The sequence below is a fragment of the Trichosurus vulpecula genome, chromosome 9, assembly GCF_011100635.1.
Source record: "Trichosurus vulpecula isolate mTriVul1 chromosome 9, mTriVul1.pri, whole genome shotgun sequence".
Classification (NCBI taxonomy): domain Eukaryota; kingdom Metazoa; phylum Chordata; class Mammalia; order Diprotodontia; family Phalangeridae; genus Trichosurus; species Trichosurus vulpecula.
The window spans coordinates 111,316,425-111,458,672 of record NC_050581.1 but is presented as its reverse complement, the minus strand read 5'-3'; the positions used below and the strand labels follow the sequence as shown (position 1 = coordinate 111,458,672).

Below are 142,248 nucleotides of genomic sequence, written 5' to 3'. Positions count from 1 at the left end.
CTTTGGGGAAACATTGTGATATAGCAGAAAGAGAGGGGCAGCGAGGTGGCAGAGTGGCTAGAGTGCTGGCCCTGAAAGTCAGGGAGAACTCAGTTCAAATGCACTCTCAGTCACTCACTCACTGTGTGACTGGGCCAGTCATTTAACCTGTTTGCCTCAGTTTCTTCAACTGTGAAGTGGGCACCTACCTCCTAGAGTTGTTGTGAAATCAAACGAGATATTAATGGTAAAGCAGTTAGTATATTGCCTGGCATATAGAAGAACTATATAAATGTTCACTACTTCTATTGGAGTCAGAAGACTTGAGTTCTCATTCCAGGTCTGACAGATTTTTCTGACTCTGAGCAAGCTGTCTTCCCTCTCTGAGTTTCAGTTTTCTCATCTGTAAATTGGGCATAATAATGCATGCCTGGCCTATCTCCCAGTATCCCTGGGAGGACTCCCTTGCCTTGAATTTCCTTCCCCTTCCCACTTACTTTCCAATCTTGCTCAAACCTCAGAGTAGAGCTCAAGGTCCCCATCAGCAATGCCAGGCCAGAGGGATCTTTCATTGTCTCTCCACATACCGTACAGCATTGCACAGAATGATGGGCTATCCAGCTGGAAGGGACCTTAGATTTACAAAATAGGAATCATGGTCCGGAGAAATGAAGGGTAAACAGCAGTAAGTAACAGAACTGGGAATGAGTGAATGAACCAATGAAGGAGTGAATGAATGAAAATGAATTTCTGAATCCAATGCTTTCTCTCTTTTAATGATTTCCTATTCATCCTTGTTTCCACAATCTGACTAGCAGCTTCTGTGTGGGTGTAAGGTTCACCCACAGCCAGCACCCAGAAAGCTGCCAACAGCACAGGTTCTCTTGATCTGCTTAACTAAGGAAAGCTACGTGAAGGGATTGACAAGCTTACTTTAATTCAGTATACAAATATTATTCACTTCGTTCAGAGGAAAAAGCCAGCACCCTGAACTTCAGAATAAAATATAAACAAATTACAAACATCAACAGACAGACCTTGTCTGATTCAAATCCCAATACATAGTTACTAGTGTTCAACAAAGTCTCAGCATCTGGGTTTACAAGCTGGAGGGCTCCTTAGCTACAGCTGCCCGGAGTCTACTCATCAACACCATCTCGAGAGCCCTGCACAAATGGCTCTGTCCTCCCTTCTTATAGGGCTTCAGACGTCATCAAACGTCATCTGAATGACCAGAACTTAGGCTACTATGATTGGCTCTTGAGTTAGCCCTTCCCTTAGGACCCTGGGAGGTTCACATCCACATAGGTTAGGTTAACACCTAATAGGGCATGGCTCTGGAGTTAGCACCTCCCCTTAGCCAGCCCTACCTTGGGCCCCACCCCAGTCATCAATCCACACCCACATAGGTTCCACACCTAATATGGGTTTGGGCCTGGGGCTTCGCACCTAGTAAGGATCAATAAAATACCCTGAATTACTCAAAGGAAGCAAACCAAACTCTTCAAGGGCACTTGTTGAACTAAGTGCTAAGGAGCCCATTTTGCTTACCAACACAATCCTGCACAGAGTTTGCTTTGTGTATATTTGTTTGCATGATGTCTCCCTCTCATTAGATTGGAAGCTCCTTGAGGGCAGGTGGTGTCTTTTCCTTCTTTTTGGATGCCCAGTACTTAGCACAGTGCCTGGCACATAGTAGGTGCTTAATAAATGTTTATTGATTGAATCCCTTGCTATGCCCCAGGAACACTGCTAAGCTCTCAGAAGACAAATAAAATCCAGGTCTTCAGATCCCAAATCCAGGATTCTTGTCACTATTGGAACTCTCATGTGGCTCTAAACAGGATCAAACTTCTATTGTATTTTTTTCCTTTTTGAGAATTTTTGTCTCCCAACAAGCCTGATGTGTTCCCTGAGCACAGAGAAAGTGGAAACTGAGCACATGGGAACCGCAGAAGTCATTCAGTAGACACTGTTTGGATGAATGACTGTTCTGGATGCCCCCAGTTCTGACACTGCTGCCAGTGTGATCTTGGGCAAGTCACCTAACTTTCCTGGTTCCTAGTTTCCTCATCTAGAAATCAATGGGGTCAGACTAGATGGTGTCTAAGGTCCCTTCCAGCACTAAATAGCTTGCTCCTGGCCCCACAGGAGCTCAGATGTAGCCAAGGTCTAAAAGGCTGTCCTATCTTCCTCCTCAGAACAATGATCCTGCTACTCCTCGACTTCTGAGCTTCACCATCAGAGAGACTGTGTGCCCCAATACTGAAAATCGCAATCCAGATGAATGTGACTTCAAGGAAAATGGGGTGAGAGTGTCCTGTGCTGTGGAGGGAGACTGACTGAATGAGTTTCTTTCTGGGGATATTCACCCCTTGGGGCAGGGAGGGTGCTGACCTCTGCTTTGCTGCTGCCCTGAGGAAAGTGATTTGCCCAAGATGAGAAGCAGAAAAACCCTTCCAGGCTTGGGACAAAGTGGGAGCTTGTTGTCAGTCCTGTCATGTCAGGGGCAGAGGTTCCAGAGTCCTGACCTCTCTCTGCAACCCTTCCCAGGTGGTGAAAGAATGCGTTGGAGCCATTGCCCTGGATTCTCCCAATCCCTCTGCTGATATTTCTTGTGATGGGGTAAGTGATGAATCCTCTGTGGGGGCCTGGGAGAGGATCCCAAATCTCCAGACTCCAGGAGGGGTATATGGTACCTTGTTTCTTGGAAGCTGCTTGGACTGATCTGTAGCTAGAGGGGCTTGGGACCAACTTTGACCATTCTGCCCTGTTTCTAACCTTACCCTCAGTGTAGCCTCCCATTTCTTCCTCTAGGTTCCAGGAGGGGATGTAGATACAGAGGCAGGAGTATTTCTCTCCCCCATCTACCTCCCCCAGCCCCAGCTCTGGAGCTAGAGAGGTGTCTGACCTCAGAGTCCAAGGGAAAGAGGGGAAAGTAGAGAAGACCAATGGGATAGGAAGAGTCTAGACCTGTGTTTCCAGACAACCAACTAGAGGAGTTTGAACTGGAGGGAGCACTCAAAATTATCTAGTCCAACATCCCCTCCCTGAATTTGCAGAGAAGGAGACAGGATGAGAAACATGAAGTGACCTTCCCCAAAGTCATATAGTTCAGTAATGTCTGAGCTGAAACAGGTCTTGTGATTCAGTTCAACTATCCTGTTACCCCAAGAACTCAGTGATGAGATGGGCCAGGGGACCTAGGGTGAGGTGGGCTGGGGGCACCCCAGTGTCCCTGCCAGTCACTCTGGACAGCAGGCTGTGAGGTCCCATGTGGTTGTAACAGAGGCATAGGCAATGTGACCTGGTCCCAGGATGTTCCTGGAGGGGAGAAGCTTGGAAGGGATGGGGCAAGGATTTCTTGTTCTCTACATCTCCTGGGCTCAGAAACAGGAGGAGAATGTCTTGGGAAGACTTCCCACCTTTTTCAAAATGAACATGAAGAAGCCCCTGGTGCTTTAGCTTTCTGGGCTGGGTGGAGTACTGGATTTAGAGTTGAAAGGCTGGAGATTTGGAGTTGAGTCCTGGGTCTGTCACCTACAAGCTGCGTCAGGATTTGTCTTAAGTTTCCTCCTTTCTAATGCGGGGAGGGGGTTACACCAGATGACTGCAAGATTCCTCCAATCTCTGAGTCTGATGAAGCTCTCTAAGTTACTCCATTCCTGGGGTGGGCAGGTTTTCTTCCCTCTTCAGTCTGACCCCCAGAGGCCCTGGACTAAGGAGCTCTGTTTGTCTTTCTTCTGCAGCCTGAAAAGATGAAGAGGTTTGGATTTTTCCGGAGTTTGGGGAGGAGATTGAAAAATCTGGGAAGGAACATTTGGGAAAGGTTGAAGAGCTTTACTGTTTGATTTCCTATCCCATTTGGAGGTTAGACTGCTATGTGAAATGGAGCCTCAGTTTTTGTTTAAGGCCATGCAACTCTGCCTTGGTCTCCTTAGATTAATAAACTCCAGTTTTACTCTGTCTCCATGTTTCTCAGAGTTCCTTCTCCATTCTGTTCCTTTCTGGCTGAACATTTAAGTACTTATCATGTACTCTTAGATTGCACAGAATAAGATTAGAAAAAAAAAACACCCAATCTCTCACCTGAAGGAGCTTATAATCTAGGAGGGGTGGGAGTGGAAGCAGAAATGGAAGTGCACAGTGTAACATGTGGCAGTGAGTTGGGACCAGGCAACAAATGTACAAAATGGTCTAGGAAATCTGAGAGAGAGAGAGATCACTTTATGGTTAGGCCTGTGTGGGCAATAGAGCTGTGAAGGTTTCACGAAAGAAGTGGTATCTGAGCTGGGCCTTGGAGGAAGAGAAGGATTTCAATGTGCAGAGATGAGAAGGGATACATTCCAGGCACAGGGAACTCTCTTTGGGCAGGTGAAGATAAGACTATGGAACAGCAAGAAATCTAGTTTGACTGCAAAATATTTCGAGCATTAAGCAGTACAATTTGTAAGGTGATGTAGGTAGATTGGACCCAAGAGGGTCTTATATATCAGGCCTTCCCCAAGAGTCTGTAACTTATCCTATAGACAATAGGGTGTCCCCAAAGGTTTTTTGTTTGTTTATTTGAAGGAGGGGAGTGAGAAGATCACATTTTTCATTGGCAAAATAATTTCATTAGGAAGCTGTGTGTAGGATGGACTAGTGAAGACAGGGATTAGACACAGGGGGATCAGTCCAGAGGTTATTGCAATATATGAAAAGGGATAAGGGCTTGCTCTAGGCTGGTGGTTCTAGGACTGGAAAAGTGGGGTTGGATGGGAAAGATGAACTGGACAAAATAGGAGGGAGAATTGACCAGATTTGGTAACTGACTAGATGAGGCTCTTGGTGGAGAAGGCAGAGTGAAAATGACTCCATTATCCTGGGAATGAGCTACCTCCTAGACCCAGTTCACTTCAGAGAACCCAATCCAGTGATTCTTGTGAGCAAGCCATCAGTAGTGTGTGTGGAGAGAGAGGAAAGGAAGACTTGTCCCTTTGAATAAGAAAGAATTTTACTAGCAAGAAGTAAAATCAGATCCAGATCTCTTATCCCTCTTCCCCCAAACCAATATCAGACTAGGAACCTGAGCCTTTCAGACTGTCAGGGCTCCACATATAGGTTAGGGTGACAAACCACTCACTTGCCGCAGTACTTACTCATTGCCAATTCTTAGAATTACACACTCCCTCTCCTTACTATAGACTTAAAAATAGGCACACAGTCAGCAGAACTTCCAAGGTTTCACACATTCCCTCACTCTCAACTCAATACGGAGTCAATTCAAATGCTAGAGTCTCAATATCTACTGCCTTTTCTTTAGCAGCATCAAGATTATGAAGGCCAGAGAATGTATGCTCGGTTGTAGCCTGGCAAATAAGTCCAGACAGAGCTACAAAGAGGATAGAGCAGTGGGGGTTTTGTCCAGGGAGTGGACTTCTGGAGGCATGATTATTCCGTGTGGCAGTCCTCTGGCTTGTCCCGCCTGCCTCATCTGGGCCCAAGCTGCCACCAATCCCCACCCAGGGTCTCACTCTTCTAAGACCCTTCTCCCTGGGCTCATACTCCCAGGGCACCCCTATCTACAAGCTATCCCCATCCCCACCCCATTGCCACATCATTCTAGGGACTGGTGGTCTGGGTACCATCATCTATTCTTTCAGAGCATGGGGCACAACTGTACCTGGGATAGACTATCTTTCAATCTCAATTCCACCCACCCCCAACCGAATTTGCCTTGGGCTTAAGGTTCCCACTTTTGATTTAGATCCTGTCCCAGCCTCTGAGGCACAGTGATTTTGTCTTTCAACTGGGCAGTCCCCAGATTCTATCATACAGGTTCAAAATGACTGGAAGATATTCCTTCTTTCTGGAATTTCTCACACTCTGACTTATCCTACATGATTACCATATTACGAGGGAGTAGAAGCATCTGTGTGCTTCTCTTACTCTTGCTTCAGATTCCTTGATTTTGTCTTCTTTTCCAGCCCCTAGAAGAGTACTTTGCCCATTGTAGATTCTTAATAGGTATTTGTTGAATTGAATAAGTACTTGTCAACAATATTATGGGGGGATGACCCTGAAATAAAGCAAAGATTGATCTATATGACCCCTAAAATCCCTTCCAGTTCTGATATTCTGTAAATCATCTTGCCCTCTAGCCCATAAGCAGCCTCCCTGGGCCATTGGAACCAACACTGTTCTCTCATTCTTCATCAATGCCCACTGCCCTATTTGTCTTTATATTCAGTAAAAATAGCTTTTGACGGCACTTTAAAGTTTACTAATCACATAGCTTGCATTATCTCACTTGATCATCATAATAACCCTGGGAGGTAGCTAGCACAGACAGTATTATTCCATTATACACATGAGGCACCTGAGACTCAGAATCAGCAAGGGACTTACCCAAAGTCAAACATTCAGTAAATACCAGGGCCAAGACCACAACCATCATCTTCTGTCTCTAGGACCAACAGTCATTTCATTATACACACCTATCTTTGGTGCTGTCCACATGCCTGTGTGGCCAGAGATAAATATTTCCCACATAACTCCTAAATGTGATGCCTCAATTCCTATGGAGAACTTCTAAGCTTGACCTAGCCCTTACAAGAGGGCGGAACTAGGTTCTGGGTCAACTCAGACCATACTTCTTTTCTCCTCCCCAAATCCAGTTTTCTTTCACCTCCAATAACTACTTCTCTGTCTGAAAGAAAATGATCTGTTAGCCTCTAACATTCCAACAGTGTCAGAGCAAAGAAGAGAGGGACCCTGAAAAATCTCAAAGGGAAGAAAAGAAGGGAGAGAAAAGGCAGAAAAGCTGAGTGGGGATATCCTGGCACCCAGCATGACAAAGGGGGAGCCTGAGATCCTTCCAGCCTTATTTTCCCATCCTCCTCTTCCCATTTTCTCTTCTCTAGATAAACCAGGCTATTTACTGCTCTCCAATTCCACCCTTTGCTGTCCCCACTCCATATATTTTCAAAGGCTGTGCCCTATGCCTGCAATAGAACTTCTCTTCATCACATATTTCTATTAACATCCTTTCCCTTCTTCAAGATCCAAGGGTCATGTCTTCATTAAGTCTTCTCTGATTCCTCCCTCCTCAACTCAACTCCTCCCTCCCCCCTTGAACTGATCCCTCTCTCCTCAAATCTTAGCATGCTCCCCTTGTGTCTTCTAATTGTGTAATGTAGTTTATGTAACCCTCTGATCAAAGATGATTTGTACAAGACTTTCCTCATTGGTGGAGACTGATTACTTAATACTCTTTGCCTGTGAGATTGTGGATTTGGCAAGAGCTTGAGAGAAGAGAGATCTTGGTGCTCTTTCTTCCATCATGAAGAGAGAAAAAAATGAAATCATAGTTCCCCATACAATCCAAGGAGCAGTCCCTTTAGGTAGAAAGACCAGTCTTCACTAATAATGAGATTCTTGTGCCAAAGGACAGAACTTTGTACGTTTTTGTCTATAAATACAACTGTACTTGGTTTTTAAAACTGCCAAAATATTTCCTTTGAACAAGTGCAATCATATCAAGGTCTTGAGGTTTTCTAGGAGCACTAGTATCTCTGGTATGAGGGCTTGCTGAGCTGTTTTTGGCAATGCTCATCCATCTTTTGTGTCCATCTGACTCCACACTTCCCTGTGGTTCCAAAAAATTGTAGCAGGGACAGAGCCCACACTCTGGTAAAACTATTTGGGCAGACTGACTAAATCAAATCCATTGGTAAGGTAGGGGGATTTCTAGCCCCAAGCATGTGAAGACTTCATTCAGTGGAATGGGTAGATGAAACCAATTTCTTCTAAAGGCCATGAAGGTAGCTGAAACAGGTGCTGTGGAACTCTTACAGTTTGGTCAGCGGTCAGAGGCCAAGTTCATCCATTGCATCTCAGGCCATCACCAGTCATCTTGACTTGTGTCTTGCCATTGGACTAATCAAATGACTAGTGTAAGAGGCAGAAAGATATCAGGAAATCTCATTCAAAATAACTACCAAATGAATAAAATTTGGGGGCAGTCAACCTATCACCATACTCAGATATAATTACAAAACACTCCTCCAAGAAATAAAAAACACCTTGAGTAGCTGGAAGAAGATTCAGTGCCGATGTCTGGAACATGACAGTGTAATCCACATCCCCTATAGCTGCTACACAGGGATATTTGCTTTAAAGATATACTATAAAGAAGCATACAAATGTTCAACTGGATATTTGGGTATCATAATCCCTAGGCATAGAGCACCTGTTTCTGGAGAGGGAAATGAAGTTCACAGTTGAGCTTAGTTCCTATGTAACATTAACCCTACCTAGTTCAAGTCTAAAGCCTTGCTTGAATAGGGTTCCCAGATCATTGCTCCTTGGGATATCTCTGCTGAGTTGGCTGCAACATGAAGCCTGGATTCCCTGATGCCCATTATTCATGTTGGAGAATTCACTCCTTGCACCTAGAATAAAGGCAAACCCAAAACCTCTGGGCAGCTTCTAGTGGCCACATGACCTAAGGAGTAAGGACAAGGAAATGGGCCACAGTCTAAGGTGGGAACGCAGAAAAAGTCCCAATTTCGCTCAGCTTGGCGATTTTAAAAACCCAGAAAAGTTCTCACTGAATAGTCAATAAAGAAAGTCTTCTTCCCACCTCTTGGTAAGCCCGTGTAGGATGTCCATGAGTGAGTCAATTCTCCTGTCTTTCAGAAGAGCTTCCATGTGGGAGATGATGCCATCTTAGATAGTCTCTGTGTGTGCCAAATCCCCATTAAACAGTATCTCCACAGGGAATGCCCATTCAGGAGCATTTTCAGGTTGGTTTCTGAGCCAAGATGCTCCAGAATGGTTTGACTTAGGGTGGGACAAAAGACAAGGGGCAGTGTGTGGAAATTAGGGCATAAAGAAATGGTGGTGGAGACCATACCACAGCAATGCCTGTCCCCCTGCAGCTTGTGGACCTTAGATTGTGAGAAATAGGCAGTCCTACATGGAGGATTGCAAGAATAGACAAAAATGTAGTGCAGAAGGGGATGTTCAGATGATGAAGGCCAGGCTGGGTGGAGTATTGGGTATTCTCCCAGGTGCTCCCTGGAGGTCTTTAAGTAAAGGCTGGAGGGCCTTTGTAGGGAGTGATTTAAAAGGAATTCCTGTTCAGGTATTGGTTAGATGAATTGGCCTCTGAGCTCCCTTCCAATACTGAGATCCTATGATTACATCAATTCAATTTAAGAAACATTTATGGAAAAAAACTGTTCTAGTCATTGTGGATAGAAAGAAAAAAATGAAACAGTTGACAATATTCAGAAAATCCCTCGAGGAGTTTATGTTTTCCTAGGAGAAGACAATGTGTGCATAAATAAATATAGGTAACAGAGGTGCTCTTTTCACCAACCACTGTTTATTATCTCTAGCTTAGTGAATAAATAGTATCTCCCCTACCTTGCTTGTCAATTGGGTGAAATTGACAAGACTCCAGACAGGTATATTCTTCCACTTCTCTTCTTCCCTCATGAAACTTATCTTTTGAGTTTTCAAATGAAATGCTGATACATTTTATTTTTATATTATCTATATTTCACAATGCATTCCTCCATTCCTCCTTCTCTCCCTAGAGCCAACTTTTGTAAAATAAAAATTAACAAAGAGAGAAAAATGTCAGTAAAACTAACTCCCTTATTGAAAGAAATCTGATATTATATGCAGTTTGTCACAGCCATTGTCCTCTTTTGCAAAGAAGGGAGAGGGGAAGGGGTGAATAGGCACCTATAATCTTGTCAGTCTTTGTTAGATGCATTCCATCCCTGAGTAGAAGCCTGTTATTTCCATACTTTCAGAGGTAGTCCTGAAATCTCGGTTCCGTTCTCAAACACTATCATCTGAATAAACTGAATAAGAGAAAATAAACTGGTGAAACTTTTGTAACTTTTCCAAGTTCACAAATCGAGCAAGTTTGTAGTGACAGGATGGATGAGGGAAATTGTGGAGGCCAAGCTGCTCTTTAGTTCCAAGCCTAGACAGTATGCCACAGGGCCCTTGTGGTAATAGAAGAAGGCATTGAGCAAAGTAAAGAAAGAGGGATGGATGGTAGCAAGAATGACCTAACAATATATTGCTTTTCTGTTCCAGATTTCCATTGCAACTGACATTGGCAACCCCCATGAAATGCTTTGGCCACCCTCCCAAGCCCTCATAACCCCTTGCAATTACCTTAAACAACATGACTTTGGTTTGAGCAATAGGCCACTGGTGAAATGGGCAGAGATCTTGAAATGAGTTTGTACAACTGCTCACGTCTCTCTTTTTCCATATCCAAGGATCCACCTTGAGTTCATCCAGACTGTGGAACCATAGATTGAGAGTCATAGACTTAGGAGGGACCATAGAGTTAAGTCCTCTAAGTCCAGCCCCACATCCCCCACATTTGAATTATCTTGGTACTTGGGGGCAGCCAGGACTTAGTTCATATATTTCTTCCTCTGATGCAGATGTCTGTGGAGAGTCGGCTATATACTGTTTAGGCCTCATTAGACCTCTGCAAAGCAGGCTCTTAGATCTTTTCACGGCAAGGTCAATTGAGAATGGGTCTATGCACGGCAAAGGCCAGTTTCAGGATAAGAAGACGTGGCAAAGAAAACCTGCCTTCCTCGCTGATTATCTATATGGGAGATGACAGAAATGTTTCAGTCTGGTTAACTATATGGGAGAGAACATAAATGTTTCAATTTGGTTAGCCTTGAGGAAAAATAGTGTCTGACCCCCAGGAACAAGGAGATAAAAAACTTAACCAATGCTTCATTGTAATCTTCTGAGAAGTCAGGATGACTCAGCAATTAACCTGTATAAAATACTGTCAGCAACTCTATTAAAATCAGTCTATAGCCAGACTATACAACTTGTCTAGCCCCAAGTCTTTGTGTTTTTGTGTTTCATTACTCCATCCACACAATTGTGCGGCTGTTCACAGATGTCTTCTACATTCATTCATTCACTCAATCAATAAGCAAAAGCAGAATTATAATACTTGCTCCATCTGCCTCAGAGGGTTATTAAGAGATAGCACTTAGTAAGTCTTAAAATACTCTGTAAATGTTAAATGTCGTTATTATCCTGACATGTAAAGCCTGAACAATTTGTCAACATGGTTCACTGTTCTGGGGCAACTTAGTTCTGTCTTCTTATGGTGGCAAGGTCAGGCTTAGAAGTTCCCCAAAGCAGTTTGGAGATCATACTAAGAGTTCTGTTGGAAAGATTTGTCTCTGGCCACATAGGCCTGTGGACAATGGCAAATGGTAGGCAAGAGTAACTCAATGAGTGTTGGTCTTGGAGTCAGAAGATGAGAGTTGAGGTCTTGGCTCTGGTATTTCCTGGATGTTTGACTTTGGGCAAGTCCCTTGCTGATTCTGGGGCTCAAGTGCCTCATTTCTATAATGGAATAATACTTTCTGTGCTAGCTACGTGCCAGGGTTGTTCTGAAGGTCAAGTGTGATAATGCATGCTAAGAGATTAGTAAACTTTAAAGTTCTATTAAAAGCTATTGTTACTGAAGATAAAGAGAAGTAGAAAAGGGTTCACAAGGTGATCAGAAGAAGAACTATAAGAACACTTTCAAGGTCTCTCTTAAGATCTTTGGAATTGAGTGTGTGACATGGGAGTCCCTGGCTCAGGACCACTCAGCGTGGCTTGTCCACATCGGAGAAGGTGCTGTGCTCTATGAGCAAAGAAGAATTGAAATAGCTCAGAAGAAGCACAAGATGTGCAAATTTAGAGACTCCACCCCTAATGTTCATGCAGACGATGCGTGCTGGACCTGTGGTAGAACATTCTGAGCTAATATTGGTCTGATCAGCCACGGTTGGACACATAGAAATTAGAGAAAATGATGTCGTTTTGGTCCTCTTTGGGAACAAAGGACAACAACCAGACAACTACTTAACTTTTGGGTCTTTGTTGCTACTAAAAATTGTGCTATAAATCATTTTGAATAGAAGAACTCTTTCCCCTAGGCCTTTGACCTCCATCAGGTACATTAGCCTTAATTACTTATCTTCTTAGCACATAGTAGGTGTTTAATAAATGCTTATTCCCTTCCCTTCTTAACTTAGAGTTGTTGGACTAAGGGGGCAGAATGAGGCATGCCTTTTTGAGACAACCAATTTTTGATTTATTTTATTTGCTTGTATTTTTTTGTTACAAAGGAGAGTGGGTGGGTGGAGGGGAGTCTTTGGGAAGTGATGTATTCTTCATTTCAGACAAACTAGATTACTCACTTTTCCTCCATCCCATCCTGCCCTCTCCTGCAGGGGTAGGTATTATGATCTCAGACAAAGTTATGGCTAAAACAGATTTAATTAAAAGAGATAAACAGGGTAAGTACATGTTGTCACATTTGCATAGCCCTTTATTACTTCATTATTACTTGCAAAGCATGTGGCATACATTATCTGATCTGATCCTCACCTCAACCCTGTGAAATATAAGGCAGCACAGACAATGAAGCAGTATCAATACTGAATGTATGTGCACCAAATACTGCCTCCATGCATCTGTATAGGCCATCTCCCATAGCCGCAGGGGAGCTACTCCCCCATATCTACCTTTTCACATCTTTGCCTATCTTCACCTGGATTATTAACACCAGCCTCATCATTGGGATTCCTCTCTTCAGTGGCTCCTTTTCAATCTATACTCCATGAAGCAGCCACATTGATGTTCCTAAAGCATAAGTCTGACCATGCCACTGCCCTGCCTTCCTATTGCCTTTAGGATGAAATCCAAACCCTTCTGTGGGACATGTAAAGCCTTCCCAGTCTGGCTCCCACCTTCTTTCTGCACTGATTTCATTTCACTGCCCTTCACATAGTCTGTGTTTCTGCTGAACTGGTGTTTACTTGCTGTTGTCTGTATCTGTGTAGCACCAAGCAACACAGCACACTTGAGGGTTGCTGCTGTAAATATGTACATATTTATTTAGGGTTGAACCACAAAATATAATGAACTCTCTATTTACTCAAAACAAACCTCATTCAAGAAACTAAAGCATTTACAATTCATAACAAAACAACTTATTACCAGGGTAGCCAGAAGGTCTTAAAGAGACACAAAAGAATATAACATAACACAGCATACCTCCCCACCTCATACTTATTTATACAATCAGGGATCCCAGGGTCTTCCCTAGCACAGCACATCTTCAGGGGCAGCAGAGAAAACAACAACCTTCACCCCTGGGTCACAGTAGATTACAGTCCCCTCAATACAAAACAAAGTGTCTAAGTAAAGTCATCTTGGGGGTGTGTCCTCCCCACACTGCTGTTGCAGGCTTCCATCTAGCATTCTCAGGTGCACACATGCTCAAATGAGCCAGACAGTCCAAGTCCCAACATTGCTTCAGACCCTGCTTCCAAGTCCTGAGGGGCAGCTGAGTGACAAAGCCAACAGAGTCAGTCCTGAGGGGACCACAGTACTTCCCCCATCCTACCATAGACAACTCTACTCCCTTGGTCCCAACCCATTCCAGGGAGGTGAGGCAGGAAAACATGCTCACTGCTCCTGCCCTGCTGTAAAGCCTCCATCTCCTCTTGGGGCTGAGTCCTGACCTCTGGTGTTCCTCCTCCTGCACGTGCAGGGTCCAACCACTCCCAATTCATGCCTGGGTTCACATGCAGGCAGCTCTCTACTCTTACTCCAAGTCCCACCTCATGGAGGAAGGGACTGCTCCACTTCAAGTTCTTCCTGCTCTTGCCTGGGTCCAGGCACAGCAGTCTCCAGGGGCCCCTGCCCCTAGCTTCTGTCTCTGGCCCACACCCCCCCAATTGGGGGCAGCTCATTCCCCCCACCCAGCTTCACTTGGGGAGGGACCTGTCTGGTCTGGGCTCTGGGCACAGGAAAATAATACAATAATTGGAAAACAACAGAAAACTATCCCGGTCTCACTAATCCCCATACTTTTGCTTGGGACAGGATTTTTAAATAATAGGAGAGACATCCTTAGGAGAAACAAGGTAAATTTATTTTACAAACCTTGCAAAATTTGGGCACATCTCCATAATGGAGAAGGTGAGGTAAAAGGGAACCTGCCTTAATTTATACTCTTAATGAAAAGATTCCCACCCACCTCTATCCCTTCTCTCACCATTGGCTGGGAGGTGGGCTTACAGTTTAGGTGCAAAAACTAGGCAGAAGACCAAGGTTGTTCTGGTCCATTCAAGTTTTCCCTATCAGAACTCAACTGCTGGTGTGGCGTCTGAAAGTCTAGGAGAAGAAATGGGGTCGGGGGAGGAGAGACCTTCCTGGAGCAGAGAACAAATAGCTCATAGGAAGTTCATTATCTTCTAACATCTGAGAGAGAGGTGGGGAAGGGCATGCCCACAGCTTCAGGCCCTGACCTTCCAGAATCACAAGGCCAAATCCCAACCCTCTCCTAGTCCCTTAGACATACCCTGTGAAGTCTTCACAATTATCCATCCCATTCATTTTCCTTTAGTATTTTATTCTAATCCAGTGTTTCAGCGTTCTCATAAGGGTTGGTATCAGAGGTCTCCTCTCTCCATCAGAGGTCTTCTCTCTCCATCAGAGGTCTCCTGTCTCTATCAGACGTCTCCTCCCTACATATATATATATAACCAGACCTAGAGAAAGAGCACCAATATCTGGGTTCAAGATGAGGGTGGCATGTGCCTCTTGATAATGGCTAAAATTCCTTCCATAAGTGAACTACTGCCAGGAAATATGTCCCCTCAGAATATATACTAACATACATACATATATGCATATGTACATACACACACACACACACACACACACTTTTGACTAATCGGCTCAGCACAGCTTCTAATTACCAGGGTTCAAAGGACATTGGTTCTTCAGATGTTTACAATTTACCATGACCCTGGGAAACTGAACTACAAAAACCAAACAAAACAAAAAAAAATTATAACCAAAATCCCACCTTGCTTCCACCTACAGTCTGACAGATAATTGCTCAACTTTGTGCAGTTGCAGAGGTGCTCCAATATATTTGAAATGTTCTTTCTCCTCATATCCACCTTTCAGAATCCTTACCTTGCTCCCTGTAAGGTACCATCTCCTACGTCAGACTTTTCCTGATTCCTCCCCTCCTGGACTTTCCCCACTAACTCACTTGCTGTCTGTTTATCCCCTGCTTGGCCTGTTCTTCAGCCTCATTCCATCTTCTACCTCCTTGAATCTGCACAGGCCGGGAATCCCCACACCATCAATGCCCTCTCTCTAACTCTTCCTCTCAGAATCCTTACCCTCTTTCAGCCTCTGCTTAGAATCACCTCTTCTGGCTGAAAAAAACCTATTGTCTGGCCTGTGATATGCTGTTAGATGGACAGCCTATAGGGCTGATCTGTCAGCATGTAAAGTTGTTGAGCTGAATGGGATGGAGGCAGGGGCCAAACTGGGAATGCTTTACTAGAAGGAATTAGGAATCATAAAGGGAACTCTGGTTGACTCTTGGACTATCTGTTTTGGAGGCCTGAGTCTTGACCATTTTAGGAAGGATCAGAGGAGAATCCAGAGGTCATTTTAAGCAACCCTAACTCTATTGCAAAGTTCCTTGAGTAATTGGAAAGGCAATCCAATGTGCCAGCTGACTGGACCATCCACCCATCTGCAGGCCCTCTAGGATTTTGAAGACAGAGAAAGTTGGGGAAAATATTTATTTCTTCATATCCCTTTACCTCCCTAATCTTCCCACCTTCCTCCTCTACCTGTTCCCCCAACACTTCCTTTTGGCTAACTCCAGAGCTGCATGAGGAAATTGAAGGAGGGGAGTCCCAGCCCTGGGGACAAGAGGTAACCAATAACAAAAGAATGGGGGAAACCACAGACCTCAGGGAACTGTTGGTACCCAGTGGCTGGAGGTATCCATGGCCCTCGTGTAAGGATGAGGAGGGGCCAGTGAATAAAAGATAGCTCCTTTCTGCTCACAGCATTGAGGCCCAAGAAGATGAGGGGCTCAACCATGCAGCTACTCCTGTTGGTGCTGGGGCTGCTCAGCCTGATGACTCCACATGCCTATGGTCAGGACCAGAAATACCAGGATTTGGTGAATAGATTCATTCAACAATACAACAAGAATTCAGGATCAGAAAACGTCTTTCGTCTCTCAATCCTGGATCTGCAGTCTGGGGAAGTGAGTAGCACTGGGGCGGGGGGGAGGGCTCCACCAGCCAATATTCCCTAATATGACCCCTTCACTCCAGATAACCTTGGTCTCCCTTTGGGGAGACATTGTGATGTAGTGGAGAGGGGCAGCTAGGTGGCAGACTGGATAGAGCACTAGCCCAAAAAGTAAGGTAGATCTGAGTTCAAATGCACTCTCAGTCACTCACTCGCTGTGTGACTGGGCAAGCCATTTAACCTGTTTGCCTCAGTTTCTTCAACTGTGAGGTGGGCACCAAACTCCTAGAGTTGTTGTGAAATCAAACGAGATAATAATGGTAAAGCAGTTAGTATATTGCCTGGCATATAGAAGCACTATATATATAAATGTTCACTGTTTCTATTGGAGTCAGAAGACTTGAGTTCTCATTCCTGGTCTGACACATTTTTCTCACTCTGAGCAAGCTGTCTTCCCTCTCTGAGTTTCAGTTTTCTCATCTGTAAATTGGGCATAATAATCCTTGCCTGGCCTATCTCCCAGTAGCCCTGGGAGGACTCCCTTGCCTTGAATTTCCTTCCCCTTCCCCCTTACTTTCGAATCTTGCTCCCACCTCAGAGTAGAGCTCAAGGTCCCCATCAGCAATGCCAGGCCAGAGGGATCTCTCATTGTCTCTCCACATACCCTACAGCATTGCACAGAATGATGGGCTATCCAGCTGGAAGGGACCTTAGATTTACAAAATAGGAATCATGGTCCAGAGAAATGAAGGGTAAACAGCAGTAAGTATCAGAACTGGGAATGAGTGAATGAAGCAATGAAGGAGTGAATGAATGAAAAGGCATTTCTGAATCCCAGTGCTTTCCCTCTTTTAATGATTTCCTATTCATTCTGCACAGAGCTTGCTTTGTGTATATTTGTTTGCATGATGTCTCCCTCTCATTAGATTAGATGTTCCTTGAGGGCAGGTGCTGTCTTTTGCTTCTTTTTTGGATCCCTAGTACTTAGCACAGTGCCTGGCACATAGTAGGTGCTTAATAAATGTTTATTGATTTGTTGAATCTCTTGCTATGTCCCAGGAACAATGCTATGTACTCAGAATAGAAATAAAGCACAGGTCTTCAGACCCCCAATCCAGGATTCTTGCCACAACTGGAACTCTGATGTGGCTCTGAACAGGTTCCAACTTCCGTTGTTTTTTTTTTTTTTCCTTTTTAAGAATTTTTGTCTCCCAACAAGCCTGATGTGTTCCCTGAGGACAGAGAATGTGGAAGCTGAGCACATGGGAACCGCAGAAGTCATTCAGTAGACACTGTTTGGATGAACGATTGTCCTGGATGCCCCCAGTTCTGACACTGCTGCCAGTGTGACCTTGGGCAAGTCACCTAACTTTCCTAGTTCCTAGTTTCCTCATCTAGAAATCGATGGGTTCACACTAGATGATGTCTAAGGTCCCTTCCAGCACTAAATAGCTTGCTCCTGGCCCCACAGGAGCTCAGATATGACCCTGGTCTAAAAGGCTGTCCTATCTTCCTCCTCAGAACAACGATACTGCTACTCCTCAACTTCTGAGCTTCACCATCAGAGAGACTGTGTGCCCCAATACTGAAAATCGCAATCCAGATGAATGTGACTTCAAGGAAAATGGGGTGAGAGTGTCCTGGGCTGTGGAGGGAGACTGACTGAATGAGTTTCTTTCTGGGGATATTCACCCCTTGGGGCAGGGAGGGTGCTGACCTCTGCTTTGCTGCTGCCCTGAGGAAAGTGATTTGCCCAAGATGAGAAGCAGAAAAACCCTCCCAGGCTTGGGACAAAGCTGGAGCTTGTTGTCAGTCCTGTCATGTCAGGGGCAGAAGTTCCAGAGTCCTGACCTCTCTCTGCAACCCTTCCCAGGTGGTGAAAGAATGCGTTGGAGCCATTGCCCTGGATTCTCCCAATCCCTCTGCTGATATTTCTTGTGATGGGGTAAGTGATGAATCCTCTGTGGGGTCTGGGAGAAGAGCCCAAACCTCCAGACTCCAGGAGGGGTATATGGTGCCTTCTGTCTTGGAGGCTGCTGGGATTGATCTGTAGCTAGAGGGGCTTGGGACCAACTTTGACCATTCTGCCCTCTTTCTAACCTTAGCCTCAGCGTAGCCTCGCATTTCTTCCTCTAGGTTCCAGGAGGGGATGTAGATACCGAGGTAGGAGCATTTCTCTCTCCCATCCACCTCCCCCAATCCCAGCTCAGAAGCTAGAGAGATATCTGACCTCCAAGGGAAAGAGGGGGAAGTAGAGAAGGCCAATGGGACAGGAAGGGCCTAGATCTGTGTTTCCAGAGAATCAATCGGAGGATTTTGAATTGGAGGGAGCCCTAGAGATTACCTAGTCCAACTCCCTCTGAAGTTCAGAGATGTGAAATAACCTCTCCCAAAGTCATAGAGCTAAGTAGTGTCTGAAAGGAAACAGGTCTTGTGACTCAGTGTAACTGTCCTGTTACCCCAAGGATTCAGTGATGAGATGGGCTAGGAGAACTAGGGTGGGGTGGGCTGGGGGCACAGTCAGTGTCCCTGTCAGCCACTCTGGAGAGAGGTCTGGCAGGCGAGGTGTGGTCATGCCAGAGCCATAATCTATGTGATCTGGTCCCAGGGTATTCCTGGAGGGGAGAAATTTTGAAGGACTGGGGCAAGGATTTCTTGTTCTCTATATCTCCTGGGCACAGAAACAGGAGGAGGGCATCCTGGGCAAACTTTTTAACATTTTTGAAATGAACCTGAAGGCTTTAACTTTCTGTGCTGGTTAGAGCATTGGATTTAGCATTGTAAGGCTGGAGATTTGGGGTTGAGTCCTGGGTCTGTCAGCTGCCAGCTGTGTCAGGATCTGCCTTAAGTTTCCTCCTTTCTCTCTGGTGGGTTACACCAGATGACTGTGGAGGTCCCTCTAACCTCTGAGTCTCATGAAGCTCAAAGTTACTCCATTCCTAAGGTGGGCAGGCTTTCTTCCCTCTTCAGTCTGACCCCCAGAGGCCCTGGACTAAGGAGCTCTGTTTGTCTTCCCTCTGCAGCCTGAAAAGATCAAGAGACGTAGTTTGAGGAAGAGACTGAAGAAACTGGGGAAGAGCATTGTGAAAAGATTAAAGAATTCTAATATTGGATTTTCTATCCCACTTCCAGGCTAGACTTGTATGTGATATTGAGCCTCCATTAATGTTTAAGGCCATGCACTGTGCCTTGGTCTCCTTAGAGTAATAAACTTCAGTTTTGCTCTCTGTCTCCATATTTTCTCAGATTTCCTCCTCCATTCAGTTCATCTCTCACTGACCATTTAGGTACTTGCTATGTAATTTTAGACTGCACATAAACAGATGAAAAAAAAACTGCCCACAATGTGTCCCCTGAGGGAGCTTATAATCTAGGAAGAGTGGGAGTGGGAGCAGAAATGGAAGCACACGGTGTAACATGTGTCAGTGAGTTGGCACCAGGCAATATGTAGACAAAGTGGTTTAGGAAATCTGAGAGAGAGAGTGATCACTTTATGGTTAGGCCTGTGGGGGCAATAGACCTGTGAAGGTTTCATGAAAGAAGTGGTATCTGAGCTGGACCTTGGAAGAAGTGAAGGATTTCAATGTGCAGAGATGAGAAGGGATACAGTCCAGGCACAGGGAACTCTCTTTGGGCAGGTGAAGATAAGACTATGGAACAGCAAGAAATCTAGTCTGACTGCAAAATATTTAGAGCATTAAGCAGTACAATTTGTAAGGTGATGTAGGTAGATTGGGTCCAAGAGGGTCTTAAATATCAGGCCTTTCCCAGGAGTTTGTAATTTATCCTACAGACAATAGGGTGTCCCCGAAGGTTTTTTTGTTTGTTTGTTTGAAGTAAGTGAGTGACAAGATCATATTTTTTCATTAGGAAGATAAATTAATTAGAAAGATGTGCCTAGGATGGAATAGAGAAGAGAGGGATGGGTGGGGCGCGCCAGTCTTGCAATATGTGAAAAGTGATGAGGGCTAGCTCTAGTCTTGTGGTTCTAGGAATGGAAAGGAGGGGGTGGATGGGAAAGATGAAGTAGACAGGATAGGAGGGAGAATTGAATAGATTTGGTAACTGACTGGATGAGGCTCATGGTGGAGAAGGCAGAGTGAAAATGACTCCATTACCCTGGGAATAAGCTGAACCTACTGAGACCCAGTTCACTTTAGAGAACCCAATCCTGTGATTCTTGTGAGCAAGCTGTGAGTAGTATGTGTGGGGAGAGGGGAAAGGAGGCCTTGTCCCTCTGAATAAGAAAGAATTTTACTAGCAAGAAGTGAAATCATATCCAGATCTCTTATCCCTGTTCCCCCAAACCAATATCACACTAAGACCCAGAGCCTCTCAGACTCTCAGGGCTCCACACACAGGTCAGGGTGGCAATCCTCTCACTTCCCCTAGTATTTACTCAGGCTAATTTTCTGAATTAGAGACTCTCTCTCCCTGCTCAAGACTCAAAAATAGGCACACAGTCAGCAGAACTCCCAAGTTTTCACTGATTTCCTCACTCTCACCTCTATAGGGAGTCAACTCAAATCCCAGGATCTCAACATCTACTGCCTTTTGTTCAGCAGCATCAAAGTTATAAACGCCTGTGAATGAATGGTCAGTTGTAGCCTGGCAAAAGAGCCCCACCAGAGCTACAAGTAGGATAGAGTGGTGGGGGTTTTGTCCAGGGAATGGACTTCTGGAGGCATGATTAGTCCCTGAGGCAGTCCTCAAACTTGTCCCCTCTTCCTCATCTGGGCCCAGGCTATCACTAACCCCCAACCAGGGTCTCACTCTTCTAGGACCCTTCTCCCTGGGCATATACTCCCAGGGCATCCCTGTCTGTAAGATATCCCCATTCTCACCCCATTTCCACATCCTCCTAGGGATTGGTGGTCTGGGTACCATCATCTAATCTTTCAGAGCATGGGGCACAACTGTACCTGGGATAGACTATCTTTCAATCTCAATTTCACCCACTCCCAACTGAATTTGCCTTGGGCTTAACATTCCTACTTTTGATTTAGATCCTTTCCCAGACTCTGAAGTATAGTGATTTTGTCTTTTAACTAGGCAATCCAAAGATTCTATCACACAAGTTCAAAATGACTGGAAGATATTCCTTCTTTCTGGAATTTCTCACACTCTGACTTATCCTACATGATTATCATATTATAAGAGAGTAGATGCATCTGTTTGCCTCTATTACTCTTGCTTCATATTCCTTGATTCTGTCTTGTTTTCCAGCCCCTAGAAGAGTACTTTGCCCCTTGTAAATGCTTAATAGGTATTTGCTGAATTGAATAAGTACTTGTCAACAATATTATGTGGGCGATGACCCTGAAATAAAGCAAAGATTGAACTGTATGACCCCTAAAATCCCTTCCAGTTCTGATATTCTGTAAATCACCTTGCCCTCTAGCCCACATGCAACCTCCTGGGCCATTCGAACCAACACTGTTCTCTCATTCTTCATCAATGCCCATTGCCCTATTTGTCTTTATGTTCAGGAAAAATAGCTTTTGATAGCACTTTAAAGTTTACTAATCACTGAGCTTGCATTATCTCACTTGATTATCATAACAACCCTGGGAGGTAGCTAGCTCAGACAGTAGTATTCCATTATACACATGAGGCATCTGAGACTCAGAATCAGCAAGGGACTTACCCAGAGTCAAACATCCAGTAAATACCAGACCCAAGACCTCAACTCTCATCTTCTGACTCCAAGATCAACACTTATTTCATTACACTCACCTATCTTTGGTGCTGTCCACATGCTTGTGTGGCCGGAGATAAATATTTCCAACATAACTTTTGTGTGATGCCTCAAACTCCTTTGGAGAACTTCTAAGCTTGACCTTGCCCCCATAAGAGGGCAGAACTTGGTTGTAGGTGAGTTGGAGATAATTCTTGTGAAGACTTCACAGAGAGAGAAAATATAAGAATTATTTCTGGAATAAGCAGGGGCAGTGAGAGGATAGAATAGACCTTGTGATTTAACCTTGTAGGAATGTGATTACCTAACCATCAGGAATTTGGGGCCTGGGGCAATAAGTGCCCCTCCCACCCCCCCCTTCTAGCACAGAGTTGTTACCAAATGCAGGAAGACTCCCACTTACTGCCCTCATTCTTCCTCTTTACTTTAGATTGGCTGTGCTTGATTTTCAGGTTCTTTGTCTAGATTTTCAAGCCTAGATTGTAAGCCTGGCTCCCATCCAATGGAGAGGAGGGATAGTGGTGGGAGGGAGTTCTTTTGTGACAGGATATATGTTAGTGCTTTGCCTTTGTGAGCCACCTCTTTCCACTAATCCACCTAGTGGAGGTGACGCCCAAAGCTTGTGAGATTTGTCAAATAAAGATTAATTCCTTTTCTGTCCCTACCTGAGAAGCCTCTGTGAATTATTGGGGTACTCGGGTGGTCTTGCCACCCCACACAGTTTGGGGGCTCTCCGGGATCCCCTCTTTTTGAGGAGGGGGCTCCCTCAAGAACTTGGAACCCAGCGTTCACCTGGAGTTCCTGAGGATTCCAAGATCACAGAGGAGAGTCCCCGCCCACTAAGAGGAGACGATCTGAAGAGAGGAACTCGGAGAGACAGAAAACGGTCAGACCCCGATAGGTTGGGGAAAACAAAAGTAGCATAATCCCTGGAGGCTAGTGGATGAGAACAGTCATGTTAAGTTGTATTAGCAGGACCTGGAGGTGAGTGGTGGAAGGTTCTGGAGGTAGTAGGGACCAAACCTCACCAGAAGAACTCCTTCAGAGGGTCTGGAGGTGGTGGGGAAGGTTAGATTGCCTAGTTCCACACCTCATGGGAAGCACTCCTTTGGAGGGTTTGGAGGTGGTTGGGAAGGCCTAGTTTCATACCTTATCAGTAGGACTCCTTCTGATTGTGCTACATGGGTTACTGAGAGGGAAGGGCAACCTCCCTGCTAGAATTTGGCTGAGTCTCAGTCTCGGGGAACTCAGTGAGGACTCCTGTAAATTCCTCCTCCTGAGATGGGAAAGGAGCAGTCCAAAGTGATAACTTTGGAGCCAAAATGCAAGGTAGACATATGCCCATTGGGAATTAGACTCCAAAGTTGGGATGAATTACCAAAATAGAAAGGAAAATGGCCATAGACAAGAGCTCTTAAAATATTTGACCTAGGTGGGGAGAATGGATTTCTCCTGGAGCAAGCTCTCAAGAAATCCCGAACAAGAAACAGGGAATCCTTGTGAGGATTGGCTCTGTTGAGTTTGTGGGGTTGAGGAAGGACAAGAAAACATAAAGGAAGAGAGCTCTTAGTAGTTATGACTGAATTCAAATTCTGAATTGTTTGTGCACAGTATCTTGTTTAATGTGTTTAAGAAAATGTTTTATGTTTTATGATTCATGTTAAGATCTTTTTTGTTCCAACCCTGGCCAAGTTGCAATACTAGACTAGAAGCTAGATTGTGAAAAGCCCCCAGGTTTTAGAACTGATAAGGTATCAGAGCCAAAGCCATGCCAGCCCAGGGGAGGAGGGGGCTGAAATTGTATGATCACTTTAAGAGGTTCAGTGGTCTGTTTAGAATGTGATTAAATAGTTTCAAAGTAAAAGGAGCTGGAAAAAGAGAAATTTGGTAAGAATAATACTTTAATTTCATTTTATTTGAAATATTTGAGGTAGTTTGGGTCAAAGTTGGGGAAAAAAGAGAGATAGAAGGGAGAGATAAGGGATTCGGGTGGGGGTATGGGTGGGGGTGGAACACCGGCTGAGTCCACTTGGCTCTGGGTGCCATGTGCTCTTGGCCATCCCCTCCCCCTCCATATTGGAAGACTGTGGGTGGGTCAATCAGGGATTGAATTGTATAATTCCTAGACTCTTTAGCAATTGAGAAAAATCCTTTCTCAAATTATCTGAGGCAGAAAATACTTCAGAGGATTTTTTTAAGAGTCCAAAGGTTTTTTTTACTTGGAAGAAAAGTGACTACATGCCACTCAAAATCCTTAGGCATTTTGTTGATTGTCAGTATGTGTAAAATGAGGCTTGGAGAAAGCAGGGAGCCAAATTCAAATGGCCAGGCAAATTTTCCTAATACTTGGGCCAGAGGTAGTGGATAGCTCAGAAGAAAAGCTGTTGAGTCCTAAATAAAATGTATTTAAGGGAATACATAAATACCAGAAGTAATAGGATCAATAATTTCTGTATGTGATAATCTGAAAATGTAATTGCAGTCATCTTATTTCCAAATTGTATTTTTAGAGTTCTTTAGGCTGTAAATTTGAGAGACCCTTGTGAGGTCTAAATTTTGTTATACATATGAATTGGTCTTTTGAAAAGAAAAGGTATGATAAAAATGAGATAATTTGAAACTGTTGTGTTTGGTTATGAACAAGTAATATTACTTTTAATATGCATTCACCTAATTTGATGGGTAATTTCAAGCCTTTTTTAAATGCATAACAATGTTTAAGGCATTAAATTTGAGTGGTTTACTATCAGAGAAAATGATGAATGGGTTAGAAAACTGTTATTGTTCAGTTAAAATTGCTTTGCTATCACTTAAAAGCATTTGTAAAAATTATCAATTAATACTTTGTGAGAATCTCCTGTTGTACTTGTTATATACAAGAGGTTTTGTGAATAGAAAATCTGGAAACTTTGTGATATGTAGAAATTCTGTAATAACAAAGAACTGAGTTGTTATAATACTTTGAAAAATATAGGGGTGTGATTTTCAATCCTGTATCATCTAAAGATATATTTCTGTATGTTAATCTGGAGGTTTATGGACTAATTTGTGATGGCACTTTGGGAATTTGTGAATGAATCCCAGTGTTTAAAGGTTATTTTTGCTTTAAGGAGGAGAGAGACACATATCATTTTAGAGCTGTTCAAGTGATTTTCTTCGTGAAAATTTACTGACAGTCCCTTTTAATATCAGGATAAATTTTAAACTGTTTTTTTAAATAATGGAAAATACTTTTGAAAAAAAAGTTTTGTAAAATATTTTGTATAATTTTTAGATGGCCTGCTGAATTTCCATTTGTAAGCTAATTTGTTGCAGTTAAAACCTACTGAGAATTTTCTGAGTTTCTGGGTAAGAACCTTATATTTGGGGGATTAATGCTTATATAGCGACTTCTATAAAGGCCTTGGGGGGATGGTGGTTAAAGATGGATGACAAAATAAGGGAGACCAGGAGTTCTATGATTCAGGATAAGAGGGAAATTCAAGATATGGGGAAGAAACTCTGGGCCACCTTCAGTTTAGAGAATAAACTAGGAAAGGGAGCCATTCTTAACCCTTAAGGCATTGTTTCCTCAAGTGTTTTAAGTAAGCTAAGAAAAACCCACTCAATGCCTAGTAAGGAGTTTTGAAACAGCAGTCTGTGAATTCTCTACTCCTCCCTCCCCCTTAGCCTTAATTCAGATAGGGGACTCTGTGGGGCAGGGCAGAGTGCAGGATTGCTGGGTGTATCACCATCATTCCCAGTATACTAGCTTACTACTCATAGTTTTCCCCCTATTCCCTGGAAATTCTGCATGGAATTTATCCTTTGAGCACTTGAAGGACATAACAGGCAGCCTCTTGGATGCAAAACACCCATTCCTGCCTGGTATCTCCCACTGCCTCTTCCTGGGGGTCGTGGTTCCTCCCCCTTCTTTCACCCATTCTAAAAGATAAAGTTAATGTTTGAACCCATCATATTTCAATTCTCTCAGATCAGGCATAATGAGAGAGGAATAGAAAAATAGAGGAGAAACTGATGCAAATGTGTTAGAGCAACAACTTATGATATTAATGGGAAGATTTTATGAATAAGGGACGAAATCCATGCAAGCTATTTAGAACTATCTTTAAGAATGTTCCTTAAGCAATGTGAGATTATAGTCATATCTTCAAACTGATTATTGGAACTTGCTATTCAAAGATTTAATGGGACTGTTAACTGGCTGTTTTTCTGAGTCTAACTCCAGGTGTGAATGCCAAGGAAGGCTGTCTGAGCCACTGATCCATGATGCCAGCAGCCCTGTGAAGAGCAGGTATGATTTCATGGTAAAGTTGAGAGGGCAGCTGTTCAGCATGTGCTGAGGTGGGACTCTTTTGACTTCTTTAGCTGAAACCTGGCAGCCTTTGGGCCTGGCTCAATGCAGCATGTAGTTTGACACAACTTCTGCCTGGAGTTGACAGGAAGCTGGGGAAAATATGGTCCCCTTACTCTAAGTCCCTAATCTCTTGGTGGCAAATTTCTATAATCAGAAGGTTTTGTAAGTACAGTAACAAATCTATTAAAATAATTGATTATGGAACATCATAGATCACTATAGGACTGGGACTAGTGCCCCTGTGTGTAGTCCTGTATGAGTTAGGGTCCTTTTAATTCTTGGTAGTGCTAAGAAAATTAGATAATTAGGTCAAGGGCTTATGAGGATATTATTTGGTTAATATCAAGCTTGTATAAGATTTTTTACAATTAATAATGTTAAAAGAAGAATGGCTTATGGTTTATTTTATAAATGCCATCAAATAAACATGGCATGACAAAAAGTTAATGATATTATATGTACTGTGTTAAAATTGGTTATTTAATGTATTTATGTATATACTGGAGCATGTTTTCAATTGCTTAGTGAAATCTCATCCTCCTGGTGAGGAAATTAATAATGGGCTAATGTAAAACATAAGAAACTGGGTTCTGATGTGAATTTCTTCAGCAGGACAGTTGGTCAAAGTTCTAATTTTGAAAATGCAAAATGATTAGGGTATAAGGACTAGAAATGGTAGTTTAAAATTGTGCTAAGGTGACTTTTGTAAGAGGATAGACAAAAGCTGGTTCCTACAAGAAGACTAGAGGAAGAAGATGCTGAAGATGGCTGGAACAGATTCCAAGGACCAGAGGCCCTCATTGACAATTGCATTGTTGTTTTTCTTTTGGGTCTCTGTATCTGTATTTACAAAGAGGACTGCCGCCTTTGTTTTGTCAATGCGTTGGAGATTTTGAGGGATAGAAACCTTTTAAAAGGGTCATGGGGATGCAAGCATGATGGGGAAACAAAAAATGGCATAAAAGTGTGATGAGTGAAGGAGATAAGTTGGTGGACACTTTATATCCGTAATGGTGTGTGAAGTCTTCAAATAGTATGAAATAAGAGGAGAAATTGAGTGGGAGATAATTCTTGTGAAGACTTCACAAAGAGAGAAAATATAAGAATTATTTCTGGAATAAGCAGGGGCAGTGAGAGGATAGAATAGACCTTGTGATTTAACCTTGTAGGAATGTGATTACCTAACTCTCAGGAATTTGGGGCCTGGGGCGATAAGTGCCTCTCTCTCTCTCTCTCTCTCTCTCTCTCTGCCTCTCTCTCTGTCTCTTTCTGTCTCTCTGTCTCTGTCTCTCTGTCTCTGTCTCTCTCTCTCTCTCTGTTTCCCTCTCCCTGTGCTAGCACAGAGTTGTTACCAAATCCAGGAAGACTCCCCCTCACCTCCCTCATTCCTCCTCTTTACCTTAGATTGGCTGAGCTTGATTTGATTTCCTGGTTCTTTGTTTAGCTTTTCAAGCCTAGATTGTAAGCCTGCCTCCCAGTCAATGGAGAGGAGGGATAGTGGTGGGAGGGAGTTCTTTTGTGATAGGATATATGTTGGTGCTTTGCCTTTGTGAGCTGCCTCCTTCCACTAGTGTGTCCTAGTGGCAGTGATGCCCAAATCTTGTGAGATTTGTCAAACAAAGATTAATTTCTTTTCTGTCCCTACCTGCGAAGACTCTGTGAATTATTGGGGTACTCGAGTGGCCTCACCACCCCACACATAGGTCAACCCAGATCATACTTCTTTTCTCCTCCCCAAATCCAGATTTTTTTTTACCCCCAGCAACTACTGCTCTGTCTGAAAGAAAATGATCTGTTAGCCTCTAACACTCCAACAGTGTCAGTGCAAAGACTGAGAGGGACCCTGAAAGATCTCAAAGGGAAGAAAAGAAGGGTAGAGAAAGGGCAGAGAAGCCTAGAGAGGATATCTTGGCCCCAGCATGATAGAGGGGGAGCCTGAGATCCAGCCTTATTTTCCCATCCTCTTCTTCCCATTTTCTCTTCTCTAGATAAACCAGGCTATTTACTGCTCTCCCACTCCACCCTTTGCTGTCCCCCTTCCATGTATTTGCATAGGCTGTGCCTATGGTTGCAATAGAACTTCTCTTCATCACACATTTCTATCTATCAATATCCTTTCCCTTCTTCAAGATTCAGGGGTCATGTCTTCATGACATCTTCTCTCATTCCTGCACCTACAACTGATCTCTCCCTCCTCAAATCTTAGCATGTTCCTCTTGTGTCTTCTATTTGTGTGAAACAAATGTAGTTTATGTAACCCTTTGATCAAGGTGATTTATATAAGGCTTTCCTCATTTGTGGAGACTGATTACTTAATACTCTGTGCCTGTGAGATGGGTGGAGTTGGCAAGAGCTTGAGAGAAGAAAGATCTTGGTGTTCTTTCTTCCATCATGAAGGGAGAGGAAAAAAACAACATGGTTCCCTATTCTCTCCAAGGAGAAGTCACTTTAGGTAGAGACAAAGACCACCCTTCACTAATGATGTGATTCTTATGCAAATAGACAAAATTTTATATGTTTTTGTGTAGAAATACAACTCTACTTGTTTTGTAAAACTGCCAAAATATTCTTCCTTTGAAAAAGTTTAACTATATCGGAGTCTATGGGGTTTTTTGGGAGTACTAGTATCTCTGATTTGAGGGCTTGCTGAGCCCTTTTTGGGGATGCTCATTCATCTTTTGTGTCCATCTGTCTCCAAACTTCCCTGTGGTTCTAAAAAGCTGTAGCAGGAGCAGAGCCCACACCCTGGTAAAACTCTGTGGGCAGACGGACTAAATCAAATCCATTGGTAAATTAGGGGGACTTCTAGCCCCAAGCATGTGAAGACTTCCCTCAGTGGAATGGGGAGATGAAACCAATTTCTTCTAAAGGCCATGAAGGTAGCTGAAACAGGTGCTGTGGAACTCTTACAGTTTGGTCAGAGGTCAGAGGCCAAGTTCATCCATTGCATCTCAAGCCATCACCAGTCACCTAGACTTTTGTCTTGCCACTGGACTAATCTAATGGCTAACCTAAGGGTGTAACAATAATGTCGCTAGAAGGTACTGTGTCTGTATAAGACAAAATTACACCAGCACACAGAAGGTCTCCTAACAAAGCTTCTTCGTTCTACTTTTCTAAGCAAAACAACTTTGAGGGCTTAGCAATCTCACCTTAATTAAACATGCATATATCATTTGCTTAGTTCAGGAGGAAAAGATCAGCCCCCTGAACTTCAGGGCAAATAGAAACAGAAATTACAAACAGATCAACACACAGACCTTGTCTGATCAAATCACAAACACAGTTACCAAAAAGAGAAACACCAGCATCTGGGATTTCAAAGCTGCTTGTGATGTGGATCCCTAAGGGCTAAGACATTATGAGGCCCCTCATGAGCCTGAAGGCATCCTAGAGTCTCTCCCCTTATCTTGAGTTACCACATAACTTTCCCCTTATCCTGGATGATGGAATTCCTTGTCTCCTGCCCCACCCTGGGCCATAAAATGTCTCCCTTATCTTGTGTCATTTGTTGTCCTCTACCTGTGAACTTATTTTGTAATACTTATCCTATCCCTAAATCTCCAACCCCCATAAGAAACCCTAAAATCATCCTATAGGCTGTATAGCTTTTGGTCTTATAAGTCTTGTTCCTTCCCTATATCAGTGCCTTTGTTTAGCTCCTTGCTAAAACTCAGGCCTGCTGCTTTTGTGTAAATAAAGCTACAGAGAAGGTCTAAGTGAATTCTTTCAGGTTTGATGAACCAGCTGTCCCAACTCTGACCTCATCATGTGGACTGTTTTAACAGCTTGCCCAGAGTCTTGTCACCAACACTCTTTCAATGAGTGTACCCCCAAAAGTCAAATGCTAACCTTCTGTAACCAGAATGGCCTTTGTTTTCTTTGAGTGACTCAGCTTACCTCATTGAGCCTCTGGACGCTGTGGCTTTCTCTCCCGGGGCAGGAATTCCAGCGACCACACCAGGAATCAGAATTTCCTGTGTGATGAGTCATGGGGCTGGCTGAGGGGAGATGTTAGCTTCAGAACCCGGTCTACGCTAGGGGGAGGGGCCAAGTCAAGAACCAATCGGCCCTGGTCATTCAGGCGGCACTTGATGATGTCAAAAACTCTATAAGAGGGGAGAGGACAGCTTGAAGCCCTCTCTTTCCTCTTCTGGTTGGTGTGGGAAGCAGCGGCAAGCAAGCGTGACTCTGGGCCAGCCCTTGCTCTCGGGCCGAGCCCAAATGTTGGTAACTATGAATTGTATTGGGTCTGTCTGTTGATATTTGTAATTTGTTTGTGTTTTGCTTTTGAGGTTCGGGGTGCTGGTTTGTTTTTCCCCCGAACTAAATGAATGTTTTGAACCTCAGGGTGCTGGTTTTTTCCCCTGAAGTAAGTCAGTGAATCTGTATTTGGTCTGTCTCTTGATGCTTGTCTGTATGCTCCCCTGAACTAACTGAATGCTAACTGAATGCTGGCATTTTCCCCTGAACTAAATGAATGTTGTCTGTATGCTAAGTGAATGCTGGATTAAAGTAAGCTGGTCAACCCCTTCACTGTGCTTTCCTTGTTTAAGCAGATAAGAAGAACCTGTTCTTTCCCAGCAGCCCCCTGGGTCCCGGCAGCCCCCTGGGTGCTGGCTGTGGGGAGGGATCTTACGCCCTCCACTGAAGCTGCTAGCTGGGTTGTTAAAACACCTTCCAGTACATATATGATATTCAGGACCCTGAAGGCTGGAGTCAACTCAGCATTTAGGGTGTGGGAAAGTTCCTCAATCACTAGTACTACATTAAATACATTGTTTCCAATCAATGACTCCCAATTGCCTTAGTGCTGAGAAACACTCCAAAACAAAAAGTTCCCACTTTACTTGCCCCATTCAAGCAAAGGCAAGATTCATCAAAGGCACTTGATGGCCTTAGCCCTCAAAAAGAGAAGAACAGCAAAAAAGTCCTTTCCTGATTACCATTACAAAGGGGCATTAAGATCTTGAAAATCTTTTTAGCTTGGCAGTGCCAAGATGGCGGCTGGAAAGCAGGGACTAGCGTGAGCTCCCTGGCGAGTCCCTCCAAAAACCTATAAAAAATGGCTCTGAACAAGTTCTAGAACTGCAGAACCCACAAAATAGCAGTGGGAAGCAGGGCTCCAGCCCAGGACAGCCTGGATGGTCTCTGGGTGAGGTCTATCCCGCACAGAGCTGGAAGCAGAGTGGAGTGGAGCAGAGCCCAGCGTGAGCGGCACGGACCAACCAGACCAGGAGCCAGGCAGAGCGTGCCCTAGCACCCTGAATCAGTGAGCTGCAGCAGTTACCAGTCTTCTCAACCCACAAACACCAAAGACAAGAGAGAAGGTTAGTGGGAAAAGCTGCAGGAGTGGAAGGAGTTTTCGGGGTCAGCGGAGGTGGGGCAGCTACAGAAGTACAGCTGCAGTTGCTTCTGGCCCCAGGCCTACCTGGTGGGAGGAATTAAGTGGCAGATCAGAGCAGGAGTGAAGAGCCTGCTGAAGATCTAAGTCCAGTCCGGGTTGGGGGTTCTTGGGGAAGGAGGAGTGCTGGTGTGGCAGAGCTGGCACATCCCCCCAGGCTTGGAACATAGTTCTCTTAACTCTACAAGCAGTCATACCTGCTGAAAACCTCAAGGGTCAAGTTAGTTGACTGGGAATATAGCCAGGCAGCGAAAACACACCCAGATTCAGTCTCAGACTTTGGATACTTTCTTTGGTGACAAAGAAGACCAAAACATACAGACAGAAGAAGTTAACAAAGTCAAAGAGTGTAGGGAGTTGGTGCCAACCCCGGGGCTGCTCGGACCCTAGCGCTTAGCCTGTTTCCTGGGTAAAACCAGACAGGTTTAGTAGGAGTTGGAACGGCAAGCGCCCGGAGGAAGGACTTCCATCCCTAACAACCCCCCTCCCGCTCTCATTGCCATCCTTTCTCATGCAGGCAGAGTCCATTCACCAGGGACTCACAAGCCCAGAAGGAGGAACCCAGGTGGCCACTACCTAATGCTCTTGAGCCAGTGCCTAACACAACTATGCTTTGATACTTTACTTACTGGAACATCTTTGATACTTTACAAGGGCATCCTGCCCCGTGCCTCACATAGCTCATACAGCTCTGATATCAGCTGGCTACATGCCTGAGCCTTCCCATGCCTCCGTAGATGCTGTAGGACAGCACCCCACTTTGTTCCCATACTCCCATGGAAACTACCTTACTACAGTTCCCATACGCTTGTAGGAATCATAGTTTACAACAATCCACATTCTTCCCACATGATATCGATCTTCCCATGCTGTCGTCCCCTTACCCCTTGAACACCTGCTTCTGCTCATGTAGTGCAAAACCCTATAAAACTGGACAATGTGTCCCAATAAATCGGAGTTGCATCTTCCCTGACTCCCGCCTCATCATTGCATACTGAGATTGGGGTCCTTGCTGGTCAGGGACCCCTCACAAAAGAGTCTACAACAAAAGCCTCCAAGAAAAACATAAACTGGTCCCAGGCCATGAAAGAGCTCAAAAAGGATTTGGAAAAGCAAGTTAGAGAAGTAGAGGAAAAATTGGGAAGAGAAATGAGAAGGATGCAAGAAAACCATGAAAAACAAGTCAATGACTTGCTAAAGGAGACCCAAAAAAATACTGAAAAACACACTTAAGAAAACAACACCTTGAAAAATAGACTAACTCAAATGGTAAAGAGCTCCAAAAAGCCAATGAGGAGAAGAATGCCTTGAAAGGCAGAATTACCCAAATGGAGAAGGAGGTCCAAAAGACCACTGAAAAAAATACTACCTTAAAAATGAGATTGGAGCAAGAGAAATCAAGATATTATAAAACAGAACCAAAGGAATGAAAAAATGGAAGATAATGTGAAATATCTCATTGGAAAAACCACTGACCTGGAAAATAGATCCAGGAGAGATAATTTAAAAATTATTGGACTACCTGAAAGTCATGATAAAAAAAAAAAGCCTAGATACCATCTTTCAAGAAATTATCAAAGAGAACTGCCCTGATATTCTAGAGCCACAGGGCAAAATAGAAATTGAAAGAATCCACAGATAGCCTCCTCAAATATATCCCCAAAAGAAATATCCTAGGAATATTGTCACCAAATTCCAGAGCTCCCAGATCAAGGAGAAAATATTGCAAGCAGCCAAAAAGAAACAATTTGAGTATTGTGGAAACACAATTAGAATAACCTAAGATCTAGCAGCTTCTACATTAAGGGATCTAAGGGCTTGGAATACGATATTCCGGAGGTCAATGGAGCTAGGATTAAAACCAAGAATCACCTACCCAGCAAAACTGAGTATCATGCTCCAAGGCAAAATATGGATTTTCAATAAAATAGAGGACTTTCAAGCTTTCTCAATGAAAAGACCAGAGCTGAATAGAAAATTTGACTTTCAAATGCAAGAATCAAGAGAAGCATGAAAAGGTAGTCAAGAAAAAGAACAAGAAAAAGAAATTGCAAGGGACTTACTAAAGTTGAACTGTTTTGTTTACATTCCTACACGGAAAGATGATGTGTATGATTCATGAGACCTCAGTATTAGGGTAGCTGAAGGGTAGCTGTATGTGTGTGTGTGTTTGTGTATACATATGTATAAGTGAATGTGTATGTATGTGTGTATATATATATATATATATATATATATATAGAGAGAGAGAGAGAGAGAGAGAGAGAGAGAGAGAGAGTGGGCACAGGGTGAGTTGAAGATGAAGGGAAGATATCTAAAAGAAATAAAATCAAATTAAGGGATGAGAGAGGAATAATTGAGAGAGGGAGACAGGGAGCGATAGAATGGGGTAAATTACTTCGCATAAAAGTGGCAAGAAAAAGCAGTTCTGTAGGAAGAGAAGAGAAGGCAGGTGAGGGGGAATGAGTGAATCTTGCTCTCATCAGATTTGACCTGAGGAGGGAATACCATACATACTCAATTGGGTATCTTACCCCACAGGAAAGAAGAAGGAAGAAGATAAAAAAAAAGGGAGATGATAGGGAGGGCAGATGGGGGTGGAGGTAATCAAAAACAAACACTTTCGAAAGGGGACAGGGTCAGGGGAGAAAATTCGATAAAGGGGGATTGGTTAGGAAGGAGCAAAATACAGTTAGTGTTTCACAACATGAGTGTTGTGGAAGGGTTATACATAATGATACACATGTGGCCTATGTTGAATTGCTTGACTTCTTAGGGAGGGTGGGTGGGAAGGGAAGAGGGGAGAGAATTTGGAACTCAAAGTTTTAAAAACAGATGTTGAAAAACAAATAAAATTTTTTGCATGCAACTAGAAAATAAGATACACAGGTAATGGGGCGTAGAAATGTATCTTGCCCTAGAAGAAAGGAAGGGAAAAGGGAATGGGAGGGGAGTGGGGTGACAGAAGGGAAGGCTGACTGGGGAACAGGGCAACCAGAATATATGCCATCTTGGAGTGGGGGGGACGGTAGAAATGGGGAGAAAATTTGTAATTCAAACTCTTGTGAAAATCAGTGCTGAAAACTAAATATATTAAATAAATAAAAATAAAAAAAAAAGATCTTGGAAATCTCATTCAAAATACCTACCAAACATATAAAATTTGGAGATGGTCAACCTATCACCATACTCAATACTTAGATATAATTACAAAATGCTCCTTAAAGAAATAAAAAACACCTTTAGCAGCTGGAAGAAGATTCAGTGGTCATGTCTGGGACATGCCCATATAATAAAAATGACAATACTGTCTTTGCCAATTGGATGATGAAAGGGATAGTTTAGCTCTCTCTGAGCAGGCCATTCTGTTTAGGGACAGCTCTACTTACACCTTAGCAAGTTTTTCCTGATTGTCAAGCCTAAATTTGTCTCTTTGCAACTTCTTGAGTCAGGGATGGGTTTTTGCCCTATTTCGTATCCCAGTGCTTAGCGCAGTGCCTGGCACCTAGAAGGCACTTAATAAATTTTTACTCAGCTCCAAGACAATTGCAAAAGACTCATGGTGGAAAATGCTACCCCCATCCAGAGAAAGAAGAGATGGACTCTTAATGCAGATTGAAGCTTTCTATTTTTGCTTTATTTATTTTCATGATTTTTTTCTTTTGGAAAGTGTAAATTTTTTTTGCAAACTGTTTCTTTCATAACGACTAATATGTAAATAGGGGTTACATGATTGCACATATATAAACCATATCAAATTGCTCAGGGAGGGGAGAGAGAAGGGAAGGAGGGAGGAAATTTGGAACTCAAAATTTTATGAAAAATGAAAGTTAAAAATTGTCTTAACATGTAATTGGTAAAATACTATTAAAAAAGTTTATTGATCAATCTGTGTAATTTTTAATTTTTAAGAATTCCCATGAGCACTGAGTGACTTGTCCAGAGTCACACTGCCAGTCTGTGTAAGAGGTAGGACTTGAACCCAGGTCTTCCTGCCTCCTGAGCCAGTTTGATAGCATTTAATGTTTTCGTCATAATCCCTAAATTAAATTAATAAATTTTGCATTCTAGGGCAGCTAGGTGGTGCAGTGGATAGAGAGCCAGGCCTGGAGTCAGGAGGATCTGATTTCAAATCAGGCCTCAGACACAGACTTGCTGTGTGACCGTGGGCAAGTCACTTAACCCTGTTTGTCTCAGTTTCCTCATCTGTTAAATGAGCAGAAGAAGGAAATAGTAAACCACTCCAGTATCTTTGCCAAGAACACCCCAAATGGGGTCATGAAGGGTTGGACCCCCCAATGAACAAGTCTGCATTTTAGCCAAACTGAATCACTCACCCAGTTCTCCAAACTGAATTCTATCTTCCATCTCATTGGAATTGTACAGGCCATTCGTTGTGCCTGGAATGCATTCCCTCTTCAGCTCTTCCTCTCAGAATCCTTATCTTCCCTCAGAGCTCAGTTTAGCTACCCCCTCTTCCGTAAGCCTTTCCCTGATCCCTTGTTAATGTTCCCAATGTCTCTCCTGATCTCCTTGTGTTTCATGTTGGGAATGTCTGATTGAATACATTGTTGTTGTAACAGATATGGTAACACTATTGTCCTGGCCCTACTTTGAGGGTCAGATCTGTTACATTGCATCCCCTACACTTCTCCAGGACCCTGAACAGTCACTCTTCTGTGCCATCTTCTCTGGTTTGTACTGGTTAAGTTCCCCCCAAGCATTAGGGGCCCAGGGACTAGCACCCCATTTCCATTTAACCACTCCACATCCCCTATAGCTACTATACAGGGATATTTACTTCAAAGATATAGATAGAACAAAGAAACATACAAACATTCCACTTGATACTTGAGTGTCATAATCCCTAGGCATAGAGCACCTGTCTCTGGAGAGGGAAGTGAAGTTCATAGTTGAGCTTAACTCCTATGTAACATTAATCCTACCAAGTTCAATTCTAAACCCTTGCTTGGATAGGGTTCCCAGATCAATGCTCCTTGGGATTTCTCTGCTGAGTTGGCTGCAACATGCAGCCTGGATTCCCTGATGCCCACTATTCTAGTTGGAGAATTCACTCCTTGCACCTAGAACAAAGGCTAACCCAAAACTTCTGGGCACCTTCTAGTGGCCACAAGACCTAAGGGAGAAGGACAAGGAAATGGGCCACGGTCTCAGGTGGGAACACAGAAAAAGTCCCAATTTGGCTCAGCTTGGCAATTTTAAAAACCCAGAAAAGTTCTCACTGAATAATCAATACAGAAAGTCTTCTTCCCACCTATTGGTAAGCCCATGTAGAATGTCCATCAGTGAGTCAATTCTCCTATCTTTCAGAAGAGTCTTCCATGTGGGAGATGATGCCATCTTAGATAGTCTCTGTGTGTGCCAAATCTCCATTAAACAGTGTCTCTAAGGGAATGCCCATTCAGGAGCATTTTCAGGTTGGTTTCTGAGCCAAGATGCTCCAGAATGGTTTGACTCAGGGTGGGACAAAAGACAAGGCGCAATGTGTGGAAATTATGGCATAAAGAAATGGTGGTGGATACCATGCCACAGCAATGCTTGTTCCCTTGCAGATTGTGGACCTTAGATTGTGAGAAATAGGCAGTATTACAGCTTTCAGGTTGTCCCTAGATGAATTCAGAAATAGATGACAATGTAGTGCAGAAGGGGATTTTCAGATGATGAAGGCCAGGCTGGGTGGAGTACTGGGTGTTCTCTAGAGGGGCTCCCTGGAGGTCTTTAAGCAAAGGTTGGAGGGCCCTTGTAGGGAGTGATTTAAAAACAATTCCTGTTTAGGTATTGGTTAGATGAATTGGCCTCTGAGCCCCCTTCCAACACTGAGATCCTATGATTACATGAATTCAATTTAACAAATATTTATGGATGATACTGTAAGCAGTTTGGGAGAGCAAGGAATAGTTTACCTGTCCCATTTATGGGAAAGGGAAGAATTCATGACCAAATACGAGATAGAGAGTGCTGCACAATGCAAAATGGATTATTTTGATTATGTTAAATTGAAAAGCTTTTGTACAAAGCAAGCCAATGGAACCAAGATTAGGAGGGAAGCAGAAAATTGGGAAAGAATGTTTATAACCAGTGTCCCTGATAAAGCCCTCATATCTAAAATATACCGGGACCTGTGTCAAAATTATAGGAATACAAGTCATTCCCCAATTGAGAAATGGTCAAAGGATCTGAATAAGCAGTTCTCAGGAGAAGAAATTAAAGAGACCTATAGTCATATGAGAAAATGCCCTAACTCATTAATGATTAGAGAAATGCAAATCAAAACAGCTCTTAGTACCACATCTCTCCTCTCAGATTGGCTAACATGGCAAAACAGGAAAATGGCAAATGCTGGAGAGGAAGTGGGAGAACATTGTGACATTGTTGGTGGAGTTGCAAACTAATCCAGACATTCTGGAGAGCAATTTGGAACTATGCCCAAAGGGCTATAAAAATGTTCATTCCCTTTGACTCAGCAACACCACATCAAGGGCTGTATCCCACAGAGATCACACAAGTGGGAAATGGACCACTATGTACAAAAATATTTATAGCAATTCTTTTTGTGGTGGCAAAGAATTGGAAATTAAGGGGGTGCCCATCAATTGGGGAATGGCTGAACAAATTGTGGTATGTGAATGTGACAGAATACTATTGTGCTGTAAGAAATGGGGAAGATATGGACTTCATAATAACCTGGAAAGACTTATACAAACTGATGCTGAGTGAGGGAAGCAGAACCAGGAGATCATTATGCATGATTACAGACACACGGCATCTGTAAGCACTAACTTTGATAGACTTGGCTCTTTTCAGCAATACAAGGTTCAAAGACAGCTCCAAAAGACTCATGATGGAAAAAGCTATGCACATCCAGAGAAAGAATTACATAGTCTGAATGCAGATTGAGGCAAACGATTTACTTTTTTTCTTCCCCTCTTTTTTGGTTCCATTTCTTCTTTCTCATGATTCATTCCATCGGTTGTAATTCTTCTTTACAACTGGACTATTATGTAAATAAGTTCAGTGTGAAGGTATATGTAGAACCTACATTGGATTACATGCTTTCTTGGGGGGAAGGAGGGAGGAGAGGGAGGGAGAGAAAATTCGGAACTCAAAAACTTGTGGAACTGAGCGTTGTAAACTAAAAAATAAAAAAGAAATTAAAAAAAGAAATATTTATGGATGATGCAGTCTAGGCAAATCACTGTTCTAGTCATTGTGGATAGAAAGCAAAAATGAAAGAGTCGGCAAACCATTCATAAACTCCTTCAAGGAGTTTATGTTTTCCTAAGAGATGACTTTGTGTGCATAAATAAATATAGGTAACAGAGGTGCTCTTTTCACCAACCACTGTTTATGATCTCTAGCTTAGTGAATAAATAGTATCTCCCCTACGTTGCTTGTCAATTGGATGAAATTGACAAGATACCAGACACGTATATTCTTCCACTTCTCTTCTTCCCTCATGGAACTTATCTTTTATGAGTTTTCAAAGGAAATGCTGATATATTTTATATTTATATCATCTATATTTCACAATGCATTCCTCTATTCCCCTCCTTCCATAGAGCCAAACTTTATAAAATAAAAATTAAAAAGGGGAAAAACTTGGACAAAACATCCTTATTGAAAAAAAAAAGCTTGATATTATATGCAGTATGTCACAGTCATTGTTCTTTTCCTTTGCGAAGAAAGGAGATGGGGAGGGGTGAATAGGCACCTATAATCTTGTCAGTCTTTGTCAGATGCATTCCATCCCTGAGTAGAAACCTCTCATTTCTATACTTTCAGAGGTAGTCCAGAAATCTTGGTTCCATTCCCAAACACCATCTTCTGAATAATCTGAATAAGATAAAATAGACTGTTGAAACTTTTGTGACTTTTCCAAAATCTAGCAAGTTTAAGTATCAAGATTGATGAAGAAAAATGTGGAGACCAGGCTGATCTTTAGTTCCAAGCCTAGACAGTATGCCACAGGGCCCTGGTGGTAATAGAAGAGGGCACTGAGGAAAGTAAAGAAAGAGGGATGGATGGTAGCAAAAATTACCTTACAATATATTGCTTTTCTGTTCCAGATTTCCATTGCAACTGACATTGGCAACCCCCATGAAATGCTTTGGCCACCCTCCCAAGCCCTCATAACCCCTTGCAATTACCTTAAGCAACATGACTTTGGTTTGAGCAATAGGCCACTGGTGAAATGGGCAGAGATCTTGAAATGAGTTTGTACAACTGCTCATGTCTTTCTTTTTCCATATCCAAGGATCCACCTTGAGTTCATCCAGACTGGGGAACCATAGATTGAGAGTCATAGACTTAGGAGGGACCATAGAGTTAAGTCCTCTAAGTCCAGCCCCACATCCCCCACATTTGAATTATCTTGGTACTTGGGGGCAGCCAGGACTTAGTTCATATATTTCTTCCTCTGATGCAGATGTCTGTGGAGAGTCGGCTATATACTGTTTAGGCCTCATTAGACCTCTGCAAAGCAGGCTCTTAGATCTTTTCACAGCAAGGTCAATTGAGAATGGGTCTATGCATGGCAAAGGCCAGTTTCAGGATAAGAAGACGTGGCAAAGAAAACCTGCCTTCGTCGCTGATTATCTATAATGGGAGATGACAGAAATGTTTCAGTCTGGTTATCTATATGGGAGATGACAGAAATGTTTCAGTCTGGTTAACTATATGGGAGAGAACATAAATGTTTCAATTTGGTTAGCCTTGAGGAAAAATAGTGTCTGACCCCCAGGAACAAGGAGATAAAAAACTTAACCAATGCTTCATTGTAATCTTCTGAGAAGTCAGGATGACTCAGCAATTAACCTGTATAAAATACTGTCAGTAACTCTATTAAAATCAGTCTATAGCCAGACTATACAACTTGTCTAGCCCCATGTCTTTGTGTTTTTGTGTTTCATTACTCCATCCACACAATCGTGCGGCTGTTCACAGATATCTTCTACATTCATTCATTCACTCAATTAATAAGCAAAAGCAGAATTATAATACTTGCTCCATCTGCCTCAGAGGGTTATTAAGAGATAGCACTTAGTAAGTCTTAAAATACTATATAAATGTTAAATGTCGTTATTATCCTGACATGTAAAGCCTGAACAATCTGGCAACATGGGTTGATTTAGAACTTCGTTCTGCCCTCTTATGGTGGTCAGGCTTAGAAGCTCCCCAATGCAGTTTGGAGATCATACTAAGGGTTCTGTTGGAAAGATTTGTCTCTGGCCACATAGGCCTGTGGACAACGGCAAATGGTAGGCAAGTGAAATGCACTGAGTGTTGGTCTTGGAGTCAGAAGATGAGAGTTGAGGTCTTGGCTCTGGTATTTCCTGGATGTTTGACTTTGGGCAAGTCCTTGCTAATTCTGGGGCTCAAGTGCCTCATTTCTATAGTGGAATAATACTTTCTGTGCTAGCTATGTGCCAGGGTTGTTTAGAAGGTCAAGTGTGATAATGCATGTTAAGAGATTAGTAAACTTTAAAGTTCTGTTAAAAGCTATTGTTACTGAAGATAAAGAGAAGTGGAAAAGGGTTCACAAGGTGATCAGAAGAAGAACCATAAGAACACTCTCAAGGTCTCTCTTAAGATCTTTGGAATTGAGTGTGTGACATGGGAGTCCCTGGCTCAGGACCACTCAGCGTGGCTTGTCCACATCGGAGAAGGTGCTGTGCTCTATGAGCAAAGAAGAATTGAAATAGCTCAGAAGAAGCACAAGATGTGCAAATTTAGAGGATCCACCCCTAATGTTCATGAAGATGATGTGTGCTGGACCTGTGGTAGAATATTCTGAGCTAATATTGGTCTGATCAGCCACAGTTGGACACATAGAAATTAGAGAAAATGATGTCATTTTGGTCCTCTTTGAGAACAAAGGTTCAAGATGAGGGTGGGATGTGCCTCTTGATAATGGCTAAGCTTCCTTCCATAAGTGAACTACTGCCCGGAAATATGTCCCCTCAGAATATATACTGACATATATACATATATGCCTACATACATACATGCAAACACACACACACACACACACACACTTTTGACTAATTGGCTCAGCACAGCTTCTAATTATCAAGGTTCAAAGGACATTGGTTCTTCAGATGTTTACAATTTACCATGACCCTGGGAAACTGAACTACAAAAACCAAACAAAACAAAAAAAATTATAACCAAAATCCCACCTTGCTTCCACCTACAGTCTGACAGATAATTGCTCAACTTTGTGCAGTTGCAGAGGTGCTCCAATATATTTGAAATGTCCTTCCTTCTCATATCCACCTTTCAGAATCCTTACCTTGCTCCCTGTAAGGTACCATCTCCTACGTCAGACTTTTCCTGATTCCTCCCCTCCTGGACTTTCCCCACTAACTCACTTGCTGTCTGTTTATCCCCTGCTTGGCCTGCTCTCCAGCCTCATTCCATCTTCCATCTACTTCGATCTGCACAGGTCAGGAATCCCCACACCATCAATGCTCTCTCTCTAGCTCTTCCTCTCAGAATCCTTACCCTCTTTCAGCCTCTGCTTAGAGTCACCTCTTCTGGCTGAAAAAAACCTGTTGTCTGGCCTGTGATATGCTGTTAGATGGACAGCCTATAGGGCTGATCTGTCAGCATGTAAAGTTGTTGAGCTGAATGGGATGGAGGCAGGGGCCAAACTGGGAATGCTTTACTAGAAGGAATTAGGAATCATAAAGGGAACCAGAAATCTCTGGTTGACTCTTGGACTATCTGTTTTGGAGGCCTGAGGCCTGACCATTTTAGGAAGGATCAGAGGAGAATCCAGAGGTCATTTTAAGCAACCCTAACTCTATTGCAAAGTTCCTTGAGTAATTGGAAAGGCAATCCAATGTGCCAGCTGACTGGACCATCCACCCATCTGCAGGCCCTCTAGGATTTTGAAGACAGAGAAAGTTGGGGAAAATATTTATTTCTTCATATCCCTTTACCTCCCTAATCTTCCCACCTTCCTCCTCTACCTGTTCCCCCAACACTTCCTTTTGGCTAACTACAGAGCTGCATGAGGAAATTGAAGGAGGGAAGTCCCAGCCCTGGGGACAAGAGGTAACCAATAACAAAAGAATGGGGGAAACCACAGACCTCAGGGAACTGTTGGTACCCAGTGGCTGGAGGCATCCCTTGCCCTTGTGTAAGGATGAGGAGGGGCCAGTGAATAAAAGATAGCTCCTTTCTGCTCACAGCATTGTGGCCCAAGAAGATGAAGGGCTCAACCATGCAGCTACCCCTGTTGGTGCTGGGGCTGCTCAGCCTGATGACTCCACATGCCTATGGTCAGGACCAGAGATACCAGGATTTGGTGAATAGATTCATTCAACAATACAACAAGAATTCAGGATCAGAAAACCTCTTTCGTCTCTCAATCCTGGATCTGCAGTCTGGGGAAGTGAGTAGCATTGGGGCAGGGGGGAGGGCTCCACCAGCCAATATTCCCTAATATGACCCCTTCACTCCAGATAACCTTGGTCTCCCTTTGGGGAGACATTGTGATGTAGTGGAGAGGGGCAGCTAGGTGGCAGACTGGATAGAGCACTAGCCCAAAAAGTAAGGTAGATCTGAGTTCAAATGCACTCTCAGTCTCTCACTCACTGTGTGACTGGGCAAGTCATTTAACCTGTTTGCCTCAGTTTCTTCAACTGTGAAGTGGGCACCAACCTCTTAGAGTTGTTGTGTGGATCAAATGAGATAATAATTGTAAAGCACATAGGACAGTGCCTGGCACATAGAAGCAATATATTTATAAATGTTCACTGTTTCTTTTGGAGTCAGAAGACTTGAGTTCTCATTCCAGATCTGACACATTTTTCTGACTCTGAGCAAGCTGTCTTCCCTCTCTGAGTTTCAGTTTTCTCATCTGTAAATTGGGCATAATAATCCTTGCCTGGCCTATCTCCCAGTAGCCCTGGGAGGACTCCCTTGCCTTGAATTTCCTTCCCCTTCCCCCTTACTTTCCAATCCTGCTCCCACCTCAGAGCAGAGCTCAAGGTCCCCATCAGCAATGCCAGGCCAGAGGGATCTCTCATTGTCTCTCCACATACCCTACAGCATTGCACAGAATGATGGGCTATCCAGCTGGAAGGGACCTTAGATTTACAAAATAGGAATCATGGTCCGGAGAAATGAAGGGTAAACAGCAGTAAGTATCAGAACTGGGAATGAGTGAATGAAGCAATGAAGGAGTGAATGAATGAAAAGGCATTTCTGAATCCAGTGCTTTCTCTCTTTTAATGATTTCCTATTCATTCTGCACAGAGCTTGCTTTGTGTATATTTGTTTGCATGATGTCTCCCTCTCATTAGATTGGATGTTCCTTGAGGGCAGGTGGTGTCTTTTGCTTCTTTTCAGATGCCCAGTACTTAGCACAGTGACTGGTACATAGTAGGTGCTTAATAAATGTTTATTGATTGATGGAATCTCAGGAACAATGCTACATACTCAGAATAGAAATAAAGTCCAGGTCTTCAGACCCCCAATCCAGGATTCTTGTCACTATTGGAACTCTCACGTGGCTCTGAACAGGTTCAAACTTCTACTATTCTTTTTTTTCCTTTTTAAGAATTTTTGTCTCCCAACAAGCCTGATGTGTTCCCTGAGAACAGAGAATGTGAAAGCTGAGCACATGGGAACCGCAGTAGTCATTCAGTAGACCCTGTTTGGATGAATGATTGTTCTGGATGCCCCCAGTTCTGACACTGCTGCCAGTGTGACCTAACTTTCCTAGTTCCTAGTTTCCTCATCTAGAAATAAATGGCGTCAGACTAGATAGTGTCTAAGGTCCCTTCCAGCACTAAATAGCTTGCTCCTGGCCCCACAGGAGCTCAGATATGGCCCTGGTCTAAAAGGCTGTCCTGCCTTCCTCCCCAGAACAATGATCCTGCTACTCCTCGACTTCTGAGCTTCACCATCAGAGAGACTGTGTGCCCCAATACTGAAAATCGCAATCCAGATGAATGTGACTTCAAGGAAAATGGGGTGAGAGTGTCCTGGGCTGTGGAGGGAGACTGACTGAATGAGCCTCTTTCTGGGGATATTCACCCCTTGGGGCAGGGAGGGTGCTGACCTCTGCTTTGCTGCTGCCCTGAGGAAAGTGATTTGCCCAAGATGAGAAGCAGAAAAACCCTTCCAGGCTTGGGACAAAGCTGGAGCTTGTTGTCAGTCCTGTCATGTCAGGGGCAGAGGTTCCAGAGTCCTGACCTCTCTCTGCAATCCTTCACAGGTGGTGAAAGAATGCGTTGGAGCCATTGCCCTGGATTCTCCCAATCCCTCTGCTGATATTTCTTGTGATGGGGTAAGTGATGAATCCTCTGTGGGGCCTGGAAGAGGAGCCCAAACCTCCAGAATCCACTAGGGGTCTATGGTGCTTTCTCTCCCGGAGGCTGCTAGGATTGATCTGCAGCTAGAGGGGCTTGGAACCAACTTTGACCATTCTGCCCTCTTTCTAACCTTAGCCTCAGCGTAGCCTCGCATTTCTTCCTCTAGGTTCCAGGGGGGGGATGTAGATACCGAGGTAGGAGCATTTCTCTCTCCCATCCACCTCCCCCAATCCCAGCTCAGAAGCTAGAGAGATATCTGACCTCCAAGGGAAAGAGGGAGAAGTAGAGAAGGCCAATGGGACAGGAAGGGCCTAGATCTGTGTTTCCAGAGAATCAATCGGAGGATTTTGAATTGGAGGGAGCCCTAGAGATTACCTAGTCCAACTCTCCCTGAAGTTCAGAGATGTGAAATAACCTCTCCCAAAGTCATAGAGCTAAGTAGTGTCTGAAAGGAAACAGGTCTTGTGACTCAGTCTAACTATCCTGTTACCCCAAGAATTCAGTGATGAGATGGGCTAGGTGAACTAGGGTGGGGTGGGCTGGGGGCACAGTCAGTGTCCCTGTCAGCCACTCTGGAGAGAGGTCTGGGAGGCAAGGTGTGGTCATGCCAGAGCCATAATCAATGTGATCTGGTCCCAGGGTATTCCTGGAGGAGAGAAGTTTTGAAGGGCTGGGGTAAGGATTTCTTGTTCTCTATATCTCCTGGGCACAGAAACAGGAGGAGGGCATCCTGGGCAAACGTTTTATCTTTTTCAAAATGAACATGAAAGCTTTAACTTTCTGTGCTGGTTAGAGCATTGGATTTAGCATTGTAAGGCTGGAGATTTGGGGTTGAGTCCTGGGTCTGTCAGCTGCCAGCTGTGTCAGGATCTGCCTTAAGTTTCCTCCTTTCTCTCTGGTGGGTTACACCAGATGACTGTGGAGGTCCCTCTAACCTCTGAGTCTCATGAAGCTCAAAGTTACTCCATTCCTAAGGTGGGCAGGCTTTCTTCCCTCTTCAGTCTGACCCCCAGAGGCCCTGGACTAAGGAGCTCTGTTTGTCTTCCCTCTGCAGCCTGAAAAGATCAAGAGACGTAGTTTGAGGAAGAGACTGAAGAAACTGGGGAAGAGCATTGTGAAAAGATTAAAGAATTCTAATATTGGATTTTCTATCCCACTTCCAGGCTAGACTTGTATGTGATATTGAGCCTCCATTAATGTTTAAGGCCATGCACTGTGCCTTGGTCTCCTTAGAGTAATAAACTTCAGTTTTGCTCTCTGTCTCCATATTTTCTCAGATTTCCTCCTCCATTCAGTTCATCTCTCACTGACCATTTAGGTACTTGCTATGTAATTTTAGACTGCACATAAACAGATGAAAAAAAAAACTGCCCACAATGTGTCCCCTGAGGGAGCTTATAATCTAGGAAGAGTGGGAGTGGGAGCAGAAATGGAAGCACACGGTGTAACATGTGTCAGTGAGTTGGCACCAGGCAATATGTAGACAAAGTGGTTTAGGAAATCTGAGAGAGAGAGTGATCACTTTATGGTTAGGCCTGTGGGGGCAATAGACCTGTGAAGGTTTCATGAAAGAAGTGGTATCTGAGCTGGACCTTGGAAGAAGTGAAGGATTTCAATGTGCAGAGATGAGAAGGGATACAGTCCAGGCACAGGGAACTCTCTTTGGGCAGGTGAAGATAAGACTATGGAACAGCAAGAAATCTAGTCTGACTGCAAAATATTTAGAGCATTAAGCAGTACAATTTGTAAGGTGATGTAGGTAGATTGGGTCCAAGAGGGTCTTAAATATCAGGCCTTTCCCAGGAGTTTGTAATTTATCCTACAGACAATAGGGTGTCCCCGAAGGTTTTTTTGTTTGTTTGTTTGAAGTAAGTGAGTGACAAGATCATATTTTTTCATTAGGAAGATAATTTAATTAGAAAGATGTGCCTAGGATGGAATAGAGAAGAGAGGGATGGGGTTGGGGGGGCGTAAGTCTTGCAATATGTGAAAAGGGATGAGGGCTTGCTCTAGTCTTGTGGTTCTAGAAATGGAAAAGAGGGGTTGGATGGGAAAGGTGAACTGGACAGAATAGGAGGGAGAATTGAACAGATTTGGTAACTGACTTAATGAGGCTCATGGTGGAGAAGGCAGAGTGAAAATGACTCCATTACCCTGGGAATAAGCTACCTACTTAGACCCTGTTCACTTTAGAGAACCCAATCCAGTGATTCTTGTGAGCAAGCTGTGAGTAGTATGTGTGGGGAGAGGGGAAAGGAAGCCTTGTCCCTTTGAATAAGAAATAATTTTACTAGCAAGAAGTGAAATCAGATCCAGATCTTTTATCCCTGTTCCCCCAAACCAATATCACACTAGGACCCAGAGCCTCTCAGACTCTCAGGGCTCCACACACAGGTCAGGGTGGCAATCCTCTCACTTCCCCTAGTATTTACTCATGCTAATTTTCTGAATTAGAGACTCTCTCTCCCTGCTCAAGACTCAAAAATAGGCACACAGTCAGCAGAACTCCAAGGTTTTCACTCATTTCCTCACTCTCACCTCTGTAGGGAGTCAACTCAAATCCCAGGATCTCAACATCTACTGCCTTTTCCTCAGCAGCATCAAGGTTATGAATGCCTACAAATGAATGGTCAGTTGTAGCCTAGCAAAAAAGCCCCACCAGAGCTACAAGTAGAATAGAGTGATGGGGGTTTTGTCCAGGGAATGGACTTCTGGAGGCATGATTAGTCCCTGAGGCAGTCCTCCAGCTTGTCCCCTCTTCCTCATCTGGGCCCAGGCTGCCACCAACCCCCAACCAGGATCTCACTCTTCTAGGACCCTTCTCCCTGGGCTTATACTCCCAGGGCACCCCAGTCTACAAGCTATCCCCACCCCCACCCCATTGCCACATCCTCCTTGGGTTTGGTTGTCTGGGTACCATCAACTATTCTTTCAGAGCATGGGGCACAACTGTACCTGGGATAGACTATCTTTCAATCTCAATTCCACCCATCCCCAACTGAATTTGCCTTGGGCTTAAGATTCCTACTTTTAATTTAGATCATGTCCCAGCCTCTGAAGCACAGTGATGTTGTCTTTCAACTAGGCAGTCCCCAGATTCTATCACATAGGTTCAAAACGACTGGAAGATATTCCTTCTTTCTGGAATTTCTCACACTCTGACTTATCCTACATGATTACCATATTATGAGGGAGTAGAAGCATCTTTGTGCCTCTCTTACTCTTGCTTCAGATTCCTTGATTTTCTCTTCTTTTCCAGCACCTAGAAGAGTACTTTGCCCATTGTAGATTCTTAATAGGTATTTGTTGAATTGAATGACTACTTGTCAACAGTATTATGGGGGGATGACCCTGAAATAAAGCAAAGATTGATCTATATGACCCCTAAAATCCCTTCCAGTTCTGATATTCTGTAAATCATCTTGCCCTCTAGCCCACATGCAGCCTCCTTGGCGATTGGAACCAACATTGTTCTCTCATTTTTCATCAATGCCCATTGCCTTATTTGTCTTTATAATCAGGAGCCCCTGGCCCACTAAGAGGAGACAACCTGAAGAGAGGAACTCAGAGAGACAGAAAATGGTCAGACCCCGATAGGTTGGGGAAAGCAAAAGGAGCATAATCACCGCAGGCTGGTGGATGAGAACAGTCATGTTAAGTTGTACTGGTAGGACCTACAGGTGAGTGGTGGAAGGTTCTGGAGGTAGTCGGGACCCAATCTCATCAGAAGAACTCCTTCAGAAGGTCTGGAGGTGGTGGGGAAGGTTAGATTGCCTAGTTCCACACCTCATGGGAAGCACTCCTTTGGATGGTCTGGAGGTGGTCGGGAAGGCCTAGTTCCATACCTTATCAGTAGGACTCCTTCTGATTGTGCTACATGGATTACTGAGAGGGAAGGGCAACCTCCCTGCTAGAATTTGGCTGAGTCTCAGTCTCGGGGAACTCAGTGAGGACTCCTGTAAATTCCTCCTCCCGAGATGGGAAAGGAGCAGTCCAAAGTGATAACTGTGGAGCCGAAATGCAAGATACCTGTACATAGACCATTGGGAAGTAGACTCCAAAGTTGAGATGAATTACCAAAATAGAAAGGAAAATGGCCATAGACAAGAGCTCTTAAAATATTTGACCTAGGTGGGGAGAATGGATTTCTCCTTTAGCAAGCTCTCAAGAAATCCCAAACAAGAAACAGGGAGTCCTTGTGAGGATTGGCTCTGTTGAGTTTGTGAGGTTGAGGGAGGACAAGAAAACATAAAGGAAGAGAGCTCTTAGTAGTTATGACTGAATTAGAATTCTGAATAGTTTGTGTGCAGTATCTTGTTTAATGTCTTGTATATCTTGTTTGTGTGTTTAAGAAAATGTTTTATGTTTTATGATTCATGTTAAGATCTTTTTTGTTCCAACCCTGGACAAGTTGCAATACTAGACTAGAAGTTAGATTGTGAAAAGCCCCCAGGTTTTAGAACAGATAAGGTATCAGAGCCAAAGCCACGCCAGCCCAGGGGAGGAGGGGGCTGAAATTGTATGATCACTTTAAGAGGTTCAGTGGTCTGTTTAGAATGTGATTAAATTGTTTCAAAGTAAAAGCAGCTGGGAAAAGAGAAGTTTGGTAAGAATAATACTTTAATTTCATTTTATTTGAAATGTTTGAGGTAGTTTGGGTCAAAGTTGGGAAAAAAAGGGAGCTAGAAGGGAGAGATAAGGGATTCGGGTGGGGGTATGGGTGGGGATAGAACACCAGCTGAGTCCACTTGGCTCTGGGTGCCATATGCTCTTGGCCACCCCCTCCCCCTCCATATTGGAAGACTGTGGGTGGGTCAATCAGGGATTGAATTGTATAATTCTTAGACTCTTTAGCAATTGAGAAAAATCCTTTCTCAAATTATCTGAGGCAGAAAATACTTCAGGGGATTTTTTTAAGAGTCCAAAGGATTTTTTTTACTTGGAAGAAAAGTGACCACACGCCCCCCTCAAAATCCTTAGGCATTTTGGTAATTGTCAGTATGTATAAAATGAGGCTTGGAGAAAGCAGGGGGCCAAATTCAAATGGCCAGGCAAATTTTCCTAATACTTGGGCCAGAGATAGTGGATAGCTCAGAAGAAAAGCTGTTGAGTGCTAAATAAAATGTATTTAAGGGAATACATAAATACCAGAAGTAATAGGATCAATAATTTCTATATGTGATAATCTGAAAATGTAATTGCAGTCATCTTATTTCCAAATTGTATTTTTAGAGTTCTCTAGGCTGTAAATTTGAGAGAGCCTTGTGAGGTCTAAATTTTGTCATACACATGAATTGGTCTTTTGAAAAAAAAGGCTAGAACAGATTCCAAGGACCAGAGACCCTCATTGACAATTGCACTATTGTTTTTCTTTTGGGTCTCTGTATCTGTATTTACAAAGGGGACTGCCCCCTTTGTTTTGTCAATGCGTTGGAGATTTTGAGGGATAGAAACCTTTTAAAAGGGTCATGGGGATGCAAGCATGATGGGGAAACAAAAAATGGTATAAAAGTGTGATGAGTGAAGGAGATAAGTTGGTGGACAATTTATATCCGTAATGGTGTGTGAAGTCTTCAAATAATATGAAATAAGAGGAGAAATTGAGTGGGAGATAATTCTTGTGAAGACTTCACAGAGAGAGAAAATATAAGAATTATTTCTGGAATAAGCAGGGGCAGTCAGAGGATAGAACAGATCTTGGGATTTAACCTTGTAGGAATGTGATTACCTAACTCTCAGGAATTTGGGGCCTGGAGCAATAAGTGCCTCTCTCTCTCTCTCTCTCTCTCTCTCTCTTTCTTTCTCTCTCTCTCTCTGCCTCTCTCTCTGTCTCTTTCTGTCTCTGTCTCTCTCTCTGTCTCTCTCGCTTTCCCTCTCCCTGTGCTAGCACAGAGTTGTTACCAAATCCAGAAAGACTCCCCTCCCCTCCCTCAGTCCTCCTCTTTACCTTAGATTGGCTGAGCTTGATTTGATTTCCTGGTTCTTTGTTTAGCTGTTCAAGCCTAGATTGTAAGCCCGCCTCCCAGTCAATGGAGAGGAGGGATAGTGGTGGGAGGGAGTTCTTTTGTGATAGGATACATGTTGGTGCTTTGCCTTTGTGAGCCGCCTCCTTCCACTAGTCTGTCCTAGTGGAAGTGATGCCCAAATCTTGTGAGATTTGTCCAATAAAGATTAATTTCTTTTCTGTCCCTACCTGCGAAGACTTTGTGAATTATTGGGGTACTCGGGTGGCCTCACCACCCCACACATACGTCAACCCAGATCATACTTCTTTTCTCCTCCCCAAATCCAGATTTTTTTTTACCCCCAGCAACTACTGCTCTGTCTGAAAGAAAATGATCTGTTAGCCTCTAACACTCCAACAGTGTCAGTGCAAAGACTGAGAGGGACCCTGAAAGATCTCAAAGGGAAAAAAGAAGGGTAGAGAAAGGGCAGAGAAGCCTAGAGAGGATATCTTGGCCCCCAGCACAATAGAGGGGGAGCCTGAGATCCAGCCTTATTTTCCCATCCTCTTCTTCCCATTTTCTCTTCTCTAGATAAACCAGGCTATTTACTGCTCTCCCACTCCACCCTTTGCTGTCCCCCCTCCATGTATTTGCATAGGCTGTGCCTATGGTTGCAATAGAACTTCTCTTCATCACACATTTCTATCTATTAATATCCTTTCCCTTCTTCAAGATTCAGGGGTCATGTCTTCATGAAGTCTTCTCTCATTCCTCTACCTACAACTGATCTCTCCCTCCTCAAATCTTAGCATGTTCCTTTTGTGTTTTCTATTTGTGTGAAACAAATGTAGTTTATGTAACCCTTTGATCAAGGTGATTTATATAAGGCTTTCCTCATTGATGGAGACTGATCACTTAATACTCTGTGCCTGTGAGATGAGTGGAGTTGGCAAGAGCTGGAGAGAAGAGAGATCTTGGTGTTCTTTCTTCCATCATGAAGGGGGAGTAAAAAAAAAAACAATATGGTTCCCTATTCTCTCCAAGGAGAAGTCCCTTTAGGTAGAGATAAAGACCACCCTTCACTAATGATGTGATTCTTATGCAAATAGACAAAATTTTATATGTTTTTGTGTAGAAATACAACTCTACTTGTTTTGTAAAACTGCCAAAATATTCTTCCTTTGAAAAAGTTTAGCCATATCGGAGTCTATGGGGTCTTTTGGGAGTACTAGTATCTCTGATATGAGGGCTTGCTGAGCCCTTTTTGGGGATGCTCATTCACCTTTTGTGTCCATCTGTCTCCAAACTTCCCTGTGGTTCCAAAAAGCTGTAGCAGGAGCAGAGCCCACACCCTGGTAAAACTCTGTGGGCAGACGGACTAAATCAAATCCATTGGTAAATTAGGGGGACTTCTAGCCCCAAACATGTGAAGACTTCCCTCAGTGGAATGGGGAGATGAAACCAATTTCTTCTAAAGGCCATGAAGGTAGCTGAAACAGGTGCTGTGGAACTCTTACAGTTTGGTCAGAGGTCAGAGGCCAAGTTCATCCATTGCATCTCAAGCCATCACCAGTCACCTAGACTTTTGTCTTGCCACTGGACTAATCTAATGGCTAACCTAAGGGTGTAACAATAATGTGGCTAGAAGGTACTGTGGCTTATATAAGACCAAATTACACCAGCACACAGAAGGTCTCCTAACAAAGCTTCTTCGTTCTACTTTTCTAAGCAAAACAACTTTGAGGGCTTAGCAATCTCACTTTAATTAAACATGCATATATCATTTGCTTAGTTCAGGAGGAAAAGATCAGCCCCCTGAACTTCAGGGCAAATAGAAACAGAAATTACAAACAGATCAACACACAGACCTTGTCTGATCAAATCACATACATAATTACCAAAAAGAGAAACACCAACATCTGGGTTTTCAAAGCTGGGCGTGATGTGGATCCCTAAGGGCTAAGACATTATGAGGCCCCTCCTGAGCCTGAGGGCATCCTAGAGTCTCTCCCCTTATCTTGAGTTACCACATAACTTTCCCCTTATCCTGGATGATGGAATTCCTTGTCTCCTGCCCCACCCTGGGCCATAAAATGTCTCCCTTATCTTGTGTCATTTGTTGTCCTCTACCTGTGTCCTTATTTTGTAAGACTTATCCTATCCCTAAATCTCCAACCCCCATAAGAAACCCTAAAATCATCCTATAGGCTGTATAGCTTTTGGTCTTATAAGTCTTGTTCCTTCCCTATATCAGTGCCTTTGTTTAGCTCCTTGCTAAATCTCAGGCCTGCTGCTTTTGTGTAAATAAAGCTACAGAGAAGGTCTAAGTGAATTCTTTCAGGTTTGATGAACCAGCTGTCCCAACTCTGACCTCATCATGTGGACTGTTTTAACAGCTTGCCCAGAGTCTTGTCACCAACACTCTTTCAATGAGTGTACCCCCAAAAGTCAAATGCTAACCTTCCAGTACATACATGCTATTCAGGACCCTGAAGGCTGGGGTCAACTTAGCATTTAGGGTGTGGGGAAGTTCCTCAATTACTAGTACTACATTAAACACATTGTTTCCAATCAATGACTGCCAATTGCGTTATTGCTGAGAAACACTCCAAAACAAAAAGATCCCACTTTACTTGCCCCATTCAAGCAAAGACAAGATTCATCAAAGGCACTTGATTACCGTAGCATTCAAAAAGAGAAGAACAGCAAAAAAGTCCTTTCCTGATTACCATTACAAAGGGGCACTAAGATCTTGGAAATCTCATTCAAAATAACTACCAAACATATAAAATTTGGAGATGGTCAACCTATCACCATACTCAATACTTAGATATAATTACAAAATGCTCCTTAAAGAAATAAAAAACACTGTTAGCAGCTGGAAGAAGATTCAGTGGTCATGTCTGGGACATGCCCATATAATAAAAATGACAATACTGTCTTTGCCAATTGGATGATGAAAGGGATAGTTTAGCTCTCTCTGAGCAGGCCATTCTGTTTAGGGACAGCTCTACTTACTCCTTAGCAAGTTTTTCCTGATTATCAAGCCTAAATTTGTCTCTGCAACTTCTTGAGTCAGGGACGGTTTTTTCCCTATTTTGTATCCCAGTGCTTAGTGCAGTGCCTGGCACCTAGAAGGCACTTAATAAATTTTTACTCAGCTCCAAGACAATTGCAAAAGACTCATGGTGGAAAATGCTACCCCCATCCAGAGAAAGAAGAGATGGACTCTTAATGCAGATTGAAGCTTTCTATTTTTGCTTTATTTATTTTCATGATTTTTTTCTTTTGGAAAGTGTAAATTTTTTTTTGCAAATTGTTTCTTCTTTCATAACGACTAATATGTAAATAGGGGTTACATGATTGCACATGTATAAACCATATCAAATTGCTCAGGGAAGGGAGAGAGAAGGGAAGGAGGGAAGAAACTTGGAACTCAAAATTTTATGAAAAATGAAAGTTAAAAATTGTCTTAACATGTAATTGGAAAAGTACTATTAAAAAAAGTTCATTGATCTGTGTAATTTTTAATTTTTAAGAATTCCCATGAGCACTGAGTGACTTGTCCAGAGTCACACTGCCAGTCTGTGTAAGAGGTAGGACTTGAACCCAGGTCTTCCTGCCTCCTGAGCCAGTTTGATAGCATTTAATGTTTTCCTCGTAATTCCTAAATTAAATTGGGAGATGATGCCATCTTAGATAGTCTCCGTGTGTGCCAAATCCCCATTAAACAGTGTCTCCGCAGGGAATGCCCACTTAGGAGCATTTTCAGGTTGGTTTCTGAGGCGAGATGCTCCAAAATGGTTTGACTCAGGGCGGGACAAAAGGCAAGGGGCAGTGTGTGGAAATTAGGGCATAAAGAAATGGTGGTGGAGGCTATGCCACAGCAATGCTTGTTCCCTTGCAGATTGTGGACCTTAGATTGTGAGAAATAGGCAGTACTGCATGGGAGTTAGCTTTCAGGTGGTCCCTAGATGATTCAGGAATAGATGACAATGTAATGAAGAAGGGGATGTTCAGATGATGAAGGCCAGGCTGGGTGGAGTACTGGGTGTTCTCTAGAGGGGCTCCCTGTGATGAGGGTTTGGGGTGAGAGGTGCTCGACACCCCAAAGTACCGACACACCGGGTCCTGCCGAAAGAATTCGACTCAAGCTTTCTCAGCAAAGGTAAAAGATAAAGTTTATTAAGAGTTAGCCACATAGGCCTGCCCTCAAGACATCCCACCCCTTGCGATGCCTGTAAGGAAAGCGGGCCAGATCAATCCGAGCTAGATTGGATCTGACCACCTTTGTGGAGGCAAGATGGAGATTATATACACAAAGGTTGTGGGAGGGATTGAGGGATGGTCTGGGGTGACCAGAGGAGGGGTCTAGGGAGGGACTTAAGGAGGAGTCTAAGGAGGAGCTTGAAGGGACTGGGATGAGGTCAGACTCCTGGGTGGGGGAAATAGCTGAAGGCTATATGGAAATGACAGACCATAAAGGGCTGGGGTAAGGGAGCTAGGGTGTACATATTTTGATCAGGATTAAGGATGGGAAACAGGATTAAGGGCAGGAGGTTGTTGGGAAGACAAGATTAAGGGTGGGAAACAGCTGGACAATAGAGGACTGGGCAAGGTAGGCATTTGGGCTTAATGGTTATAGCCTCAGGCCAAGGCCAGATAGAGTGGGAAGATTCAATGAGAGTTCAAAGGGTTCAAGGGGTTCCCAGAGACTGTGCCCTCATCACCTGGAGGTCTTTAAGCAAAGGTTGGAGGGCCCTTGTAGGGAGTGATTTAAAAGCAATTCCTGTTCAGGTATTGGTTAGATGAATTGGCCTCTGAGCTCCCTTCCAACACTGAGATCCTATGATTATATGAATTCAATTTAACAAACATTTATGGATGATACTGTAAGCAATTTGGGAGAGCAGGGAATAGTTTACCTGTCCCGTTTATGGGAAAGGGAAGAATTCATGACCAAATAAGAGATAGAGAGTGTTACACAATGCAAAATGGATTATTTTGATTACGTTAAATTGAAAATCTTTTGTACAAAGCAAGCCAATGGAACCAAGATTAGGAGGGAAGCAGAAAATTGGGAAAGAATGTTTACAACCAGTGTCCCTGATAAAGCCCTCATATCTAAGATATACTGGGACCTGTGTCAAAATTATAGGAATACAAGTCATTCCCCAATTGAGAAATGGTCAAAGGACATGAACAAGCAGTTCTCAGAAGAAGAAATTAAAGATACCTATAGTCATGAAAAAATGCTCTAACTCACTAATGATTAGAGAAATGCAAATCAAAACAGCTCTTAGTACCACATCTCTCCTCTCAGATTGGCCAACATGGCAAAACAGGAAAATGGCAAATGCTGGAGAGGAAGTGGGAGAACATTGTGACATTGTTGGTGGAGTTGCAAACTAATCCAGACATTCTGGAGAGCAATTTGGAACTATGCCCAAAGGGCTATAAAAATGTTCATTCCCTTTGACTCAGCAACACCACATCAAGGGCTGTATCCCACAGAGATCACACAAGTGGGAAATGGACCACTATGTACAAAAATATTTATAGCAATTCTTTTTGTGGTGGCAAAGAATTGGAAATTAAGGGGGTGCCCATCAATTGGGGAATGGCTGAACAAATTGTGGTATGTGAATGTGATAGAATACTATTGTGCTATAAGAAATGGGGAAGATATGGATTTCATAATAACCTGGAAAGATTTATATGAACTGATGCTCAGTGAGGGAAGCAGAACCAGAAGATCATTATGCATGATTACAGACACACGGCATCTGTAAGCACTAACTTTGATAGACTTGGCTCTTTTTAGCAATACAAGGTTCAAAGACATCTCCAAAAGACTCGTGATGGAAAAAGCTATGCACATCCAGAGAAAGAATTACATAGTCTGAATGCAGATTGGGGCAAACTATTTACACTCTTTCTTCCCCCTCTTTTTTGGTTCCATTTCTTCTTTCTCATGATTCATTCCATTATAATTCTTCCTTACAACTGGACTATTATGTAAATAAGTTCAATGTGAAGGTATATGTAGAACCTACATTGGATTACATGCTTTCTTGGGGGGAAGGAGGGAGGAGAGGGAGGGAGAGAAAATTTGGAACTCAAAAACTTGTGGAACTGAGTGTTGTAAACGAAAAAATAAAAAAGAAATTAAAAAAAGAAATATTTATGGACGATGCAGTCTAGGCAAATCACTGTTCTAGTCATTGTGGATAGAAAGCAAAAATGAAAGAGTCGGCAAACTATTCATAAACTCCTTCGAGGAGTTTATGTTTTCCTAAGAGATGACTTTGTGTGCATAAATAAATATAGGTAACAGAGGTGCTCTTTTCACCAACCACTGTTTATGATCTCTAGCTTAGTGAATAAATAGTATCTCCCCTACGTTGCTTGTCAATTGGATGAAATTGACAAGATACCAGACACGTATATTCTTCCACTTCTCTTCTTCCCTCATGGAACTTATCTTTTATGAGTTTTCAAAGGAAATGCTGATATATTTTATATTTATATCATCTATATTTCACAATGCATTCCTCTATTCCCCCTCCTTCCACAGAGTCAAACTTTATAAAATAAAAATTAAAAAGGGGAAAAACCTGAACAAAACTAACATCCTTGTTGAAAAAAAAAAGCTTGATATTATATGCAGTATGTCACAGTCGTTGTTCTTTTCCTTTGCAAAGAAAGGAGGGGGGGTGTGGAATAGGCACCTATAATCTTGGCAGTCTTCTTTAGATGCATTCCATTCCTGAGTAGAAGCCTGTTACTTCTATATTTTCAGCTGCGGTCCTGAGGTCCAGATTCCATTCTCAAACACCATCTTCTGAATAATCTGAATAACATAAAATAGACTGGTGAAACTTTTGTGACTTTTCCAAAATCTAGCAAGTTTAAGTATCGAGATTGACGAAGAAAAATGTGGAGACCAGGCTGATCTTTAGTTCCAAGCCTAGACAGTATGCCACAGGGCCCTGGTGGTAGTAGAACAGGGAATTGAGCAAGGTAAAGAAAGAGGAATGCATGGTAGCAAGGATGACATAAAAATATATTGCTTTTCTGTTCCAGATTTTCATTGCAACTGACATTGGCAACCCCTATGAAATGCTTTAGCCGCCCTCCCAAGCCCTCAAACCCTTTACAATTACCTCAAGTAACACAATTTTCACTTGACCAATAGGCCACTGGTGAAATGGGCAGAGATCTTGAAATGAGTTTGCACAACTGCTCACTTCTTTCTTTTGCCATGTCAAGGGATGCAACTTGAGTTCAAACAGGCTGGAGAACCATATATTCATAGTCACAGACTTAGGAGGGACCCTAGAGATAAATCCTCTAGTCCACTTCCCCCATTTGAATTATCTTGGTACTTGGGGGCAGCCATGACTTAATTCATATATTTCTTCCTCTGATGCAGATCTCTTCTACATTCATTCATTCACTCAATTAATAAGAAAAAGCAGAATTTTAATACTTGCTCCATCTGCCTCAGAGGGTTATTGAGAGATAGCACTTAGTAAGTCTTAAAATACTCTGTAAATGTTAAGTGGTGTTATCCTGACATTTAAAGCCTGAACAATCTGGCAACATGGGTTGATTTAGAACTTAGTTCTGCCCTCTTATGGTGGTCAGGCTTAGAAGCTCCCCAATGCAGTTTGGGGATCATACTAAGAGTTCTGTTGGAAAGATTTGTCTCTGGCCACATAGGCCTGTGGACAACAGCAAATGGTAGGCAAGTGTAATGCACTGAGTGTTGGTCTTGGAGTCAGAAGATGAGAGTTGAGGTCTTGGCTCTGGTATTTCCTGGATGTTTGACTTTGGGCAAGTCCCTTGCTAATTCTGGGTCTCAGGTGCCTCATGTCTATAATGGAACAATACTGTCTGTGCTAGCTACCTCCCAGGGTAGTTGTGAAGGTCTAATGTGATACTGCATGTTAAGAGATTAGTAAACTTTAAAGTGCTATAAAAAGCTATTGTTACTGAAGATAAGGACAAGTAGGACAAGTGTTCACAAGGTGATCAGAAGAAGAGCTATAAGGACACTCTCGAGGTCTATCTTAAGAACTTTAGAATTGATTGTGTGACATGGGAGTCGCTGGCACAGGATTGCTCTGCATGGCATGCCAGAGAAGGTGCTGTGCTGTGTGAACAAAGCAGAATTGAAATAGCTCAGAAGAAGCGCAATATGTGCAAATTTAGAGAATTTACCCCAAGTATTCATGCTGACTATATGTGCCCGACCTGAAGTAGAACATTCTGAGCTAATATTGGTCTGATCAGCCTCAGTCAGACATACAGAAATTAGCAAAATGATGTCATTTTGGTCTTCTTTGAGAACAAAAGACAACAACCAGACACCTACTTAGGTACATTAGTCTTATTTACTTATCTTCCTAGCACACAGTAGGTGTTTAATAAAAACTTATTCCCTTCACTTCTAGACTGAGAGTTGTTACACTAAGGGGACAGAAAGAAGCATGCTTCTTTAGAGACAGCCAATTTTTAATTTATTTTACTTGCTTGTATTTTTTTGTTACAATGTAGAGTGGGTAGGTGGAGGGGAGTCTTTGGGAAGTGATGTATTCTTCATTTCAGACAAACTGGACTACTCACTGTTCCACCATCCCATCCTTCCCCCTCCTGCAGGGGTAGCTATTATGATCTCAGACAAAGTTAGGGCTAAAATAGATTTAATTAAAAGAGATAAACAGGGTAAGTACATTTTGTCACATTTGCATAACCCTTTATTACTTTATTATTACTTGCAAAGCATGTGGCATACATTATCTGACCTGATCCTCACCTCAACCCTGTGAAATATAGGGCAGCACAGACAATGAAGCAGTATCAATACTGAATGTATGTGCACCAAATACTGCCTCCATGCATCTGTATAGGCCATCTCCCATAGCTGCAAGGGAGTGTATTTTTACATCTTTGTCTGTCTTCACCTGGATCATTAACAGCAGCCTCCTCATTCCTCATTGGGATTCCTCTCTTCAGTGGCTCCCTTTTCAATCTGTGCTCCATAAAGTGGCCATGTTGATGTTCCTAAAGCATGAGTCTGACTATGTCACTGCCCTGCCTTCCTATTGCCTTTAGGATGAAATCCAAACCCTTCTGTGGGACATTTAAAGCCTTCCCAGTCTGCCTCCCATCTTCTTTCTGCACTGATTTCATTTCACTGCCCTTCACATGGTCTATGTTTCTGCTGAACTGGTGTTTACTTGCTGCTCTCTGTATCTGTGTAACACCAAGCAACACAGCACACTTGAGGGCTGCTGCTGTGAATATGTACATATTTATTTAGGGTTGAACCACAAAATATAATGAACTCTCTATTTACTCAAAAATAATTCTTATTCAAGAAACTAAAGCATTTACAATTCGTAACAACACTTCAACTTATTACCAAGGTAGCCACATGGCCTTAGACACAAAAGAATAAAACACAACATAGTATGCCCCCCCCACCTTACACTTATTTATACAAATAGGGGATAGCAGACCAGGGTCTTCCCTAGTACAGCACATCCTCAGGAGGAGCAGAGAACACAACACAATTCACCCCTAGGTCACAGTAGATTGCAATCTCCTCAATACAAAACAAAGTATCCAAGTTAAGTCCTCTTGGGGGTGTGTCCTTCTCCCTGCACTGCTGTTACAGGCTTCCATCTAACATTCTCAGGTGCACACATGCTCAAATGAGCCAAAGAGTCCAAGTCCCAACATTGCTCCAGCCCATTCTTTCAAGTCCTGAGGGGTAACTGGGTGACAAAGCCAACAGGGTGGGTCCTGGGGGCCACAGCACTTCCCCATCCTATAATAGACAATTCCAACCCCTGGGTCCAAACTCATCCCAGGTGGGTGAGGCAGTAAAGCAAGCTCACTGCTCCTGCCCTGCCGTAAAGCCTCCATCTTGACTAGGGGCTCAGTCCTGAGCTCTGAGGTTCTTCCTCCTGCAGGTGCAGGGTCCGACCACTCCCAACTCCTGCCTGGATTCACTCTCTGCTCATGCTCCATATCTCACCTCTTTGGGGAAGGGACTGTTACACTTCAAGTTCTCCCTGCTCTTGCCTGGGTCCAGGCATAGCAGGCTCCAGGGGCCCCCCCCAGCTTCTTTCTGTGGCCCACACTACCCCAACTCTGGGGCACCTCATCCTCCTCCAGCTTCACCTGGGGAGGGGTCTCTCCAGTCTGGGCTCTGGGCACAGCAAAATACTGCAATAACTGGAAAACAACAGACAACTATTCCAGTCTCACTAATCCCCACACTTTCCTTTAGTATTTTATTCTAATCCAGTGTTGCAGTGTTCTCAAAAGGGTTGGTATCAGGGATCTCCTCTCTCCATCAGAGGGCTCTTCTCTCTATCAGAGGTCTCCTCTTTCTATACATTACCAGACCTAGAGAGACAGCACCAACATCTGGGATCAAGCTGGGGGGGGGCCCTCTTGATATTGGCTAAACGTCCTTCCACAAATGAGCTCCCCCCGGCAATATCTCACCTCAGAACATATATGTGCATGTATGTGTATACATGCATACACGTACACACAAACACACACACACACACACACATACATTTTTGACTAATAGGCTCAGAGTTGGAAGGCACCAAAGCCTACATGGCTCAGAATAGCTGTGAATTTCCAGGGTTCAAAGGAGGTTGATCCTTCAGATGTTTAAAATTTAGGAGAAGCCTGGGAAAATGAACTCCAAAAAAGATTATAACAAAAATCTCACCTTCGTTCCGCCTACAATCTGACAGATCATCGCCCACCTTTGTGCATTTGCAAAGGTGGTCCAACATATTTGAAATGTTCTTTCTCCTCATATCCACCTTTCAGAATCCCTACCTTGCTCCCTGTAAGGAACCTACATGAGACCTTTCCTGATTCCTCCCCTCCTGGTCCTTCCCCACCCACTCACTTGCTGACTGTCTGTCTATCCCCTGCTTAGCCTATACTTCAGCCTCATTCCATCTTCTATCTCCTTGGATCTGCACAAGCCAGGAATCCCCACAGCACCAATGCTCTCTCTCTAGCTCTTCCTCTCAGAATCCTTACACTCTTTTAGTCTCTGCTTAGAGTCACCTCTTCTGGCTGAAAAAAACCTATTGTCTGGCCTGTGATATCCTGTTAGATGGACAGCCTATAGGGCTGATCTGTCAGCATGTAGAGTTATTGAGCTGAATGGGATGGAGGCAGGGGCCAAACTGGGAATGCTTTACTAGAAGGAATTAGGAATCATAGAGGGAACCAGAAATCTCTGGTTGACTCTTGGACCATCTGTTTTGGAGGCCTGAGGCCTGACCATTTTAGGAAGGATCAGAGGAGAATCCAGAGGTCACTTTAAGCAACCCTAACTCTATTGCAAAGTTTCTTGAGTAATTCGAAAGGCAACCCAATGTGCTAGCTGACTGGACCATCCACCCATCTGCAGGCCCTCTAGGATTTTGTAAGTCAGAGAAAGATGGGGAAAATATTTATTTCTTCATATCCCTTTACCTCCCTAATCTTCCCACCTTCCTCCTCTACCCATTCTGCATAAGTCCCTGGTTGCCCAAACACTTCCTTTTGGTTAACTCCAGAGCTGCATGAGGAAATTGGAGGAGGGGACTCCCAGCCCTGGGGACAAGAAATGACCAACAACAAAAGAATAGGGGAAGGCACAGACCTCAGGGAACTGTTGGTACCCAATGGCTGGAGGTATCCATTGCCCTTGTGTAAGGATGAGAAGGGGCCAGTGAATAAAGGATAGCTCCTTTCTGCCCACAGCATTGAAGGCCAAGAGGATGAGGGGCTCAACCATGCAGGTACCGTTACTGGTGCTGGGGCTGCTCAGCCTGATGACTCCACATGCCTATGGCCAGAACCAGAGATACAAGGATTTGGTGAATGGATTCATTCAACAATACAACAAGAATTCAGGATCAGAAAACCTCTTTCGTCTCTCAATCTTGAATCTGCAGTCTGGGGAAGTGAGTAACATTGGGGCAAGGGGGAGGGCTCCACCAGCCAATATTCTCTAATATGACCCCTTCACTCCAGAAAACCTTGGTCTCCCTTTGGGGAAACATTGTAATGTAGTAGAAAGAGAGGGGCAACTAGGTGGCAGAGTGGCTAGAGTGCTGGCCCTGAAAGTCAGGGAGAGCTCAGTTCAAATGCACTCTCAGTCACTCACTTACTGTGTGACTGGGCAAGTCATTTAGCCTGTTTGCCTCAGTTTCTTCAACTGTGAAGTGGGCACCAACCTCTTAGAGTTGTTGTGTGGATCAAATGAGATAATAATTGTAAAGCACATAGGACGGTGCCTGGCACATAGAAGCACTATATATATAAAGTTCACTGTTTCTATTGGAGTCAGAAGACTTGAGTTCTCATTCCAGATCTGACATATTTTTTTGACTCTGAGCAAGCTGTCTTCCCTCTCTGAGCTTCAGTTTTCTCATCTGTAAATTGGGTATAATAATCCATGCCTGGCCTATCTCCCAGTAGCCCTGTGAGGACTCCCATGCCTTGAATTCCCTTCCCCTTCCCTTTCCCTCAACTTTCCAATCCTGCTCCCACCTCAGAGTAGAGCTCAAGCTCCCCAGCAGGGATGCCAGGCCAGAGGGATCTCTCTTTTTCTTTCCACATACCCTACAGCACTGCATAGGATCATGGGCTGTCCATCTGGAAGGGACCTTAGATGTCACTGAGTTTAACCCCCTCAGTTTACCAAGAAGGATCATGGCCCAGAGAAATGAAGGGTAAAAAGCAGTAAATAATAGAACTGGGAATGAGTGACTGAACAAATGAAGGAATGAATGAATGAATGAAAAGGCATTTCTGAACCCAGTGCTTTCCCTCCTTTAATGATTTTCTATTCATCCTGCACAGAGCTTGCTTTGTGTATATTTGTTTGCCTGAGGTCTCCCTCTCATTAGACTGGAAGTTCCTTGAGGGCAGGTGCTGTCTTTTGCCTGTTTTTGGATCTCTAAGTACTTAGCACAGTGCCTGGCACATAGTAGGTGCTTGATAAATGTTTATTGATTGTTTAAATCCCTTGCTATATCCCAGGAACAATGCTGAGCACTCAGAATGCAAATAATGTTCAGGTCTTCAGACCCCAAATCCAGGATTCTTGTCACTACTGGAACTCTCATGTGGCTCTGAACAGATTCAAACTTCTATTGGTTTTTTTTTTCCCTTTTGAGAATTTTTGTCTCCCAAGAAGCCTGCTGTGTTCCTTGAGGACAGGGGCCACATCTGAGCTCCTGTGGGGCCCCCAGTTCTGACACTGCTGCCAGTGTGACCTTGGGCAAGTCAGCTAACTTTCCTACTTCCTAGTTCAATGGGGTCAGACTAGATGGTGTCTAAGGTCCCTTCCATTACTAAATAGCTTGCTCCTGGCCCCACAGGGGCTCGGATGTGGCCTAGGTCTAAAAGGCTGTCCTGCCTTCCTCCCCAGGACAATGATCCTGCTACTCCTCAACCTCTGAGCTTCACCATCAGAGAGACTGTGTGCCCCAATACTGAAAATCGCAATCCAGATGAATGTGACTTCAAGGAAAATGGGGTGAGAGTGTCCTGGACTGGGGAGGGACACTGACTGAATGAATCTCTTTCTGGGGATATTCACCTTTGGGGCAGGGAGGGTGCTGACCTCTGCTTTCCTACTGCCCTGAGGAAAGTGATTTGCCCAAGATGAGAAACACAAAACTTCTCTAGTGGGCTGGCTTGGAACAAAGCTCGAGCTTGTTGTCGGCCCTGGCATGTCAGGGGCAGAGGTTACAGACAGGTAGTCCTGATTTCTCTCTGCAACCCTTCACAGGTGGTGAAAGAATGCACTGGAGCCATTGCCCTGAATTCTCCTAATCCCTCTGCTGATATTTCTTGTGATGGGGTAAGCGATGAATCCTCTGTGGGGTCTGGGAGAAGAGCCCAGACCTCCAGACCCCACTAGGGGTCTATGGTGCCTTCTCTCTTAGAGGCTGCTGGGATTGATCTGCAAACTAGAGGAGGGGTTTGGGATTAACCTTGACCATTCTGCCCTCTTTCTGACCTTAGCCTCAGCTTAGCCTCCCTTTTCTTCCTCCAGGTTCCAGGAAGGGGTGTAGATACAGAGGCAGAAGCATTTCTCTGCCCTTTCCCTCTCTCCCATCCATGACATTGCAGCTAGAGGGGTCTCTGACTTCAGAGTCCAGGGGAAAGAGGAGGAAGTAGAGAAGGCCAATGGGACAGGAAGGGCCTAGACCTGTGTTTCCAGAGAATCAACTAGAGGATTTTGAACTGGAGGGAACACTAGAAATTATTTAATCCAACTCCCCCTCCCCCAGTTTATGGAAAAGGAAACTGAGGTTCAGAAATATGAAGTGACCTTCCCCAAAGCCATAGTGCTAAGTAATGTATGAACAGAAACAGGTCTTGTGATTCAGTCTGACTATCCTGCTAACCCCAAGAGCTCAGCTCTGTCTCCAGTAATGAGATGTGGTAGCAGAAATAGGGTGGGGTGGGCTGTGGGCACAGCCAGTATCCCTGCCAGCCACTCTGGAGAGCAGGCTGTGTGGTCAGGTGTGGTTGTGCAAGGGCCATAATTAATGTGACCTGGTTCCAGGGTGTTCCTGGAGGGGAGAAACTTCAAAGGGCTGGGGTAGGAATTTCTTGTTCTCTACATCTCCTGGGTGCAGAAACAGGAGGAGGGCATCCTGGGAAGACTTCTTATCTTTTTCAAAATGAACATGAAGAAGCCCCTGAAGCTTTAGCTTTCTGTGCTGGGTAGAGCACTGGATTTAGAGTGGCAAGGCTGAAGATTTGGGGTTGAGTCCTGGGTCTGTTACCTGCTTTCTAGTGAGGAGGTTGTATCAGAGGACTGCAGAAGTCCCTCCAAGCTGTGAGTCTCAAGAATCTCTAAGTTACTCCATTCCTAGGGTGGGCAGGTTTTCTTCCCTCTTTGGCCTGACCCTCAAGGGCCCTGGACTAAGGAGTTCTGTTCGTCTTCCCTCTGCAGCCTGGAAAGATCAAGAGAATTGGATTTTTCAGAGAGTTTGGGAACATATTGAAGGGACTGCATGACAGAATTAAGAATGGGATAAAAAACGCGATTGATAAGTTAATTAACAATCTGCTCCCATAGGAGGTAAGACTCTTATGTGAGATTGAACCTTAGCTTCTGTTTTTAGGCCTTGGTATACTCAGATTAATAAACTCCAGTTTTACTCTCTTTGTCTCCGTGTTTTCTCAGACTTCCTTCTCCATTCAGGTCATTTCTGGCTGAACATTTAAGTACTTATCACTAAGTACTTAGACTGCACATAAAAAGATGAAAAAAAAATCACCCAAAATCTCTCCCCTGAAGAAGCTTAACATCTAGGAGGGGTGAGAACGGGAGCCAAAATGGAAGCACACCATGTAACATGTGGCAGTGAGTTGGGACCACGCAACATCTAGACAAAGTGGCCTAGGGAATCAGAGAGAGAGAGAGAGAGAGAGAGAGAGAGAGAGAGAGAGAGAGATCATTTTATGGTTAGGCCCGTGGGGGCAATACACCTGTAAAGGCTTCATGGAAGAAGTGGTATCTGACTTGGGCCTTGGAGGAAGAGAAGGCTTTCAATGGGCAGAGATGAGAAGGGATACATTCCAGGCACAGGGAACCCTCTTTGGCCAGGTGAAGATAAGACTGTGGAATAGCAAGAAATCTAGTTTGATTGCGAAATATTTAGAGCATTAAGTGGTACAATTTGTAAGGTGGTGTACGTAGATTGGGGCCAAGAGGGTCTTAAATATCAGGCCTTCCTCAAGAGTTTATAATTTATCCTATAGACAATAGGGAGTTCCTGAAGGTTTTTTGCTTGTTTGTTGGAAGGAGGGGAGTGACAAGATCATATCTTTTCATTAGGAAGATAATTTCATTAGGAAGCTGTGTCTAGGATTGAGTGGAGAAGAGAGGGATTAGACACAGGGGGACCAGTCAGGAGGTTATTGCAATAGGTGAAAGATTATGAGGGTTTGCTCTAGGCTGGTGGTTCTGGGAATGGAAAAGAGGGATTGGATGGGAAAGATGAAGTGGACAGGATAGGAGGGAGAATTGACCAGATTTGGTTAACAGTGCGGATGAGGCTCATGGTGGAGAAGAGAGTGAAAATGACTCCATTACCCTGATAATGAGCTACCTACTGAGACCCAGTTCACTTTAGAGAACCCAATCCAGTGATTCTTGTGAGTAAGCCATCAGTAGTGCGTGTGGAGAGAGGGGAAAGGAAGACTTGTCCCTTTGAATAAGAAAGAATTTTACTAGCAAGAATTGAATTCAGATCCAGATCTCTTATCCCTCTTCCCCCAAACCAATATCACACTAGGACCCAGAGGCTCTCAGACTGTCAGGGGACACTCAGGCTAGGTTGGCAAACCCCTCACTTGCCCTAGTATTTACTTGTTGCCAAGCCTCTGAATTAGAGACTCTCTCTTCCTGCTCAAGACTCAAAAATAGGCACACAGTCAGCAGAACTCAGAAATTTTCACACATTCCCTCACTCTCACCTCTATAGAGAGTTAACTCAAAGGCCAAGGAGTCAACATCTACTGTCTTTTCTTCAGCAACATCAAGGTTATGAATGCCCATGAATGTATGGTCAGTTGTGGCCTGGCAAAAGAGCCCAGACAGAGCTACAAGTAGGATAGAGTGGTGGGAGTTTTGTCCAGGGAATGGACTTCTGGAGACATGATTAGTGCCTGTGGCTGTCCTCCAGCTTGTCCCCCCTCTTTCATCAACTACTTGTCAAACACGTTATGGGGGAGATGACCCTGAATTAAATGAAAGATTGAACTATATGGCCCATAAAATCCCTTCCAGTTCTGACATTCTATAAATCATCTTGCCCTACTTGTCTTTATGTGTATGATGTGTATGATTCATGAGACCTCAATATCATAGTAGCTGAAAGGAATATGCATATATATATATATATAAGTGAATGTGCATGTATGTATATATGTATGTATGTATATATATATATATATATATATATATATATATATATATATATATAAAGAGAGAGAGAGTGGACACAGGGTGAGTTGAAGATGAAGGGAAGATATCTAAAAGAAATAAAATCAAATTAAGGGATAAGAGAGGAATATATTGAGAGAGGGAGATAGGGAGAGATAGAATGGGCTGAATTATCTCGCATAAAGGTGGCAAGAGGAAGCAGTTCTGTGGGAGGAGGGGAGAGGGCAGGTGAAGGGGGAATGAGTGAATCTGGCTCTCATCAAATTTGGCCTGAGGAGGGAATACCATACATACTCAATTGGGTATCTTACCCCACAGGAAAGAAGAGGGAAGAAGATAAAAAAAGGGGGAGATGATGGAGGGGAGGGCAGATGGGTGTGGAGGTAATCAAAAACAAACAATTTGGAAAGGGGACAGGGTCAAGGGAGAAAATTCAATAGAGGGGATGGGTTGGGAAGGAGCAAAATATAGTGAGTCTTTCACAACATGAGTATTGTGGAAGGGTTATACATAATGATACACATGTGGCCTATGTTGAATTGCTTGACTTCATAGGGAGGGTGGGTGGGAAGGGAAGAGGGGAGAGAATTTGGAACTCAAAGTTTTAAAAACAGATGTTCAAAAACAAAAAAAAATTTTTTTGCATGCAACTAGAAAATAAGATACACAGGCAATGGGGCATAGAAATTTATCTTGCCCTACAAGAAAGGAAGGGAAAAGGGGATAGGAGGGGAGTGGGGTGACAGAAGGGAGGGCTGAATGGGGAACAGGGCAACCAGAATATACGTCATCTTGGAGTAGGGGGGAGGGTAGAAATGGGGAGAAAATTTGTAATTCAAACTCTTGTGAAAATCAATGCTGAAAACTAAATATGTTAAATAAATGAATAAAATAAATTTAAAAAAAATAAAAAAAAAATAAAAGAGAAAAAAAAAAGAAAAATGATATCTAGGCTCTTTTTTTAGATTATGGCTTTCAGGTAGTCCAATAATTTTTAAATTATCTCTCCTGGATCTATTTTCCAGATCAGTGGTTTTTCCAATGAGATATTTCACATTGTCTTCCACTTTTTCATTCCTTTGGTTCTGTTTTATAATTTCTTGATTTCTCAAAAAGTCACTAGCTTCCACTTGCTCCAATCTAATTTTTAAGGTAGTATTTTCTTCAGTGGTCTTTTGGACCTCCTTTTCAATTTTGGGTAATTCTGCCTTTCAAGGCATTCTTCTCCTCATTGGCTTTTTGGAGCTCTTTTGCCATTTGAGTTAGTCTATTTTTTAAGGTGTTGTTTTCTTCTGTATTTTTTTCAGTATTTTTTTGGTTCTCCTTTAGCAAGTTGTTGACTTGTTTTTCATGGTTTTCTCACATCATTCTCATTTCTCTTCCCAATTTTTCCTCTACTTCTCTAATTTGCTTTTCCAAATCCTTTTTGAGCTCTTCCATGGTCTGAGACCAGTTCACGTTTTTCTTGGAGGCTTTTGATGTAGGCTCTTTGACTTTGTTGACTTCTTCTGGCTGTATGTTTTGGTCTTCTTCGTCACCAAAGAAAGATTCCAAAGTCTGAGACTGAATCTGAGTGCATTTTCGCTGCCTGGCCATGTTCCCAGACAACTTACTTGACTCTTGAGTTTTTCATAGGGGTATGACTGCTTCTAGAGTAAAGAGTACTTTGTTCCAAGCTTGAGGGGATGCACCATTGTTTTCAGAGCTATTTCTATACAGCCAGCTCTGCCACACCAGGACTCCTCCTTCCCCAAGAACCACCAATCTGGACCTGACTCAGATCTTCAGCAGGCTCTGCACTCCTGCTCTGCTCTGCCACTTAATTCCTCCCACCAGGTGGGCCTGGGGCTGGAAGCAACTGCAGTTGTAGTTCTGTAGCTGCACCACCCCCGCTGTCCCCAGGGCAGTGGCTGAACCACGAAGTCTTTTCACTCTGTCCCCTGCAGCTTTTCCCACTAACCTTCTCTGTTGTCTTTGGTGTTTGTGGGTTGAGAAGTCTGGTAACTGCCACAGCTCACTGATTCAGGGCGCTAGAGCCTGTTCTGCCTGACTCCTGGTCTGGTTGGTCCTGCCACCACCCACGCTGGGCTCTGCTCCCCTCCGCTCCCCTCCACTTCCAGCTCCATGCACCATAGACTTCACCCAGCAACCATCCAGGCTGCCCCAGGCTGGATCCCTGCTTCCCTCTGCTATTTTGTGGGTTCTGCAGTTCTAGAATTTGTTCAGAGCCATTTTTATAGGTTTTTGGAGGGACCTGGCGGGGAGCTTTCCAGCCACCATCTTGGCTCTGACCCCTCAACTCTCATCTTCTGACTCCAAGACCAGCACTCATCTCATCACACTCACCTACCTTTTGGTGCTGTCCACGTGTCTGTGTGGCCAGAGATAAATATTTCCAACATAACTCTTAAGTGTGATGCCTCAAACTCCTTTGGGGAACTTCTGAGCCTGACCTTGCCCCCATGAAAGGACAGAGCTAGGTTCCAGGTCAGCCCAGGCCTTACTTCTTTTCTCCCCAAATCCCCCAGTAACTACTCTATTTGAAAGAAAATGATCTGTTAGCCTGTAACCCTCCAACAGAGTGTCAGATCAAAGACGGAGGGGGATCTTGAAATGTCTCAAAGGGAAGAAAAGAAGGGGAGAGGAATGGTAGAGAAGCAGAGAGGGGATATCGTGGCCCCCAGCATGACAGAGGGGGAGTCTGAGATCCTTCCACCCTTATTTTCTCATCTTCCTTTTCCCATTTTCTGTTCTCTAGACAAATTGGACTATTTACTATTCTCTCATTCCAACTGACTCTCTTTCCTCATATATTTGGTAGGCCATTGCCCTGTGCCTGCAATAGATCTTCCATTTCCATCTACTGACATCCTTCCTCTTCTTCAGGATCCAAGGATCGTGTCTTCAAGAAGTCTCCTCTGATCCTCAGCTAGAACTGATCTTTTCCTCCTCAAATCTTAGTGTGCCCTAGTTGGCCTCTCCCTGTGTATTGTATTTGTGTAAAAAATGTAGTTTATGTAACCAAATCAAAGATCATTTATATAAGACTTTCCTCATTGGTAGAGATAGATTACTTAATACTGTGCCTGTGAGATGGGTGGAGTTGGCAAGAGTTTGAGAGAGGAGAAAGCCTGGTCTCCTGGCTTCTATAATCTAGAGAGGAAAAAACCCCAAACAGACATGGTTCCAAATTGTCTCCAAGGAGAGGTCCCTTTAGAGACAGAGAAAGACCAGAATCTCTCTTCTCTCAAACTCCCCATGGACTATGCCCCTCACCTAGGCGTAGAGCATTGAGTAGTCAATCAATTTCCACTAATGAGGTTATTCTTAAACAAATGGAGGTGTTTGTCCATGAATACAGCTGCCCTTGGTTTATATAACTGCTAAAACATTCTTCCTTTGGACATGTCTAACCATATCACTCCTTTACTCAAAATCATTCATGATTCCCTGATGGTTAGAATAAAATGGAGACCCCTTAGCTAGCATTTTTGCACCTTCATAATATGGCTCTAGTTCATACATGTTTTGTCTCCAGCTGAGGCTAGAATCTGCTTTGATTTGTATATGATAAAGTACTAGGGGTCTGGGTATGTTGTCAAAAAAGTTGTTTTATTCAAAAATCAACACAAAGACACATGGTAGGTGGAGATGGAGGTGGCCATGGCTGTGGCCTGAACAAAGCTAGATATTCAGTCAGGTCTGAGAAGGCCAGGGCAAGTAGGTGGGGCTTACCTTACCAACTCCTGAGAACTGGTGAATTTTTAGTGTGAGCATTTACACCTCATATGTTGGCAAGTTCTGTCTACATTTAAGAAATTGAAGGAGAAAATATTAATGTAGATTAAATTTAAACATGGAATGTGCCTTTATTTGGAGAGCTGGTTGTTAAAAATTTACTGGCACACCCCTAGGGAATCCCTATGTGCTTCTCAGAGAGGTTCCTCTCTACCATATGGATGCTCACCCAGAGGCCTCTCCGTACTCCCCAAGTTTGAGGAAAGTAAGGGATCTGGAGAAAAGTCTTCACCAGCTCTTGCTAAAGCTACAGGTTTTAAACTCAATTCAGTTTATCTTTTGACCCCTAGGTAGCCAGGATCACTAATTGCTTCAAATAGAACAAGATCTCCAGAGCTGACACTCCTGAATGTCATGAAAAATGACAATCCCATGATATTGCAATTCCCCCCCAGACCCTGGTTTTATAGAGGTAGGTACTGGCTGGGAAGCCCTCATCTAACCCCTCATCTTAGGGATGCTTACAAGCCTTTTCCCCCCTTTTAGTCTTTGACCAACCATTTTTCCTCTCTCCATCCAAAGATCATTTCCTGAAATAGGTGCGTTGGAATTCCTGGGCTAAAGGGCAATTCCAAGGTTCACTGAAACATATTGCATTGATAGCAGAATGGAAGGTTATGAGGTAGACGTAGAATGAGAAATACTATTTTTGTATAGCCAATACAAAAAAATTACTTTGCTTGACTATCCATATTTTTCCCCCCCAAGGGTATTGTCTTTCTTTCTATCTCAATGGGAGGAGGGAAATGGGTGGGAGAAAAAAATACTTGTTAACTGAAAAAAGTAAAATAAGAAAGTTGTGTGTGTATGTATACATACATATATGTATGTATGTATATGAAAACAATACCAGATTTGTAAGCAAGGACTACCACAAACCTATCCATACTATTGGTCCTTCAGCCTGGCTCAGGCCAGGAAGTATCCTCCTTGTCCCTCTCAGCTTTCGCCACTGGCTATCCAGCTTTGTAGGGCAGCTAGGTTACACAGTAGATAGAGTGTTGGGTCTGAAGTCAAGACGACTCATGTTCCTGAGTTTAAATCTGGCTTCAGGTACTTGCTAGCTGTGTGACCCCGGGCAAATCACCCTGTTTGCCTCAGTTTCTTCATCTGTTAAATGAGCTAGAGAAGGAAATGGCAAACTAGTCTAGTGTTTTTGCCAAGGAATCCCCAAATGGTATCACGAAGAGTCAGACATGACTGAACAACAACAATAATAAACATCCCCATGTGAATCGGCCCATCCCGGCATTGATAGCTCTTGTCCTTCTGACTACCCCACATGCTGAATTTTAAGGTCTTTGCACCAGAATTTGTTGGCTACCGCAATTTCTCAGCCTGAGATTAAAATCTCTTCTGGTCTAAGAAAAATGGAACATTCAGAGTCTTCCAGTAAGAAATGCCTTTACTGTGGTAGAATATGGTTCTTAAGCAGCAGTACAAGCTGTCCAAGTTGGGGCAGCACCAGATGCTCTTTGGAGAGGCCCCTCCTCCCTAGATGGTCACTCACCTAGAGGCCCACCCCTGTGCCCCAGATCATTCATTCACCTAGGGGAAGAGTTCCTCCACAGCTGCTTTGAGTTTAGTTCAATTCCAGCCTACCCTGCTTTCTTAAGCTTATTTAATGTCATTTCCTTTACAGAATGTTATAAAGAAGATCCCAGACTCAATTTCAAAGTTAGCATTTCAAGGTTTTTTATTATATTGGAGAGGCTGAAGGACTTTTCCCTTAGGTTCTCGGGAGAAGTGGACATACCCCCTTAGTAAGGGAGAGTGTGTCGAGTACAGAAGCAAGAGCAAGTTTTATGGGATTAATAATCATAACTCCTCCCTTTCTATATAAGGATTGGTCCTGATCCTTCCAGGTTATAATCTTCCTTATACGCCCACCCTGTGTAACTCCTTGATATGTTCCCACTCCCTGGTCAGGAAATGCATGTTCACCTAATGAAGTCCTAATTCTATGCAGGGCGTGGAAGGTAATATACATGAATTTTATTAAGCATGCTCAGTAACAAGAAGTCACTGAGCTGGGATTAACCCTGGCTGATTTGCCTAGGCCCCCCAAGGTAATGGTCTCTGAGCCCCTTCCATTCACTGCTGATTGGTTGGGACCCTTATCTTATCTGAACAGTTCCTGTCTGCCACAAGGCTGTGGTTCTATGATTCCAACTGTGTGGAAACTTAACTATTTCATATGTCTCACACATACTATATATTCGGCCATCAATTAGTTGTTACTCAGTCTTGTCCTGCCCAAATCACCTATCCCTTAAGCCTGGAATTCACCTTTTCCACATCCTCACCAGTTGAAGAAACCCTTCTCTTTCTTCCAATCTGAATTCAGATGCTAATCATCTTTAGAAGAATACCAATTCTTTGGCAGCTAGGTGGCACAGTGAGTAGAGCACTGGCCCTGGAGTCAGGAGGACATGAGTTCAAATCCAGCCTCAGATACTTGATGCAATTCCTATGTGACCTTGGGCAAGTCACTTAACTCCCATTGCCCTTCAAAAAACAAGCACATAAAAATAGTAGAACCTATAAGGTAAACAAAAGAGGATAGGCAATTTTGTTTTCTGGCATGCATGCACATTAAAGAAGGAATTTAGTATAGGTAATTTATAGTAAAAGACTTGTTATTGACATGGGAATTATACCGGAGTAAGCTGCCTATGTATAGTCAAAGCTAAGATCAGAATCTATTAAGAAAACAAAAAGAGAAACAATGAGAAAAAGATATGGAATACAATTGCAAAGACTGAATCCTAAATATTTAAATAAGTAAAGCAGTGTCTTGCCTGGGCACACCCAGATGTCCTAAAACGGAGACATTCTTCATTCCCTGCCACATGAGGAGTAGCCCCCTTTTATTGGCTGTGTGGCATCTTTAAAACTGGTGAGAATGAGACATTTGTTCTTTCCTATCACCCTTTTCCTGTACTCTCCTTCCAGAGGATCACACTTCACCCACAGCACCAGACCATGAATGGAACCATTGAAAGAGGAAGGATTGGTGGATAGAGCACCAGCCCAGGAGTCAGGAGGATCTGAGTTCAAATCGGGTCTCAGACTCTTGACACTTACTAGCTATGTGACCCTGGGCAAGTCACCTAACCCTGAAGGCCTCACTGAAAAGAAAAAAAGAGGAAGGATTGCCTTCCCCTACTTCCTCTCTTTTACCTCAGCTTGGAGAAGCAGATCTGGGGCTGTTTGTTTCTATTCTGTTTCATTTGTCCTCAGTTTTCATGTACAGGTAGTAAACTCCATTGGACCTGGAAGTTCAAGCCATGGTGAACTCAGACCTTCAGCCAAGATTGCAGTTGGGATGTTGCAGACAACCAGCCTAGAAAGGAAACCTTGAGAAGTCAGGGTGTCGGGGACTTGAGCCCAAGAGGTGTTTTGGACTTGCAACTTAAGACTGTGCTCTAAGCTATGGATCTAACCCTGTTCCCTCCCCAGAGACTGAGGTGGTGTAAGGGGAGAGGAAGATTATATCTACCATATATTGGGGGAGTAAGTTTATATTTTTGTAATTACATCATTTGAAATTCCTTTGTAAAAGCTAATATGTTAATGGCTAAATGATACCAGAGCGCAGGAATCCCCTCTATATTTAAGAGAACATTGTTAGTGGGGGCCCATTTGCAACAAGCCTAGGCAGTCACGTCACCCTGAAGGGTACCAGAGAAACCTGGGGGAGGGATGAAATATGACCTTCCTGGTCTAGAGGCAGTAGGGAATGAGGGTAGCAGTGTTACATAAGTAATTAAAAGTAAGAAACAGGTAACAGAAATGAATGATATTCACTACAATATCATCCAAAAGTTTGACCAACATAAATTAATTGCCACAAAATGGAGACCAAAAGAGTTCAGGAAGCATCTTAATGAGCACATGTCTAATATACTTTCTGAAAGATGATAAATGAAAAAATAGATGATAGATGGCTGCCAAATGCGATACCAAGTTCGAATATAAGCTCATTCATAAAATCTTATGAAGATGGATAATAGATTATAAAGAGCAGTATCTTTTCAGGGCAGAGAAAAGGCAAAATCACTTCAAAGAAAGCTTAGTGAGAAACTCAAGTAAAGTCCTCCCAAGAGCATTCAAAGATGAAAATGTAAGGACTACAAACATAAGAAAATGGGAAAAGATTTGCAAAAGCCATTTTTTTTAAATGCAATTTATTTATTTAACATATTTGGTTTTCAGCATTGATTTTCACAAGAGTTTGAATTACAAATTTTCTCCCCATTTCTACCCTCCCCCCCACTCCAAGATGGCTTATATTCTGGTTGCCCTGTTCCCCAGTCAGCCCTCCCCTCTATCACCCCCCTCCCCTCTCATCCCCTTTTCCCTTCCTTTCTTGTAGGGCAAGATAAATTTCTACACCCCATTGCCTGTGTATCTTATTTTTTAGTTGCATATAAAAACTTTTTTTGTTTTTGAACATCTGATTTTAAAACTTTGAGTTCCAAATTCTCTTCCCTCTTCCCTTCCCACCCACCCTCCCTAAGAAGTTGAGCAATTCAACCTAGGCCACACATGTATTATTATGTATAACCCTTCCACAATACTCATGTTGTGAAAGGCTAACTACATTTTGCTCCTTCCCAACCCATCCCGCTTTATTGAATTTTCTCCCTTGACCCTGTCCCCTTTCCAAAGTGTTTGTTTTGATTACCTCCACCCCCATCTGCCCTCCCCTCCATCATCCCCCGGCCTTTTATTTTTTTTTTATCTTCCTCCCTCTTCTTTCCTGTGGGGTAAGATACCCAACTGAGTATGTATGGTATTCCCCCTCAGGCCAAATCTGATGAGAGCATGGTTCACTCATTCCCCCCTCACCTGCCCTCTCTCCTCCTCCCATAGAACTGCTTCCTCTTGCCACCTTTATGCGAGATAATCCACCCCATTCTGTCTCTCCCTATCTCCCTCTCTCAGTATGTTACTCTCTCATCCCTTAATTTCATTTTATTTCTTTTAGATATCTTCCCTTCATCTTCAACTCACCCTGTGTCTGCTCTCTCTCTTTCACATATATATATATACATAAACACATATATATATATACACATACATACACATACATACATATACACATAGATATATACATACATACACATTCACTTATATATATACATAAACATATACATACATATAGACATATATATATATATATATATATATATATGCATATTCCCTTCAACTACCCTAATACTGAGGTCTCATGAATCACACTCATCATCTTTCCATGTAGGAATGTAAACAAAACAGTTCAACTTTAGTAAGTCCCTTGCAATTTCCGTTTCTTGATTACCTTTTCATGCTTCTCTTGATTCTTGTGTTTGAAAGTCAAATTTTCTATTCAGCTCTGGTCTTTTCACTGAGAAAGCTTGAAAGTCCTCTATTTTATTGAAACTCCATATTTTGCCTTGGAACATGATACTCAGTTTTGCTGGGTAGGTGATTCTAGGTTTTAATCCTAGCTCCATTGACCTCCGGAATATCGCATTCCAAGCCCTTTGATCTCTTAATGTAGAGGCTGCCAGATCTTGGATTATTCTGATTGGGTTTCCACAATACTCAAATTGTTTCTTTCTGGCTGCTTGCAGTATTTTCTCCTTGATCTGGGAGCTCTGGAATTTGGCAACAATATTCCTAGGAGATTTCTTTTTGGGATCTATTTGAGGAGGCGATCTATGGATTCTTTCAATTTCTATTTTGCCCTGTGGCTCTAGAATATCAGGGCAGTTCTCCTTGATAATTTCCTGAAAGATGGTATCTAGGCTCTTTTTTTTGATCATGGCTTTCAGGTAGTCCAATAATTTTTAAATTATCTCTCCTGGATCTATTTTCCAGGTCAGTGGTTTTTCCAAGGAGATGTTTCACATTATCTTCCATTTTTTCATTCCTTTGGTTCTGTTTTATAATATCCTGATTTCTCATAAAGTCACTAGCTTCCACTTGCTCCAATCTAATTTTTAAAGTAGTATTTTCTTCAGTGGTCTTTTGGAGCTCCTTTTCCATTTGACTAATTCTGCCTTTCAAGGCATTCTTCTCCTCATTGGCTTTTTGGAGCTCTTTTGCCATTTGAGTTAGTCTATTTTTTAAGGTGTTTTTTTCTTCAATGTATTTTTCAGTATTTTTCTGGGTCTCCTTTAGCAAGTCATTGACTTGTTTTTCATGGTTTTCTCGCATCCTTCTCATTTCTCTTCCCAATTTTTCCTCTACTTCTCTAACTTGCTTTTCCAAATCCTTTTTGAGTTCTTCTATGGCCTGGGGCCAGTTCATGTTTTTCTTGGAGGCTTTGGTTGTAGGCTCTATGACTTTGTTGTCTTCTTTAGGCTGTATGTTTTGGTCTTCTTTGTCACCAAAGAAAGAATCCAACGTCTGAGACTGAATCTGGGCGCGTTTTCGCTGCCTGGCCATATTCCCAACCAACTAGCTTGACCCTTGAGTTTTTCAGTGGGGTATGACTGCTTGTAGACTACAGAGTTCTATGTTCTACGTTTTGGGGGGAGGTGCCAGCTCTGTCAGAGCCGCACTCCTCCTTCCCCAAGGACCCCCAGTCCAGACTGGGCTTAGATCTTCAGCAGGCTGTTGCACTCCTGCTCTGATCCGCCACTTAATTCCTCCCACCAGGTGGGCCTGGAGCCGGAAGTAACAACAGCGGTAGCTGCCCCACCTCCGCTGTCCCCGGGGCTGGAAGCCGAACCGCTAACTCCTTCCACTCCCGCAGCTTTTCCCACTAACCTTCTCCGCAGTCTTTGGTGTTTGTGGGTCGAGGGGTCTGGTAACTGCCGCAGCTCACATATTCAGGGCGCTAGGGCCCCCTCTGCCCGGCTTCTGGTCTGGATCGTCCACGCCGCTCAGGCTGGGCTCTGCTCCACTCCGTTCCCAGCTCCCAGCTCCCAGCTCCCAGCTCCGTGTGGGATAGACCTCACCCAGAGACCATCCAGGCTGTCCTGGGCTGGAGCCCTGCTTCCCTCTGCTGTTCTGTGGGTTCTGCCGTTCTAGAATTGGTTCAGAGCCATTTTTATAGGTTTTTGGAGGGACTCGGGTACGGAGCTCACTCTAGTCCGTGCTTACCAGCCGCCATCTTGGCTCCGCCCCGCAAAAGCCATTTTTAACAGACTGTTTTTTTATCAAGGACAGTGGAACACACCCTCTCCCCCACTCCCTCCCCACCCCACATACGCACACAGTCCCTAATACGACTGTCTGATCCATATATGCTTTTAGAGGAGGTAGAAATGGTGCTAAAGAGAACAAAAACAGGAAAAGCAGCTAGACTGAACCAAGTACATACATACACCACACACACACACACACACACACACACACACACACACACACAAAATGGACCACATCTTTACCATCTCACAATTAGCTGAAAAATATAGAGGACATAATTTCTCATTGTACCGATTGTTAAATACCTCCCCCCCAATTTTCATTAAATAAACATTACCTATCTAACCATTCTGGAGAGCAATTTGGAACTATGCCCAAAGGGCTATAAAAATGTGCATACCTTTGATACAGCAAAATCACTTCTAGGGCTGTATCCCAAAGGGATCATAAAAATGGGAAAAGAAGCCACATATACAAAAATATTTATAACAGCTCTTTTTATGGTGCCCAAGAGTTGGAAATTGAGGGGATGCTTATCAATTGGGGAATGGCTGAACAAGTTGTGGTATATGAATGTAATGGAATACTATTGTGCTATAAGAAATGATGAGCAGGTTTTCAGAAAAATCTGGAAAGACTTATATGAACTGATGCTGAGTGAAACGAGCAGAAACAAGAGAACATTGTACACAGTAACAAGCCACATTGTGTGATGACCAACTTTGATTTGACCAAACTTAGCTCTTCTTAGCAACGCAAGAACCTAAGACAACTCCAAAAGACTCATGATCGAAAATGCTATCCACATCCAGAGAAAGAACTATGGAGTCTGAATGCAAATCAAAGCATACTATTTGCTCTCTCTTTTTGTGTTTTGTTTTGTTTAGGTTTCTTTCTCATGGTTTCTCCTATTCATTCTAATTCTTCTTTACAACATGACTAATGTGAAAATATGTTTAATAAGAATGTATATGTAGAGCCTATATCAGATTGCATACCACTTTGGGGAGGGGCAGGGAGGGAAGGGAAGAAAATTTAAAATTTAAAAGCCTGTGGAAGTGAATGTTGAAAACTAAAATTAAATAAATTAATTAAGGAAAAAACCAAAACATTACATTTTAAGATCTTTGTAGCAATGCGTCTCTCATCCATACATTAAGATGGTTCAGGATTCCTTGAAATATTTAACAACAGAAATAATCCTGATCAATCAGGTGAGGAATAAAGCAGGGGATGTATACTCTGCAAAGGTATTTGCCACTGTGAGGCAGGAGATCTAGCTCAAGAATCCAGATTGAGGAGGATCTCTGTGGATTGCAAGGTCTGTCTGATGTTCAGACATTATATTGAATACATCAAAGCCCAGGACATTGTAGATATTTCTGGAAGACATCTGTAATCACTCAAAGGACGTTGGCCTATGTTTCTGCTCAGGGAAGAGCAAGTGGCTGAAGAAAGTCTATTGCCCAGATTTCAACACACATCCAACATCTATGGAGCTTGACCAAAAGCATGTATATCTCATCTAGGCAATAGGGATGGACAATGAATGAGGTTCAGAGATGGAGGAAGAAAGGAGGCTGTATTACTTTTTAGAAATTGTAACACTTTCTGGAAGTGATAAAATTCTTTTCCTAACCCCAAGGCTCATCTTTTCCATACTAACATTTTATCATTCTCGCAATATGATAGCAAAATGTGGAATTTCACTGCCTCCAAAGAACCAAAGGTGATCTGAATGGAGAAGCGTGGTGGGCATGAGGAAGCAATGCTATATACCCAAATGAGGAATCCCAAGAAAGAACAGGGACAAAAGATGCCAATATGGGTTGTTGGTCATAGGACAAGAGCAAGGCACAAGAAGAAATAGCCAGAAAGTTCCACTGGTACTTTTGCCATGTCGGAAAAGACTGAAGAAGGCTTCCTGCACATTGGAAATATCCCTTTCTGACAAACATTTGGGATCACATGCATAGGAAGGGCAGATATTGATGGGTCACAGTCTGCATTGTTGGAGGGAATTCTCAAAGTAATGAGATTATAGATCTAGTATTTTAGTTTACTTCATCTGGCTTTTTGGTTCTTGCCTTACCTTGATCAGTCTGCCCATCAAAGAAGATCTTGGGTTGAAGGTGGACTTCCTTTCCCTCCTCTCTATACCCAGCCTCCACCTAGGTCCTGATAGGGTGTTTAGGGTATTTGGGGTGTGGGGTGCCTGAAATAATTTTGGGGACAGAAACCTACCAACAGTGATGTAACAAGATCATTGATGAAAATCTAGCAGTTATGTAGATTGAAAGTGATTCTGTACCTCTTTCTTAGTTGGCCTCTACACTCATGTAGGTAGCATCTTTTATTTCTACTTCTTTCCATCAGACAGTTTTCCTTCAGATCCAGTCCTTAGTCTAAGTTGTTCAGTAGAGGCATTTCATTGAACCTTTGTGGGTGGAACAAAAGGACTTGAGGAAACTGGACTCAGAAAGGAACCACGCCAGCTTTCTTCTCTTCTTCCAACAGGCTGCTTTAGCCTTAGACTGTGGCTAGGTTTATTGGTCCACATTCACATGGTCCCTCCCTACCTTTTTGGAAATCATAGAGTGTAAGTTATTATTTTCTCTTTTGTTCATCACCAGCCACCCCATGGTAGTTCCAGAGATGAGAGAGAGAATCTTTGTTTGTCTAGTGAATATATATTGCAGTATATCTCCCACTCTTCCCTCCTGTATGTTTTACCATTCATTGACATACTGTATACTTTACCCTCATAAACCCAGGAAATTGTTCCAATACAGTTATTTCTTCCACATTGCAACCTTCTTCATTGTGGTTTCCATATGTCTTGGGTTGGTATAAGAAATTGAGAATTTTGGGGGGAGTCTTGAGGAAGCCACAGACAACATGTGATGGCCAGCAGATGACACAGAAAAAAGTTAAAAACTCAGAAATGCATAAAATAGATATGTAGTGTTGCATAATATCAACCCAAATTTTACAATAAGGTACTGTAAATACCCCATAAAAGAAAAAGAAAAAGAAAAAAAATCAGACTTCTTCAGTATGAAGAGAGGATGAAAAAACTTTACTCAGATTTTCCATATTGTGGGGGGACTGTGTCCCTAACTCCCATGATGTGGTAGAAATAACTCTATTTCCTCTTTGAAGGACAGATTGGTGAAAAATTCTTCTTTGGGGGATCCATTGTGGAACGCTATAATCCTTCTCAGGGATCATATTCCTATCTACCTAATGAGGAACCTTTTGAGTCTTGGTTAGGACATGACAATGAATTAAGACATCAGTGCCATGGAATCCATGAAGCCTTTCATAATCTCCTCCTCATCCTGAAGCACTTTATGCCCATCTCTCCTTGGCCCCTAACACACACTACCTTTGTTAGACTTGTTGGTATGTATTCAATTCAACAGACATTTATTAAATAGCCTACCATATTGAAGGTGCTAGGAGATGTGGGGGGAACCAGGACTGGGGGACAAAACATATACCCAGATGGAGAAATACAAGGCATATATAAAACTATATATTTCAAGAGGGAGAGATTGCTAATATGTCTTTGTTGTTCAGACATTTTCAGTCATGCCCAACTCTTTGTGACCTCTTTTTGGGGTTTTCTTGGGAAAGATACTGGATTGCCGCTCAAATGGATTTGCCATTTCCTTCTCTAGCTCATTTTACAGATGAGGAAACTGAGGCAAATAGGGTTAAGTGATTTGCCCAGGGTCACATGGCTAGTAAGTGTCTGAGGCTGGATTTGAAGTCCGGTCTCCCTGACTCCAGGCCCTGTGCCGCCTAGCTTGCCTGATTATTGTGTCTAAATTGGTTCAAATGGAAGGTGTGGCTAAGTACTTACTCAGAGTGCAAGATCTTCACATGCCACCAGGTGGCACTCCAAGCTTAGGCTGCTCCTACTTTCTTCCATTGCCCACAAGCGGATAGCTTCTAGCTTTCCCTCTTTCAGTGTCTTTCAGGGTTGCTAAGGGATGAATATTTCCAACAATAATTCATAATGTTAGTTGGTTGTCTATCCATCTCCATAGGATCTTAAGCCTTTTTCTAACTTCCTGTGATCCTGGAAGATTTACTTACTCATATCTAGATAAAATGTAATCTTCACTACAATAAAAACAACATTAATAATGTGAGATTTAAAATTCCAGAGAATGAATGCTAGGCTGCCAGCACTCTTGCTATGATCTGGAGATTCAAATTCTCTTCATACAGTCTTCTGCACCTGATTTTCCATAAGGCACACCCTAATACCTTGGTAGAGAAATCTTTTTAAGTGTCCCTAAGTGGTCCAAGGCACAAGAGAAGGAGAAATCATCTCCCTGCCCTCAACTCTCAGGGTAAAGCACTCTCAACTACTAGCCACCCCTAGGTGAGTCTGTCATCAGATCTCTCAGTCAGCTGACCCAGGGCATATAGCCAATGTTTTTCTCTGCCTCTCCTTTAGAGCTATCAGTGCCAAACCCTTGGAGTCACAATTAACAGGTGCACTAAGTTATAGGGAAATCCCAATAACTATAAAAATGCATAAAATTTGGGGGAGTCAATCTATCACCACACTCACCACTATAGAAACAATTACAAAGTTCTCCTTAAAGAAATAAAGAACTTTTATAGCTGGAACAAGATTCAGTGCTCAAGGCTGGGTCATGCCAATATAATAAAAATGATAATACTATCAAAGTTAACTTACAATTTTAATGCTATACCAATCAAATTATCAAAGGGATATTTTACAGAGCTTGATAAAATAATAACAAAATTCATTTGGAAAAAGAAAAGTTCTAGAATATCGAGGGATATTATGAAAAGAGGTAGGAATGAAAGGAGAATAGCACTTCTAGACCTTAAACTATATTATAAAGCAGTAGTCATTAGAACCATCTGGTATTGGTTAAAAATAAGAAAGGTAGATGAACGGAACAGACTAGACAAAGGCCATCAATCATTTTTTGCATGGACTATTGAAATAACCTCCCAATTGGTTTTCTTGCCTCCAATTTCTTCCCTTTCCAAGCCATCCATTGAATAATGGAATTCAATAACTCAATATTTGACAAACCAGAAACATAAATAACTTAGAAAGAATTCCTTATTTGAAAATAAACTTCTGGGAAAGCAGTATGGCAGAAATTAGGCTTAGACCAGTGCCTTACACCACATTCCTCAATACATTCTAAGTGTATACATGATCTTAATATTAAGGATCAATTATTAAAAAAATAGAACAGTAACAAATCATATACTTCTCGCATCTGTTACACATGGGTAAGAGATGCATTCTTAACCAAACAAGTGATAGAGGCAATTACAAAAGATAAAATAAATAAATTTGATTATATGAAACCGAAAAACTTCTGCACAAACAAATTTATGCACCTAGGTTAAGAAGGAAAGTTGTGAAATGGGAAAAAAAACCTTCCTATCAAATCTCATTGATGTAGGTATGGTATCCAAGCTATATAAACAACTAACAGATATATCAAGATGATCATTGAATCCTTGGGAGTCGATGTGAATATCAAGAGAATAGACAGGGAGAAGAGAAGACCTAGGACACAATCCTGGGGTATACTTACATAGGGGCCAGGATATGTATGATGAACCTACAAGGGAGAGGAAGAAAAATAATATGTCAGGTGAGAAGAGAACCAGATAGTAGTATCACAAAACACCAGGGAGGATAGAATATCCTAAAGAGGGGGGAGTCAACAGTGTCAAATGCTGCAAAATATTCAAGAAAAATAAAGCCTAAGAAAAAGCCATTGGATTTATCAATAAATTGATCTTTGGCAATCTTGAAGAGGGTTCTGCATTCGAGTGGTAACAGGGAAATAAGATTAGAAGAGATTAAGAAGTGGAGGTGGGGGTGGAGCCAAGATGGAGGCTGGAAAGCAGGGACTTGCTCGAGGTCCCTGCCAACTCCCTCCAAAAACCTATAAAAAATGGCTCTAAACCAATTCTAGAACTGCAGAACCCACAAAATAGCAGAGGGAAGCAGGGCTCCAGCCCAGGACAGCCTGGATGGTCGCTGGGTGAGGTATATCACGCACGGAGCTGGGAGCGGAGCAGAGCCCAGCGTGGGCCCCGCGGACCAACCAGACCAGGAGCCAGGCGGAAAAGGCCCTAGAACCCTGAATCAGTGAGCTGCAGCAGTTACCAGACTTCTCAACCCACAAACACCAAAGACAACAAAGAAGGTTAGTGGGAAAAGCTGCTGGGGACAGGGTGATAGAGTTCAGGGTTCAGCCATCGCCCCTGGGGCAGCGGAGGTGCGGCAGCTACAGAACTACAACTGTAGTTGCTTCTGGCTCCAGGCCCACGTGGTGGGAGGAATTAAGTGGCGGATCAGAGCAGGAGTCAGAGCCTACTGAAGATCTGAGTCCAGTCTGGGTTGGGGGTTCTTGGGGAAGGAGGAGTCTTGGTGTGGCAGAGCTGGCTGTAATAGCTCTGAAATCAACAGCGCATCCCCTCAAGCTTGGAACAATGTACTCTTTACAAGCAGTCATACCCTGCTGAAAAACTCAAGGGTCAAGTAAGTTGGCTGGGAACATGGCCAGGCAGCGAAAACACACTCAGACTTTGGAATCTTTCTTTGGTGACAAAGAAGACCAAAACATACAGCCAGAAGAAGTCCACAAAGTCAAAGAGCCTACAACAAAAGCCTCCAAGAAAAACATGAACTGGTCTCAGGCCATGGAAGAGCTCAAAAAGGATTTTGAAAAGCAAGTTAGATAAGTAGAGGAAAAATTGGAAAGAGAAATGAGAGTGATGCAAGAAAACCATAAAAGCAACTCAATGACTTGCTAAAGGAGACCCAAAAAATACTGAAAAATATACTGAAGAAAACACCTTAAAAACTAGACTAACTCAAATGGCAAAAGAGCTCCAAAAAGCCAATGAGGAGAAGAATGCCTTGAAAGGCAGAATTAGCCAAATGGAAAAGGAGGGCCAAAAGACCACTAAAGAAAATACTACCTTAAAAATTAGATTGGAGCAAGTGGAAGCTAGTGACTTGATGAGAAATCAAGATATTATCAAACAGAACCAAAGGAATGAAAAAGTGGAAGACAATGTGAAATATCTCATTGGAAAAACCACTGACCTGGAGAATAGATCCAGGAGAGAGAATTTAAAAATTATTGGACTACCTGAAAGTCATGATCAAAAAAAGAGCCTAGATATAATCTTTCAAGAAATCATCAAGGAGAACTGCCCTGATATTCTAGAGCCAGAGGGCAAAATAGAAATTGAAAGAATCCACAGATCGCCTCCTCAAATAGATCCCAAAAAGAAATCTCCTGGGAATATTGTCGCCAAATTCCAGAGCTCCCAGATCAAGGAGAAAATACTGCAAGCAGCCAGAAAGAAACAATTTGAGTATTGTGGAAACACAATGAGAATAACCTAAGATCCAGCAGCTTCTACATTAAGAGATCGAAGGGCTTAGAACACGATATTCCGGAGGTCAATGGAGCTAGGATTAAAACCAAGAATCACCTACCTAGCAAAACTGAGTATCATGCTCCAAGGCAAAAAATGGATTTTCAATAAAATAGAGGACTTTCAAGCTTTCTCAGTGAAAAGACCAGAGCTGAATAGAAAATTTGACTTTCAAACACAAGAATCAAGAGAAGCATGAAAAGCTAATGAAGAAAAAGAACAAGAAAAAGAAATTGCAAGGGACTTACTGAAGTTGAATCGTTTTGTTTACATTCTTACATGGAAAGATGTGTATGATTCATGAGACCTCACTATTAGGGTAGCTGAAAGGAATATGCATATATATATATATGTGTGTGTATGTATATATATATATATATATATATATGCATGTATGTGTGTGTGTATGTATGTATATATATATAGAGAGAGAGAGAGGGCATAGGGTGAGTTGAAGATGAAGGGATGATTTCTAAAAGAAATAAAATCAAATTAAGGGATGAGAGAGGAATATATTAAGAGAGGAAGAAAGGGAGAGATAGAATGGGGTAAATTATCTCGCATAAAAGTGGCAAGAAAAAGCAGTTCTGTAGGAAGAGAAGAGAAGGCAGGTGAGGGGGAATGAGTGAATCTTGCTCTCATCAGATTTGACCTGAGGAGGGAATACCATACACACTCAATTGGATATCTTACCCCACAGGAAAGAAGGAGGAAGAAGATAAAAAAAGGGGGATGATAGAAAGGAGAGCAGATGGGGGAGGAGGTAATCAAAAACAAACACTTTCAAAAAGGGACAGGGTCAAGGGAGAAAATTCAATAAAGGTGGATAGGTTAGGAAGAAGCAAAATATAGTGAGTCTTTCACAACATGAGTATTGTGGAAGGGTTTTACATAATGATACACATGTGGCCTATGTTGAATTGCTTGACTTCTTAGGGAGGGTGGGTGGGAAGGGAAGAGGGGAGAGAAATTGGAACTCAAAGTTTTAAAAACAGATGTTCAAAAACAGCAAAAAAATAGTTTTTGCATGCAACTAGAAAATAAGATACACAGGCAATGGGGCATAGAAATTTATCTTGCTCTACAAGAAAGGAAGGGAAAAGGGGATAGGAGGGGAGTGGGGTGACAGAAGGGACGGCTGACTGGGGAACAGGGCAACCAGAATATATGCCATCTTGGAGTGGGGGGGAGGGGAGAAATGGGGAGAAAATTTGTAATTCAAACTCTTGTGAAAATCAATCCTGAAAACTAGATATATTAAATAAATTAAATAAAATTTAAAAAAAGAAGTGGAGGTGATCTTGAGAGAGAACTAATGAACTCTGAGTGGAAATTGAAGTATACTTTTTCACTTTATTTTTCTTGCTTTTTGTGACATGGCTAATATGGAATATATTTTGCATGATTTCACATGTATAATGGGCATCATATTGCTTGCTTTCTAAATGGTTGGAGGAGGAGTGGAAGGGGGAGAGAATTTGGAACTGAAAGTTTTTTCAAATGTTAAAAATAAATAATAATATTTTTAAAAGGAAGTTGAGGTGAGAAAGTAAAACTAACAGGTTTAGACAGTTTTTTTTCCCCTAGGTGTTCAGCTGTGAAGAGAGAGATAGAATGAAAGCTTGAAGGGGTGGTAAGCCTAAGTAAAAATTTTCACAAGGATGGGGGAGTTCTCTGAACTAAATCCTGTTTTTTAAACAGTTTCATCAGATAGTAGGCCAGTTATTCATTGGTACAGTACTTGTGGTCCTCTTGCTTAAAGATTCACAAACGACTGATTTCTCGTGCCCTAAATCATCTTGGGGCGGGCAGGTTGCCTACTTATGATTAGAAACAAAGGTAACATAGAACAAGACCATTACTAATTTTGACTTATTGACATTAGGGAAAAGCTGTTTTCTGCCCCTTTTGTAAACCACAGTTGAAGTTTCCCATCTAGGTAAGTGCCATACTTGTTAACACTTAAGAACTTGGAGTGCTGAGACCACTAAGGGGCCATCTTGGGGCCATCTAGATGAACCAGGACTAGGGTTAGCCTAACAGCGTGGAATTAATTTTTCAAGAAAAATCTGTTCTGTTGACAAAACATAATATATAAAGAAGCAAACTAAGGAAGCAAAAGGCTTGTCCTCAAAAACTAGAGCAAAGAAAGAGAAGAGTGGAAGATGATGAGAAAGTGATTTGAAGTGTGGATCCAAGCTTGTTGGACGTCAAGGCTTGCTATCTATCTGCTATGCCAGACTTCCTCTAGTCTTGCACCTAGGAAGTACTTAACATACATTTGTTGAACTGAATCCAGTCTCATTTCCCTATTGGACTATAAACTCCTTGAGGACAAGGGCTATGTGTATTTTCATCTTGGTATAACCAGTGGTGAACATAAGGTCCTAAATATCATAGATGCTTACTAAATATTGAATTGGATGTGATGGAGGGAGGGGAAGAGAGAGGCTTTCTGAGCTAGATTTGAGTAATCCTGGATCTCGTGCAAAGTAATTGGGCAATTTGAAAGGAAACCCATCCAGGATATAACCTGACTCCAGGACTCTGTAAGACAGAGAAGAAAGGGGAAATCATTTATTTCTTTACATTTCTTCACATCCCTTCACCAGCTTAGACCCTCTGCCCTCCTCCTCATTCTCTTGATCGTATTTCCCCTCTTCCCCCAATGCCTCCTTCCTACTAGCTTCAGGGCTCCATGAAGCAACTGAAGGAGAAATACCTCCTTCCCTTGGAGGGAACCCCAGACTCTTAGGACAAGTGTTGATGGATGACAAAAGAAAGGGGAAACCACAGACCTCAGAAAGCTGTTGGTGCCCAATTGCTTTAGGTGCTTGTCACCCATGTAAGGCCAGGAAGGAGGCAGCGAATAAAGGATGGCTCCTTCCGGATCATAGCATTGAGAACCAAGAGGATAAGGATGGAGAGGGGCTGCATCATGTGGCTGCCACCATTACTTCTACTGTTGTTTGGCCTGATGACTCCATTTGTCTCTGCTCAGACCCTGAGCTACCGGAATTTGGTGAACCGATTCATCACCAACTACAACAAGAAGTCGCTCTCAGACAACCTCTTCCGACTGCTTGTTCTGAATCTTCAACCTGGGGCAGTGAGTATGGGGAAAGGACTCCAGCCTGCCAAGGGGTCCCAATATTAACCTTGCACTCCAAAGAATCTAAGCTCCTAACTGGGAGAGAATTGGGGAGTCAGGAGATCTGGGTAAGAGTTCCAGGTCTGGCACTGGTTTATGGGATCCTAAGCAAATTTGTTTCCTTCTCTGGGACTTAGTTTCTCATCTTTAAAAATGGATAAGCATTCTTGAACAGCTCAACTAACATCATCTTTGTGAGGAAAACACCTTGGGAATGAGAAAGCATTTTAGGGGTGTGAAGTATTTGTCATGTTCAGTAGGTTCATTCTTGCTTCCATGCTTCTCTCAAGTTATTCCCTTACCAGAATGATTTACCAACCCCTGCCCATCCAACTTTACTTACATGTCAGAGTATAACCCAAGTTCTCCCTAGTCACACTAGGTCATAGTGATATCTCTCTCCCTCTCCTGATACCCTACAGCAACAGCTCTCAAACTTTTTGGTCTCAAGATCCGTTTATACTCTTAAAAATTCTTGAGAACCCCTCCAAAGATCTTTTATGTAGGTTATCTGTTGATATTTATCATACTAAAAATCAAAACATTGTAAAATTATTATGAAAATAGTTTTGGCTTCTTGGACCCCTGAAAGAGTCAGATTAGATTATAGCTAATGTGGCTTCCAACTCTAAATACTATGATATGACTGTAGCTTCCTGCTGGCCTTGAAGAAGCTCAAATGAGGTTCTAGTCTGAAAGGCTGTTCTGGTTTCCTCCCCAGAATGCTGATCCTGCTACTCCCCAGCCCCTGAACTTTACTATGATGGAGACTGTCTGCCCCAATACCAAACAACCACGCAATCTGGATGAATGTAAATTTAAGGAGAATGGGGTGAGTGTATCGTGGGCTAGGGAGGAGAACTGTCAGGGAGGTCTCTTTCTGGGGATACTCCCCAGGAAGATGAGCTTTGCTTTCCTACTGCCCCGAGGAAAGTGACTTCCTCAAGATTAGAAGCAGAGAAAAGCACCCCTACTAGGCTGGTTTGGGGTAGGGCTGTGGGACCAGGCTTGAACCACTGTTATCCTTGGCATGTCAGAGGCAGATGTCACAGGCTCCCAGTTCTGAGCCCAGTCCTCCCAATACTTTCACAGCTGGTGAAACAATGCTCTGGAACCATTTCCTTGGATGCTACTCAGCCCTCTATCAATATTTCTTGTGGTGGGGTAAGTGATGTCTCCCCAGTAGAGTCCCGGGGGGAAGAGACCAAACCTCCAGAATAGATCTGTAGCTAGAAGAGTCTGGGATCAACTCTGACCATTCTGCCCTCTTTTGAATCTTGGCCTTCACCTAGCCTCCCTTTCTTCTCCCAGGCTACTGTAGGAGATAAAGCTGCAGAAGTAGGCACATTTCTCTTCCCCATCCACCACACCAACCCCAGTTATAGAGCTAGAGCGGTCTCTGGTCTCAGAGTCCTAAGGAAAGGGGGGGGAAGTAGAGGAAGCAGGGGGACAGGAAGGGCCTAGACCTGTTTTTCCAGAGAATTAATCACAGGATTTAGAACTAAAAGGAACCTTAGAAACCGTCTAGGTCAAACCCTACTTCCCCCTGAATCTCAATTTATAGAGAGGGAACTGAGGCTCAGAGATGCGGGATGACCTTGCCCAAGGTCATACAGCTAGTAAATGGCAGAGCTGAAAGAGGAGTTAGGTATTCTAGGAAAACTTTTTATTTAATGAATGTTTATTTTTAAATGAATAAGGAAGCAGAAACCCCTGAGGCATTATCTTCTTGTGCTAGCTTGGTCCAGCGGAAAGACCACTGGATTTTGGAGTTCCCAAATCTGGGAATTTGGAGTTAAATACTGGGTCTGTCACCTGCTAGACGTGTAATGATCTGAGCCTTAGTCTCCTTCTCTCTAAAATGAGGTTGGATTGGGTGATCCCTGAGGCCTTTCACAACTCTAACTTAAAGGGCAGTCATCCCCAAACCCTTAAGGGCAATGTCTTTAAATCCACCCAGTCATTTAAAGAAAAATTTCTGGTAAGTAAGCAATGATTGCGAAGACATTTTCCCAACAACACCTGCTCAGCTGCTGGACTTAGGGTTAGGCTATTCTTGCCCTGAGGAGCTGCTGGGTATTTCAGATGGGATAAGATTGGAAGCTTACACAGCTGCAAAAGGGGGTAGAATGTGAGATTCTTGGACTGTAATGGGTGAAGGATAGTGGTGATTATTGTTGTAGAGAAATCCCATGATTGTCGCTCTTGGGGGAGGGTGGAATAAAGCATGGACCCCTTGGAGTCAAGTCATGGACTTCTTGGGGTCACATCATACACACTCTTCCCCTGGCCCTCCACTTGGAAGACCATTACAACAGAGGACAGGATTCTCTGTGTGCAGTTTTCTCCTGTCTTTGCAGTCTTATCTCCAGAGGCTATAGCCTAAGGAGTCCTGTTTACCATTTTTTTTTCCTGCAGCCTGAACAGTTAAGGAGTGGTGGTTTTTTGCGTCAAATTTTTCGGAGTTTGGCAAAGCTCATTTATCGAAAATATAGAACCCTGCGGAATGGATATAGGAAACTAAAGGACATTTTTTCTGGAGGAGGTAACAATAAGGAATAGAATCCTAGGGTGAACCTGCACCTTAACTTCTGCTTCTGGCACCAAATCCTGCCTGGTCCCCTTGGATTAATAAACTTTGTGTGAAATGGTCAGTTTCATCATCTCTATCATAGTGTTCTCCCCATCTCCCTTCTTAACTCAATTCAATCCAGGTCAACCATTTCTTAAGTCCTTCCCATGAGCTCAATACTGGCGTTACACGGGAAAAATGACATGGGACCTGCTCTCAAAGAACTGCCATCTAGGAAGGGCCAGGGGCTGGGGAACACACTAATTTTCTTTTTCTTTTTAAAAATTTCTTTATTTATTTTTAGTTTTCAACATTCACTTTTATAAGATTTTGAGATCTAAATTATCCCCTCCCTCTCTCCCCCATCCCTAAGAGAGCATGCAATCATATTAAATATATTTCCACTTTGGTCATGTTGTGAAGAAAGAATCAGAATAAAAGGGGAAAACCACAAGAAAGAAAAAAAAGAGAAAATAATAATATGCTCTGATCTTCATTCAGACTCCATAATTCTTTCTCTGGATGTGGGTAGCATTTTCCATCATGAATCTTTTGGAATTGACTTAGATCATTGCATTGCTGGGAAGAGCTAAGTCTATCAAGATTGGTCATCGCACAATGTTGCTGTTACTGTGTACAATATTCTGGTTCTACTCACTTCACTCAGCATCAGTTCATGTAAGTCTTTCCAGGTTTTTCTGAAATCCACCTGCTCATCATTTCTGATGGAACAATAGTATTCCATTACATTCATATGCCACAATTTGTTCAGCCATTCCCCGATTGATGGGCATCACCTCACTGTCCAATTCTTTGCCACCACAAAAATTGCTGCTATAAATATTTTTGTACATGTGGATCCTTTTCCCTTTTTTATGATCTCTTGGGGATATAGACCTGTTGTATTGCTGGATCAAAGAGTATGCACAGTTTTAAAACCCTTTGGACATAGTTCCAAATCGCTTTCCAGAATGGTTTGATCAGTTCACAACTCCATCAACAATGCATTAGTGTAAAATGCACTGATTTTCAAAATGTGTTGAGGACAAGGAGAAAGCTAGACAAAGTGGTCTGGGACATTTGAAGAGGGGGGTCATTACTTTTAACTTAAGAGTTAAGGGGAAGGAACCATGGATCCGAGAAGAAGATATGGAAGAAGATGGCCACCTAACACATGAAAGAATTTTATTAGTGTAAAGACAGGAATTTTTTCCCTCTCCCCAAGAGCTCTAGAGGCAGGAAAAAAGTGGGATAGGGCTGGAGCAGCTCCTCTGGGTGCTGTATCTTCGGCTACCATTAGTTAGCGCATTGGGAGCTTAGGTTACCATCTCCTAGTTCCCATTCAGTTCCTCTAGGGTACCAATGGACTTGCCTGGATCCTACAGCTCTGTGTCTCATCTAAAATTTCCGACTCATTAATGTAGGTATGACTCATTGATGTAGGATGGAAAGTTATGAAGATTATCAACAATAATTCATATGTGTATCAAAATGGCTCATGACCCCACGTCAGTTGAGATTCTCATCTCCTCAACATTGCATGACTCAAAACAATTACATACTCACATCATAGATAATAGTACAAGTCATGAATAGGATCAAAAGTAAAAGATACAACATTAAAACTCCTGATAGACCAAGGCAGCCACTTCTAGTAAGGTCTGAAATCTCAATTTCCCAGAATTCCCCCCTCCTCCTCTATGACATGCCCTCACAGGGGAAGAGGAGGCAATGTCTTCAGAGACCATGGCATAAAAATCCTTCCAAGCATCCCCATCCCCATCAAAATCACAGAGCAGGTGTCTGTACTTACTTCACCCCACCTGACCTCCTGCAGGGATGGCATTTGTTTCCTGGACAATCAGCAGGCAAATGTTCTCATATCCTCATAATTCAGCATGATGAATACTACAGGGACTCTAGTGTCTCTGACATTGTTTAGTGCCACTGGACCCAAGGTCCCAATCAATCACACCTAGGTCCATCTTCACTTTCCTGTAGTCCATCAATCTGAGATGGAGCTCGGCTTTATGAGCCACAGGTATGCATGCTTGGGAACTACTCCCATCCGGGATGAAGCAAGTGTGATAAAAGAGACTTTGTATTTTCCTTTGCATTTTAATTCCATGTTATTAAGGCTATGTAATCACATATTGAGATCTGGAATCTGAGTGCCAAGAGAAGAGATCTGAGAAAGCAAAATATCTCATGGGGTGGGAGCAGTGATCCAAAATACAACTAGTAGGCTTCTTTTAATTTTAAAATTTTGGTTAACATTTCATTTTAGAGACTAGACTTGAATGGAGGAATAAGAGGAAAATAGCATATGAGGAAATAACTGGGTTGGAGCTGGAGAAAGCCTTGTTCCAGTTGTCACCCCTCCAGAAGAAAACTGGTTTGTATACAAATTTAGCAGAGGAACAACTAAAGTGTGCCACTTGGTGGCTAAATTAGATACTGCATTCTGAGCTCAAACCCCACCCCCAGCACCCAAATACTTTTTGTTACCTCAGTGATAGCCGATTCCACACTCAACACTGTGGAAGCAGGACCCTAGATCTGTCTTAATTGTGCTTCTGGAGCAGGAGTTCTTAACCTTTTTATGTCATGGATGCCTTTTCGACCCATTCTCAGAATAATGTATTTAAATGCATAAAGTAAAATACGTAGGATTGCAAAGGAAACCAATTATATTGAAAAAAGCCATATATACATATATATGTATGTATGTGTGATGGGGAGTGTGGGTGTGTCCACAGACCTCCTGTTCTAGTCACTGTAAATTGTCATTGTAAAGACCCATGGAAGGTTGGATATTGCTTACATGAAAAAAACGATGGAGAAGTAGTTCCCCATGAGAAATAATGCTGTCCCTAGGCAGAACAATGGAAAGCTTCTGATCACTTTGTAATATTCTCCTAGAATGTTTCAATCCCATCTCTGTCACGGTGATTTGATAACTTCGGGCTTCTGTCTCCCAGTTTATACCCCATTCATCTTTCAATCTGCCCCATCCTCAATTTATTTGCTTCCTCAAGGGAGTCATGAGACTACACATTGGCCAGCCATCCCCACTTTGGGGGAGAACATGTCATTGACACCTACTTTTATGCCCACATGTGCACAAGTTGTGGAAGGTCCTTAGCCAAACCAGGAAATTGCAGAGTACTCAGCCACATGTTCTCAAGTCACATGTAGGGATTTGTAATTGTCATGTGTGGAGATGTTCATCCTAGGATTTTTTTAACTTACTGAATTTTTGAGCTGGAAGATATTTCCTTTTGGCTGATTTTTTTTCCCCTGAAAATACGTGTTTTCCTTTTGATTTTCCTTTTGGAACTTTTCTCATTTCTTCACTGGAATTGTTTTTTAAAAAAAATGGAGAGAAAAATACATTATATCATATATATGAAATATAATTATTCCTATGTATACTTATATGTATATGAATATTTATATGTATAACATATTATAAACATTATATCACATATAACATTATATATCATATGTGTATACATTGTATACATATACATACATACATATACTGCCTTTGGGATTTTCTTCTCTTATGATCAATCTATTGTGTCCCAAAGAATCCTTAATATATCACGTTGGTGGATGTCATTCATTATTAATGCATTCTATCTGTTGCTTATAGTGGTATTACACTGTTATTAATCACTAACAAGTGGAATTAATAACAATATCATGACATTGATTATAATGAAGCTTAATTGTATTTGGCATTGAATTCATTGGTGCTATTTGCCTTTTCATATACTTGTTGGTGGTTACTTTTCAATATCGTTGTTTTGTTTTGTTTTTCTTTTTGGAGGGGGGAAGGCAGGGTAATTGGGGTTAAGTGACTTGCCCAAGGTCACACAGCTAGTAAATGGGTCAAATTTGAACTCAGGTCCTCCTGACTCCAGCGCCAGTGCTCTATTCACTGTGCAGCCTAGCTGCCCCTCAATATCATTGTTAACATGATATTATGTTTTATTTTCATTTGCTGCTTTCATTATTAGGTGTCACCCCACATTTGTCTGCTTGCTGTTTGTATTACTGACTTGCAGAGTCTGATTTTAATTAGAATTTTAACAAAATAGGGGCCAAGATGTTAAAGAATGTGGCTCTAGAATCATGATGAGGGCTTCTTTGAGTAGATCTAGACAGCAGAAATAAGACCATAAAAACATTAAAGGAAGCTATAATAGATTTGGGGGAATGTGAAATATTCACCAAAAAGTTAAATTTGGGAGATCTCATCCAGACAGTTTTTTGTAAACTGTCAGAAACAGTTGATCATCCAAAAATTCTTGACATGGTAACTATAGGAGATGGTATTTGGCAGTTGATCTCTAAGCCTCGATCTAAAGAGGAAGGCTTGCTTAGAGAGTTTGAGATCACAATCATCAGAGAAAGTTTGCCTGTGGATGAGCCAGAATGTTTGATAAAGGCATTATATCTATGGATGGTGCAAGGGATCTGGATATTCTGGGCCACGAGGGAGCCACAGGCCCAAGTTAGATAGTTTCTAAAGAAAGGACCTGTACCCTTGGGAAAGAACCATTTGAAGCTTGGATTAATCATGTAACAGAATTACCACAGCATTGGCAAGCACTGGAGATGGAAAAAAATGGTAAGCATTAGATGGCCAAATGTTACATTTGTGCAGAGCTTTAAGACTATGAACCCTGAATGTACAGGAGTCATATGAAGTTTCTCAATACCATTCAGCACAAATGGCAAATGCTTTTTGACTCTGTGGTATGTGTATAAGCATGGAGTTGAAACTTTCCTACCCCATTTTAGTTCTGATATCTTAACGAGGTGAGGATATGTTTCAATCAATCAATCAATTGAAACATCTTAGACTAAATGTGAAAAGTCGCTGAAGGTCATTGAATGAAATGACATGATGCCAAACAGGAAAGCTATTTCAAAAGGCTGGGAATCTTAATGATGCCTCCAAGGATCATCTATAAATTATTTAGTTGAAAAAGGGAGGCTTTTCCAGAAATGTGGAGCATGTGGGTTTTCAGCACATACCTGGTGGGGAAGGCCAGGCTGAGGCTTCAGCCTTAGGGAGGTCTCCCCCCACTCACAACATGCGCCGCCCCCCCCCCCAATCTTTGGCTATAAAAAGACCTCCCAACTTCAAAGGACCCAGAGGATGCTGGACTTTCTCCCTTTGCATTGTTGTCCTAAATGGCGTCCCTGGATTAGCTGCTGGTAGAGACTGCATTATTGGGAACCAAGAACTCCTGGCTCTGCAAAAAGACTAAGGGGAACTTCTAGAATCTAGAACAACTCCGTGAGTTGGAGTAAAAAACTTCCAGCAGCCAAGAAATTTGAGTTACCTCTTTGCCTAATAATAAAAACAATAGTTGACACTTACAAAGTGCTTACTATGTGCCAGGTGCTGTGCAAAGAATGTTTGATCCTCACAACAACCCTGTCAAGTAGGTGCTGTTATTATCCCCATTATACAGATGGGGAAACTGAGGCAAGCCAGTTCAGTGACTTGCCCAGGGTCACACAGCTAATAAGTGTCTGAGGCCAGATTTGACTCCAGTCTTCCCGGCTCCCAGCCCAGTGCTTTTCCGCTGGACTTTGTGACAGAGAGTCAGATCCTCGATTCACTTGAGAAATAAATGCAGACTTGGTATGGCAGAAGGTACTGTCCATTATCCTACCTTTGGGAAATGGGTATGGGGGCAGGGATAGAAGTTACCCTGGGCACTGAGAACATTAAGCCCGACTGTATTATTATTACTTGATACAACAAGCATTTTGGAGACAAAGATGAGATATTTATTAAAACTGGACAACCCAAGGCACTGTAGTGCCTCTTTCAAGGGCTAGTGGTAAACAGTTGAATACGGTCTCCATCCTGGGACCCGAGCACTGTGCTTAAAGTATATGCTTTGGAAAGTTTTGAAGAATTTCATGTCAGACTGTTTCTTGAGATTGTTACAAAAAAAGAAAACCATCTTTCTGATTCAAAGCAAACAAAATAAGAACCCAGAACAGGGCTGTGCTATGATTCTAAAGATGTGTATAGTCCAACACATACCATAAGAAGACTCTTTGTTGCCCCGGCTTCACCTAGATATTTGATGGACTTATGAGAGCACCGAATGTTTATTTGCACCAACATTTTTAGTCATTATTCAGTGGTTTAATTTCACAATCACTAACCTAATGAAGGCATTGCTGCTTATATCACACAGTGTTCTCCCAACAGTGTGAACACTACCTAAGGACTTGGGAGGTAGTGACCACTCCATCTTTGAATTCGTGGTAGAAAAGAGGAAAGACACCTGGAGTCTGACATAAACCTTAGATTTAAGGAGAATGGATTTCAAAAGGTTTAAAGATAGGATGCCTTAGCTTCAAATTCTGCAGGTTCCCTTCTGGTTCTAAAACCATAATCCCACAACTTGATAGCTAACTTAAAATATATGAAAGGCTGTCATGTGATATACTCTTAAAATTTAAGTTCTGGAAATGCAAATAAAAGCTATTCAAATGGAGAAGAAATAGGGGAAGTGATTAAAAAGAACAATGTAAACTTGGAACTCAGCAACCAATTTAGATTTTAAAATTTGCCTACCCTTGGCCAAGGGTAGGTAATAGGATGATAACAACACCATGATCAGACACTCCCAAGAGAAAAAAAAATATCATATCCACTCATAGTATGACTCTGTAAGAACAAGTTCAGATACACTAAAAGTCAGAATGAGCTGAGGCTAGTGATGAAATATTAAGGGGAAAAAAGGGATTTCTTTTGTTGTTGTTATATTGAAAAAAAGAGGAAGGTCAAAAAAGGGGTAGGACCCATTCCTAGGGTGCACATGACAATGATAATGATGGGTTAAGAAAGGAAGCAGAGTTACTTATTTAATTTTGCTTCTGTTTTCCCTTCCAAGAATGATACTTTGAATGGAAAGGACAGAATGGAATTGTCTGATAGGATTTGAGTCACCAAATAAGAAAAAATAAGACAGCACCTAACTGGCCTTATAACTTCAAGTCACCAAGCCTAGCCAATTTACTTCTGAGAAGAGTTGGGTGTGATGGCTAAGCCACCATCGGTGATCTTTGATAAAAATGGTGGAGAGTAAGAGTGCTGCTGTAGGAACCAGATGGTGCAAATAGTCTGATTTTAAAAAAAGAAAAGGAAAGAGTGGTATTTGCAAAATGTAGGTCGATGAGCTTGATAAACCATTCTAATTTCCCTTTCTACTTAACCACATTTGACATTAATGGCTCCAGGCAAGGCCCTAGCCGGTGAAATTGCATCAGACTCTCAGAATCAGAAGTGCTTACTTAGTCCATCCCCTTTTCCACTGCATGAAATAACTTTATAATACATCTAACTACCTAGCAGTGAGTCCTTTGCCTAGACCCTAGACTATCTTGGATTATTTTTTTTTTAATCTTGTCTGTCCCATCTCTTCACCCAAAGTGTGAGCTCTTTGAGAAAATCAATTTTGTCTTACGTCTTATTTCATGCCTTATAGTATTTAGCACAGGACACTGCACATAGTATGTACTTTAAAAGAAAAGCAAAAGGCTCAAAATATAAAACAACCGATGCTGGATGCTGATGAATTGAATTGTATGGCCACACTTCCTCATCTCTACCTAGACCTTAACTCTTGCTTTCTTTTGGAAGCCTTCCCTAATCAACCCCCCCCGAAAAACTGCGATTTTTGCCTTTCCTATATCTATAAGCTCTTAATGAACAGCGTTCATCATATTTTCTGTATTCTCATCATTCTTAAGGTGCACTGAGGGGGTTTGGATGTTTCTGCTTCGTTTTGTTTTGGTGGAGCTTGGGGATGTGGGTGGACAATGCTATATATACTCCATCAAAACAGGGGCTCCCTGAGATCAGAGATTGGGTTTACCCCATCACAAAAGGGGTTCCTTTGAGGATGCAGGTCATGTCTCATTAGACTGAAGATTCCCCAAAGATGGAGGTCCCTTCTACTCCATCAGACCAGGTTCAAACTTATTTTGCTACTCCTTTGCAGTTGAGGGCTCCACTCATAGGAATAGGGGTACTCAGTTCCTGTTTACTGATTTTTGTAGGGCTATACCCATATGCTTCTCTGCTACTTTGAATGTACAAATCATGGGATGAACTAGGGCCTATTAGGCACACCGAGGGCTTACAGTGGGAAATACATCAAATTATATAGATTAGTAGCACATGTTAATTTGCTGTCAACTGAATGTTTGCAGGAAAGGAGAGTTACTAAATTGAGGTGTCTGGGGCTTTGTTGCACAAGTTTGGGGTACAGGAAGAGGCAATTACCATCCCCATACTTCACTTTGTGATTTTCTACCAGCCAGTGACACAAGTCCCTGACCCTCCAATCTCCCCAGAGTCTTCCTTCCCCAAACCTGGTGGGACATGGGTTGGACACTTCTCCTGTCATCTCTATAACCTTCTTCCCCACCAATGAATTTACTCCAGGTGAAAGAATTTGAATTTATGACTGTATAGGGAAGATCAATCTCAAGGACCCATTGGGAAAACTTGAATAAACTCTAGCTGGAACAAAGGAGATGAGAATAAGAAAGAAAGGATCACTACACATAAGTTCAATGAGTGAGACAAGAGGTCCAAGAACTTGCTGACAACAGAGAGATGTCAACACTCAAAGCTGGGTGTGTAGTTTAGTGGGCAGATACAAAAGGAACTCAGTAATGTCACTGAAGGAAGTGGGCTGGTGACTGGACAAAAGGATGAGGTCTGGTGCTCGTGTGCTTGTGAGTGGTATTTAATGTTCCATAGGTGCCTGCTTAGGCTAACAGAATTGAGTGGGGCTAGGAGTCTATGATGGGTTATTCTCTCCATGTGCTGTATATACCAAGTATCAAATAACACACCAACTGATTTTTATCATAAATCAATGAAATTACTCTGTAGCTCAAGCAAAGATATATCTTCTTCTTCCTCCTCCTCCTTCTCTCTCTGTCTCTGTCTCTCTGTCTGTCTCTGTCTCTCTGTCTGTCTCTCTCTCTCTGTCTCTCTCTCACACACACACATATGCACACACACACAGGCATGCACATGTATACATATATGTAAAGACAGACAACACTCTAGAACTGAATTTTTACAAATCTACTTGTGATATGGGCTCCATGCCTAGGCCAAGAGAGCCCTGGAATAACAGTGGAAAGAGATGAGGCCCATAGGACTCAACAACTTGGCCAAAGGAGGACAAAACCATCACGGCTACGACGAAAGTCCGGTATAGGCTGATCGGATTTGGTCTCCACGGAGACATGGCGTCGGCGCCCACGCTGGTTCAGCTGGATGCAGTCTGAAACCCGTACTTGTAGGTCCCGCCCCACTCTGTTGCAAAAGAAACAGCAGGGCCTGGAATTCTAGAAAAACCTTGGTTGCTTCTCCCAGTCTTATGGGCTAGATTCAAGGTGGCTACATCACCCCATCATTCTAGCTCCTGAGAAAGCGTCCTCCCCTAGAGCTCCTATGACATCTGGACCCTTCCTATACTTCTCCCAAACTTGCCTCCCTAGTGTCATAGAAAGTCTTGGTGGTGTTGAGAGAGGGGTCCTGGTCCCTTGCTTGGTACTACCTCCTGCTTCTGGTAAAGGACTCTGTTGGGAGTCCACATTATCATCTTACACTTCCCCCTGCCCAGGCAGAGTCTATCCTTGTTTTGACCACATCATCCCAGAGGTGACTGTCCCATGCCCACATCTTACCCCTGGAAGTGTCCAGCCAGCGTGCCTACCAGCTCCCCAATGCGATTATCCATTTTAGGCTGAGTTCGGTGGAGACATACCACCAAGTCATCCTGGCCCTTGGCATGTAGCACCACCAGCTGGTCCTGACCACTTGTCACACTCAACCCAGTCACCTGGATAGAAGAGAGGTACAAGGGAAAGGGTGATCAGCTACTCTGAGACACTTATGGCCCCCAAATGCCCATCTTTTGTGACTTTGAGCCAACTGTGAAGCCCCATAATTCACAGGGTTTTGTTGCCCCATGCCTGACTTGCCCCATTCTGTGTCTTACAATTCCTTCTCATGTTATAGTCCTCATGAACAGGAATCCCTTGACCTATCCTTGAGGCCCTTAAACATCTGTATCCACATCTCTTCTTCTTAGTCCATCCATCCCCAAGATGGAGGCCTTCAAGGCCCTGCACACTCTGGCTCTAACCTACTTTGCCAGTCTCATCTCATACTTCTCCCCTTCATAGACTATACATGCTTCATGACTGGGCCCATTCCCCATTAACATGACTTTGTTCATGCTTTCCCGCATGCCCAGAATATTTTTCTCCCCAAATCTATCTCTGTCTGTTGGATTCCCTCCCTACCATCAGGGCCACCTCAGCTGTAGCACTTCCAAGAAGCCTTTTGTGAACCCTCAAAGTGAAAAGGAGTGCTTTCTCCTTAAATTCCCCTCACCCTTTGCTTAGTCCTCTCCTTTGTCCTCATCTCACTCTCCTGAATGACAGACATTTGTGGGCCTCCCTTTCTCTCATTAGACTCTGAGCTCTTTGTGAGCCTGGATCTTCTTTATTCTTGTGTGCTCAGTGCTTAATAAATGTTTGTAACATTGTTATAAACACATGTTAATAATGCTTACATTATAGATGTTAATAATTCCATGTGTAAGACATGGTACCTTCAACATAGCAGGTGTCTGTTGAATTGAACTCAACTGAATACTGACTTATATCCTTCTTTGTTCCTTCAAGTGTCCATTGTAAAAAAAAAACAAAAACAAAACAAAACCTTCAATGGCTCCCAATCACCTCTGGCATAAAATACAAATTCTTCAGTTTGGCATTTAAGATCTTGTATGTTATGGCTCCAAACTACCTCCAGCTTCATTCCACAATACTACCCTCTATCTTCTATGTTTCAGTTGAATTAGATAAATTGCCATTCTCCAAACTTGTCTAATGTCCCTCAAATCTGTGTAGTATTCAGAAACCATATCCCAAGCCTGGAATTTGCTTCCTCTTCATCTCTCACCATTCAGAATTCTTCCCCACCTTTAGGAAGCAACTCAGATGCCACCCTCCTCTATGAAGCTTTCCCAGGTTTCCCCTGGCACAGGTGAAAGTGATCTCTCACTCCTCTTTCTAGAGCACTTAGGACCTCTCCTTTGCCTCGATACCATTGTCTACCTTGGATTATACTTATCTGTGTATATGCTATATTCCCTACCTCCCTCTCCCTCAACTCCCAGTAGACTATAAACCACCTGAGAACAGGGAATGTTTCTTTGTTCATCTTCAGTTCCCTGGCACCAAGCACATGTACTTAATAAGTGTTAGCTGCATTGAGCTGAATTGAATTCAACCTCTCCTCTGTTTCCCTCCCCTCCCTTTTCCTCTGTTTCCCTTCCCCTTCCCTTTTTCTTTTCCTTTCCCTTTCCCTTCCTCTTCCCTTTTTCCTTCTCCTTCCTCTTCCCCTTTCCCTTTCCTCTGCCTTCTCCTCTTCCTTCCCTTTCCCTTAATATGCTTAATGAATCAGGTGCTTGGGATGAGGGTTCAGTGTATACTTGTTGATGGACCAACTGTTCCCATCCAATGCCCTGAGCATCCCACCACCACCACCTCCCACCACCTGCCACCTTCCCTCCTGGTGCCCTTGCTCACATGGCTGAGGGGAACTGCCCGCATTACACGGTATTGTTTGTTCGGTTCCAGTTTGTAAAGGTGCTTGTCAGTGAGCAACAGTGCCCGGTCTCTGCTCTTGTTGAATCGGTTTACCTGGGGTGGGGGGAGAATCAGGTTAACATTATTCAGGACACCCTTCTAGGGGCACCTTCAGCATCCTTCCTCCCTTTTGCCCACTCTACAGTCTCCACCAAGTAAGAAATTACTTTTACATAACACTTTAAAATTTAGAGAGGCCACATGGCATTTTGGATGGAGAGGTGTCCTCAGAGCCAGGAAGACCTGGCTTGGAGTCCTGCCTCTGACATATACTGGACATAAGACTCTGCTAATACAATTATAGATTGTTGCTTGTATTAATAACTGAAGGAAATGCTAAATTTTACTTAGAGGTTTTCACTCAGTGAAAACGAAGATAGAATTTTTTTCCCCACCAAGGTCACAGATATCCTCTCTCTCTGTGGACCCCAGGTTAAGGACCCCTGCTCTACAACATCCCTTACAAGTGGTCATCTGGCCTTTGCCAGAAGATCTTTACCACTACCTCCTGAGATAGCCTATAGACCATACTTAGGGGCAACCCTAATCATTAGGAAATTTCTCCTTGCATCAAGCCTAAATCCGCCTTTTGGTAACTTCCATTATATTCCTGTTTCTGAACAAGCCAGAGGTCTTGTCTCTCTGCTTATCTTTCTATGATCTTTCAAGATATTAAAGGAAGATCTCAAGTGCCTTTAGGATCATGCTCTCAAGTCATCTTTTCAACTAAAAACTTCCAGCTCCTTTAATCAGGCCTCATATAGCACAGTCTAGTCATCCTGGTCACTTTCTTCTGGTGGCTGTCCAGATTATCAGTGTCCTTCCTAAAATACAAAGCCTAGCCCTGAAGACAATCCTCCACATGTGGTCTGACCAGGCAAGGTCCAGTGGGACTAGCATATCCTTTGCTAGGGGTGCTGTGTGGTGCTGCAGAGATGGCCAGCCTTGAAGAGCCAGGAATCACCGACCTCAAGTTCCACTTCTGACACATACTGGCTGTGTGACCTAGATTCAAACCCAGCCTTTCCGAAATATGGACCCATAGGCTTACCCTCCACAGGTTGGTCCTTACCTTTCGGACGTGACTGGAAAAGAGCACATTTCCAAAGCCGTCCTTTTCCTTCAGGTTCTTCAGCTGTTGAGCAAAGGGGGCTGCTGCTGTGGGGTTGTCAATAGTCTGGAGGGGCCAATGAACAGATGGGTACAGTTGGAAAGGTAAATAGGCAGACCCAGAGCACTGATAATGGTGGAATGCTAAGACCAGGGGGAACCCCAAATGCTGGGGAGATGTCAATTTGGGATGAAGAAAAGGAGGCCTGGTGGACAGTAGTGGAAAGAATCTAGGACTAATAGATGGCCTCAGCTCAAATCCCAGCTCTGCTGCTTTCTAGAGACATGACCCTGGGGTGAATGATTTATTGTTTCTGATCCTCAGTTCTCTTGTCTGTAAAATGGGTACAAAATACTTGCTCAACTCATCTCTGCTAGCTTGTTGTATGACAAATGCTATAGGGATGTCATTATGAATAATCTCATATCCCATATTCTAAAAACCAGAGGTCTCCCTTCATTAACTTGTCCTTCCATTCTACTGTGAGAACTCAGGCTCCTAACAGAGACCATAAAGCCCAGCTCACGAATGATATCCTCAATGGAGAGGCTGCCCTGGCCCACCTTCATTTTCTCTTTCTCTAAATTGCTCTAGAACTTAAGAGGCTGTACCTTACAAATCAGGACTTAAGTGTTCTATGACTGGTTCACATACATCATATTTCTCCAGTGAGATTTTAAATAGCCCTTAGGATGAGCACAAATCATAGATGTCTATATCCACCACGGTGCCCAGCATATCAGTATGAGTGCCATGAATGCCAGGAGACTTGACATGCTGACTGACTGCAAGATTCCCAAATACCTTCTGAATACTCAAAGAAAGACTCCTTTATGATCTGTGCTTATATCCCCCTGCACACAGCACAGGGCCTGGCACAGAGCAGGCATCTAATTAATGCTTATTGATTGACATTCTGTGTAGTTTTAATGGTGAGTGAAGTTCTGCCGGGTCTCAAATCTCACTGGTAATTCAGGTATTTTTGGTTAAAGGATACATGGAATTATTATGATTAATTAATAACAGTAATAATAACTATAAGCATAGCTCAGATCTCTCTCTATAGCTCTTTAAAGTATACAAAGCATTTAATAGTAACTCGATGTTGTCTTTAGGGTAAGGGTTATTCTATTCATTTTATAGATGAGGAAACTGAGGCCCAGTAAATTAAGTGACCTGTCTAGCTCAAGCTCATCTGTCAGTCCCTGCCCCCCAACGAGGGGAAGGACTCTGTTTTCTACAACACTCTTTCTCCTATACTCCTAGGTATGTGACCATAGACAAATCACTTGGGTTCCCCAGGACCGTTTCTTCACCTGTATAATGGGGATAATGGGGACAAAAGAAAGCAAGCTATTATTGTGACTATCAGGGAGGGCTCAGTCTCCCAGAGAAGACATGAAGTAAATCTGGAAATAGAAACCGAAAACATTGGGAAGTGGCCCTGAAAGGCAGAGTAGTTACAGTGATGTGAGTGCAGAATGCGTAGTTCAGAGACCCATATTTGAATTCTGGCTCTGATTTCTTAGCTATGTGAGACCCCGGGTTAATCATTTCAGTGTTCTGATCTTTAGTTTCTTATCTGTAAAATGTGGGTGCTAACTCTTGTACTACCTCTAACTCACAGGGTTGTTGGAAGAAAAAAATGACTCGTAAAACTTAAAACATTTTAGAAATAGGAGTTATTACTGTATCTGAAGACTGGCTCCTTAATGAGACAGTGGAGGAAGCTGTTGGGGGTGGGAGTTTGGGGCCAGTCCACCCCATGAAGACAGCTATTGAGAGGGCAATCTCAGGTTTGTTTGTCCCCAGCTGGCACTCAGTGCTCTTGTCAGAGCTTAGACCCTGGGCTGGAGAACTTTGGTCAGGTATGTGGGCTATCATACTCATGTAGGTAAATGGGATGAGCAAGCAGGGCCAGACAGATGAGCTCAAGGGTAGGACTGGGGATCACAGGGTAAAGAATGAATAGAAAGAATACGGGCATGAACAGCTGGAGTTAGAGGAGTGCGGGGCAGGTGAGACAGATTGAAGTTAAGGAGAGGACAAAGGGGCTCCTCCATTAATGCCTCCCCTGGCACCTTCAGCGTCCACAAGAGAGGAGCTCAGAATGCAGAAGGGCCTCAATTAGAGAAGAGTCCCTTTCAGGATTCACAGATTCATCCCCAGGGCCTGCCATGTGCCAGACTCACCGAAGAGAGGTAGTCCCGTGACCATGCTCGTCGACATCCCCAGTCCTGGCGCAACCCCTGGAGCACTCCCATGGCTGCCACCTTGGCCTTGATCTGAGCCATGTCCGAAGGGGGGATGTTCTTCACCAGCTGTCGGGCACGCCACCTGACCAGGAAAGAGATGGGGCCTTCTGTGGAGCTGGAGGGGAAAAGGACTAGGAAGGGAAGAGGGAAGGAATGGGAGGGAAAGAAAAAATAGAGAAGGGGAACTGGTTGGAGAGAAGGGAGAGACACGAGCGGAAGAAAAAAAGGGGAGAACCCTAGAGGAGAAAGAAGGGTACCTTCGGAAGAGCCCCTGGCAGGTGTCTTGGAAAGGTTGGAGCACAGCAGGTGGGGTGGGCCAGACTAGGTCACGCCCATACAAGGGGGGGTGGCGGGCAGCCTGGAAGCGGTTCTGTAGCTCAGTTAGGTAGGTTCGAACTTTGTGCCTTCGGAAGCAGCCCATAATGGTATAGACGGCCCTTAGGCGCTGGCACCGACGCCTTGCCAGCGTCCCCCGCCAGGCCTGGAAAGAGGGGGCAGTCTCAGTACTCCAGATTGCCTGCTCAATCCCCAGGTTCTGTCCCACGGATCCTCCTAATTCTTTTCCCCTTCCTTGGGGAAATAGCATCTCCCCAAATCAAGCCCTTCCAATTCCCCTCCAGCCTTCTGAACCTACCCTACGGACCCTCTGACCCCGTCCTGTTCCTGTAGAACCTCCACAAAACATATTGTTCCCAGATATTACCCACTGGACCCTCCTTCATCTCATTAGTACCTTCCCAAACCATGCCCTATTTCCTGCACCCCAGACTCTGTGGATCCTCCTTATTCTCTGTCCTGCTCCTGACCTAGTAATACCCCCCCAAACATCCCCCCTGCCCTTCTCCCCTTTGTATTAGGCCCCCCACCCCAGTACCTTCTGCAGTAGCAGTACTATGATAGGGATAAGCCGGGCCCGGCTCTGTTCCAGAGTGACCAGGGTGCGGGGTGAGCGGATGAAGAGCTTGTTATGTCCAAAGGCCACATCCCCCTGGAGGCCGTGCTGCTCCAGCAGGGCCCCCACAGCTGCCTTGTCCGAGTCCAGCAGGTGGTTGGGCCATGTGTATTCACAGGTCATCTTGTACCTGGGACAGCAAGAAGGATGGGAAAGAGCTCATCTCTGGGCCAGGGGCTACTCAGGTCCGGACCTCTAAGTGGAGGAAGCGAAAAGGCCCTTGGCTCCATATCTCCTTCCTAATGCCTGTCGTGGTCCCTGAAATCCCACTATTAAAATTTTGTTCCTTTGGGTTCATAATTCCTTGTCTTCATTTGAAAATGGGAACATACCATAATGGGTTAACCATTCCACCTCATACCTCTCGGTATGAATTACAAAGCATTAGAAGTAAATAAGGTCTTGCCATCTTCCCATTTCATAGATGAGACTAAAGCCCAGAGAGATGAAATGATTTTTTTCTAAGGATATTTAAGTGCTGGGATTTGAACCCAGGTGATCTGACTCTAAATTCAATCATCATTCCTTTAGCCCACCCTGCTCCACTAACCCCACAAATAGCCATGGGTCTGCCTAATCTACTATTGACATACCTGTTCCTGAGTCACAGGCTCGATCTTTGCCCCAGGAGACAGATGGAGGGAATGCAACCCCAGGGCCCAGGGGCCCCCCAAAAAACATCACAGGAGGAGGCTACAGCTGCCTCCTTCCCATGGGGCTGAAATACTTAGATGGAGTTGGAGGTTGGGGGTGGGAGAAAATAGATATATGGCAAAAGCTAGAATACTGTGTGTATGTGTGGGTGGGGGGCAGGGGAGAGTCACCTGAGCAAGAATCGAGGATAGGGTTGGCGGGATGCAAAGCCAGCCCTTCGGACCCTCACATTCTCCAGCAGCCCCAGGTACTCCACCTGGTGGCGGCAGCGCTCCTCATCCAGCCGGCCAGGGGACTTTTCTTCATTGGGTTTTATGCAGCGAACGTAGTAGGGTTCCTGAAGAGATCACCTGATTAGGAGCTGGAAGGGACCTTAAGGTTCAACTAACTCATTTTACAAGTGGAGGAACTGGGACCCAGGTCGGTGAAGCTGATAGGCCAGGATCACGCACTCCTGGAAGGCAGGGGGCCAGGTTTTCTCTTATGTCCCTTACGGTAGAGCTGCGCACAGGGCTGGGCACATAGGAAGACTCATTATGAACATAACTGGGTAGCTGATCAGAGGGTCTCCGACTGTTGACCTCATTCAAGAGCCTTATCCTGCTGGACCAATTCTATTCCTTAACTCCTCTGGATTGTTGCTCATGTCTTCTCTATGTCTATCCCTGAAATCCCACCTCAAATGGCTTCTTCCAGGAATTCCTTCAGGACTCCTTTGGGTTACAAAAGAGCTTCCCTTTCAGACCCAGCCTAGCATTTTGTCCTTCTACTCTCAGGTGTGTGTAAGAGGTAGTACTGACTATTACAGTCATCTCTGTTTGCGCTGAAGCTGAACCTTTGGGTGAAAGGGGGCCTCAGACATCTAGCCCAAGTCACCCCAGAACAAGAGGTCCTTGTCCAACATCCCTGACCAGTGCTCCAGCCTTTGCTTAATGATAGGGCATACACAGCTTCCTGAGGCCGCCCATCCCACTTTAACTTAGAGAGATGCTTCCTACTTAAACCCCAAGGTCTTTTTCAGACAAACCTTGGTCTAACCACGCCTCCCCATCCCCTCATCATATACTTGTGAAATTTATTCTGATTACAAGAGTAAGACTTTATATGAACCTCTATTCAATTCCATTGATTTAGATTTTGTTTAACATTATAGTCTATCAAGATCTCTTTCAATCCTGTCAAACCAGTATGACAACCCTCCCTTCTAGCTTTATGACATCAACACACTGATGAGCATGCCATCTATTCCTGTCTCCAAATCTTCGATTAAAATGTTCAATAACACAGGGCCGGGCACAGATACCATGGTCATTTAGCAAGTGACTCTTTTCCAAGTTGAAATTAAATCATCAATAACTACTCCTTGGGTCTGGCCAAGAGCAAACCCATCTGTACCCACTGTCTAATCCGCATCCCTCCATATTGTCCAGTGCTTTGTGAGAAATTAGCTCAGCTCTGTCTCCAGTACTCTCTTGGTCTGCTGGCCTAGCAACCCTGTGAGAAAGGAAATAAGATATGTCTGGCATGACCTGTTTGTGATGAAACTGTTATGGCTCTTTGGAGTCATTGCTTCCTTTTCCTAATGCTCATTAACCATTTCCTTAATAATGTACTCCAGAATTTTGCCAGGAATTGAAATCAAGCTCACTCAATATTCTTATAAAATGCTATGTCTCCATATTCAAACAGTGTTACCTGACCTTGCTTTCATCTTCCGTATGTGTCTTTAAAAAAATCTAAATTCAATGCCCATCAGCTGGAGAATGACTGGACAAATTATGGTATATGACTATCATGGAATACCATCACACCATAAGAAATGATGAATGGATGGTTTCAGAGAAACCTGGAAAGACTTATATGGATTGAGGCAGGTGAAATGAGCCAAAGTAGGAGAATACTTTATATTATAACAACCACATTATAAAGAAAAACAACTTTAAAAGACTTAAGATCTCTGATCAATGCAATGACCGACCACTCTTGTAGAGGACCAATGATGAAGTATGCTACCTATCTCCTGACAAAGAAGTGGTGGACTCAAGATGCAGAGTAAAACCTACATTTTTGGACACAGCCAATGTGGGAATTTGCTTTACTTGGCAAAGATACTGGAGTCATTTGCCAATTCCTTCTCCAGCTCTTTTTACAGATGAGGAAACTGAGACAAATGGGGTTAAGTGACATTCCCAGGGTTACAAAGCTAGTAAATGTCTAAGGCCAGATTTTCATTTCAGGAAGATGAGTCTTCCAAGCTGGGCACTCTATCCACTGTGCCACCTAGATGCCCTCAACAGCATCAATAACAAATGTGGGAATTTGTTTTACTTGACTATGCCTATTTGCCACAAGGATTTTGTTTTTCTTTTCTTTTCTTCCTCAAAGGCAGGGCAGGGAAAATGGGAAGGAGAGAGAGAAAATAGATTTTCACTAATTAGAAAGAAAAAAAAAGAAAAGAAAAAATAACTTAAAGTTTAAGAATTCCATGTGCATCCACTTTGGTCCAAATGATATCCCTCCTTCTTCCTCATTGCAATTGTTTCTTTTTGTATTTTCAGAATTTCATTCTTGAGAAATTCTCTCCTTACCCTTTAGAATTTGAGGCCATGATCTCTTTATTTCTTACCTGTCTTTTTTCAGAATCCTTTGAAGTGGCCATGATCAGAAATGTGTTTTGCATGACTACAACATGTCTAACCTCTGTCAAACTGCTTGACTTCTCAATGAAGGGGGGAAAAAAGGGAGGAAGAGAATTTGGAACTAAAAATTTGAAAAAAAAAAAAGAATGTTAAAACTATTTTTACACGTAATTGGGGAAAAAATAAAATATTAAATTTAAAGAGGAAAAAAAAAGAAATGGCCATGATCTTCTACCCATTTCCTGCCTATCTTTTCTCTGAATCCTTTGAACTCTGACCTTCACAAATTTAGAGTGTGTATCCACCTATGCCTGGCTTTCCTCCTTTTCTCTATCACAGATTCCAAGATGGAATCATCACCTCCCACCCCCACCCCTCAACTTCCAGTCAAGTCCGCTACAGCAACCAGTTCCTCCTTGTTGGTGACAATCAGATCTAGAATGGCAATTCCTCTCATTGGTTTCTTTATCTTTTTGGTTGATTGACTTTTTTATATTAAGGCAAGTTAGAAAATTATAAGCTGCTTTTCCTTTGGCAGACAGTTCAAGCAGTTGTCCGTATAACTGAAGTCCCCTAACACTATCATGCGCCTCTGCCAGGTTTGTGATCTGTTTCCTACACCCATCATCTAGTTCCTCTTCCTGCCCAGGTGGTCTATAGTATACTCGTATGACAGTATCAATTCTATTACTTCCTTCATCTGATTCCTGGATTTCTTTCCATACCGATATCTTTTTTAATATACAAGGTTACCTCATCACTACTAACAGCTCCCTTCTCCCTAACCCTTTTTATTTTTTAAAATTTATTTTTATACAAGTTTATTATCTTTCAAATCTTCAAATGTCTCTCTATAGAACTTTTTTTTTAACCCTCTCAACAAATTGTCCAGCAAAACAAATTCTCACATCGACCATGTCCAACTAAACATGGCTCATTCATGATTTTATGTCCATCACCTCTCTGGCAAGAGGTGGGTGGCATGTTTTATTGTTAGTCCTCTGGAATTCTCATCTTTTTTTAATCTATCCTGCTTGTTTTGAATGAGATATAACCTTCCAGTGATGCTCCAATTATGGATTCTATCCCATCAAGTGTTAGTGATACCTATGAGGCCAAATTTGCTGCCTTGTCTTATCTCCCTACTAGACTGGGAGCTCCAAGAGAAAAGGAGTGTGTCTCATCTAAACTTGCATTTAAGTGCCTACTATGTGCCCTGAATTCTCTGAGGGGCCAGGGCTACAAAGACGAAAATGGAAATGGTCCCCGCCCCAAAGACCTTATATTCTCCTGGGGGAAACACAGCTTGCACATCAACATGTAAATACAGAAAATATGGAAAGTAATTGTAGAGGGCAAGGAGAACACTATTAATCAGGGGAATCAGAAAAGACCTGTTGGGGGAGGAAGAACTCCAGCTGATTCTAGAAGGAAGCTAGGGATTCCAAGAGGAGGAAGTAGGGAGAGAGAGCATTCCAAGGAGGGGAGAGAGAGTTGGTTCTGAGTACAGAGAACAGCAAATTGACAAGTTCAACTGGAAGTAGAGTGGTGAGGGGTTGCCAACGGAAATCATTCTAGAAGGACAGGTTGGAATTAAAAGGAGAAAGGCTTTAAGGGCCAAGTGGGGGAGTTTTCATTTTATTCTAGAGGCAATAGGGAGGCACTGAAGGTTCTTGAGTAGAGGAGGTGACATGGTAAGACTTGTGCTTTATAGATATCAATTTGGTATTTGTTTCCATCCACAAAAGAGGTTAGTAGAATAGTCCAGGTCATGATGACTTGAGCTAAAGTGTGTCCTTGCATGTGGATCACTGAATGCCCTCTACTGGCACACAGTAAGTACTTAATAAATGCTCATTAAGTTACTGAGCAAAGGTCACTCCATTTTTCCTCTAACTGAAGTGTGGCTTATTCCTGCTTCCCCTCTTAGCCTTTGGCAGGAAAGAGGAAGCCTCATCCTCCAGGCCAGAGGTCCCAGATCTGAAAGAGAAAGCCACCTCAAGCTAATCTATCTTGAGTGGCTCAATCTAAGCTCCATCCACTTTCAAAATCACTGAAATGGAGGCAACTAGGTGGCACAGTGAGTAGAGCACCAGCCCAGGAGTCAGGAGAACCTGAGTTCAAATCCAGCCTTGGACACTTTGACACACTTACTAGCTGTGTGACCTTGGGCAAGTCACTTAACCCCAGTTGCCCTGCCTTCCCCCCTGCAAAAAAACAAACAAACAACAAAATCACTGAAATGGTTTGCATCCCTTCTGCAGGTTATTCCCCTTAAGCACTGAGGTGTGTTCCACACCTTCCCCCACCCCCCAAACAATGAATCTTTCTTTCTTTCTCTTTTTTGAAAACAAGGACATTTGTTCCACACTTTCTACCTGATCTCTCATCCCCCCAAAATGCAGATGGTTTTATTTTACCCTAGAAACTACTGAGGAGGTTTGTGTGACAAATGGGTTGTTCCATTTGTGGGCCAGTCTTCTGCCCCACCCCCACCCCCACCCCCATCCCTCCTCCCTGGAGTCTGAGAGAAGGAACATAAGCTGTGCTAGCAGGTGGTACCTGGAGGTGGGGGCTCATCCCTCCCCACTGGGCCCCCATACCTTGGATGCTAGATTCTCCACCAGTGCCACCATGGAGTTCTTGAAGAGTGTTCCTGCAGTCAGGGGGCGCTTGGTGACCTCAGTGATGTCCTGCTGTCCATCGGGCCACATGCCCCGAAGGGTGAGGTCTGTGCTGTGGGGGCCAGACCCAAACTGTTAGCCCTCATCCCAGAGGCCAGCCCATGCCAGTCCTTCTCCTTGAACTGCTTGACCCCTCCTCTGCTATTTCACCATCCCCTTGGCTCAAAAAAAGGACTAGGAACTAAAATTTGAATTATAAAATGTTGGCATCGGAAGGAAACTTAGGGATCATTTAATAAAACCCTCTCGTTTTACAGATGAGAAAACTGAGGACCAGAGAGATAGAGAGACTTGACCAAGGTCACAGAGCTAGTGAGTAGCAGAAACCAAGTCTTTTGGCCCCAAGTCAGTGTTTCTTTTGTATCCCACCCAACACTGCTGGAAAACCTTGGTTCTAGTCCCAACTCTGCTATGAACTTGCCACATAACCTTGGGCGACCTTGGCCTCTTCCTCTTTTGTGCCTCAGTTTCTCCATCTGTAAAATGAAGGGGCTTGGCTGTGGTCCATTCCAGCTTTAACACCAACCACTTCTATGAATTCTGCCCTGCCTCTAGCTTCCACCCCAGCTCCTGCCCTCTCTAGCACAGCTCAGTAACTTATCCTCCATCCAAGCCTCTGCCAGATCGGCCAGAATTCACCGTCTCCTTCCCCAGACCTCTTACCTGTTGTACAGGAGCCTTTTAAAGTCCTGGAAAAGAGAATCTTTGTTCTTGTCAATGAAGCCTTCCACAGAGTACCTAGAGGGGTGGGAAGTTTGGAGCCTGAGGGAGTGGCAGGAACACAGCTTTGAGGCAGCCAATTTTAGCCAGAGGCATAAGAAGGGAGTGTGCAGCTAGGTGGCACAGTGGATAGAGTGCCAGGCCAGGAGGCAGGAAGACTCCTCTTACTGAGTTCAAGTCTGGCCTCAGACACTTACTAGCTGGGTGACCCTGGGCAAGTCACTTCACTCTGTTGACCTCAGTTTCCTCATCTGTAAAATGAGCTAGAGAAGGAAATGGCAAATCACTCTAATATCTTTGCCAAGAAAACCTTAAATGGACTCACAGAGTCAGACAACAGAGGAAGAGAAAGGACCATGAGCAGAGTGAAGGGGTCAAGTGAGGGATTTTGAAATAGTCTTTTGTCTCTTCTTCTCTTTCTCCATCCACTCCTACTCACTGTGACCCATTTCCTCTTTTTCTCCCCTTCATTTACTCAAATCTTACCCATCCTCCAGGGCCCAGTTCAAATCCCAAACTATTTAGGAAACCATCCCTACCTGGAAGAAGCATTTTTTCTCTGTTTTATCTCCCACCACAAGATCACAAAGTTTAAAGTTTGAAGGGGCCTCAGAGACCCTTTAGTACCACCCTTTTCACCCTCTGTTTTTGTTGTTGGTCGGTTGTTTCAGTCACTTCTGACTCTTTGTGATCCCTTTCGGGGTTTTCTTGGCAAAGACCCTCTGTTTTACAGGTGAGTAAAGTGAAAGAGGTAAACTAGCTTGGTCTTAAGGTGGTTACGAGGAAGGAAAAAACAGTGCCAGGATTCAAATCCAATGCTCTGCCTACGAGGCTGTTGTATTTCTCTGTCTCTGTCTGTCTGATTTTATTTACTTCTCTCTTGATTCAGTCATACCTATGCTTACTCTCTGTCTCTGTCTCCCCTCATCTCTCTGTCTGTCTGTCTGTCTCTCTCTCACACACACACACATAACACACACACGTATGCATTTATTTAAATTGCTGTTCACTTAGGCTTCACCCAACTCTCCCCCTTTCACTTAGAGGTTCCTGCACCCAGGTTAGGGGCTTGGGAGCATAGAGTCCTTACGTGACATCCCCAGCATAATGTTTAATGCGGAAATCTCTGCCAAACTCCATAGTCTTGTCTGTGGGACAGAGCTGCGAAGACAAGGAAGGGTTAGAGATTAGGGCAGTGGGAAGGATCAAGCTGGGGAAGGTGGAGGTAGTGGTGGGAAAATAAATAAGGAACATTCTCGTTTGGCTGGAGCGTGCCCTGTCCTTGCCTCCACTTCTTGGAAACCCACCAGATTATGGCTCTAGAGCTGGAAGGGACCTCAGAAGGAGTCTAGTCTAACTTCTTCCTTTTACACATGAGGAAACTGTAGCCTGGACAGGAAAAGGCAGAAGCAGGATTTGTTCTCAGGTCTTCTACCTTCAGAACTATCACTTTCCCCATTGTACCATGAGAGCTCTCTTCAAGGGGAAGTTTGAGAGGCACCTTTCCTGATCTCCCCAGTCATTGGTGTCTTTCGGCCTCACCCTCAATACCTGATATTTACTATCAATGTTTTCTTTAGAAAGGCGGCTAGGTGAATTGGGTGGCCTGGAGCTAGGAAGCCCTGAGTTCAGATCCAGCCTCCAACACTTACTAGCTGTGTGACCCTGGGCAAGTCACTTAACCTGGTTTGCCTCAATTTCCTCATCCGTAAAACAAGCTGGAGAAGGAAATGGCAAACCACTCCAGTATCTTTGCCAAGAAAACTCCAAACAGGGTCCCAAAGAGTCTGGCATGACCGAATAAGAACTACAAAGAGTTGGGATTAAACCCAGGCATCATGACTCCCAGCTCTAGGACCTATCTACTAAATCATGCTGGAGCATCACTGAAAGGCTATATTGTGAAGCTATCTCCTGGTATCACATGGGGGTAACCAGAGTTGGGTTTTTCATTTTTTTGTTTTGACAGGACAGAAAGGCAGGGGTAAAAGCAGGAGGGTGCTAGTAAATATTTACCAATTGGCCCTCAAAAATATATGTGTGATACACCTTTAAATTTAATCTATACTATTAACACTTTTTCATCACTTTCTTAAGTCTGTGTAATAAACAAAACAATAAACGAAGCCCTAGTTTGTAGCCTTTGCTGATTTCTGGGGTGTAAATGCTCACACTGAACATTTTAACAACCACACACGTGGACTGGGATAGACACAAAGAATTTAGAGCACATCTAGTTCAACCTTTCTATCTAAGAGAGGGGGAAACTGAGGTCCCAGGAAAGACTTCAATGGAGAGAGAACTAGATTGAAAATCGAAGGGCCTTGGTTTGAATCCTAACTCTGGCCATAGGCAAGTCACTTTACCTAAGCATCAGAGGCCTTAGGGGTCAGTCATTCAAAATCACACAGAAAGTAAGAAGCAGGGCAGGGATTTGGGTCCAGCTCCTCTCACTCCAAATTCCGATGCCTTTCCCATGTGTATTTCCTTGTCAGGAAAATTAGGGATGATTATTGTTTTCAGCTTTAACATCATATAATTTCCATGATAAATAACTTACCCAAGGCAATACCTTGTACTTATTAATAAGTGCTGAAAATTCATTCATTCATTCATTCATTGTAAATAGGTACTTAATAAATGCTTTAATCATTCATTCACTTGATACTGTTGTTCGGTTTTCTCAGTGGTGTCCAACTCTTCGGACCCCATTTGGGGTTTTCTTGGCAAAGATACTGGAATGGTTTGCCATTTCCTTCTCCAGTTGATTTTACAGATGAGAAAGTTGAGGCAAACAGAATTAGGTGACTTGCCCAGGGTCACACAACTAGTAAGTGTCTGAGGCCAGATTTGAACTCAAGAAGATGAGTTTTCCTGACTTCAGGCTGGCACTCTATCCACTGTGCCACCTAGCTGCCCCACTGACTTGATAGACAAATAAACTGAATTGAATTTAGTGAGTTAATAGTATAGCTAAGACTAAACCAAGGTGTCCAGACTCCCAGGTTTAGGATCCTTCTGCTATGTTATTTGGGCACTGTGTGCTGCTGGGGGCACGGGGAAGGCAGGGAAGTAAGGACCGTGTCCTTGACGCGGACAGCCAGGGTAAGGGGAGAATAGGGAAGCTGCTGTTGTAGTACAGATGGGCCAGACAGGATTGAGGAAGTCAGAGGACAGATACCTGGCGGCTAGTGTAGTGGGGGTGGTGGCGGTGGTGGGTATCCAGGCTCTGAAGGAATAGGCGGTCTGTCACCGTGCCCACAGTGGCACAGGCCTCATCCAGTATGGCTAGCACGCCCCGATAGGGCCGCTCTACCAACTCCACGATGGCTGAATTATTGAAGTAGTCAATCTGGGATTGAGGGGCAAGGAGAAGGGGAAGAAAATCAATCCAGCTTCCTGATCCTGGTATTGGAGCTCCTCCAAAATCTGGACCCAAGCTGCCTCTGCAACCTTGTCTCCCACTGCACCCCCCCCCAAGCCCTCCCATCTAGTCAAGCTGACTACAGGGCATTTCCCAAACCTGCCTTGGTCATTCCCAGTCTCTCCTGCCTTCCCACCTCCTTCCTGGGTATCCACCAAATCCTAACTGTTCTTCTAGGCCCAACCCTTGTGCCTTCTGCCAGCAAGTCTTCCCTGATTGCTACAGTCTGAACTGATAACAGTGTAATGGAAAGAACATTGAATGTACCCTCAGAAAAATTGGGTTTGAATCTTAGCTCTACTCCTTGGAGACCTTGGGAAAGTGACTTAATCCCCTGTACCTGCAAGAGACTGGATGTGGGCACCTGTCCTATCCTTAATCCTGTTTCTCCTCCCAAATAAACACTGTGCTCCACCTCTCTAATAATCCTAGCTAATTTAGAGTGTTAGCGATGAGGATTTAGAATTTACAAAAGCTTTCATCACATCAGTCCTGTGAGGTAGATGGTAGATTTGACAGATGAGGACATTGAGGCCCAGAGAGAAAAAGGGATTTGACCAAGGTCACACGGCAGCGGGGATTTGAATCTGTGTCTTTTGGCTACAAACCTAGTCCTCTTTCCACCACCCTACATGCCCAGCACAGTCATGATGTTTGTATTTGGCCATGTTCAGGATCGATTCTGTGACTGAGCAGGCACTCTCAATCTCTCCATCTTTGCTACCCTGTCCTTGATCCCGCTCCCCGCTATGTGCCCTACCTACCCCAGCAGAGCACTCACATTCTGCCAAGTGATGCCCTCCCGCTGATATTCCTCCTGCTCCTGCTTCAGGATAAGCTGGATGAACAGCTGCTGGAGTTTCTCATTGCAGTAGTTGATGCAGAATTGCTCGAAGCTGGTTAGTTGGGAGTGGGCAGACATTAGTTGGGGACAAAACACCATGGGGTACCAGTTGCTATATGTCCATTAAATAGTTGTCATCTCCTAAAAACATTTTGGCTTGGGCATTTCCTTTTATAAAGAATAAAGGGTATGAGAATGAGAAGGGAGGGGGGAATTGAAATGTGCAAATGAGAAGAGGTAATCAAAGGGTGGGGTTTGGTGAGCCCTGAAGTACCTAGCCAATGGAGTCAGGAGGGAAATTTGAATTGTGGACAGCATAAAAGGCGTTGCATTTGTCTGAGCAAATGTACTCTCCATACGAAGGACCCGTTCACTAGGAATGTAGAATAATTGGCTAAAATAAAATGAAAACCTTCCTGGCTTCAAAAAAAATGGTTGTCATCTCTCTTAACAAAAGAGGCAAGTGTTTATGTGGTGTAATAGAGGGGAAGGGCTTGGAAAGTTCTCTCCAAAATATCCCTTTCAAGAAATCCCACCATTAGACTCATTCCTTTGGGTTAAGCATCACCCTCTCCAGGCTCTCCTTCTCCCCTTTCTCCTCCCATTTGCCTACTCTAGCATCTCTGAATAGCTACAATATGCTCCTATCCACTCTAGGAGAGAGAAGAGGGCTCCACCAAATCCCTATGACCACCATATACCACCCCTAACTCTCCCAGTTAAAAGAAAGCAAATATTCTCTTTGGCAATTGAAACCATTAAGATAGTAGTGGGAGAAGAATATTTGCTCTTAGCTGGCTCCAGGTACCTATCTGAATTCAGGTAGATCCAGGGTGTTCACTATCACAAGAAGAAACACTGGAGAGATAGGGGGAGGTATTGGCCTGGTCGTGGGAAACATTTGTGAGGCAGGTGACAGGTAGAGAGATGGGAAGACTTCAGAGGAGATGGGAGAGATACTAAAGATGTGGGGATGGTCAATGTTAAAGAATTAGGTAGCAGAAGTTACCTGTTATCAGGGAAGATCTCAAAGCCATAGATGTCCAACACTCCAATGACTGTGTCCTTGCCATCTCGCCGGGGATCCCGGCCTCGTGCTTCCATCACTTCATTGATGCGTCCCACAATCCAGCCAAACAGCCGTTCATATATTGCCTGCAGAGGGGCCAGGGTGGAAAGACTGCTGTCTCATTTCTGAGGGTCCTCAGAGGTTTAGGTGGACTTCCAAAGTAATTCCCTCCCTGGACTAGAGAAGCTGACACTCAATACCAATGAGGGAGCTCTCAGTTTTCTAGGGGGAGAGCGTATATAGCGTAAGTGAGGGCCTCAGCCCAGACTGGAGTCAAGCAAAGGCTTGGGATAGAGGGATGATGGGGAACAAGGAGGGTGTTGAAATGTAGAGAAGGGGTTGGTGTTATGTTTTAGGATCAGGAAAGAGGTGCTTGCCCAGGAGAGCAGCCAGCTGAGGACTATGGAATTAAAGCCTAAATAGAATCTGAAATGTTAGAAGGTCACTTAGAACACAAAATGTCAGAACTGAAGGGGAATCTGGGACTTAGAAGAGGCTCAAGAGAATTTAGAACTTAGCACGCAGAATATTAGAACTGGAGAAAAGCATAGTGATCATTTAGTCTGACTCTAATTGGGGCAGAGGGGCAGAAGGGCAGAGAATGAGGTTGGGAGACAACTAAAGAGAGGGTTCTGAGGGGCTCTCAAAACTGCCTTCCTTAGGTACCTTGGCACAGGCATCACGAGCGTATCTTGCCTCTGGGGCACTGTGGCCCTTCTCAATGAGCTCCCGGCCCCCAGAGGCCACAGTTCGAGACAGGAGGGAACGCATCACCATCTCCGAGGGTGTGGCTGTCAGTCTCGCTACATGGTCCACCAGCATCTTCTCTGCCACCTCCAAACCTGACTCGGTCTCCACAAACTGAATATTGCCCTGGCAACCAAAGAATCCCCCCACTTGCACTTAGAGCCCATGCGGGTCCCCAGAACATTCAAAGTAGAATAGCAGTTCCTTATGGGCATTTGTGTGCTTGTATCCGCGACTCTTAGCACAATTCCTGGAACATAGCAGGTACTCAATAAATACTTGATAAATTGAATGGGGGACAGCTAGGTGGCAACAATGGATAGAGTGCCAGTCTAAAGTCAGAAAGACTCATCATCTTCCTTAATTCAAATCTGGCTTCAGCTGTGTAACCTTGGGCAAGTCACTTAACCCTGTTTACCTCAATTTCCCCATCTATAAAATGAGCTGGAGAAGGAAATGGCAAATCACTCTAGTATCTTTGCCAAGAAAATGCTAAGTAGGGTCACAGAGTCAGACATGACTGAACAACCACAAAATTGAATGGAACTTATACTTCTCTATTATACTTCTCTATTTGGCATTCAAGGACCGTCTTGGTCTAGCCTCAACTTACATCTTTCTGTTCTCCCCAGCTCTACTCCAGGCATAGCTGTCTCTTCTCCATCTTCCCTAAACCCTTCTGCTGTGTCACCTCTGTTCATATTACTGCCCCCTCCTTCCAAGATCTTCCTTTTCATCAGATCATAGATTTCCCACACCCCATCCCGCTCTCCTTTGTGGAGGTAAAGGTGGTGGTGGTGGGATCTACAAGTGTGGAATATCAAATAAATAAATTTTCAAATTTTTTGATGTAAAAAGAAGTCATAGGTTTAAAGCTTCAAGGGGCCTTAGAGGCCATCTAATCCAAACCCCCTTCCCCAATTTACAGATAGGGAAACTGAGGCTGAGAGTGGTTAAGGGACTCGTCTAAGGGTACACAGATGCAGAACCAGGATTCACACTTAGATTTTCTAAATCCAGGACATCTTCCACTAAAACACACTGCAACTCCTATAGCACTTACTGCTTACACCCCTAAATTTAACGTTTATGTCTTCTGTTGTTTTGTATTTTGCCTCGACAAATCCAAATCCAAATGTCTAGATGTCTAATACTAGATTGTAAACATCTAAGCTACTGTCTGCCCTGTTCCTTCCCACCCCCATTCACACCCTACCCTTTCCCCTCCCTATCCCTTACTTTGAGCCCCCTCCACCTGCTGAATTTCTCCTGCCCTTCCTGTAAAGCCCAGCTCAAGGTGCCACCTCCTCCGCAAAGCCCTCTCTGCTCCAGAGCCAATCAGTAACAATGTTCCCCTCAGATCTCAGAGTACTTCACCCGCACCTATCAGAGGTACTTATCATGTAACATTGTGTAAGATGGTTAGCAGTGTTTCTTTGTGTCTTTAGCTCCTTAGTAATTGTGAGCTTCAAGAGGGCAAAGGAGGCTTGTATTCACCCCAGTGCCTAGCAGAGAGCTGTTTGCAGTGGGTGCTCAATAAAGGGGATGGGGACTGGGCCGGTGACATCATTGTTACAGGGAACTCACAGATAAGGACATTTCTAATTCTGAAACCTTCTATCTTAGAGAGTTGCCTAGAACAGGAACTTAGTGACTCTCCCAGAGTCACATTTGCCCATGCCCAGGTGGGACTGGTTTTGAGGCAAACTCTATCCACTACTCCATCCTACCTCTTAAAGGAAATGAAATGTTAGCATCTTTGGATCCTTGACAGGAGAGGCTTAGATCTATCTAGAGAGGCACTCTTGGGAAATCTCAGTGATTAATTGTCAGATTCCTTAGCTCCTCTTCTCACAGCTATCCTTTCTCTTTTCCCCAATCACTTCCTTTATTCTCTAAGCCCAGGGCTCATTGAACAAAAGGAAGCTAGATAATAGCTAAAGACCAGATTGGGTTGGGGGATGAGGAGAAGGGGTATATGTAACAGAGAGGATAATAAGAGGAAATCAGGGACATGTGGAAGAAAAAAGGGCTTTCTCAGTGAACTTTCCTCTGTCTAGTGACGTCCTCAACAACCCTTACTCCGCCTTTGTTAACCAGAGCTCAGAACTCTCCCTACCCTACTTCTACCTCCCCTCTCCATCCCTCTGACCTTCTACCATTGACTCATGGGAGATGGGAAGTGCCACAGCCCCACCCCTGCTGTTCTATCAGCCAGACCTGGGGAAATCCAGAAGGGAGCACCCCCCTCTCCCCTTCTCTCCTTACGTAAGGAGGTAGGTTTCACCTCCCACTGCTTACCAAGTGCAAGATGGCTGCAAGGATACGGTGCACACAATCCATCTCATCAGAGCTAAAGCCAATAACTTTCATGGCCTGGATTACAGCCCGGTAGTTGGCCTCATCACTGTCTGAGGACTGGAGAATAGGGTGGGGTAAAATGTGAAGCTGGTTCCACTGACCCCCACCCTTAACCTTGTCTTCAGTAACCCTGATCATACAGCTGAACTCGGAGGAGAGAAGACTCCTTCTCCCTCGGCTTCTCCAGACTCAGTTAGACCAAGTTGGAGGAGTTCCCCGTGCTAAGGGGAAGTGGACTTCAGGGTTTCCCAGGAGGAAGGAGGAATTCCCTGAAGGATATGTGGGCTTCCTGGAAAAGCAGACACTAGACACCAAGAAGTTTCTTTCCAACAATAAATCACAACATTAAATTTTACCTCTATGGTGCTTAATAAAGAACCTTCCTCATAACTATAAAAGGTAAGTAGTACATTATAACTATTTATTTATTAACATTGTTATCCTATTTCATAAGTGTAGAAGCTAATACTCGGAAAGTTTACATGCTGTGTCCAAGGTCACACAGCCAGATTGGAATAGAGCTGTTCAGAACTCTTTCAGCTGCTAAAAGCTAAAAGCTAAAAGTTATCATAAGGGATCCTCCATTCATGTCCTGTTCAGTTTGAGGATGTGGTCAGTCGTTTCTAACCATCTCCTCCCTCAGTACTCACATTGAGCCCTGCCCCTTGCTGGGTAAAAGTGTATAAGGCTGGGTCCCTCTGCAAGTTCAGAGCCTGGAGCTGATCATCCTTGGCCCCCCTCAGCAGCTGGAGGGAGGGAAAGAAAGAGAAGTAGGAAAAAAAGGGGGCCATTAGCATCTGGCAACCACTTGCACCACCTCAACCAACCCTAGCCTCCTCTGCTGTGCCTCCGAGGTACCTCCCAAAGGGGTACTGAGGGTAAGCTACATAATGACGCACTCTCATATAGTCACATGCAAACTTCCCACAAGCTGGGGGGATCAAGGCACCTCATACATCTGCTTGCACATACACACAAACCAAAATATTCAGTCACTCAAACACATGGGCACACAGACTTATAGACACATAGTCACTCATGGCTCCACACTCATATATACTTGGAGTCGCATAGTCCTATATAAGGCGCTCATGGTACATGTCACGTACCTGGCCCGTAGGCCTATACCATCATATGAGCATAAGAATGACCAGTGGAGAGTGTAAGGGGGCGGGGATAAGGAGGGAAAGGGTGAGAGGGGTGCTTCTTTCTAGAATTCCCCACATCTGACAGAGCTGTAGGGGTGGGGCTGTGGTACTTCCTGTCTCTCCCCAGTCACTGAGTCAGAGGTATAGAGAGGGGAGGTGGAGGCCCACAAAGTTTCTAGATCTGACTCAGCTTGTCTTCTCCAGACTTCTAGGGGTATCCCAGTGGAGAGTTTTCTGGTTCCCAGTGCCCTAATCCTTCCTCTCATGCCCTCAGGCTTTTTATCAACAATTCTCGCCAAGGCTTAAGTCAAAGCCTGGTTTAGCTGCCTCCCTCTTCTCTCTCTCAACCCATCTAATCATAAGATTGTAAATTTAGAGCTAGAATAGAATTTTGGAGTCATCTGGTCACCACCTACCCACCAACCCATTTTACAGATCAAAGGACCTTAAAGATCACCTACTCCAGTTCTCTCATTTTAGAGCTGTGCAAACTGAGGGCAAGAGACTTTGAGCGACTTGCCTCACTCCTGAGTTCCTCACTGGGAACCATTGTCCCTCTTCCAGCCCCCTGGCTTACCTGGTAGAATGAGTGGAAATTCCTCTCCCCAGAATGCTGCTTAAGAACTCTAGACTGAAGGAAGATAAGAAAGAAGAGATAAGGGGTCTGTGAAGCTCCAACCCCTCCTTCCCCACCCACAACCCCAGCCTTTCCTCATTTTGCCTGGAATATTCTGTCAATGCAATGCCTGCTAGTCACTCAAGACCCAGCTCAACTTGTACATCATTCATTCATTCACTCACTCACTTGTTCATTTTGTCAGTTTCACAGGACTTAAACTTGGATTTCATCTAATCCATCTTTCCTAATTGGTTGGCTGATTCACTTTTTCACTACATTTATTAAACACAAGTTGTGCACAAAGCACCATGGGGAGAGGAAATACAAAGCTTAGCTAAAACATGGTCCCTGAACTCACAGAGTTTACAGTCTGGTAGAGAGATAAGACAACACTGCCGATCTTGATAAAGCCCAATATTGGGCAATAAGTGCTTGGAGCAGTACAAAACAAAGTTCTGGGTAAGGTCTGAGGGGTGAGATTGTTACCAGGAAGATCAGGAAGAAGGAATAGTGGAATCTACCTTGAAAGGATGGGGAAGGAGGGCACTCCAGGCACGGGAAATAGTGGAGGCCTCCTGACCCCATCACTACCAGACAATTTAAGATTTTCTTGGTCTTTGGTTGCGTCCCCTGCTTGTAACTCCTCTCCCCAGCTAGGCTATAAGTGATTAGAGGACAAGAACTGAAAGCATAGTTGGGACTAAACATTCTTCCAACTCTTAAGGTTCTAGGATTCCATGAACCTCTGTTTCTCCTACAAAGCCTAAAACACAGGGCTGAGCATGTAGTAGGCTTGCAATAAATGTTTCAGAGAATCATATCTCAAAGCTCAATGGGACTTCTAGATGCAATCTGGTTCAGCTTCTTCCTTCAAGGCCCAGTTCAAATGGCACCTCCCCCAGGAAGCCTTCCTTGATCCACCTGATCAGCAATGGTGGACCTCACACCTTGGACCTCACAATGTACTCTGTTTCTCTCTTGGGCACTTATGCATATATAAGTTTGTGTCTTAGATACTTGTGCATAGGTCTCATCCCCCTACTTGCCAATAAGGTGTAGCTCAGGCACCATCTTCTGCCTTAAATCCAAATTTTCCTAATGTCCCCCTCACCCACCTCACATAGCATCAGGAACATAGTAAGTGCCTAATAAATATCTACTGATTGATCACATAGCACAGTGCTGCCATATGCTGTTCAGAGGAAGCTAGGTGGCACAGTAGATGGAACTCAGGAAGACCTGAGTTCACATCCAGACTCAGATACTTACTAGCTGTGTGACTCAGAGCAAGTCACTTAACATCGATTTGCCTCAGTTTCCTCATCTGGGGATAATAATAGCACCTACCTCCTAGAGTTGTTACGAGGATCAAATAAGATAACATTTGTAAAATGCTTAGCATAGTGCTTGGCATATAGTAGGTGTTCATTTCCTTCCTTCCTCTGAACATAGTAGGAGGTATTACTAGTACTATGTTTCTTATAGGATACAGAGTATCCCAAAAGTCTTAATAACCTTAATAACTTCAGAAGTATAAATGCTACTGAAACCCAAACCTAAAGAAACAATTTTGAAAGGTTAGTTATTCAAATGTTCTAAATATTTGATTTTTCTTATTAAAATTCCCTATCTTGTACTATATATCCCTTCAGTTGATTTTTGAACTTTGTAAAAACTTTCATCACTTGCTGCTCAGTAACTGAAAAGATGGCATTTGTAATCCTGGCCTTAATATTGTCCAGAGAATAAGGGTTTGATGCATCCTGACAGTTTTGACAGGACCCCGTAAAAAAGAGTAATGGATACAGAAAAAGTGACTGAGGTGTCTAAGCAAGAGGACCTCTTCTATGCATCTAGTTATCTGAAAAAGTGGTATCCAAAAACTGTCTCACGCGCAATGCATAGTGAGTGACAGGGTGCCCTGTCTTTTAAAAATTAAAATTAAAAATTTATTATTCAAAATTCACAAAACTAAATAAGTACAAAGGAAATTTATTTATTTAATTAAACTTTCAAATGATGGTTTTTTTGGTAAATTTGTAGCATTTATACTTCACCAAGACTTTGGGACATACATGCCTTGCATGTATATGTGTATCCACATACATACATGTATATACACATATGCATATATATCACATATATGTGTATGTATGTGGATATATGTATATATGTTCTCATTTCCAAATGTCTTTAAGATTTATAAAATATCTTCCTCAAAACAACCTAGTAAGTATTACTGTTCTCATTTAACAGACAAGAAAACGGAAACCCAGAGATACAGTTAACCATTGGGATTAAAAGGCAGATTTCCTACTGAAGTTGAGACTCCTAGAGTGAATGGCACTTCTTGCTTTGTTTCTTCTAGTTTCTATGGATCCATAGAGCAAACGAAAGGTTGCTATCCTCATTTTATGCACAAGCCCGTTGAGGCCCAGAGAAGTCAGACCTCCAAAGTCACGGAGTGAGTCGGGGGGGCGGGGAGGCTTGGAACTTAGAAGCCAGGTCTCTCACTGTCTTCTAGGGCAGAGATCCTTCTATCATATCGAGATGTCTCGAGACTTTAACTAGGAGCCAGCTGAGATAATGCCCTTTTCCTCTGCCCTCCTTCCCCATGCCCGTTCAATTGGCCTACCTTCTCCAACAGGTAGCTGTGGATGTGGCCCCCTACTGGGTCTCCCTTGAAGTCAAAGTTGATGTCCATGTACTTGCCAAATCGGCTGGAATTGTGGTTGCGATTGGTGCGGGCATTGCCAAAGGCCTCTAGCACACACGTCGATTTGAGCAACACATCCTTGACCCTTTTTTTTAGGGGGTAAAGTTGGGGAAGGCACAGAAGAGATGATTGTTATGGTAGAAAGGGGCTCAGGAGGCCAGGATACGGCCCAGCATTTGACCCTTGTCATGCTGGCTGGTCTCCATGAGACTGAGGCAAAACAACAGTTCATCAGCTCTGGCGAGTGGAAGCACACTCAGATAACAACAGCAACAACCACAATAAAAAACAACTCTCATTTCTATAACACTTTAAAGTTTACAAAAGGGCTGCCCTCTATGTGGCAGGTAGTGGGACAATTATCCCCATTTTACAGATGATGAAACTGAGATTCAGAAAGTTAAAATGACTTAGTCAATATCACATGGCTTGTAGTCATCACAACTTAAAACTCAGATTTCCTGACTCCACGTTCAATGCTCCTCTCACCATGCCAGGCTTCACAAGTGTTCCACCATATTTCAAGAAGATAGATCTCAAGACCAAGTCTAAACTTTCTGTGGCTATTCCAACCCATACCAAACTCTCCTTTCCCCATTCTTTTATACCACTCGGTAGTGAAAAAAGCACTGGACTTGGAGTCAGAGCAGAGCCCATATCTCCAATCTCACAATTACTAACTAGTAATTCATTTAACCTCAGTTGTTTCATCTGTAGAATAGGGATAGAAAACTTGCACTATCAACATCATCGGGTGATTGTAGGGACAGAACTTTAAAAATGTCAGCTACTGTGTCATCCTAGCATTATTATTGCCACACAATGTAACATTTGATTTTTTAGTATTCTATACTGCTCTCTAGTCATCCTCTACCTAGCCAAAATGAAATCTTCTCAGATGAAGGAACTATGTCTTCTCTTGCTTCTATAACGCTTGGCAGAGGGTTGAACTAAGAATAGCAATTTAATAAATGATTATCAATGAACTGGTTGATTGATTGGACTTAATCAAGGAAGCAAGCATTAAGTGACTACTATGTGCTAGGCACTAGTGTTATGAAGCCAAAAGTGAAACAGTTCCTCCCCTCATGGAGCTTACTTACCTTCTAAAGGGGAAGACAACATGGACATATGACTAAGAACTCAAATTTCTATATTGTCATACAGCATGTCAAGGATCAGCATTTTACAGGTTAGATAACGGACCAGAGAGACCTACTCAAGCTCACACAAATGAGTTGGATGTAGCACAGGGAGGGATGGGAAGTGGATGGGTCTCCTGACTATCAGTTCGTGGATGTTTCTAGTATCCCACACCTCATCATACCACACCGCATTACACTACTTCTGGATCTGGTGCAGGAGGAGAATGAATGGGGTACCTCATCTCTCCTTCAGCTCCAACCCAATTCTAAATTGCTAGGTCAGAGCTGAATGAAACTCTAGGACAGACTTTTATCACTAGAAAGGCCCTCAGAATGCAGAACATAGAATATTGGTGCAGAAAGGACCCTTAAAACATGAAAGGTCAGAGACAGAAAGGATGTGAGAATGTACTAGAATACAAAGGTCAGGACTGGAAGGGATGTTAAAACATAGCATTTTACACTTAAGAAGAATCTTGGAATGTCAGTTGGAAGGGTCTTGGGAATATGGAGTTGAGAATGCTTCAGCTCTAAGGAAACTTAGACATTGAATAGTCCAATCCTTTCATTTTGAGGATGAGGACACTGGACCTAGAGAGATGTTAACCAAGCTGCCTATCGCAAGTGGCAGAGCCTGGACTCTTCTCAGTTTCCTCTGTGCCCAGTCCTCTTGTTCCCACTTCATCCTCTTACCTCTCCACCTCTGCCCTCTGACTGGGATTGGTGATGGCTGCAATGTACTGCATGATGTGCTTGCTGGCTTCTGTCTTGCCTGCCCCACTCTCTCCTGGAGGATGGACAGACACAGGAAAAATGAGACTCCACCCACCCACCTGGCCAAGATCCTTGTGCCTGACTAGGGCGGAGTCCCAGCTCAAGTTACAGTGAGACATGGAGAGAGCAGGTCCCTGGGGATAGGGGCCAATGGGTGCCAAACAGGCTCAAACAGCATCCTGACTCCTCACACTGAGCAAACTTCGCTCTCTGAGCAAAGAGAAGAATTGGAGTTTGAGGGATCACAAGAAAGGGATCCTGAGGCACGAAATGTGGGAGGCACAAAATAGGGGGAAGTCTCTCTGGGAATGGGAAAAGGGACAGGTTTCTGGGAGAGGGGGTGGGTTCCTAGGGGAGGAAGAGGGAAAGATAGGTAGGGAAGTCAAAGCTGACCTGAGATGACAATGCAGGTGTCCTTGGCCCTGCGCTTCATGGCCTTATGGGCAGCATCAGCCACGGCATAGAGGTGGGGGGGCCGCTCATAGAGCTCTCTTCCTTGGTACCTGGCAATCACCTCTGGCCCATACAGGGGCAGCTCCCGGTATGGGTTCACTGATACTACCACCTCACCAATGTATGTGTAGATCCGGCCTTTCCCAAACCTGTGGGCACCATGAGGCATATCAGTCAATCAATCAACAAGCATTTACCAAGAACCTACTAAGTGCCAGGCATTGTGCTAGGCACTACTCATAAAAAACTAAAAGTGAAATAACCCTTGCCCTCAAGGAGCTTGCATTCTATAGATGGAGATACTCCATGGGAGGCACAGTCAATCTTCAACTTTCCTGGAGGTAACATTCCTGGAAAACATCATGAAAGGAAAAAAATGTACATATTGATACATTAAACTTATGGGAAATGGGAGTTTAGGTTTTAGCAACTACCAAAAACTGTAAGTTTTTGCTAGAGATTGCTGAAAATAAATTTTTCTGCATGCAATTCTTTATAACAAAATATTAATTCTGATAATATGCACTTTTCCTAGCACTTTAACCATGGAATAACCCATAAAATGCAGAGTGCACAAAATAAAACTGGTAACATGCAAAACATTTTTCTCACTAGTAATTCCCTAGAATTCTGTGACCTTTTGTGTTAACATCGCAATAAAAAACCCATCAATTTTAGACCATATTCACTTTTAATAAGACATGAAATCTACCATACCATTGTAACAACAATGTTATTTGCAGCTGCTGTGGAGGTGTAAGGCCAATAACACCAGCACACAGGCAGGCTTCTAGCACAGGTTCTTTGATCTAATTTTTTAAGGAAAGCAACTTTAAGGGGTTCACAATATCACTTTAATTAAACATACATATATCACTCACTTAGTTCAGGGGGAAAAGCCAGTACCCTGAACTTCAGAGAAAACACAAACAGAAATTACAAGCAGAAATTATATAAACAGAATATAATAACACAAATCAGCAGACAGGCTTCTAGCCATTTGACCAAGACATTACATACATAGTTACCAGAAAGAGAAGCACCAACATCTGGGTTTTTCAAAGCTGAGGGGCTCCTTAATGGCTACGCAGAGTCTCATTTGGTCAAATCACACAACATTCTTCCAGTGAGTGAGCCCCAAAAGCAAAACCTCTCTTCCCACAGTTCTGAGAATTTTTGAGTTCAATGGCTATCTTCTGGTTATATTTACCCTTTTTCAGGGCCCAAGGGCTTCACACCTCTCTGACCTAATTAGCAAAAGGGTGTAGGCCTTCTTACAAAGGCAAAACTCAAAGGCACTTGATTGCCTTAGTGCTGAGAAGCACTCTAAAAGAATAAACAGTAGAAAGTTCCACTTTGCTTGCCCTTATAACCATAAATACTGTATAGGAAATGCAATTGTTAAAACTAAAACATTTTTTAACCTGAATCTTACCTTCCATTGTATCAGATGGCAGTGTGAGGGTGTTGTACTGTATACTACGCTACTGTAACTCTTTCTACCTTGGCCACCCTCTGAAAACCAAGGGAGAGGTTGTTGGGACTTTAATCACTACACTGCTGAGGTCTTGATATCACCTGAGAGCCCAGAGGACTTGCACCATGCTACCCATTTCCAAACTTGAGTTTTAAAGGCAAACAATGAAAATATGCAATTAATGGATGAGAGCTCTTCACAATGGTAGAATGAACAAGACAAGTGAAGTACCTGGTAAGATACCAGCCATTCCACAAACTTGTGTGCATTCTGCCTCTTTTTTTCCCTACTGCACATAGCTGGGAACATGCTCGGAGGGGCCAACATGAAAATAAAATCATGGGAATGCTTGAAGTTTTGAAAATTAAATGCTTGAATGTTGAGGATTGACTATATACACAAAATAGATATGAGGCGATTTTGTCAGGGGACTGGTAGTTGAGGGAATCCAGAGAAGATTTATGTAGAAGGTAGCATTTGAGTCTTGAAGGGAATAAGAGTTGAAGGTGAAGAAGGAATGCCTTCCAAGAATGTGGGACAGACTTTACAAAGACATGGTGATGGGAAATAGATTGTTGTGTATGAGGAATAGTAAAAAGGCTGATTTGACTGGAACAAAAAGTGTGTGTGTGTGTGTGTGTGTGTGTGTGTAGTAATATATAATAAGGTTGAAAAGGTAGGATTGTGAAGGGTTTTAAATGACAAGCAGAAGAGTTATTATTTTATTCTAGAGGTAATGTGGAAACACTAGCATTTATTTGTAGGAAGGGGAGGGTGAATATTATGGTCAGACTGTACTTTAAGAAAATCACTTTGGAGGATGGATTGGAGTGGGAAGAGTCTTGAAGCAGAGAGACCAACAAGAAGGCTATTTCCATAGCCTAGACCAGAGGTGATGAAAGCTTGAACTGGGGGTGTTGGCTGTGTGGAGAGATGTGATGGATGAGGCTCATGTAGAGGAAGAAATGACAAGATTTGGCAATGGATTGGGTATGGGGATTGACGGAAAGCCAGTAGGAGCTGGCTCAGGCTTTAGCTGCCTCAGGGGAAGGTGAATACAGAGAGGTTCCCAGGGATGCTATGTGGAGAGTGGAAGAATAATCTCACATGCCACCTTTTCTAAGTGTTCCTTAGTTCCTCAATCCCTGGGATAGCCCTATACAACTTAACTAGTAAGGGGGACATAGAATCACAGAATCTGGGCTCTGTGACCAGTTTTCTACCTGTGTGACTTGAGTCAAGACATTTTTCCTCTTCGTAAATCAGTTTCCTCACATGAAAAATGAAGCAGTTGTTCTAAAAGGCTTTTAAGGTCCCTTCCAGCCCCAAATCCTATCCTTTTATGTACACGTGGAAATCACCAACTTGCTATGTGACCTTAATCAAGTCCCATCTCCTATTGGAATTTCAACTTCCTAATAAATGAAGAATGTAGACTAGATGATCTCTGGGGGTTTTTTTTGGTTTTGGTTTTGGTTTTTTTTGCTGTTCTACTTCTTAAAATCCTAGATGGGATTGACATCTGAAAGGGAGGAGAGGGACTGACCCCTATAGGGAAGGAGGAGGGGAGGAAAGAGATAAGGTGGGTAAGTAGAGACCCAAGAGGACAGCTCAAAGGGAGGGGCATGGGCTCAGGGCCTAATTGTTTCCTGTTCAGAGGCCTGGGTGTGACAGCAGACAGAGGAGTAGGAAGGGTAGGGCAGCCTCCCTTGCTGCCCTACTATTTGGAGAGAATGTAAGGTTGGGGAGATCACATGCCTAGCACCGTAGGACTAGTGATTGGTGCAGAGATGGAGGAGACCTCGGAGGCGATCTAGTCCGCAGTCCTGATTTTATAGATGAGGAACCTGAGGTCTAATGAAGTTAGGTGACTTGTTCAGAGTCACACCAGTGGTGAAAATGACAGAGTCCAGACTCTGTGGTTCCAAATCCAACATTTTCCTCCTGTTGCATGACTCTGGGAGATAGGTCCATGTTGAATAAGGGGGTGGGGTTTAGAGGGTGCTGAAGGTACATGTAATGTATAGCAAAGGAAAGGGGGTGGGAGTGGGTAGCAGGGAAAACCCATGTTAAGTATGAGAAAAGCCCAGATTGAGTCTGGGAAAGACCCATGATAATTACGAGGGAAAAGCCAAAGTGAAGTGGCTGCTGGATTGAGGTAGGGTAGGGAGGGACAGACTAATGTTAAACTCTGGGGCTCCCCGCTTTCTGCCTGAAGGGCCAATGACTGGAAGTCACTGAGAAGAGAAGGGAACCATGAATCCTCAGGATTAGTGAGGGAGGATTAGGATTAGGGAGGGTGAGGAGGAGAGTGGAGAGAAGAAATGGGGAGATGCCTGGAGGTCTCAGTCCATACTTGTGTACGGACGGTTATATGTTATATATGTGGCTGTCATCTGCAGCTCCTCTCAACCACTGATGGGTGTGATCCTTGGTTATTATGTTATGGTACATCCTAGCAGTTCAACCATCCCAACCACTTCAGGTACTCAGAGAGCCCAGGAACTCTTCCTGTGCCCAGGCGCTAATAATTATTACCTTTATTATCATTTTACCAATAATTATTGCAAAGTATCTTACAAAGTGTTAGCTCACAACAACCCTTGTAGTTGCTATTATTGTCCCTATCTTACAGATGAGAAAACTGAGGCAAACAGAAGTTAAGTGACTTGCCCAGGGTCACATAGCTAGTAAATGTCTGAGACAGGATTAAGGTCTTCTTGATTCTTACCTGATTTTCAGATTGTCCATGAAGTCCTCCATGGTCACCTGGTCTAGTAGAACAAAGTCTGGTTTGCCAAATTCAGGACCTTCCTCTTCTTCCATGATTGCTGGACTGGGTGCTAGGTGTTAGGAGGTGGGGCTGTGGAGAGCAGTGAGCAGATCTCTCCCAAACCTTACTGCAGTAAGTGAGGAGAATGGCTCCCACAGGCAGGTTGACAAGTACCTGCTATGCCGAGGTGGAAAGGCAGCCGTGTTCTCAATGGAGTTGGATGCCCAGTCAGCCAACATCTACTCTGTCACAAACTCAGTTCCCCTCCCTTCTTACCACCACTGAGGAGTGCAATAGGAAGTGGGTTTGGGCTCTGGGAGGTTCCTGTTCTCACCACTTACAGGGTTCCCCCACCCCCACCCTGGGGTGATCTGACCCCTACTTCCTTCTTCCCCTGTGAGAGGGTGTGTCTAACGGTTCGTAGGGGGGAGCCTGCCCTGGTCAGCTGTGATTACTTGGGCTTCCACCAGAAGTGTCATCCTCTCTTTGATTTGGTTTCCTGCCTCTTCTCCTAGAATAAGGATAGAGCCTTCATCTGTCTGAATCTTACCCTCTTCAGATCTCACCTCTTCCAGGAAGCCTTCCTTGGTCTCATCTGCCCATAGGAATCTCTCCCTCCTCTGAAATCCTGGCTATGGTCCTTAGAGTGAGAGATCATAGGCTCATATCTCAAGGAACCTTAGAAATCATTTAGTCCAATTGTTCATTTTTACAGAAATGGAAACTGAGACCTAGAGAGGAGGATACAAGGTCCCAGAAGTAGTAAGTGACAGAGAAAGGATTTGAACCCAGGTATCTTGACTCCAAAAGCAGCTCTCTTCCCATTGAACCATACTGAACACCGCCCTTTCCCTCTATATCCTCTCTGGTACTGAACTCAGAATCCCCGAGTGTTAGAGCTGGAAGGCATCATAGAACTCACCTGTTGTTGATTGGTTGTTCACTTGTGTCCAACTCTTCATGAACCAATTTGGGGTCTTCTTGACAAAGATGCTGGAGTGGTTGGCCATTTCCCTCTACAGCTCATTTTACAGATGAGGAAACTGAGGCAAAAAAGGGTAAGTGACCTGCCCAGCGTCACAAAACTAGTAAATGTTTGAGGTTGTATTTGAACTCGTCTTCCTGACTCCAGACCCAGTACTCTATCCTCTTTGCTACCTAGCTGCCCCAGAACTCATCTAGTCTAACAGTATTTTACAGGTGAGGAAACTGAGGCCCAGAAAGTAGTATTAACTAACTATATAGCTAACAAATACTTGTTTTATATCCTTTAAAGCTCATCGACTCTGTCATACTTCTTATCTGTCCATAGTATCTAGATAGTTTTGGACCCACAGTAAATGTTTGATGTGCCGAAGTCGATATGGGGTACATCCAGAAGTCCTGAGTTCACAGTCAGGAGACTGTGCCACTTAATAGCTATGTCACATTGGGCAAGTCATTTGCTTCTGCCCATCTTGTTCCCTTCATCTGTAAAATCAGCGAGGTCAACTAGATGATTTGCAGAAAAGCCATAGAATAAGTTTGAAGACTTTCCTGATCTCCTTTACCAGTGGTGCCCTTCTCTCTTTATTGTTTCCAAGTTATTCTGTATATGTGTTGCTTGCATGTTTTTTCCCTCATTAGACTGTGAGCTCCTTGAGAGCAAGGACTGTCCTTTGCTTTTCTTTGACTCCTAGCACAGTGCCTGGCACATAGTAGGCACTAATTGACTAAGAAGAGCATTGGCTTTGCACCCAGAGGACCTGGGTTCGAATTGTACTTCTGTCACTTACTACCCATGTGGTCTTGGGTATATCTCTTTAGGTCACAATTTTCTTGTATATGAAATGAGGCTGGATCCAGTGGTGGGGAACCTGCAGCCTCAAGGCCACAGGTAGCCCTCTAGGTCCTCAAGTTGTGGACCTTTCCCTGAATCCAAATTTCACAGAATAAATCCCTTTAATAAAAGGATTTATTCTGTAAAACTTGGACACAGGCAAAAGAACGAACCCAAGGACCTAGAAGGCTCCCCTCTGGCATCTCTAAGGTTCTTTTCAGCTTCCAAGTCAGCATTTTCTTATGCTAGGGGCCTCCTCCCTTATGCCCTCTGCTGGCAACATTCAAAAAGATTCCCTGGAGGCCCCATACCAAACCCAGCCTATAGGAAGCCCCAAAAGCTAGAGATGATAATGATAACACATTTAGGGTTTACAAAGAGCTTTCCTCACAAGATCCAAGAGGGAGAAGGAAATAAAGTCATTATTCTCTCTTTTACAGCTCAGGATACTGACATTCTGAAGTTAAGTGAAAGAAGACCTCCCACTGCCCAGACCTCCTTCTTGGATGAAGCCTAATACCCAGAGAAGACCAAGAACTGAGAGCGAGGAATAGCTCCCAAAGTCCCTGAGTTACTAAAAATCCTGACCCTCGGCTTTGAGTGGGGCTAGCCACCTCCAAACTGTGAAGGAAAAAAAAGATGTTTTAAGCACCCCTGTATTCTCCCCTTTTCTGTATCGTTTCCCCTCTTCCCCTATCAGGCACCTAAAATCTTAATGCTGTCTCCCTCCTTGCCTCAGTCCAAAAGGACAAACTCCGTATAAAAGTTAAAATGAATGATGAAGCAGTATTTTATAGCTAAGTACCCGATGTGAAAAATTTAGTATGAGAATATGGGTTTGGACCCTAACACTGCCACTTGCGTGACCTTGGGTCTCTTCTCTTTGGAACAGGATTCATTTTTCAAATGAGCTGGGACTAGGCTTCTGAGGTTTTTTCCCCAACTAAATCTCATAAGAATCGAGCCTCACAAGCTAACTTCCTTGAGCACAGGGCTTCAAGCTGGTAGACAGAAGGCCAGGTCTTCGTGTGGATACATTTTTTATTCCATGGGGTGGCAACCTTTAATCTCAGCTTTGCCACCCACCACGTGTGACCTAAGGTTATGTCACAACCTCAGCGGGCCTATTCCTTTCTTAAGTAAGGGAGTTGGATTACATGACCTCCAAAATCACTCTCATCTCTAAATCTGGGACTCCTTTTCTTTCCCTTATCCTTCCCTTGATACCAGTCAGTCACACTACTTACACTGTCAGCTCAGGGGCTCCTCATCCCCGAACTGGACTACTGTGACAAAGCCCAATTGGTCTCTCTGCTGCCCCTTTCTCAATGATCCCCTCTTATAATTCTACATTTTTGCTAGTATATCACCTCTAGTAGAGTATTAGATCTTTTAAGGCACAGGCTTTCAGGTATCTTTGTAACCGCAGCACCAGCCACATGGCACTCAAGTGCTAGATAGTCTCACCAAACAACTAACAAATTCCTTAACAATATTCCTTAAGCATAGGCATGGCTAACCAAACCACTATTTTGCTCAAAAAGCTCATTCTCTATAGCCAAATCATTTGGCATTTAAGGTCCTTCACATTCTGCCAGATTACCCATTTCTCTCTCAAGACCAAGCTGAGCAGCCTATTTCCAAGTTCATCTACATCTTCTCCAAGTGGCCTTTTCCCAATGTGTTCCCCCCACCACCTCCCTGAATTTACTCTGTTCATATCCTGTATTTAGTTTAGTTGCATCTTCAACTTTAACCTTCTCTATAATGTATCCTCACTGCTTACTTTTGCCCTCTGGATCTTCAAATGCTTGGAAGTTGGCTATCATATAATACCTCCCCCACCCCATGGCCTATTGGCTCCGATCATTCCATGCCACAAATGTTAATTGCAATAATCACAATCTTGACATTCTAGAGAAGTGCAATAGAGTGTAGTATTTTTGAAAAATTAGGTTTATTAAATATCATTTTGAGGTTCTGAAGTCCAAGAAGTGACTATGACATCTCAAAGAGGGCTCCATTCTCCATACTCCCGGCTCTGTCCCCTTCACAAAGCTGATGAAAAGTCTAAACCTAAAGATTAGAGAATTCAAAATGAATTACAGACATGGCTTTGGTTTTCACACAAACACCTCCTTTTTCCAGTCTAGCCTGTAATATCTGAGATTTCTATAACCTTACTCCGAAGTCACAGCAGAGTGAGGCCTCAAACCATCTCAGGGTTACTCTAGCAAGTCTTTAGGAATGTCTGGAGTCATAGAGGACACCGACATGCTGGAAAGCTTGCACACAGAAGCGGTACAACCCAGAGGACAGATTTCATCAACTTATCCTGAGGTAGGGGTAATCTTTGAAAGAATAGGGAGGCATTGGATGGATTGAACTTGTCACTCATTTTTACAGTATGAGAAAACTTAAGCAGTCAGGGAATGGCTAAGACTGGCTAAGTCTGCATACCTGGCTCCATCATTCTCATATGATGGCAACTCGGGCACTCACCCAATTCCTCTCCCCTTCAAGAAAAAGTAAGGGTCATAAGGGGAATGGCAATTTTTAAAAGAATGTATCAAGACTAAGCATATGGCCAAAAGAGGTCTTAGGAAGTTGAGGAGCAATTTGTACAAGGTGATTTTGACACAAGTCCACTAGCAAATTGTACACCTACCAATTGTAGTCCATCAAAGAAAGTCACAATTGCTGGGGGCCAGTCATGATCAGCACCTGAAACTAAACAATGCAGAAATTTGAGACAGAAGCTGAAGCCCACTAGGAAGAACAATTCATTTACCCCAAAAGAAGTTAGCAGCAGTGCCCCAAGAACCAAAGCCTAATCCTGCCCACTGAGCCTACGCCAGAACTCTCTAAAGCAAAGCTCATCTCATTGCTCCAAAACCATAATCAGAAAGGGGGGAGGGTAGGGCCTTAAACCTTCTCAAAAGTGTTACACTAGGAATGAATGTGGTTACCATAAACCCAGACATGAGGAATGGCTGTTAATGAGATCAGAATTTTAAAACCCAACACTAAGATATTTACTCAGGAATTAATTACTATGCCACAGTATACTCTTAAATGTACTTACCTAGTTGGTTTAGCAGCCCCATGCATTAAGAGGCAGGTCCAGCCTATTCTGTGAAGAAAGAAAATTTGGTTATTAAGAGTGGAAAATGGCATGGTGGAGAACACCAGATTAAGAGTAAGTTCCCCTCCTCTATTTCTGTTGTTCTCACTGTGTAACCTTAGAAAAGAGGTTATTTAAACTACTCTGGGGGCCTCAGCTGTTTAATAGGTAATTTCATGTTAAAGCTTGGGATGTTAATCACCACCTCGATTAATCCCTTTGTTTTGTGTTTAATGGGTTATGTTGGAGTCAGGGTAAGTTTAACTCCTGGTACTTTTCTCTATTAAGGAATTTTAGTCTTAACGCCAGAAACCTATAATTACATGGTGGAGAGGGAGGTCAGTTCTGATTCATGTTTCCCTAGCTACCTTCCTTTGTTTCTTACATTTCTCCTTGTAATCTACTGTCCCATAGCTGTTACCAAGTCTTAGAAGTTCATGGGTGCTTAGAGATCTTGGAAATCCAATCCTCTCATTTTACAGGCAAGAAAACAAGTCTTATAAAGCCTCTTTTATGACCTGTCCAAAGTCACTGAGGGAAAATAGCTTGGGATTCGAATTCGAGTCCTCTGTCTCCCAAGTCCAAGGCTCTTTTCAAAAGGCGTACATTGCACAAGAACTCTCACACATTCCCCACGTCCTACGTGGTTTTCCCTGGCTGCCCCCAGGTCTTGAACTTTCTCTCCCTCCTCCATCTCTGCCTCCTGGCTTCCTTCAAGTCTCAGCTTTCGTAAGAAAACTTTCCCAATCCTCCTTAATTTTAGTGCCTTCCCTCTGAGCACTGCCGGTTCACGCGGTCTACGTTTCGTTTGTATACAGCTGTTTGCATATTGCATTCTCCCATTACACTTGCGAGCTCCCTGGGAAAGGGCTTGAGCTTTTTACCCTTTTATTGTTCCCCAGCGGTTAGCACAGAGCCTGGGCCACAGCCGGGCTGACGCGGAGGGGGCGGTCAGTAAGGAAATGTGCCCAGGGCAGAGACAGTTAGCCGGGGCGTCCCTTACCCATTCATCTTGCAGAAGATGGTCCTTCACGTGGCAGGCCTCAGCTTCACCCACGAGGTCCCCTCCATCCCGGGCTCTTCCACTAGGCAGAGAGTAGGACGTCAGTCCCGGTGCCCAGCAAACTGGAGGTGCTGGTGCGGAGTCCCCAAGCCGGCGGGTCACGTGCTCCCAGAGCCGGGCAACGCAACATTTCCCCGCGGCCTCCCGCCCCGCTCCCGCAAGGAGGGACCCCAGCAAACCCTCTGTGATGAAACTCCGGCTTCTCACGGTCCTTACCCGTCCATAGCCACCAGCTGGGAGTCTCCAAGGCCCAGGATGGACTTGGATAAAGTCAGGAAGGGATCCTTTCGAGAGGAGAGAAGCAGCCACTGCCACCGCCATAGCTGAAAGAGGCTTGGGCCACGCCCTCGGGCGTCTTACGTAACCTCGCAGTCCCCGCCCCCTCCAAGGTGGGCCGGAAGAAGGGTAAGCGGCCAGCCACGTGGTTTCTAGTCCAACCTGTGCAGCAAACCTGGCTTAACGTTTTATTTAGCTACCCTTTAATTTAGAAAATACCTGGAGTCCTGGCCGGTGGGACCCGCGGTGTTTTTCAGAGGCGGGCTTTTCTTTTCTTAAACGTTTTTTCTCTTCTCTTTCCTTTCAATTTCTTTTCTCACTTTACTCCCCATTGAGAAATTTTAAGGAAGCAAAATCCTTGTTATAGATATGCATAATGAAGGGATAAAAATACCACTTTGGCCCCATTCAAAGATGTATTCAGAGACTGAGCTTTCTTTCTTTCTTTTTTTTTTAAAGGCTAAAAGATAAGTTTAGTTAGTATCAGCTGAAGGACTAGTGCCAGGTGGACAGGAATTCCACAGAATGAAGGGAGATAACATACATGTGTATCGGGTTTTACACAGCTTCATTGTTGTTCATTCTTGTCCTGTTCTTCATGGCCTACTGGTGTTATACCAGAAGCGAGTGAGACACACGACAAGAGTTTAAGTTTTAAATGGAGAAGTTTATTAGCCGGCCACCGTTCGGGGAAATAGAGTCTCCCAAATCAAAACGGCCACGATGCCAGTGAAGAAGCAGTATTTATACAAAAATCTAAGTACAGATGTTAGTTATCTCTTGAAACTTACATGTTATTTTAGCAGGCTCAATAAGCCTTTGTTAACTTTACAGAAAGAAAGGAACCCCCTAAATAGATTGTAAATACAATATATCAGATAGCTGACTTAAGTGTTGACTGAATTACAACCCAGTATCTCTTCGTCCAATCTGCCATACATCCCACGGGAGCATGAGATAAGAGCTAGGAGCAATCACATAAGAAAAGGGAAGTCAACTTAGTAAGAAAAGGAAGATCGTTAGGCTTTCCTGGTAACTAGCTTACATTCCATGGGAATATCTCAGGGGCCGTGGGAACTCACCAAAAGGCAGGAACTCAGCCTGTTCTTTTATAGCACTCTGGAGTTTGCGATTAGGGGCTGGGGGCAGGGTTCTTAGCAATAGCTGGCTACTCAGGTATCACACTGGACCATACTGACCATGGGATTTTCTTTTCTTTTCTTTTTTTTAAATTTTTTATTTTTATTTTACAACACTCAGTTCCAGAGGTTTTTGAGTTCCAGATTTTCTTCTCCTCCCTTCCCCCCCCCCCCAAGACAGCACGGAATCCGATAGAACATATTCTACATATACCTTCCCATTAAACAGGAGACTGAGTTCTCTAAGCAGGTCATAGTTGATGGGATGTTTTGCTGGGAAGACTACTAGATGGGGAGTCAGAGGGCCTGAGTTATTATTCTGACTCTCCCTTTGGCTGAACTTTTCCTCCTCCTAGGCCTCACTTCCTCTTCTTTTTAAAATCAAAAGGTTGTAGTAGATGATCTTTAAAGTTGAAGAGGATTTGCTCAATTCCTGGTAAATTTCCTTCTTCAAAGGGAGAACTGTTTTGAAAGCTAATGAGGACACTTTTGTTGTGACTAGTGGAAGTTTGGAATCCTGCACTAGTACTCAAGAAATGTAAAAA

The 142,248-nt window shown here is 43.4% G+C and overlaps 6 protein-coding genes, 1 long non-coding RNA gene and 1 other non-coding gene across 10 annotated transcripts in view; 5 read left to right on the top strand and 3 right to left on the bottom strand.

The window, feature by feature from the left end:
* Positions 1-3,830, top strand: part of LOC118831989 (cathelin-like) — a 4,102-nt gene extending 272 nt beyond the window's left edge. Inside the window, exons 2-4 of the mRNA XM_036739469.1 lie at positions 2,181-2,288; positions 2,533-2,604; positions 3,729-3,830. Of these exons, the coding sequence (XP_036595364.1) occupies positions 2,181-2,288; positions 2,533-2,604; positions 3,729-3,830 (282 nt within the window). The remainder of the gene's footprint in view (positions 1-2,180; positions 2,289-2,532; positions 2,605-3,728) is intronic.
* A 9,479-nt stretch (positions 3,831-13,309) lies between these two features.
* Positions 13,310-19,238, top strand: LOC118832202 (cathelicidin antimicrobial peptide-like). The gene is made up of 5 exons (XM_036739603.1): positions 13,310-13,475; positions 15,912-16,114; positions 17,623-17,730; positions 17,975-18,046; positions 19,125-19,238. Exons 1-5 carry the CDS (start codon positions 13,310-13,312, stop codon positions 19,236-19,238), a joined length of 663 nt encoding a protein of 220 aa, XP_036595498.1.
* Positions 19,239-29,184: 9,946 nt separating this feature from the next.
* LOC118832201 (cathelin-like) lies at positions 29,185-46,074 on the top strand. Its single transcript, XM_036739602.1, has 5 exons — positions 29,185-29,197; positions 42,777-42,979; positions 44,458-44,565; positions 44,810-44,881; positions 45,961-46,074. The coding sequence occupies exons 1-5, from the start codon at positions 29,185-29,187 to the stop codon at positions 46,072-46,074; spliced, it is 510 nt and encodes a 169-aa protein (XP_036595497.1).
* Positions 46,075-62,568: 16,494 nt separating this feature from the next.
* Positions 62,569-65,987, top strand: LOC118832200 (cathelin-like). Its single transcript, XM_036739601.1, has 5 exons — positions 62,569-62,578; positions 62,648-62,850; positions 64,323-64,430; positions 64,686-64,757; positions 65,862-65,987. The coding sequence occupies exons 1-5, from the start codon at positions 62,569-62,571 to the stop codon at positions 65,985-65,987; spliced, it is 519 nt and encodes a 172-aa protein (XP_036595496.1).
* Positions 65,988-89,187: 23,200 nt separating this feature from the next.
* LOC118832199 (protegrin-3-like) lies at positions 89,188-91,980 on the top strand. The gene is made up of 4 exons (XM_036739600.1): positions 89,188-89,376; positions 90,140-90,250; positions 90,511-90,582; positions 91,837-91,980. Exons 1-4 carry the CDS (start codon positions 89,188-89,190, stop codon positions 91,978-91,980), a joined length of 516 nt encoding a protein of 171 aa, XP_036595495.1.
* A 9,074-nt stretch (positions 91,981-101,054) lies between these two features.
* MYO1G (myosin IG) lies at positions 101,055-134,555 on the bottom strand. Of its 3 annotated transcripts, XM_036737415.1 has the most exons (22): positions 134,241-134,555; positions 129,973-130,181; positions 129,499-129,592; positions 127,580-127,745; positions 124,903-124,956; positions 123,828-123,923; positions 123,118-123,234; positions 120,736-120,942; positions 120,010-120,155; positions 118,938-119,052; positions 117,914-118,084; positions 115,823-115,893; positions 114,676-114,750; positions 113,932-114,064; positions 108,860-109,026; positions 107,958-108,165; positions 107,341-107,564; positions 107,021-107,165; positions 104,790-104,894; positions 103,658-103,771; positions 101,744-101,898; positions 101,055-101,369 (listed from the first exon to the last, which is right to left on the bottom strand). In XM_036737415.1, exons 1-22 carry the CDS (start codon positions 134,333-134,335, stop codon positions 101,213-101,215), a joined length of 3,024 nt encoding a protein of 1,007 aa, XP_036593310.1. In that variant the 5' UTR covers positions 134,336-134,555; the 3' UTR covers positions 101,055-101,212. The 3 variants fall into 3 exon arrangements, with proteins under 3 accessions (XP_036593310.1, XP_036593311.1, XP_036593312.1); XM_036737416.1 differs by lacking the exons at positions 101,055-101,369; positions 101,744-101,898; positions 103,658-103,771; ... (3 more) ...; positions 107,958-108,165; positions 108,860-109,026 and adding an exon at positions 110,105-110,183; XM_036737417.1 differs by lacking the exons at positions 101,055-101,369; positions 101,744-101,898; positions 103,658-103,771; ... (4 more) ...; positions 108,860-109,026; positions 113,932-114,064 and adding an exon at positions 114,432-114,488.
* A 3,484-nt stretch (positions 134,556-138,039) lies between these two features.
* On the bottom strand, positions 138,040-140,601 carry LOC118831793. Its single transcript, XR_005009155.1, has 5 exons — positions 140,505-140,601; positions 140,229-140,310; positions 139,187-139,234; positions 138,770-138,831; positions 138,040-138,177 (listed from the first exon to the last, which is right to left on the bottom strand). It is a non-coding gene; the product is annotated as an uncharacterized LOC118831793 (long non-coding RNA).
* LOC118832439 lies at positions 138,259-138,393 on the bottom strand. The gene has a single exon (XR_005009201.1). It is a non-coding gene; the product is annotated as a small nucleolar RNA SNORA9 (small nucleolar RNA).
* Positions 140,602-142,248: the final 1,647 nt, after the last annotated feature.

Excerpts from the sequence above, each read along its gene's own strand:
- LOC118832199 (XM_036739600.1), top strand. The coding sequence starts at position 89,188 with ATGGAGAGGGGCTGCATCATGTGGCTGCCACCATTACTTCTACTGTTG. Across the intron at positions 89,377-90,139 it reads TGAATCTTCAACCTGGGGCA|AATGCTGATCCTGCTACTCC; the intron begins GTGAGTATGGGG and ends TTTCCTCCCCAG. Across the intron at positions 90,251-90,510 it reads GTAAATTTAAGGAGAATGGG|CTGGTGAAACAATGCTCTGG; the intron begins GTGAGTGTATCG and ends ATACTTTCACAG.
- LOC118832202 (XM_036739603.1), top strand. The coding sequence starts at position 13,310 with ATGAGCCAGACAGTCCAAGTCCCAACATTGCTTCAGACCCTGCTTCCA. Across the intron at positions 16,115-17,622 it reads TGGATCTGCAGTCTGGGGAA|AACAACGATACTGCTACTCC; the intron begins GTGAGTAGCACT and ends CTTCCTCCTCAG. Across the intron at positions 18,047-19,124 it reads CTGATATTTCTTGTGATGGG|CCTGAAAAGATCAAGAGACG; the intron begins GTAAGTGATGAA and ends TTCCCTCTGCAG.
- LOC118832201 (XM_036739602.1), top strand. Across the intron at positions 44,566-44,809 it reads GTGACTTCAAGGAAAATGGG|GTGGTGAAAGAATGCGTTGG; the intron begins GTGAGAGTGTCC and ends AATCCTTCACAG. Across the intron at positions 44,882-45,960 it reads CTGATATTTCTTGTGATGGG|CCTGAAAAGATCAAGAGACG; the intron begins GTAAGTGATGAA and ends TTCCCTCTGCAG.
- LOC118832200 (XM_036739601.1), top strand. Across the intron at positions 62,851-64,322 it reads TGAATCTGCAGTCTGGGGAA|GACAATGATCCTGCTACTCC; the intron begins GTGAGTAACATT and ends CTTCCTCCCCAG. Across the intron at positions 64,431-64,685 it reads GTGACTTCAAGGAAAATGGG|GTGGTGAAAGAATGCACTGG; the intron begins GTGAGAGTGTCC and ends AACCCTTCACAG.
- MYO1G (XM_036737415.1), bottom strand. The coding sequence starts at position 134,335 with ATGGAAGAAGAGGAAGGTCCTGAATTTGGCAAACCAGACTTTGTTCTA. Across the intron at positions 120,156-120,735 it reads CTCGTGATGCCTGTGCCAAG|GCAATATATGAACGGCTGTT; the intron begins GTACCTAAGGAA and ends GCCCCTCTGCAG. Across the intron at positions 107,166-107,340 it reads TGCCAGGGGCTCTTCCGAAG|GTGGCGTGCCCGACAGCTGG; the intron begins GTACCCTTCTTT and ends TTTCCTGGTCAG.